The 144179-nt window shown below is 39.9% G+C and overlaps 1 protein-coding gene across 2 annotated transcripts; it reads left to right on the top strand.

Moving 5' to 3' along the window:
• Positions 1-30366: 30366 nt before the first annotated feature.
• On the top strand, positions 30367-136441 carry LOC121880177 (cGMP-dependent protein kinase, isozyme 2 forms cD5/T2-like). 2 transcript variants are annotated; one of them, XM_042387301.1, is made up of 13 exons: positions 30367-30514; positions 30995-31100; positions 58417-58480; positions 83417-83494; positions 84314-84408; positions 85886-86032; positions 88809-88956; positions 89498-89661; positions 97664-97714; positions 108411-108588; positions 116147-116276; positions 132212-132401; positions 133242-136441. In XM_042387301.1, exons 1-13 carry the CDS (start codon positions 30382-30384, stop codon positions 133405-133407), a joined length of 1650 nt encoding a protein of 549 aa, XP_042243235.1. In that variant the 5' UTR covers positions 30367-30381; the 3' UTR covers positions 133408-136441. The 2 variants fall into 2 exon arrangements, with proteins under 2 accessions (XP_042243235.1, XP_042243236.1); XM_042387302.1 differs by lacking the exon at positions 97664-97714 and having other exon boundaries at positions 30379-30514.
• The last annotated feature ends 7738 nt before the right edge of the window (positions 136442-144179 follow it).

The raw sequence follows: 144179 nt of genomic DNA, 5'->3' as shown, positions 1-144179 counted from the left end.
GGATTTAACCCAGTGTGGACAGTTGAACAGCCAAGGTTACTGAGGCCAACGTCACGCCTACGTGCTGTAACAGTATAAGTCCTCGCCATTATTCTCATTTTTGCCCCTGTATGACCATTTAACCTATACACGGAGGATCACCCCAGGTGTACCCGCACTGCTCCAGTATAGGCCGCCACACCCTCACACATACCCCGCCACGCCCGACCCAGTAACATTTGCTCCCACCCCTCACTTGCCCCTGTGTCTGGCTTCACCACCGTCAGGGTGGCCACTCCATCTTCACCCCTGTCAGCTGCGCTCCCCGACCCTGTGTCACACGCTCCCCCATTCATCAGGAGTGTCTGGCTTGTTTATACAAAAAAATAACTACCACCGGTGTCTGTCGGGCAACTGTTACCAACTGCAGCCTAATTCCCACCACTGTCTCACCATAATGCATCTTGTACTTCTCTCCCTTAAACCTTTGGTCTATGCCTCTCCTCCTTTTCGACCACCTTTTTCTCTTGACCTTTAACTCTTTACCCGCGTATATATACTGTATATATAATTGAGTCAGGAGCTTGCACCGAGGGTTGGCTGACGTGGTCTTGACGTGGTGGGTGGCAGCAAGGCCCTGAAACCCTGTTCTCACCTCAGGGTCAATTAGTGTAATATATGTTGGTGGTCAAGAGCCGCTGCTGTCATAATAGGGACGGAGATTACACAGTGGTTAGTTAAAGGTTGACAGGGAGCTTGAAAAGGTCATTTGTCTTGTGGGTTATGTTTTATTGCTGCTATGTATTACAGGTGAGGTGAAGAGAGTGCAATAATAATACCCCGGGTGTTGTGGATGCCACCGGCGACCTGGTGGAAGACTGCTTGTAGGCACAACACAAAGGGTAGTGCTACAGTTAGAGGTTTAACATACTGAGATTAGTGTGTGTGTGTGTGTGTGTGTGTGTGTGTGTGTGTGTGTGTGTGTGTGTGTGTGTGTGTGTGTTTTAGAAGGTTAATGAGAATAATGGTATTGTTTCCTCTAATCAGTTTATTATGTAGTGCAGGAATACAATATACTTTACTTTGGCTACATTGAAGGGCATGATGTAGAGGCGTTGGTACACAGGAACTTGTTTAAAGAGAACTTAAGAACATGGAGGGCGTCAACTTAACACAGACTAAAGTAAGTTCCTCGTGGTCATGGTTTTAGTGTGTAAAGTGAGTTTATTTTTAAGTGTTTTATCTTATTTTTTTTTTACCTGTTTTAATGATGTTTGAGGATGTTTAGTGAGCAGTTTCCTCCGTGGGATGAGTTTAACGCTGATGAATGACCACCATTCACCTTTTTACCAGATCAGTAATAAAAGTTAAGGGCGAAGTAATTCTCTCATTTGTCTTAACGACGTTAGTTTTACTCAGTGTCGTGCACGCCAGCTAGCATATCTTTTAACCCAGCGTTGTCTTGGTGGCTAATGTAGCGATCGCTGCCTCTTTGTCCATCTGTAAATCAGTTATAGGGCTGCAGTGGTTATGTGGGTACAGCGCTTGCCTCCTGTCCTCCCCCAGGGCACTCTTAGTTCACCCACCTGTGAATGAATACCTAACTTTAAAGTCAGGAGAAGTGAATGCGGTCGAGTGCACTGCCTCCTTGGGTGCCGAAGGCTTAGTAAACCGTTCGTTGTATCCACCCCGTCCTTAATGAGAGCCACTGTTACTTTCCATCTTTTATAATCGAATTTTAATCAGTTTTCAGAAGAATATCACATAGTCGACACCTGTAACGCTTATTTAGTGGTCGATACACATTTACACTTGATTAGTTCCTCTCTGTCGACTTCTACCAGAGTTGACGTTTGTTTATCTGATGCCAGGATCCGAGGGTGTTATAGTAGACGACTCTTGTACATGATAATAACTACACTGTGTGGTTACATTGTGTATGATTATGACTACACTGTGTGGTTACATTGTGTATGATTATGACTACACTGTGTAGTTACATCGTGTAATAATAACTAAACTCTAGATGTGCAGTTTGGGAAGTGAATGTGGTCGAGTACAGTGGCAGCCGCGTTAACCCCTTGTGTGTAGTGTACCGAAGCCTGAGTGTACACTACAGTGTGCTGCATCCACACTGTTACAACCCGTTAACGGGCTGTTAAGCTTGTGGGAATTGCTTTCACTTTCCAGGTCCCATTGAGTGCAATAATAACTACCCCATATACTATTGCTATGTACTCGGCTGTGTCATAAACTCATAATGTTTTTTGCATGAGGTGTAATAAAGTGACGACCAAGTGTTCCTGGAACATCATATTGCTATGTAATTATGAAAGAGGATTTTGCCTGGCCTGTGGTCCAGCCAAACCTGTCTGTACTGTGTCCGGGTCTCCTTTCACCACCTCTAGACCCGAAATCTTCACTAAATACTGTATATAATTATACCCTCAACACTTATTGTAACAGGAGACGAAAGTAAAATAAGGACGTTCACCTTACTTGTATGTTTCCTAACTTATCCTGACAAACACACAACATAACATTGTGTACGTTCGTGGTCCTGTGTGAACTCTGACTTCCAAAATGCTTCAAATTCCTGGTAATAATAATCCACCAAACACGTAACGTTTTGTGTACCTTGATGGTGGAGATATCGGACTGCTCAGCCTCATGATCTTGATGTTATCTGCTGAAGTTTGTCACGGGCGCTGACGGATGGTCGCTATAACTATCGTCAATTGGTTCCGCTTAGCTAAGTTTGGCCACATGTTGCCTTTTGTAAGCCAGATGAGAGATAGTTCCGCCCAGGCGAGTTTTGTCACGTTTGGTGATCATTGCAAACCCTGAACCAAGATGGCCATCTCCTGTACGGTGTTGGGATACTTTCGTCTTAATTCTGTTTATTGTTGTTTGTGTCCGTGTTCTCTTGTCTACTTTTCCGTAATTTTATGTTATACAATTTGGTTATCCGTATTATATAAGAGCTTTTGTTAGCCTTTAGTTCACCTCTTCGGAGAGGAAAAGGAGCTTATGTTGTCACACCGGCGTTGTTGTCAACGTTGGCATTGGTGTTGATGTCGGCGTTGGGTGTCAGCGTTGATAGCAGGGGTGGTGGTGACATTGTGGTTAAAGTTCTGCCGCAAGTATTTCGGGTAGAAAATACCGTTCTTATATAACCAACTTTATATCAACACACAAACTCTCTCTCTCTCTCGTCACATTACACTATAGGCCTACATCGGCCACCATAATTCAGTAAAACTTGGGATGACAGTTTATTCCTTAGTACCACATGATGATTATTGTCCTCACACTTCATTTGTAGTCTCCTGGTATCAAGGTGTCTCAGATTTACTAAAGATGGTGCCGATCCAACATCAAATATGGTCACTTTTACCAAAAATGTGAACGATAAAAAGGCCAAAATAGTTTCATAAAAAATATTGTTGGCAAATTTCATTAATTGTGCATTAATGAAGGCAATCACTAGTAATGTAAGTCTCTTAAGTCAAAGGTGAAGGTTACTGCAGGTCAAAGTATTAACCGGAGTTTGACCCTTATATGTACTATATTACCACTAGAGTCTCTAGACGAAGGGCTCAAGACCGCATTCAAATGTGTATGTAGAAGGTCGAAGTTGCAGGCAGGTCAGAGGTCAACACCACGTTTAGAGAATAACTATTATATCTGTAAGTGATATTGGAACATCGTCACTTAGGACATGAATGTAGACTTCGTGACGACAACAACACGGTGACTGGGAGAATTGTGTCCTTCTCAAGTGTCTTATTTTTCTTCATTTGAGTTTAATTATCTGTTTTATTGTTATTACAGCTATATGCAACGTGTAATTTTCTCAGCCTGGGAGTGATCATTACGTCTGTTTTATTGTTTGATTTAATTGCTGTTGCTTTTAAAGTCTCCAAAGATATTGTTGGTTGAGCAAGGACATTACTGTAGAGGAATCTTCTCCTAACAGTTTTCAAGGTTTTTTTTATTGAACGTATCTTGGCGAGGATATCTGCTCCACGTGTTATATATTTTTAACCCCATTTATTTTGTCTATTTTTTCCCCTTGTATTTTAGTGACATTATTTTATATCAACTAATTTGTTTTCTTTTGTTATTCTGCTGGTGTGTTAATAGTTAATTTGTTGTTTATTATTTTTTGTTTTAGATTTTGAGTTTCATTTGGGACTTAAAATTCCAATGTTTTTTTTTTTTTACTGTACTCGATAATTTAGTCGATTTTCTTCCTAAAGTCCTAATTTTTTTTTATCCAATAATTGTCTTAAGTCATACTACAGTTTTATTATTTTAAGAAGATTCTATTGGGCGCCTTATGGTCTAGTTTATGCTCGAACTGAATTTTAAGTCATTTTGAATTATTAGTCGTTCTGATGCGAAATTTAATACAGCCAATCAGAAATCACATGTGATGCCAGTATAAGTGTGTGATGAGTCCTTGTGGTGCCAGAAATGCCAGTATAAATGAGTCCTTGTGGTGCCAGCCATGATGCCAGAAATGCCACATGTGATGCCAGTATAAGTGTGTGATGAGTCCTTGTGGTGCCAGTATAAGTGTGTGATGAGTCCTTGTGGTGCCAGTATAAGTGTGTGATGAGTCCTTGTGGTGCCAGTATAAGTGTGTGATGAGTCCTTGTGGTGCCAGTATAAGTGTGTGTTGAGTCCTTGTGGCGCCAGTATAAGTGTGTGTTGGGTGTTAATGTGAGGTGGTTCACGGCCCTATCTCTTGTGACAGCTGGGTTATGTATTGTGTCGTCTTCCTGTGTTCACCTCATATCATCTCCTTGCTGGGTCTTGCCTCTCTCTCTCTCTCTCTCTCTCTCTCAGACACAGAAGTATCAGAACTCTACAGAACCGAGTCGTGAGATCCGGCAGAAGTCTGTTATTATCGATTCTCATCTGTTATTTACATTAATGTACCTTTAGACCAGAATAAGAAAAATAAATAAACAAAAGACAATCTCGTTGGCTTTTACTATAACGGATTCAACTCCTCAGTGACCAGTGTTCGAGTCCTCCACTTCCTTAAGCACCCACGATATTTCATCATTTAAGTGACACGTTATTACTCGCAGAAAGACATTTTAATTATTACCTTTTGATTTAATTCTATCATTTGCGCGTTCTAATGGCAACAAACCAGTTCCTCAGGTGGGGGATGGGGGAGGGGGAAGGGATTTAAATCCTATTCAATTTATTCGACGTCTTGACAACAACACCTTCTCCCTTGGTACTTATCGTTCGTTACTGTAGGTGGGTAAATCATCTCTCGTTAACTCACCTGTGTTTTGTTTTAGTCTCGTTTAATTAATATAGTTTAAGGACTGAGGTTAAGGTAGTAGATATTGAAGCAAGATTAAAGATAATATGTATTGAAGCATGATTAAAAGTAACAGGTATTGAAGCAAGATTTAAGATAATAGATATTGAAGCAAGATCAAAGGTAATATGTATTGAAGCAAGATTAAAAGTAACAGGTATTGAAGCAATATTAAGATAATAGATATTGAAGCAAGATTAAAAGTAACATGTATTGAAGCAAGATTCAAGATAATAGATATTGAAGCAAGAGTAAGTATAGTCAGTAACACGTTCAATCTGGTTCGAGAGTATGAATATGGTGGTCAGGAGGTCAGTGTGTCAGCCTTGTCAGTGTAACCCTTTGTGTCAACCAGTTCTGTGTCAGTGCCAACGAATATGTCAGCTCGTGTGGTTCAGCCAGCTGTGTGTCAGTGTCAGCTCATGTGTCAGCTTTGTTTCAGTGTCAAGGGAGGAGTATGTGGAGGCGTGGAAGGGCGTGGTGCGGGTGGTGACATGGCGGGGTGTGGTGCGAGAGATGGCCTGGCATGGTTAGTGGTGGTGAGGGGTGGTGACGTGGCGTGATGGGGGTGGTGACATGGCATGGTGAGGGTGGTGACGTGACGTGGTGGGGGTGGTGACGTGACGTGGTGGTGGTGACGTGGCGTGGTGGGGAGTGGTGACATGGCATGGTGGGGGGTGGTGACGTAGCGTGGTAGGGGTGGTGACGTAGCGTGGTAGGGGGGTGGTGACATGGCGTGGTGGGGGTGGTGACGTGGCGTGGTGGGGGTGGTGACGTGACAATCCCACCCAGTTGTGGGGTTTTGAGGGTGAGCTGTAAGCCCCCCAGAATTTTTTTTAAATCTGACTAATATCACGGGCATTTTGAGGCCATGTGCACTTGATATTAAGAAATATTCTGAGGTCAATAGTAATTACTTTTTACTATACAAAAATGCCTGAATACAATACTGCAATAAAGAAAAAGTATTAGAATTTTCTGATGAAATGGGGGGGATCCGGACCCCTAGGACACCCTCCTGTATCCGCCCCTGCTACATGTTATGGATATATGTAATTATGTTAGTCAGTTCATGTTATGTGTATATATGTGTGTGTGTGTGTGTGTGTGTGTGTGTGTGTGTGTGTGTGTGTGTGTGTGTGTTTTACTGCGTGCATTTGTGTATTCATGTACTCGTATGTATGCTAATACGTGCATGTGTGTTGTGTATTATACTAATGCGGCGTGCATGTGTATTGTGTATGTATGTTTATGCTGGCATGTGTGTTGTGTATATACCCTGTATGTTAGTATGTATGTGTTGTGTACGTATTTATCTAAGTGCGCGCGTGTGTGTGTGTGTATGTGTGTGTGTGTGTGTGTGTGTTATCTAGAGCCATCTGATTGTCAACAAACACAGGCACGACCTTCAGTATGTCATCTTCAGAGGAATGTGTGAGAGGGGCGTGGTACCTGAGAGTCCCTGAAGGTATACGTGTGGCCATCGGACACCACCACACCACACCACACTACACTACACCACACCACACTACGCTACACTACACTACGCTACACCACACTACACTACACTACACTACACTACACTGCACCACACCACACTACGCCACACTACACTGCACTACACCACACTACACTACACTACACTACACTACACTACACCACACTACACTACACTACACTGCACCACACCACACTACACTGCACCACACTACACTACATCCGCCATCCGTATATACGAGTATATTTATATATATTACGTACATTTTCCTCGTAAATTGTGTTGTATGAACTGATTTAACCTTAGGCAATAGGATGGAGTTAGCGGATAAGGTAGATTGTATTGTATTTTATTTTATTTCAACTAAACTCCGCCGTAAATGAAATTGTTCCCAAGTGGAGCTGTGAGAACGCTTCCGACTGTCACCGCTGAAGCTGCGGCACTCATTTAGCAGCAGAACAATGGCGTCGAATTTGTACCCGGACGTTTGTTCAATGAGCCACGACCCCTGGACGTTTGGGTCACGAGTTGTATGTAGGGTGGACGTTTGGGCCATGGGCTAAAAAATTCTTGACTGTAAATTATAAATACAACCTTCAAGTCAAGAACCTTCATCTTTGGTTATGTTAGTTTAGGTTATGTTAGGTTAGGTTTGTATTTTCTTATGATAAATCGTTATATATGATTCAAATAAACTGTCATATTTCACATACATGATTATTATGTTATTTATATTACTTTGACCCATGGCCCAAACGTTCTTGGCCTAAACATCCTACATTCGTTAAAATCAGCAGCGTCGCCTATAGAGGGGAACACTGTAACAGGAGTCGGTGACCTCCCTGACCTTTGACCCAGTGTAAGGACCATTAACAAGTATGAGTGGTCCCATTGACACTAACAAGAAGTAGGGCCAGGAGTGGCTCACTCATTATTCCTCTGTACAGACGTCTTCACCTGTGTACGAACTTCTTAGTGACCAGTTTCTGTATGTCTTTAGTCGTGTTATTTAAGTTACCACCGCAAGAAGCTACTGAAAGAAGTCTCGGACCACCTGAAAATTAAATACCTCAACTTAATTCACCTGAAGATTAACCACCCTAAGAATACATCAGTCCTTAGAGATTTCAACGCGGTCGTAAATGATTATCACAACACTGTCTGGTACAATAGAGGTACACAGTTCTCACAATGATAAGAGTGTGCGTCGCTGCTTAAGACCTGACGCTAAAATTATGTCCAGGTTATAAAAAAGTTTCGATATCACGGAATATAACCTCTAATTGGTTGGGTTTATGCTCCTTCCCTCGCCCGCCCACACTCACCAGTGATCACGAATATGCTTTACGAAAGTTGATATATTGGAGGGAAGTGTGAGTGAGTGTGTCCAGGGGAAGCACGAGGGCGATGCTGTACACACTACCTTGTGTAACACGTGTGGAAATGATGCAAGTTGATGGACACAGAGAGAGTGAGAAAAAGAGAGAGGCTAGAATGGAAAAGAACTCTCAGTGGTTTACTTGCTTTAATAAAATTACAAAGCAACACTAATTTTGTGGTTGAACTAGAACAAAATATTCACACAAAAACTAGGACACACATTTATCATCACTCAAGTCTTAATCACCATGTGTGAGTAATGTTCTTCGTGTCGGATTTCGTAGAAAAAATAATCAAGTTAATATAGACTGTCCTATATTACAAGGCTCGCCGCTTCTGCTCCACCCAAATTACTTAAGAAGAAAGATTGATTATTCGATAAAGAAAGACTTTGACAAGTGGAGGGCAGGGGAGGGGTGACGTAGGGGGACTGTCCTGTCCTGGGTGACCCGCTTATCAAACACCGAGCGTAAGAATGCGGTCGAAGATTATCTCAGGAATGTCCTACGTGTTGTACAAGAGCCGGGAATGAGGGCGAAGAGGATTATGGTGTATTGTGTTGATGCCACCGGGAGTGAAGACTATCTTGTGACTGAAGCGGCTAACAAAACAGTACAGTAATTTCCGGTGAAAACTATATGCAATTTATGTTGTAAATAAGTTAATTGCATAGCGTGTATTTAACGAAATTCTAACCAACTGTTCAACGAAATTATAGTGTTAGTAATAGTAAACAATTAGTTACGTCCACTATTATTCGACGAATTGACGACCACGTCTGTGACTGTGGTCATGCGAGGGTAGGAGGGCTGTGGTCGTGCGGACTGAGACAAGGGTGGATGATATGGTCGTGGGGAATAAGACACAGGTGGTTGGTGTGGTTTTGGGGACTGGGACACAGGTGGATGGTGTGGTCGTGGGGACTGGGACACAGGTGGATGGTGTGGTCGTGGGGACTGGGACACAGGTGGATGGTGTGGTCGTGGGGACTGGGACATACTGTAGGTGGATGGTGTGGTCGTGGGGACTGAGACACGGGTGGGTGCTGGAAGAAGTAAACATGTGTGAGGTAGCGAGGTTCTCACGCCTCCAGCAGGGTCGTGGCGCTGACCGAGGGGGATGGGGGGAGCTGGGAGACAACCTACCCTGGCAGAGATGAGGTGAAAGAGGAAAATGAAATGATGAGGAAAAACTGAGAGGCGGAAACTCATGAGATGAAGAAATATAGAAGAAAATCCATGAAGATAAAGGTAAAGGAATAGTGTGGTGAGAGGCAGACGTTAAATAGAGGAAGAAATTGACAGTCAACACACACACACACACATTCACTTAAATACATCAACTTTGTTTATCATTCGGTTTGAATAAATAAAACCTGTTGGCAGATACACTGTACAATAAGGCCTTTGAATAGATAAAACTCTGGATACATCTTTACAGACTTAAGAGTTTGTAGGTCGGGGAAACGAGGTCGCTCCTGCATCACTCTCGGTTTCGTCTCCCCATCTGGTGTTACTGGTTGATACACGATCGAGACAGCGAGAGGGGGAGGGGGGGGGGGCTTGATTGTCGTAATGAGGGTACACACAAAGGCCGGTGCTGGGAGACCTGCTCACCCTCAGGTCACATCAGAACAGGTCCTCGGGTCACAATAGAACAGGTCCTCAAGCTCACTGATGTAACTCCTCAGGTCAGGGTACATGACCTGCTTCTTGTGTTTTTGTTTAACTGTTTTAGTGAGTTGTTTATGTCTGCTGTGTGTTGTCTGTGTACTTGTGTGACCTTGTTTTGTTTTTTTCTGATTTGAGGAAAGTTTCTTAAGTTTAGATTTTGATTATTAATAACCTATAGATTCTTATTAATTAGCAATTATATCGATAAAATATAAAATTTACCTGTATACTAATTTGAAAGACTCAACTTCCAACAATTTTCTCACATCTTTGAGGATCGAGTGGACTGTTCGATACCCAGACCTGACCTAGTGTGGCTAAATCCCCACCCCCGCCCTGGACTCCCTACCCCGCTCCCCCCTAAGGCCTGAGTAATGTCCAGTGAGGTGGAGGTCACGACCCCTGCAGGGAACTGGGTCAGCATTCATCGTCTCCTCTCACACGCCTCACTTGGGATTAGACGAAATATAAAGAATGTAGACGATGAATGGTGACTGTGTCGGGTGAACGGGTCTGGTATGCTGGATGTTGTTGATGGTAATGGTGGTGGTTGTGAGAAGTGTGGTAATGGTGGTGACAGTGTTGGTTATGGTAGTGATGGTGGCAGTGTTGGTTATGGTAGTGATGGTGGCAGTTTTGGTTATGGTAGTGTTGGTTATGGAAGTGATGGTGGTAGTGTTGGTTATGGAAGTGATGGTGGTAGTGTTGGTTATGGAAGTGATGGTGGTAGTGTTGGTTATGGTGATGCAGGGGAGGAACTAACCTGGCAGGTATATCGTAAAAGAAGACAGATATACCGTACAACAAGGCGGATGGGGGAAGGAGGCAAGTACCATGCAACCAGACAGGCGTGTTAGTGTAAAAGGGGTCAGTAGGAGAGAAGGGAGGGAGGTGTATCATGTGTTGGCCCACACACACACTTTCATCACAACCTCGGTGACGCCCCCACACCTGACCTGTTCCCAACTTGTCTCCTCTCGACGGAAAGAGCACTTGTCGGGTCTTATCTCAACTTACTGGTTATCACTGTGATATTCTTAAGGCGTTTATTGTTGCTATACGAAATATATTTATATATTCGATACTTATATACTGTGGTACTGAAAACTGTTTCTCCTGGTTCTGTAATTGTTAAGAGATGGTCATTTCTCGTGTGTGGAGAATTGGTGGTGTGATATTCCCGAGGTGTTGATGTTGCAAGGGATAGGTTTATAGTACTTTATGGCACTTAAGAAACTACTACTTCTTCTACTTGTTTTTGTAGACATTGCGAAGGTCTGGTCCTTGTTACACCACCCACCACCTCTCCACTCCACCTCGTGCTACAAGAACATAAACTGGATCAGAAGTGTGAATGTGCACTGTATTTAAGTTCGTCGAGGGGGTGATTAGCACTTCTCTACCATTAGCGTGAAATTCGACAAATTTCAGTGTGACATAGACAAATTATAAATCTTAAAACACAGGATAAAAACGAAGAGCGATATTACTTAGCGATTCCCCTTTTGGTGAACCAACTGTAATAATCAAGCTGTGGTGACTTTCCCAGTGGTTAGTTACCAAGTGGCGAATTTTCTGAACTGGCACGTGGCGAGTTGATTACACGGTGGTGAATGTCTAGTGGCCACGATTGATTTTGCGGCGACGAATTATGCGTGACGAATTGTCTGTCTGTCTGTGTGTTGATCACTAGATTAACGTGGACTTCGGATTGGTTTTGACCAAGGTCTGTAGTACCATGATTTGTTGGTTCTGTGGTTTTGGTAGATTGACGGTGGTTCCATTCAGTGGTTAGGCTGGCCGTCACTACACCTAGCATAAAAAAGCCAATATGAGCTCTCAACAACAGAGTATTCTCGTCACCCCCCCCCCCGCCCTGCCCCGCACTGGCACAGATTTAGAAATTACATCAGATACACGTTCGCCTCCCCTGTGCTTTATGTTGTAAGACTCAGCACCCTCGCTACTTCAAGACGAGCACCGACTGAGAGGAAGCCACACATGGCCATAAATTTTCCCCTGTGGAGTGTGTGCGACCGTCCAGGGAGCTCTTGTTTACGTCGGGACAAGAACGTGTACACAGTCTTATACTGCCGTGTGGTGTTGTTGATGTTGGGGAGGATTTAAACCGAAAAGGTAATTTATATTTTAAAAGGCAGAAAAACGTTTACACCCCCATAGAAATTTTTTAATGCCACCTGTGTAAGAAAAGTTTACATACAAGTACTTTCAGGGACTTATTTACTGAGGCTGAGATAAAAATGGCGTGCCCCAGGATTGTTTTTCTTCAATTACACTAAAGAAAGATCTACGTGCCGACTCGTCTCCGTGGAGTCGTGTAATCACAAGAGTATAAAAACACAGGTGGTTTACAAGGTCTTTTTCACCTGGGGGAGAGGAGAGAAAGAGGTTCCTATCCACCGAAGATTGCAAGTTTTTGTAAGTAAAAACATCCACAACAAAACGATAAATTTCGTTCTCTTAAAAGGATAGTTTGTGGTTTATATTTATTTTTTTCCAGGATGAGGGTCACTGTCTCAGGGTGAACTGAGTAATAAAAGAAAGAAATGGGAATAATTCGTTTAAAATCGTCACTGCGAATAAGAATTCTAATGTTTATTTGGAAGTTTAATAATATGAGATAAAGGCAAGACTATTCTTAGGACGTCTGTTGGGCATACAAAGTCAGGTGAACTGGTCCACAATATAAAGATACTAAACTGGTCTCTCATTCAAAACTGGCCGAGATATAAGCAGTGACCCCAAGTTAATGGTGTCAACTGACTCCAGAATCAGCTGAGATTGTAAACACCGGCCACAAGTTGATGACATCGGGCGACCTTGTATCTGGAGGTGTTATATTTTCCCTCATGTGCCAACTTGGTTTATTTCCCTTTGTCAAGACTTGAGTCAACATCTTAAGCAACCTACTTTTAAGGTAGTAGAAGGCTGACGAGTGGGCTGGGCTGATGTATTTACGGTGATCAGTCAGTGCCACAGTATCATGGCCATTAAAACAAAATAAAAGGTTTGTCATGGACGTAGAGGCTTGACGTGTGACATTGTGTCGTAGTTGTGGTGTGAGGGGCGTGACACTGTACTGTGATTTTGACATGAGTAACTTGACATGGCTTTTGGCTATGCTATGACTTGTGTGAATGACATTAATGTATGACACTATTACAAGGGTGAGGATGGGAAAGGAACGTTATCTATTTCAGTGTGTGATGGTAAAGATGATAGCACACAAAAGTTTATAACGAGACAGAATTACCTGATATAAAAAATATGCAATAAATGAAAATCGCCATTAGATTTTTCCATATAATTAGGATGTTAAATATCCTATACTGTATATACAAATTATACACAACGTATATTTTTAACATGTGATGGTCATTAAAAAAATCATGTAGATAGCTAAAAAAACATTCACCGTCTCTGTTATATCACCAAATACAATGATGGTAATATTAGGGTATTGTTTGTAAAAGTGTACACGAACAACACACACACACACACACACACACAAGATGTGTTGATTAACCCAATGTAATATGATATTGTCACTTTAAGTGTGTACACGACACACACACACACACACACACACACACACGAGTTGCTGCACCACGTGAACACCACACCACCCGGTGACCCCATGACCAGTCCAGGCCCGGGCCATCAATTGTAAACTATAATAATTTGTATGTTCAATTCATGTTCCTTCTTCTTTCAGTAATGAAAGCTTTTGTTAAACGACCCACCCATCCCATGTCTTTGTATGTAATAAGTCATTTTTGCCCAATGTATATTTTCAGCCTTCGGGCTGCAGAACTTTTTCAATAAACCTTTAATTATTATTATTATTGACACACACACACACACACACACACACTGAATGGGTAATAAATTTCAAGTACATAACCACAAAGAAAGAGAGAAGAAAATAGATAAAGATTTTTCAACTTGCCGATGTTAGTTTGTGTGAGTCATTGCTCATAATTATGTCCTCCCGTACTTGGTGTCTTGTGGAGTGTTCATCTTGCTGCTGTCTGAATACTTGTGTTGGATGATATGGTAATGTACGTGTTTGGGTGTCTTGACTGCTGGTACGTTGTGTTTTTCGATGATTTGTGTGAGTGTGTGTGTGTGTCTGTGTGTCTGTGTGTGTGTGTCTGTGAGTGTGTGTGTCTGTGTGTGTGTGTGTGTCTGTGTGTGTGTGTCTGTGTGTGTGTGTGTGCGTGACGTTCGTGCATCACTGTTTGTTTGTGTGCTTCCCATCCATCACTCCTTCTCCGCCTAACCCGTCTGTACTGTATTTACGAGTGAACGTGAGAGTATCCCATCTGTAGAGTGAGCGGTAGTTAACTGTTGCCTTGCGTGCTGGTGGTCAGTTGTGTGGTTGGGGTCAAGGTCACTCACAACACAGGGACAGAACATAAGAGCAAAGGTGTTATTACATACCATCACGTACTGGTCCATTGGCTTTGTTATCGTCATGAGGGAATTGGTCTTTGTGCTGGGGAGTTAACTGTCTTAGTTTTGGGGATGTGATTAAAGTTATTCACATTTGGCGGAAATATTCTTTGTCTTTAACATTGTCTCTGTTTATGAGGTGTTTTTTGTGTTGTCTGTGTGCTTTGGTTAGTGACTTGGGGTCTGGCAGGGTGCGGCGCGGTGGTCGAGTGTACACAGTAATTGCTTTCTGTCCTGTGGGGAACGTCACCTTTCACATGTAGATTGTCAGATGACGTCATTTTATGTGACGACAGTGAATGACACTATCACCCAGGCTGTGTACAGTGACTGACTTGTACTTTCTCACACACCATACGCAGAGCGATACAATTAATCACTGTGTACATCACTCAGGCTGTATGCAGTGACTTGTACTGCCTACGGCGGTATGTAGACTGTGGGTGCAACGTGTGTACATTAATAGTTCTGGCTGTGCTGCCGTCACGTGCAACTTCAAGGTAAATACTGTAGTTTGAGGTCAATATTTCCTCTGTGTCTCCCCTGTGTGACGACTTGAACTTGTGTTTATTTTTTGTCTCAGGATCTCACGTTGTCCCTGGGCTGTCTGTACTGTGCTTTTGTTTGGTGCTCGTGTTTTGTGTTTACAGTCAGCGGTCGAGTAAACTAAATAGGTTTAAGCTCAGTCGCAGAGTGGAAGAAAGAAAGGAAAATTAAGAGACCAGTATTAATGATGAATGTTGTGTTTATGTTATATTAACCAAGTACTAATGTTTACTTAAGTGCCCCGTATTATGTTCGCCACAGCTAAGTTACCGAGGGATGTAGCCGCCGCGCCGGTTGGTTCCTTCACTGTTTCAAGTTTTTGTTTACCTGTGTTCGTGCCTCAAGAACTCTGTCTGGCACGACCATCACGCGTCGCGTGTGATGTGGATGCGTATAGAAGTTTCTGATGTGCATCAGTGGTGGTGGGGGGGGGAGGGAGGCCAGGAACTTATTATTATTCCCCGCCACGCTCTAGGGGGTAATATACTATTAGTGGGCCTGTCTCTGTTTGTGTGCGTCTGCTTTTACAGACAACTGATAAGTTTTGTTCTGTAGAGTCCGTGTACAGTACATAACCTTGGCGGTGAAATAATGACAGTGGCAATAAATGAACTTGTGGTGTTGGGTGTTGGTTGTATCGAGGACAAGGAAGTGTGTGTGTGGCAGGGCGGGGTGGCGGAGTAACCTACCTTATATTTATTCCGCCATCTTTACGGCTACACCACCTCACCAGTACCAGCTGTTATCTTTTTTTCTTCAGTTAATTTTTATTGAAGGAAGATACTTGTTTGGTTAAGGTGATGGGTGTGTGTCGGGGTGAGAGTTAGGCAGGGGAGATGGATAGGAAGAGTGTGTGTGTGTGTGTAGGCAGGATGTGACGGTGAAGGTGAACATTAAGTTATATAGGGCGGCTGTGACCACACCCATACGAGGGTGGCGTCTGGCTCCCCCTACATCACCGCCTATATATAACACGCTACATGCTGCTCAATAATAATGACTCCCTGCGCCGCACTCCCCGACCACACTGCACAGTCACCTCTCACCTCCATTTAAACAGCGTCAGTCATTACCATCATTCAGCAGCAACCTGTACACAGCGGCCTTACGTATTATATAAAGGTTTATTAGCGATAGTACACGGATTATAACCACCACCAGCTCAGAGCCATGTACTATTGTGGTGATGGGAGGTCTGGTGGCTACCTGGCTGCTTTGGTACAGTAAAATACACCCAGTAGTAGGCTCGGCCAGGACCACCCAGGGACCAGGAACACACACGTGGTCCAGCAGATTAGAGTGCATGAGTTAGTTTAATTAGTTAATGGAGGTGTGTGTGTGTGTTTTAGCATGGAAAGCGTACTATTGAACGTGTTTTGTGGTGCTTGGTAGGGGAGAAATGCAAGTACGCACACAAGCAAACACTGACACGCATTCAGGTAAGGACGCAAGGACACACACAGACACACACACGCGTAAACGTACACAAGCATATATATATATATATATATATATATATATATATATATACAATCAACACCTCAACCCGCCTGGATTCAAACCCACGGCCCACGAGCCCATGACTGTGACCGGGGAACGCTACCTCTGGACCACCAGAATACTAAAAGCAGTCCTAGACTCTATTATATTTCACACAAAGCCTGTTCAACGAGCTTATGGCGCCGTGAACCTCTAATGGGAACTACCCGTATCACGTAGGTGGTCAGAGTAACGTTTTACCAAATCCGGCTTCGAAACACGAGGATCCATATATATTTCATGAGCCCAATAAAGCAAGCAGACTTCTACATACAATCAACACCTCAACCGCGTGTTTTAATGAAATATATATATATATATATATATATATATATATATATATATATATATATATATATATATATATACATATATATATATATTCTATCCCACTGTTTTAAATTCTACTCGCGTACCATGGTGTTAGTTATGCTTTATGCATGTAGTAGTACCCGGACACCCTTCACCGATCTGTGAGAGAGAGAGAGAGAGAGAGAGAGAGAGATGAATGAGCGAGTTCCCTTTTTGTCTGTTTACTCGTCTTTCTGTATAGACTGACCACTAGTTAACAGTGTTGTTATATTCTGTTAATTTGCTACAACATCGGTGGAGGGGGTTGATATTTAGTACAATATCGTATTATAATCTTCACTATTAAGATGAGCTTCGAGTGTGACAGCCTGAAGTTATCCAATATATACTAAAATAAATCAAAATACAGTTAATGAAGTATGCAGGATAGGTGATATAACATTAAATAAGGTTTGCATCCAATCAAATTTCCATAGTCTCCCCCGACAGAAAATCAGAAGTGAAAAACGATGGGAAACTGATATAAAAATTAATCCTCTTCAAAATATCAAAACAAGTGACCTCTAACTTGTGATATTTAGTAAAGGGAGCACCAAAACAGTCTCATGTGCAAGATATTTATACAGTGAACTTGACAATGCGAGCCATGTGTTAGTATGTGTGGGTGGCAACGAGAAAGTGTTCCTCACAAGTAGTTTATAAAATGTTTTGAGAGAAAAGAAAAACACTTGCTTAGCTATTCATCAGGATAATATATTCAAACTAGTGAGTATTATGACTTACCCGCGTGAGTACGATGACTTAACCCTTTGAGTACAGTGATTTAACCCTTTGATTATGGTGACTTAACACATTACCGACGATGACCTAACCCCTTGAGTACATTGATTTAACCCTTGGTTATGGTGACTTAACACATTACCGACGATGACCTAACCCCTTGAGTACATTGATTTAACCCCTGAGTACAGTTTTAACCCCTTGAGTACGGTGACCAAATACCTTGAATACGATGAATTAACCCGTTGAGTTTGGTGACGTAACCTTTTGAGTACGATGACTTCAAGATATCTTATTCAGTGGACTAATTCATTGTACTCGGGGATGTAGCATGGTACTCAAGGGATTAAAAAAAACATAAAAAAAATATTAATCCAAATGCCTCCCATGCTGAACCAAAATGCAAACTAACCATTATTTACCATAAGAGCGAAACTCAACCAAGAAATAAAAACATGAGCTCGGTAGGTAGGTATTGAAGGCAGGTAAAAAAGAGGGCACAGGATTACATAAGACATGAAGCAACCTTGATTACTTTACACTTATCATCGTCAGGTAAATTTAAGTGTAAGTGTTGGTTTACATTTATACGCGTCCAAGGGCATTATAATATAGAGATACGAGCAGCCGATTGGAACTGTGTGGGAGAGAGATGGGGGTTAGAGGGTTAGACTGGGTAGATACGATCAGCTGGTCAGGGTTGGGGTAAGATGGAATATTAGTTGTAACTGAGTGTAAAACTGCAAATAGTGGTGGTAGTCATGTTGATGAGTGGTAGCAATAGTGGTAGCCTTATGGGTAGGGGGTAGTAATGTCACATGAGAGCCAGAGCGATTATAAATAATTAAATAGTGTGCCAACTAAGTTTTAAATAGTGAGAAATAAAGTATAAAAAGTAAATATTGTAATTGTTAAGTATTGTCGTGGTGACGAGTGCTTAGCCTTGTGTTCGGTTGGTTGCTATTGCTTAGGTAACATTAAATATCCAATGCTGTGGTAATATTACTGTTAGTTAATGTCGCTTATCATCGTAGTAGCTGCTAATAATATGACTGTAAATCCTAATTTATTTTATATTAATGTTAGACTTGCGTATATATTGAAAACTTTAGATTATATGCGAGCCTTCGAACGCATGAATTTTAAGGCTGAAACACAAGGTGGGTTACGTTGGGTCGCTGGCGGCCGGCGGGAGGAAGGACCGACTGGACAGTGGGTCACCACAAACACTGGATGACGGGAATCACTTCGTTCTGCTGGATTGGATTTCTACCCAAGTATTCTGAGATATTACTTCGTGGTTGCCATTATATTATCTGACATTATGGTATCTAGAAATCAAGAAATGGCCAAAAAGCTACGTTCAGTGACGAGAAACAATCTTACAACTACCAGCAGCTTAAACTCGCCCCAGCGTTACTCCACCACAGCCTTCCATGCAGACAATCTTCTGAGTTCAGTAGTTGTACAGTTAAATATATTCTGTAGATTATCCGAACGGTGTACAAACAGTATACATCTTGAAGAATTCTGTCGGTCGTGGCCATTACTGTCAAGGATGTTTACGGCTATCTAGACTAATCTCAATGTTCTGTTTTATATCTCAGCCATAAAAACCACCATTTTTAACTAGCCTGGGGATTTCATACGTTCGTGGTTCATAAGTGATTAGATTGTAATACTCTTAAGCTGTTAATATCTTGTACTACTACTACCACGCCAACCATCATGCTAATAGTGAGTGGAAAGGTCTGAGTATTGGCTAAAGGTCTGGTAATTATTGAGTTGAGTACAGTAGTGTAGTTTGTTTATCTGTCATTTGAGGAGTAAGGTACAGTATGACTCCAATTTGAAACCTACAAACCACTACTTGAAATTTATTTATCTATTTTCTAATACTTTCAGTTTATGTATGATAGGCTTTGGTTTTGAGTTATCGTAGAGCGGGGTGAAGGGTAAAAGTCCCACAGGGGGTAGTAATGTCACATGATGCAGGGGGTAGTAATGTCACATGATGCAGGGGGTAGTAATGTCACATGAGGCAGGGGGTAGTAATATCACATGAGGCGGGGGTAGTAATATCACATGAGGAGGCAGGGGGGGTAGAAATGTCACACAGGTAGGGGTAGTAATGTCACATGATGCAGGAGGTAGTAATATCACATGAGAGGCAGGGGGTAGAAATGTCACACGAGGCAGGGGGTAGTAATGTCACATGATGCAGGGGGTAGTAATGTCACATGAGAGGCAGGAGGTAGTAATATCACATGAGAGGCAGGATGTAGTAATATCACATGAGAGGCAGGAGGTAGTAGACTGAAGGTAAAGAACCAGACAGTGACAAGTGTTGTAAACCCGGCCCCAGAGGCGGTTTACAGAGGGTTTACCTGTCAGATGTACAATACTGATGACTTACCTGGGCGTCGCACTAGACTGGTGAGGAGGCAGGGGATGACTCTACCGACCAGTGTATAAAGCTGTTCCCCAGTGCTGATGGTAGACGTGATAATGTTGTCCAGACACGCAACAATGTCTTAATAGCTAGCTGCCTTGATGTTGCTAGGTGACTTGAAGGGTTGTTGGGTACAGTCAACTACTAAATTCCGCTCGCCTCTCCACTGAACCCCGAGAATCAGACTTGTAAACACGAAGCAGTAGACTGATACATTAAGCTGTCCATAATTGCCTCGGATTCATGAGTCTGAATCTCGTAGTTCGTGGCTCAGGGGGAGAGGTGAACGGACTGTAGTAGTTGATTCGGTGGGTCAGAAGGGTTGCTAGGTGCATTGGTTGCTAGGTGCATTGGTTGCTAGGTGTGTTGTACGGGTTGCTAGGTGTGTTGTACGGGTTGCTAGGTGTGCTGTACGGGTTGCTAGGTGTGTTGTACGGGTTGCTAGGTGTGTTGTACGGGTTGTTAGGTGTGTTGTAAAGGTTGCTAGGTGTGTTGTAAAGGTTGCTAGATGTGTTGTAAAGGTTGCTTGGTGTGTTGTACAGGTTGCTGGTGTGTTGTACGGGTTGCTAGGTGTGTTGTACGGGTTGCTAGGTGTGTTGTACGGGTTGCTAGGTGTGTTGTACGGGTTGCTAGGTGTGTTGTACGGGTTGCTAGGTGTGTTGTACGGGTTGCTAGGTGTGTTGTACGGGTTGTTAGGTGTGTTGTAAGGGTTGCTAGTTGTGTTGTAAAGGTTGCTAGGTGTGTTGTAAAGGTTGCTAGGTGCATTTCACAATTTCTCACTGCACCGCCACCATCCTCCTTCTCTTTTACCCCTCCCCCATCCCCTCCCCTTTCCGCTCCATCCCCCTCCTTCCATCCTCCTCCCTTCCTCCTTTCTCCTCCCTTCCTTCTTTCTCCTTACCCCTTTCTTCCTCACCTCCCTCCCCAGCCCTCCTCCCTCCCCTCCTTGCCTCACCTCCTCCCTCCTTGCTTCTCACCTCCCTCCCTCCTTCTTCTCCCCCCTCCCTCCCTCCTCACCCCCCCCTCCCTCCTTGCTCCTCACCCCCCTCCCACCTTGCTTCTCACCCCTCCCTCCCCTTACACCAGAACATGTCGATAGAGGTCGGTGGCCACAGTGACCCCCCGACAGCCTCACCTGTGGTATGGTGACGCGTTCTCTTAGGTGTGGTCAGCAACTACCTGATGAGGAACTGCTGTTGTCGAGGAGGAGCGTCCGGATGTTGTTCCTCCAAGGTTAACATCCACCTTCTTCCTCCCCGCACCACTAGACGCTTGTGATTAGCAATAAGTGAGAGGTTCTGTTGGCAGTGATGGTGTGAGAAGCTGTTGATGGATGTACGGGAGAGAGAGAGAGAGAGAGAGAGAGATAATGAGAAGGGGGGGAGGGTAGAGGAGGGGGTGGGGTAGAGAGGAGGGAGGGTAGAGGAGGGAGGAGGGTAGAGAGGGGTGGGTAGAGAGGGGAGGAGGGTAGAGGAGGAGTGGGGAGGGTAGAGAGGGGTGAGGGTAGAGAGGGAGTGAGGGTAGAGAGGGAGTGAGGGTAGAGAGGGGGTGGGGGTAGAGAGGGAGTGAGGGTAGAGAGGGAGTGAGGGGAGAAAAGGAGGGAGGGGACTGGGAGGAGGTCAGAGGTCACGGTGAGCCATGAGTGTTGACTTTTAAAGGCCGATTGTCGGGAATTCCAGTCATTCAGGACTTGGCTTGTTAGTTTGTTTAATAAAAATAATAATAATAATAATAATAATAATAATAATAATAATAATAATAATAATAATAATAACAATAATAATATCTTTATTACCAAAACTGATACTCAAAATGTTTGATCTCAGTCAGTCTATAATCTCCACGACACTGTAAAAGAGTTGAAAATTGCAGCATTGACAATAACTACTTGACATGTGTACAGTACATCCGTTTACTGTGCCGATTATCTTAGTGTATGTTTGTTGTCGCCCGTGAGACACACTACCCTTAAAACTTACTGTTAGCGAGACGTGTTAATGAGACATTCCCTCGTTACACCTTGCTAGTGAGGCGGTTATTGATCATACACATACTGAGAACGAAATTATTTATAACACCGAACAACTAAAAGATGTTTGCTAGCTTAAATGATAAATATACTCCTCCACCTCCTCTCTCTTCTACCCTACTCCTCCTCTCCCACCTACCCTCCTCCTCTCCCACCTACCCTCCTCCTCCTCTCTCTTCACTCCTCCTCCCTTCCTCCCACCTACCCTCCTCCTCTCCTCCCACCCACCCTCCTCCCTCCCTCTCCCACCTACCCTCCTCCTCCTCTCCCACCCACCTCCACCTCCTCTCCCACCTACCCTCCTCCTCCTCTCCCACCTACCCTCCTCCCTCTCCCACCCACACCTCCTCCCTCCACCTACCCTCCCTCCTCCCTTCCCACCTACCTCCATCTCTCCCTTTCTAATTCTTCTTCCTCCTTCTACCCTTCCCTCCCTTTCTACTCCTTTCTCCTCCCTTCTACCTCTCTGCCTCCCTCCGTTGTCTCTAAATTGTGGTTGGGGTTCATATCTCACAAGGTCTCAGAGGACGCTTGATTATCCTTTCCTCCCTCCCCTTTCATCCCTCCCTCCCTTTCCTCTCTCTCCCTCCCCCTTTCATCCCCCTCCTCCCTCCCTCCCTCTCCCCTTTCATCCCTCCCCTCCCCTCCCTCCCTCCTCTCCCTCCCTTTCATCCCTCCCCCCCTCCTCCCTCCTCCTCCCTCCCTGTCCTTCCATCCCTCCCCTTCCCTCCCCTGGGCGCTTCATTATATTAACGCCATGCCTCTGCTCTTGTCTCCAGAAATATCCTGAGAATGTCTCCAATTGTTGGTCTTTGTTCTTTTTCGGTTTATTATTATTATTATTATTATTATTATTATTATTATTATTATTTGGTTAAAGTCTCTTGAGATAATGAATTTTAGACTCGATTATTTTTGCTAAATTTTTTTAATTATTTAAGTGTTATGTTTTAGATTTTTTATTACTCTATTTTGTTTACCGTCTGTCTGTCTCGGTCACAATTATTTTCTAAGCTTACATCATAATGCAAATGTATATTGTGTTACTGTTCTAGCCGAATAGTTCACATTACTCATATACTACGAAGAGAGTAAACAGGTGTACTGACGTCATTAACTCTAGGCCAACCGGTGCGTGTCCTCAAGAACTCCTACAGAATATAAACTCTTTACATCCCCACCAAGTGACACGTTAACAGACGGTGCGCGGATATAAACAAGTTCTGATTCTCCTTCAAACCATCCAACATCTCTTAAATAGGATTCAACTCCCTTATTTCCCCCACAACTCCGACTTACAACACTTCACAACTAATAGTCATCATCCATGGCTCATTAGTCCCTCGGTTGTTGTTGTAGTTAGCAGCTTAACATCAATATCAACGTCTTCAGAAAATCAAAGTGTTCAGTGGTGCCTTGGCTAGACTCATAATCTATCCTGGGCCGTCTTCCCAGAATCGAGTGTTAGGTGTGGGTGAGCAGTTATTGAATCTTGAACAAAGGTACAGGTATTTGAGTAAAAATGCATTGTTGTTGTTCAGGGGCTGTCTGTCAGGGTACCAGATGCTTAAACTAGATAAAACAGATGTGTAAATCAGGGGAGACAGGTGTGTAGACCAGAGGGGTGTACAGAGAAGGGGAGATAGGTGAGTAAATCAGATAAGACAGGTGTGTAGACCAAAATGGGTCTTTACATGAAAGAATCAGGTATAAAAAACGAACTCGGGTGTGTAAACCTAAGATGAATACACAAAAGGAAGTCATGTATGTAGACACAGGATATATATATATATACATATATATATATATATATATATATATATATATATATATATATATATATATATACATACAGTATACACAAAAAGAGCCAGGTGTGTAAACGACAGCGTAGCGGCCGCAGCCTGAAAGTGGTGCCGCAGCTCCCAGGCCTGCGGCAAGGTCGTGCTGTGTCCGCTGAGCCCTCCCTCCTCTCCCTCCCTGGCCACCACGAAATATCTTGGCCAATTTGTCTTTTTTTCCTGGCTTCTTCTAAGTGGCGGTGTGTGTGGGGGGAGGGGGGGAGGATAAAAACAGTACCATAGCGTAGGGTCCATTCTTATAGTTACAAGTCACTGGCCAAGAGAGTAAAATTGCGTAACGCGTAAAAAAAATATAAAAATTCCCCACTGCAGACAAAAGGCATGTGAACGTATATGTGGTCGTGTCGTTACGGGGTTGGAGGAAAATGCCAGACGCTGATGATTGCTTATGCTGGCAACTATTATTTTGTTGGTGGGGGTTTGGTTGGAGGCGTGACGGTACCCCAAACATACACAGTGAGCGGGAGACCACCTCGCGATGATCGGGCAGCGGGTGAATTCATACCCTCGGGAGGGAGGGAGGTGAGCAGTGGGTGAGAAAGAATAGCGGCGATTTAATGACAGAAATTATGACCGAAGAAATTATGACCGATAATTTTTAGATACACGTTAGTGGTTTGAGGGATTTACACTATTTGGAATGTAAATATGAAAAAAAAAACCTGGATACTGGTAAATAATATTCTTTTTTTAATTACAAACTATTAAAGTTAAGGCGGTACTGTACTAATGAAGTGAACAGTAGGTGAACGTACAGGTTAACACTACAGGGGAACAACAATAGGATGAGAGGGTCGGCTACATCAATAAGAACATAACAATGGCCCTGTGAGGACGTGTGTTGCCGTGGCGGGTTCAACAACAGATCCATAACTCTGACTTGGTTCAGCTGCTCAGATACGCCATTTGTCCCGTGAAAAATCGTTTAAATTTGGTGGATGATTAGATTAAGAAAATAATGGTTAACGGCAGGACGTGATTCCAGAAAGAGACAGACATGATAAAGACAAATACGATTACAGAGACACAGACATGATAAAAAGAGACATGATTACTTCGATAAACATGATTATTGATATAGGCAGACCTTATTATCTGATTATAGAAATAGACACAATTGCATATAGATGGGCAGACATGGTTACAGATATAGAGAAACTTAGAGACAAACAAACTTTATTACAGAATCAGACAGACATGATTATAGAGATTGACAGACTGAGAGACAGATATATACGCACCGAGCTGTATCATTTAGCCCAGTTAGGAAGGGGGGGGGTGATAACTGCAGCAGGTGGAGGTGTTATAACAGCAGCAGGTGGAGGTGTTATAACAGCAGCAGGTGGAGGTGTTATAACAGCAGCAGGTGGAGGTGTTATAACAGCAGCAGGTGGAGGTGTTATAGCAGCAGCAGGTGGAGGTGTTATAACAGCAGCGGTGGAGGTGTTATAACAGCAGCAGGTGGAGGTGTTATAACAGCAGCGGGTGGAGGTGTATAACAGCAGCAGGTGGAGGTGTTATAACAGTAGCAGGTGGAGGTGTTATAACAGCAGCAGGTGGAGGTGTTATAACAGTAGCAGGTGGAGGTGTTATAACAGCAGCAGGTGAGTGTTATAACAGCAGCAGGTGGAGGTGTTATAACAGCAGCAGGTGGAGGTGTTATAACAGCAGCAGGTGGAGGGTTATAACAGCAGCAGGTGGAGTGTTACAGCAGCAGCAGGTGGAGGTGTTATAACAGCAGCAGGTGAGTGTTATAACAGCAGCAGGTGGAGGTGTTATAACAGCAGCAGTGGAGGTGTTATAGCAGCAGGGTGGAGAGTGTTATAACAGCAGCAGGTGGAGTGTTATAGCAGCAGCAGGTGAAGTGTTATAACAGTAGCAGGTGGAGGTGTTATAACAGCAGCAGGTGGAGGTGTTATAACAGCAGCAGGTGGAGGTGTTATAACAGTAGCGAAGTGAGTGTTATAACAGTAGCAGGTGGGGTGTTATAACAGCAGCAGGTGGAGGTGTTATAACAGCAGCAGGTGGAGGTGTTATAACAGCAGCAGGTGGAGGTGTTATAACAGCAGGTGGAGTGTTATAGCAGCAGCAGGTGGAGGTGTTATAGCAGCAGCAGGTGGAGGTGTTATAACAGCAGCAGGTGGAGGTGTTATAGCAGCAGCAGGTGGAGGTGTTATAACAGCAGCAGGTGGAGGTGTTATAACAGCAGCAGGTGGAGTGTTATAACAGCAGCAGGTGGAGGTGTTATAGCAGCAGCAGGTGGAGGTGTTATAACAGCAGCAGGTGAGGTGTTATAACAGCAGCAGGTGGAGGTGTTATAACAGCAGCAGGTGGAGGTGTTATAACAGCAGCAGGTGGAGGTGTTATAACAGTAGCGTGAAGGACGAACACGAGTATTATAACAACACGGGAGTAGGAAGTACCACCTATTAACACGGCCAGTACTGGTACTAGTGTAACAGCGAGACAAGATGTAACAGTAACTAACCCACAGCATCAACAATAGTAACGTAACAGTAGGGGGCGGCGGCAACACGAACTAGGAACGACAGCAAACTTACCAACAATAACAGAGATTTAGGAGGAGGAGGCACTAGCAACACCAAGGAACAGTAGCAGCAACAGCAGCCCACGCCCTTACTTTACAGCTCAAGGCCACTCCACGTCCGCTCACCACCTGTGATGATGCTAAATTACCCTCTGGAATAACGAGTCACAGGTGCATTACATTCTCGACCCAATGAACATGTTCCATAAAGCCGAGACTCCACTTAACACCACACACCTTTATAACACGTTTAGGTGAAACTACCACTCAGTACTCGTGAAATAACACCGAGATCTGTACACTGTATCCACACGTCTCACGGTAGAAATATGTAAAGGCTTGAATTATTAGTTATTTAATGATGGACTTAACCTTTGGAGAGATGATGATGATGACGTTATGATTGATGATTTATAACTGTTCAGGTAATGGATGTTGACGCTCCTTTGTTTTGTTATTAATGAAAGGATAATGTAATTTACTGTAGTGTGTTACGCAGTTCATGGTATCACATGGTTTCAGTAATACGTCGCTAAGAATACTGTGCACCCAGACGTCGCTGTAGAAATCACGTGGTTGTTGGGTTATAGGTAAAAGGGAGCGTAGTTGTTTATTGGCAGAAGGGGCGTGGTTACTGGCAGAAGAGGCGTGGTTATTGGCAACGGCGGGTGTGTATAAATTTAAGAGGTGTATCAAGCAAGTGAAGGAGTGCGTCTACTTATTACACCTTCCCATACAATACCAAAGATATAATAACAAATTACCATTATGGGAATTAATTATATGAGAGGTCACAGGTCAATTCATGATAGCTGTGCTGTTATTCGTGTGGAGTGTGGCAAGTCTTGACGAGGTGGACTTATTTTTTTAACTTGACAGGAGCAATTGACTCTCTCTCTCTCTCTCTCTCTCTCTCTCTCTCTCTCTCTCTCTCTCTCCTCGTTAATGAAACCAAGATATTAAGTGTGTGTGTGTGTGTGTGTGTGTGTGTGTGTAAATAGACAGACAGACCTGTTAATGACGGAGGAATGGGTGGGGTAGAGGCCAGTAAGATCATTAATCAGTATATCGATTTCGAAAGTAGAGTGGCAGGAGGTGGCAGTAACCAGCGCACAATATTGCAGTGTTGCAGAAACGTTTCGCAATGAGAGAGAGATATAGAGATATTTAAAGACCTGATTTAACCAACCATGGGAGTTACGAATAATATCAGAAAATCATTGTTCTTTGAAAACTTTTACGTACTTAGGAAGATAAAAACCCGTGTGTTGAAGTCCTTGTGAAATAGAACTGATTATAAAAAAAGGTATCGAAAATCTTCAAAACAGGTATGATACTTACGACCATCCCAGGTGAGACAATGCTATGACGTATACGGAAATAACACACATCACTTACATAATGTGTCCACTACATATTTACGTAAGGGCAATGCCCCATAAGGAACCGCTCCTGACCACTGCTTGTGTATACAGTGATTTGGTCGTGTTACCGGCAGCCGAATCATCGTCACCACCACCACCACCTCCACTACCACTATCACCTGCAACACCACCACTACCACTATCACCTGCATCACCACCACCTACACCACCACCTGCATCACCACCACCTACACCACCACCTACACCACCACCATCACCTTCATCACTTGCACCACCATTACCACCACAACCATCACCTACACCACCACTATCACTACCACTATCACCACTACCACTATCACCTGCAACACCACCACCACCACCACTTTAACCTGCATAACCACCACATACACCACCACTACCTGCACGATCACCACTTACACCACCACCTACACCACCACCACCACCACCTACACCACCACCACCACCTACACACCACCCACCCACCACTACACCACACACACCACACACCTACACACACACCTACTTCACACACCACCACCTACACACACACACACACACACCACCACCACCACATACACCACCACCACCACATACACCACCACCAGGCAAAAACACTCACCAAACTGGAGCAGCAGTGAGTGTGTTCTTGACCCTAATATATAGGCAACGATAAGAGCGAGAGTGGACCTGTTTGTGGCTAATTCACTTTCATATAACATCTGCAAAATCACTTCATACATACATACATACATGCATACATACATACATACATACATACATACATACATACATACATACATACATACATACATACATACATACACACTAATCTTGTTTGCACTGTAATCATTTGTTCACTCTATCGTATCAACCATAATCAGTGCACGTGTGGCTCCTGTTGTGTGCATTAAGTCAACACATGACCTGCACCATTAGAAGATAGTGCCCCCCCTCGCTCACAGTCTCGCTCAGTCATACACACAATCCTCCCTGTGTCGGGTTGGGTCTAGATAAGTTGAGCTGAAATTTGAAAGCGACATTGAATGATTAATCTGTTGTAGGTGTATTGCAGTAGAGATGTAGAACTGGTCGAGAGGTGTTAATATTATGTATCACAGTGAGTGCCCCGCCGTGTTGTGGGGGTCACTTGAAGGTGTTGAGTTAGGACGAGGGCTTGTGGGCTACTGACGGACGCGAACGTGTTGGTTATGTGCCTGTGTACTAGTTAGAGCTTTGAGGACGCTGCACCACGACACCTTGATGGGTTACATGGGGAAAGGGGGGGAGGGGATTAAGGGGGACATATTATTTAAGCTTCTGGTCCTCCTTAATGGTCCATGATTTCAGTTGGTAGGGTTTGTAGTTAGGCCATATCCAACTTGCGGTACTAATTTTGATGAGAATATGTAAAATTAATTGACTAAAATAAATTGAACAAGGAAGATGAGCTACAGTTCGGTTTCTTTATAAGCTAGATGAAGAACTGCGGTCATTAATAGCCAGGGAAGGTATATCCTGTTACCTGTCTTTGGAGTAGCCTTGGTGTGAAGAGAAGGTGCCCGCTCTCCTGGTGGCTGTACGAGATAGACATTGTCGCTGCTGGATCAGTAGTAAGAATTGAACCCTGTGATGACACCGACGATAATAGAAATTGTGACACGAGACGAGAGCCGTAAATCATGGAATAGGAACTCAGTGTGGCCGGCTGTGAGTGACAAGGGCAGTGCAACTCTGGGCGGGGCTGGAAGGAGTGAGATTTTCTAGCCTTGAAATAGATACAGTATGTCACTACTTCCCGCCTCGTCATCCTGCTACAGTCATCATTCACGTAAACTATTCTTTGGTTCCTCCCCTGTCCTTCATTATCTTCTTTTTATGTGATACTTATCGTTAATTGAACATAATTGTCGGAACATAATAACGCGCTTTACAGTGGAGACGAGCCGTGACTGAGCTGGTTAAAACAATGCATCCCACTAAAGTTTCCGGAACCTTGGAGAACTGAACTGTGGTTACGGGTTTTAGGCTTCACTACCTCACAACACTATTTTTAATTTCCTGGTCCAGCGTAAGAGTACTGTGAGGCGCTGGACACATGGTGAAGTGTGAAGGAGGGAACACACTGGACACAGGTCATGGTGGAGAGAGTGAGGGAGGGAACACACTGGATACGGGTCATGGTGGAGAGAGTGAGGGAGGGAACACACTGAACACGGGTCATGGTGGAGTGTGTGAAGGAGGGAATACACTGGATACGGGTCATGGTGGAGAGAGTGAGGGAGGGAACACACTGAACACGGGTCATGGTGGAGTGTGTGTGTGAAGGAGGGAAGACGCTAGACAAATAACCAACTTTCATATATAATTTGCACATTTATTAGATAACCTTTTGAATTGTCTTCCTGTACAGAGATCAACATTTGATACCTCGTTTAAATATATTAAGTTAAACAACCTTTCGTAACACTGAAACAGGTTTGTGTAGAAACATGATATCTGAACGTATATTTTTTTCCCTGTTGATTTTAACCTTGTGTATTTCTTTCCTGTAAAAGTTTAATTGACCCCATACATGTTTGGTTCTTCCACAGAGGGTAAAGTGGAGGTGAGCAAGGAAGGGAAGCTGCTATGTTACATGTCGCCAGGCAAGGTCTTCGGGGAGCTGGCCATCCTCTACAACTGCAAGAGAACTGCAACTATAAAAGGTAAGGTTACTCTCTCTCTCTCTCTCTCTCTCTCTCTCTCTCTCTCTCTGACATTTTAGGCTATTTTTTGTTTTAATGGCATTATTTACTTCCGTCAGTCTGTTCGTCCATTCAATCAACATTATCGTAAACTACTGTTGTACGGTATAACCTAAAATTTAGCAGACTATGTTAACATATTCACAGACTTGCTTTAATATTTTTCTCTTAATTTACTCAATGATGATAATAATAATTTTAATAATAATAATAATAATAATAATAATAATAATAATAATAATAATAATAATAATAATAATAATAATAATAATAATAATAATAATGACTATTATTGTTATTATTATTATTATTATTATTATTATTATTATTATTATTATTATTATTATTATTATTATTATTATTATTATTATTATTATATACAGTAGTCTCTTCTACGTGTTCCCTAAGTAACACTGTTCATCTGGCCTTGACTCCTAACAGCTGCCACGGGATGCAAACTGTACGCTATCGACCGCAAGTGTTTCCAGACCATCATGATGCGTACTGGGCTCATACGCCAGGCAGAGTACACCAACTTCCTCAAGAGGTGAGTTCTTACCACCTGTTGTACTTCACTTATTTGTTTATATATGAGACACGAGTCAACAGGTATCCCCCCCCCCTCCATCCCCCGCTGACAGTCTTATACCTGGAGAGATTTCTGGGTCAGCCGCCAGTGTCTGTTAAATGGACCCTGGCGTTTGGATTTTTTTTTTTTACCAGTGCGTTTCACGTGCTAAGTTTTACCTTCCCAAGTACGGAAGTTATCGGAGATCAACACAGAAAATTTGTTGTCCCGTAAAATATTAGATTATGAATATGATAGATTAATTACTAGAGAACTGTAGTCACATCGTGTGTCCGTCTGCCAACCAATCAGTTGCCTTGCTGCTAACTATCCCTCGGCCCAACTTGCAAGTTTCAGTGAATCGACTGTAGTTTCTTCGTGGCAATCACCATGACCTATTAAATCCACTTATGTAACTCACATGACTCACTGACAGAAAAATTTTCAATAAGAGAACAAATATCCACGGTGAAGTAACACGTAGCCCACTCGCTCTGTTACCGATATATTTCACTTACCCCACCAATATATTTCTCCTACCCCACCAATATATTTCTCCTACCCCACCAATATAGTTCTCCTACCCCACCAATATATTTCTCCTACCCCACCAATATATTTCTCCTACCCCACCAATATATTTCTCCTACCCCACCAATATATTTCTCCTACCCCACCAATATATTTCTCCTACCCCACCAATATATTTCATACACCGCCATAACTTTGATGATGCAACTTCTAGACACACTAATAATGCATGCAGTTCAATGGCGCAACCAGAGTAAAAGTTGACCTTTTATTTATAGCATGGAGATATAGTTCAGTGGCCAAAGGGAAGGACGAGAATAAAAATTAGAAAATTATACATGAAACGTCTCAACTGAAGCCCCACCATCATGTCAACAAGGGTCTCTCAGGGGGGCTACGGAGCTTAATCACTAATAAGGGTCTCAGGGGGGCTACGGACCTAATCAGGGGGCTACACTACGGACCTAAACCACTAATAGTGACAGGCGAAAAACCAACCAAACCAGCATACTCTTAACCTAACACTATTATGATATTTTCTAGCTAAGTTATATAATGTTTATGTTGGGTAAGGTTAGGTTAGGTATGGTTGGTTCCTGTCGGGTGCCATCATAAATGTTTTCGGCCCGCAGCCACCATGAGGAGCCTTGTTTATCGTACGGTGTCACTGTACTGAATTTACCATCAACATATGTTTGGCATAGGTCTTCTGTTTTTGTCGTGTACTATTTTTATTTACTTGTATGTGGAAGGGTTACATTGAAGAATATGTTGACTGTATGAGTATAGATTAGGTGGAAAGTAGGATTAATAAGAATAATTGATTTTGAAAACTACTACGATGTACATATGACAAGCTACGGGTTTTTTTTTTTTTTTTTGAGGAAAACTACTACGATGATAACTTTAATTTTTACATATGACTAAGATAAAACTGGCTGCAGTACGGCAATCGCTCTTCTAACTGCACTTGACACCACACCTCGGTCCTATACACAGACATGGGAGGTAGCTGTCGGAGAGTTTCACTGGCTCCAGGTGAAACTCTGATTGCCTCAAGGGTGTGTAACATAGCCAGGGTTGCTCAATGCTTACATGGATGGAGAGTTAAGACAGGTGAAAGCAAGAGTGGTAGAGAAGGGGTAAATTTGGTTAAGGAGGGGTGGAAATGAGAGATGATTTAGCTGGTGTTTGTAGGTGTCGCTGCTTTAATGACAGATGAAGTTGTAAAATTAGTGAATGAGTGGAACAGTTGGTAATAGGAGACAGTTAATAGTGAAGGTTAACAGAGGAAAGTGGTGAAAATAAGGAGATGATAATGATAGGGACGACTGGATATTAGTTTAAATGTGATGAAATGGAAGAAGTGGATGTGTCGATGAGTGGAACACTGAGTGACGAATGGATTACGTTTACTTAGAGAAAAAGAGGTGATAAAGATGAAGATAAACAAGGGAATAATCTAACAGACTTTATTGTAAGAGTATGAACCATAGACACTGGATAAAAAAAAAACAAGTTGCAAGTGGCGAAAATATTGCATGAGAGCGATGAAAAGAAGTGTAAGAGAAAGAAATATTTGACAGAGTAGATCAAGGTTGTCTTAGGTGTTATGAACGTATGTGTTGTTTAGAGAAGTGGATGGTAGAAGAGAGAAGGGGAGTGTGTTGTGACTGAGGTACATCGAGTTCATTGATTTTGTTTGCATACATAACTTAGGTATTACTGGTATGTTGTGTGTCCTACTGTTGTGTGATCTACTGTACTGATTACTCGCAGTGTGTGTATAAAGCAGAGCCGTATAGGAGGTTGTGCTGGAGTTTAAGGGACCGTGGAGTTAAAACTTACCGCTACAGTGCATCAGTGTGATCAGTGACAGGTGTTGGGATCAAGGTGAGGAGATAAAGATTCCAAAAAGCAACACCGAGGAGTGACATTGATAAACTAAGAAATATCCAACTTTGAGGACGCCTGTGTATATGGATGAGTCTTGTCTGTAGTCAAGATACAGTAGTTGCAGTTCAGTGAGCCTCATCTTGTTACCCATATTATAACACCTGGGGAAAGTTCACTGCGCGTGTGTGCTTGTGTGTGTGTGTGTGTGCTTGTTTGTGTTCGTTGTGTGCGCGTGTTTGTGTTCGTGTGTATGGGTGTTTTTGTTCGTTTGTGTGCGCGTTTGTGTGTTCGTGTTTGTGTGTGCGCGTGTTTGTGTCTGTGTGTGCGTGTTGGTGTTCGTGTGTGTGCTGGTGTTCGTGTGCGTGTTTGTGTTCGTGTGTGCGCGTGGTGTTCGTGTGTGTGCGTGTTGGTGTTCGTGTTGTTTGTGTTCGTGTGTGCGTGTTTGTGTTCGTGAGTGTACATGTTGGTGTTCGTGTGTGCGCGTGTTTGTGTTTGTGCGTGTTTGTGTTCGTGTGTGCGCGTGTTTGTGTTCGTGTGTGTTTGTGTGCGCTGTTCGTGTTTGCACGTGTGCGTGCGCGATTGCGTGTGTGTAATACTAGATAGAGTTGACTGAATCGTGTACTGTATCTTGCTACACTCTTGAGTTATCAGGGGTTGGACGCTTCACCTCTTGACCGTGTGCAGTATATAACTTGTTTGTGCTTGTATGTATAAATCAGTATGCTTTTATCTTCTACACGCTAGGTAAGAATTTCTGTTTTATTAAATTTTGTGTTTTTTAAAACGATAGTTAAAACTGAGGTGGTTACCCCGTAGAGTTTGTGCCGTAATCCAGTAGTGTTTGTGACGTCATCCCGTAGTGTTTGTGGCGTTATCCCGTAGAATGTTTCGGATGGGTTTGGTGTAGAATGACTTTTGTGAAACGAAAAAAATAAAGGAATATTTTGTACACATTTGCGAACATTGGTTAATTACCTTGACGTCGAAATATTGGGGGATGAGGGAAGGGGGTGGCTAGTTGATAGTGAGGTGTGGTGCTGTAGTGAGGTGTGGTGCTGTAGTGAGGTGTAGTGAGGTATGGTGCTGTAGTGAGGTGCGGTGCTGTAGTGAGGTGTGGTGCTGTAGTGAGGTGTGGTGCTGTAGTGAGGTGTAGTGAGGTATGGTGCTGTAGTGAGGTGCGGTGCTGTAGTGAGGTGTGGTGCTGCACTGAGGTGTAGTGAGGTGTGGTACTGTAGTGAGGTGTGGTGTAGTTGTGGTGGTGTAGTTGTGGGCTCTAGTCAGGTGAGGTAATGTGGTATAATAAGGTGTAGTACTGTAATGCGAAACTTAGGATGGTGTTACAGGGGTCCACAAGTCAAGGCTGAACACCACCTCCAACCAGCTCTTTCTAAAACACAAACAGAGGTCAGGCAATAACAATTAAGCTTGAATAACAAAAGCTAAGATCAATCGTGGTTTTTCTGACACATTGAGATTTTTTTTAGCATGAATCCGGGTTAAATATGTTATATATGATGGATTATTCTACTGGTTTTTGTGTGGACGTCTATGAGTAAACAATATTAGTTTGGTTACGTTGGTTTGTGTCGTTAAGAATTCACCTTTTTTTTTTGGCCGATGTATTGAGACCAAATTATAACCCGTATTTAGTCTTCCATCACGTAAAAATATGATTTTTTCTGACTAGTGTTATGGTGTTAAATACTGTTTATTTAATGGCTTCTGTGTCGTCATCTTGTCAATTATATTCTTTTGTGAATGTATCTGTTGTTTATATTTGCTCTCTACTTGTCGCCTGGAGAGTAGTTTGTACATTCTGGATAACAGCATTATTGATAACTGTAGTACATCCTGGATAATACAGCATTATTGATAACTGTAGTACATCCTGGATAACACAGCATTATTGATAACTGTAGGGTAGATAACGCTTTATAACTGATAACCAGAGGACTTCCTGCGGACTTTACTGTCTTCCTCCCGCCACACTCAGCGACTCCCGCCCGTGCTGCTGCCGACACCACCCGCTGGTCCTGGGGTCACGCTGGACACAACACATCCACTCAAAAATTGGGTTGCCGTTGCCTTGGGAGGATAGTTATTCCTTCTTTTATTATTACACCGCCAATACGAGCAAACAACAGCGCCAGACGAATTATCTTCCTCGTAGGACCTTAAGCTTACCGTAGCCTGGAGGGCATCTTGTCAATGGTACTGTACCAATCGTGGCTGTGTCCTCCAGGTGTTAAAACTTAGATCATGAAAGGTCAGGAGGTTTTTATCCTTCATAGAGGCCGCTGGGGTAGAAATTTAAGACTTGTTGGGGAATTTGCTCCGTGTGGTCGCTGTTCGTCTGAGTTGGGTATTTCTCTGACATCACTGGGCGTCAGCTTCCAACATTTATAATTTTCTCATATCGAATGTAATTTAGATATCGTTTTTGTGAGTGTGTGAGTGTAATGGGCGAGTGTGGACAAAAACTGGCTCCGGAGATGATTGCTTTCGATTTCATTTCCGAGTTGTGAGACTGTGTGGTTTATGTTCGCTCGCTCTCATGAGATAAATTACCTACATGATACAAATAGAAGTATATATGAGCTTCACTTTTTAACCCAAACGACGTAAAGGATTTTTGTAAGGGAGTCCTTCATATCTCTGAACACTGTCTCGGTTTTTATTATATATTACCCATTTATCTTAGCTCTTCCTCGTATCGTCAAACTATTTCTTTTTCATAAATCATGGAACCAATACAGGTGAGTGTCATTTTAATCCGATTAACTACAACCCAGACAGGTGAGATTTTGTCTGTTTAATGTGTCTAATAATTGTAATGATGATAATAATAAGCGGTTTAGTGAAAGAGTATAGCAACCGAAAGGATGAAATTTTACAATAAACATAGATGATAAAAGTTAAATACTGGGAGTGAGTCACTTAACTATAAAGTTTTCAGTACACAAAGGAGAAGAAACACGTTAACTCAGTGTGTTGCTGTGTCTGTGTGTTCTCCTTATGCATTTCCACAGTTTAGAAAATCCCAAGCTCAAATTTGGTAGGGAGGTGAGGTGAGGTTAGCCTTGGGGATGGTTCTGCACTATCACCTGTCTCTCCCCACCCGGGTCAAGCCTAGTAACTCAACTACCCATTACATAAAACACCACACATACTAAGTGCAGCGTGTTACTAGAGGAACTGGTCGTTTACCCCCCTACCCTTCCCCTCCTCGACATACCGTACCTCACCTCGTCAGTAACCGCAGTCAGGAAAAAAAAATGTTAGGGTAAGAGGCCCCGGGGCGGTGTAGTACCAGAGCTGCGACATTCCTTGCCCGCGGGGATGTTGGGCTGAGTGAGGCGACCTTGAACAGTTATGTGATTACTCCCACACCTGGCGAGCCTCCTCCTGGCACCTACACCTGGCTACCTCCCTCCTATCTTAGTACCCCCCACTTTTCAGCACACATACCTGGTTTCCCCCTCACTTATGTACCAACACCTCGGTACCTAAGCATGATTATCCACTCCCCTCAATATCCAGACCTTCTCGCCCCCAGGACCCAGCTTACCAGGTCATATCGCCTTTCATATGTGTAGTGTACCCTATTTTACACCTGATAATAGAGAAATTACACCCTGGACGAGGACCAGATAGATGTTGGCGTGACCAGGTGGGTTGACAAGATCTCCCCGGGTAGGCCTAAACCAGTGAAGTACATCTTAAAAGGCGTCACAATGTGGGTTAACGAGGCCTTGTGGGGGTCAAGGCGCTGCTGCCACCGAGATCACTTGATAAACTAGTCCCTATTCTTTGAAGTTCTTACGTTAATTTATGTTTTTCCGCACCGAGAATGGTTAATGTAGTGACGGTAACGTATTATGTTTAATTATTTCAATGATGTTTGGATCGTTTTCTTAGTGTATCGTATCTCAAGTCAGCCACGGAGATGTTTTCATATATATCCCCAGTTACACACAGTCGTAGTGTGCTTTTGATGCCATGAATATCTTTTTCTCGTTCTTGTATCTTGAGCAGCCGGTTACGGGAGAGAAAAAACGTATCTTTAAGAGTTCTGTTTGACTGAGAAAAAAAAGTAAGTGGTATGACCTTGAGCCGGTCGTGTTGTTGGGAGGCTCCGGCAAAATGGCTCATGAGACGTGAAATGCCAGTTAGGTAACAGTGACGTGTAGCGTCTTTTTCCCCCCTCAAGGTGAAGCAAAAGGGAAAGAGTTTGATTTAAAGTTCATATTTGAACCGTCATGTGAGGAATTATTATAAAGTTTGTGGTTCTTATGATAGCGCGTTGACATGAAGTGTGTTACGTAACAGACGTGCCTGTGGCGCTGTAAGCGTACGGGGAATTTCATTTGAGCTCTTGGGGCAGGATGGAACGGGAGGGACGGGACGGAACGGTACGAGTCAAAAAGATGGGACGGTGAGATGTTACTGGGTACACGGGTAGAGCGATCCCAAGCAACTAATAAAACAAATCTAAGTATATTATTACTTGTAATATAAACATTCATTGTTTGTTTCCTCGTTCACTGTTTACCTCACATTTATTGTTTATCCTCATCCTTCACTATTCGCCTTTCTGGATAAACGCGCCCCCACCTGTATTATATCGTATACACCTGGCAAAACTGACACCTGACACGGCACACCTGACACGGGATATATTGTCGTGAGCTGGTGAACGGTGTTGACACGGCCTAACGTGCATTGAACATGTGACCTGACGGTGTGTTCGATGTACGTCGTGTGTTGTACAGTCGGAACACCTGCAGTAAACATGTGCTTAATGAAGTGGGCATGACTGTCTAATAACCGGAACACTTCAGCGCGCGCGTGTGTGTGTGTGTGTGTGTGTGTGTGTGTGCGCGCGTGTGTGTGTGTGTACGTACATAAATTGTTTCTTCGCTGCATCACAATTACAGGAAAAATAAGCCATACTAATACTAAGAAACTTGGATGAAGTATTGTGAAACGAAACTTTGATGACTCGCAAAATAACTGATGACTCAGAATATGTAAAACTTTGGTAACTGGCACACACACACACACACACACACACACACACACACACACACACACCCAGGACAGGTGAGCGGCGGAGGCTGAGATGTGGGCGGGGACAACCCTTAGGCCAGGTAAGGCGTCAGGTAATCCTCCTTGTCCCTCACTACCTATAGCAGTGTTATGCTGTAGCCACCGTCTGTGTCTTGGTACCACCCCTTGTGTGTGTGTCTTGAGGCCTCGGAGAGCGTAAGAGTATTTGTCTATGTGTCTGTACGCTGTATTTTGTGACGTGGTATATATAGTGTAACAATATTGTGTCTTTCTCCGGCTATCACACTCACCCTCTTTCCCCCGTATATGTTAGTGTGCTTAAAATGCATTTGGACGTGTGAATATACGGTTGAACTTGTGTACATAAAGCTGAGTAAGTGTACGCGTGTATGTGTGTGTGTGTGTGTGTGTGTGTGTGTACGATTGAGTATATGTATGACTGAGCATACGTACATGTGAGTGTGTTTGTATTCGGCTCTGAGTATATGTACAGGAGTGGGCGTGTGAGCGTCCTTGGGTCATGAATGCACTGCAGGATTGTGGGTGTGTAAATTGATGGTCATATAGGTCGTGTGCATTAGACCAAAGTGGTGTTGTTGTTGTTGACATTTTGGTGATGCCATTTACCGGGTATGTCCTTGAGACGGGCACACGACACAATGGTCTGGTCTCGCCCCACCTGGTGTGTCCCACGTCTTAACAATGATAATATTCCTCTCCATAAAAGCTCAGTATTGTCTTATTATCAACAACATAGATCTTTGACGTATAATATCCTGGATTTTCTTATTAAATCTTCAATGAATGTTCAAGTAATACGGTAATATTCACAGGTTGTATTAAATATTTAGTAAGAAGAGTTAGTTTGTTGTCTGATCTCTTGAGGATGTATTTAACATTTTATGCTTGTTTACTGCACAATATTAAGTCATCGTACTCAGGGGGTTAAGTCATCGTACTCAGGGGGTTAAGTCATCGTACTCAGGGGGTTAAGTCATCGTACTCTCACTCATCGGGGGTTTAGTCATCGTACTCAGGGGTCATCGTACTCAGGGGGTCATCGTACTCAGGGGGTTAAGTCATCGTACTCAGGGGGTTAAGTCATCGTACTCAGGGGGTTAAGTCATCGTACTGGGGGGTTAAGTCATCGTACTCAGGGGGTTTAGTCATAGTACTCAAGGGGTTAAGTCATCGTACTCATGGGGTTAAGGCATGGTAACAAGAACACAGTGGCTATATGTTAAGTCTCCGGGACACTCAAGTCTCGTCATATAGACTTAGCATTACTGGGCGTTAGTGTCTGTGTCTTGATGATGTTACATAAACCATCGCGACACAGTAATAAATGTTTACCAAACACAAGCATTTAAATTCTTGTCTGGTGCTAAATATTCAGATACAAGCAAATGCCTTTAGACTACTAAACATCTTGCAGACAAAAATAAATTTTGAGGCTTTAGCAAAGGCCTTTAAGATTAGAAAATGCTCTTTAAACACGACTAAATCCTTCCCTTACTTGGCAAATACCTTAAACACTAATATCAGACATAAACACACATCTTAGACCCCAGAAAATGCAATAGTCACTCGTAAAAACCCACATAAACCATTCTTACTGCTTTATGTACTTCCTGTAGTGCGTGTGTTGGGCCAGGGTGATCTTACTGCAGGCACGAATCTGGTGTTATGACGGTGTATCCACTAGCTGGAGGAATGTGACAAGACTTTAAAATGGCGAAAAGGAATTAGGTTGAATGATTGGGTAAAGTTAGTATTCTTCCACAGGATGATTAACGCTATCCTTACATTAGGTAGAATGATTTTGAACAAAGTTAATGTTGTAAGGCGATTAATTTTGTGTTTATTCTTGTTCATTCATTCATATAAGTTTCTTTTAGCCTCGCACTTCTTTCAATGACACACACACACACACACACACACACACACACACACACACACACACACACACACACACACACACACACACGCGTAAAAATAAGACCTTCAACAACCAGCTTAAGGAATTTCAGCACCGCAACGATTCATTAAAAAATAAAGACCACAGAAAGAAAGAAGACAGGTAAGATATCCTACACTGTAAGATCTCCACACTGTAAGATCTCCTACTGTAAGATCTCCTACACTGTAAGATCTCCTACACTGTAAGATCTCCTACACTGTAAGATCTCCTACACTGTAGACACACTGTAAGATCTCCTTCACTGTAAGATCTCCTATACTGTAAGATCTCCTACACTGTAAGATCTCCTACACTGTAAGATCTCCTACACTGTAAGATCTCCTTCACTGTAAGATCTCCTACACTGTAAGATCTCCTACACTGTAAGATCTCCTACACTGTAAGATCTCCTACACTGTAAGATCTCCTACACTGTAAGATCTCCTTCACTGTAAGATCTTCCACGGCGTTTTACAAGGCTAACAACACTGGAAGGACGGGATAAGGTTTATTTTACACCATTATGAGGCCACGTCAGGGGGAGGGAGGGTTGATAGTGTGTGTTTGTGTAAAAAGATGATGTTTGCACTGTTTTGGTGTCTAAAAATCAGTGTGCTAAGCTTGACTCTCTCTCTCAAAAAGAGCTGTCGTTTGGGCTATAACCAACAAAGGTAAAATATGTTTACTAAGTCTTCTGTTGTCCTATTAAATCAACCAATACCGTAACTATGTACAACCCGGAATTATTTTCTGTTGTGATGGCCAATGAAAATTTCTTGTTATACGTGTGTGTTAAATTTACCATTACTTATAGAGAGTGTTTAAATATTCATGAATGGAATATCTCGTTTGTTTGTAGTGTATATTTAACAACTCAGTATCATGCCTCTGATCTCCCCAGCGCGGTGTGGCTATGTATTTAATGTGGGTGTTGCGTAGGTAGTTTGTGGAGCGGGTGTGTGGTAGTGATCACGTGACGGTCAGGACGTGGACAACCTTGTAGTGCGGCCCGCCCAGGACTACCTCCCCTAGCACCACAGAGAGAGAGAGAGAGAGAGAGAGAGAGAGAGAGAGAGAGAGAGAGAGCAGCTTCTTTAGGACAGCTGATCCTCCTCCTCCCTGACGAAGGCCTGACCCAAGGCAGGTGTTCCCGGTAACACAAGTCATTGGCCCACCAGTCGACGTAACTGATAGTGCTGGCTAACAGCATGGTGATGGGAGGGCCAAGAGACCAGCTGTCAGGAGTGGTGGTGCGGTGGTGGTGTTGTGGTGGTGATAATGATGGCGATAGTAGTGGTGAGAGTGAAGGTGGTGGTATTGTGGTAATAATGGTCTTGATTGTATTGTGATGATTGTAGCGGTGATGATAGTGGTGGTGATAGGGGTTGTGATGGTGGTGATAGTAATGCAAGCGGTGGTGGTGGGGATGATGATGATGATGGTGGTGGTGTAGTGATAATTGTGAAGGTGGTGTAGTGATAATGGTGATGATGGTAGTAGTAGCGATGGAAGCGATAATGGTGGTGAAACTGGTGATGGTGGTGATGATGCAGGAGGAGGGTGTACGCTGGAATAAGTCTGAACATGACGAGAAAAACGAGTGTGAGTAAGAGATACTTTAATTTACTTTAAACACAAAAGGTGATTGTTAATTAGAACAGTGTATCATAAACCACGTCTTGTCTTCATGACTTTCTGCTCAGTTTTATTCTCACTTCTTCTTTAATACAAGATAACAAAGTGACTCGTGTTATTTTGCTAACCATTACGTGTTGAAAGCAATAGAAGCCAAATTTGCGTTCTTGTTTTGATTTTCCTTGACATTCATAGGACCATAAGACGGCCATCAGCTTGTATTAGCCGAAGCCCAGGGAGATGATGGTAGTGACCGTGCAGAGGGCGTCCCCGGGGTCGTGGCCACAGTGGGCGGAGTGGCTCAGGGTCGTGATGAGAGGGCCGCCTGCCTCCAGTACTACTTTATACCACATATAGTATACATTAAACTTGTTGATGTGGTGGACGTGGTTGTCTTACGTACCTCTCCTGACGATATCTTGTACATTTTATTACTGAGCTTTTGGCCATTTGTCATAACTTTCCACTCGCCATTATACTGGTGTTTACAGCTTGTTGATTTGCATATATTTGTAAAGTTTGGGGAGGCAGGGGGTGAGTTCTCCTCCCGACATCTGGTGTGAAGTCTGTGCCCCGTGTATCCATGACCTTAGGGATTCCCACCGGAAGGCAATGGGGGGATGGATAGGAGAAGGTAGAAAGGGGAGAGGAGAGAGGGAAAGTAGGAGCAGGGGAGAGGGAGGTAGGAGGGGAGAGGGAGGGAGGTAAGAGGAGGAGAGAGATGGGAAGGGAGAGGGGTATAGGGGTGAAGTAGAAGAGAGGGTATAGGGGGTAGGGTGAAGGATGGGAAGGCGTAAAGGATGGGGGGGGTAGAGGGTGGTGGGTTGAAGGATGGGAGGAGAGGGTGGTGGGTTGAAGGATGGGGGGAAGGGGTAGGGGGTGGTGGGGAAGGATGGGAGGGGGTAGGGGTGGTGGGGTGAAGGCTGGAGGGTAGAGATGAAGGATGGGAAGGTAGGGGGGTGGTGGGTTGAAGGATGGGAAGGGAGTGGGGTGGTGGGTTGGAAGGATGGAGGGGGAGGGTGGTGGGTTGAAGGATGGGAGGCAGGGTGTGGGGTGAAGGATGGGAAGGGGTGGGGGGTAGGGGTGAAGGATGGGAGGAGGTAGGTGGGGTGAGGATGTAGAGTGGTGGGTTGAAGGATGGGAAGAGGGTAGGGTGGTAGGGTGAAGGATGTGGGTAGGGTGAAGGATGGGAAGGGGTAGAGGGTGGTAGGGTGAAGGATGGGAAGGGGTGGGGTGGTGGGGTGAAGGATGGGAAGGAGGGTAGGGGTGGTGGGGTGAAGTATGGGGAAGGGGAGGGGGTGGTGGGGTGAAGGATGAGAAGGGTAGAGGGTAGTGGGGTGAAGGATGGGAGGGAGGGGTGGTGGGGTGAAGGGATGGGAAGAGGGGTGAGGGTGGTGGGGTGAAGGAGGGAGGTGGGGTGGTGGGGTGAAGGATGGGGAAGGGGTGGGGGGGTGGGGTGGGGTGAAGGATGGGAAGGGGTAGAGGGTGGTGGGGTGAAGGATGGGAAGGGGTAGAGGGTGGTGTGAAGGGAGGTCGTCGGGGTCAGGAAGGTACGGATGAAGGTGCATATTCGTAGCAGGTGAGGCGGCGGGTGACGCACTGTTTGTAAAGATGGTGCGGGGCCCCGCAAGACGTGGAGAAGGGGAAGCTGTCTGACTTTAGGGAATTTTTTCACGGACATTTTAAGATTATTAAATAGCGGACCAGATCTTATGATTTCTCAACTGAGAACATACGAATACGGTGAATGGCATTAGACATGGACGATAGGTTGTATTGGTGGGCGGTTATCCCTGTGTGGACGGGGCGAGAGTGGGTGAGTGGGGTTGTGGGTTACCGGTTCACGGGGCAAGTGTTGCTCCTGCCCCTCCCGCTGTGTGTTAGTTATCGTCTGTCTCATTTTGTCCCTGTGGTGTATTAATAGTGTTGCTAGGTGAACCACTCTTGATGGCGGCCAGTGTGAAGCGAGGGTACTGCTGGTGTACCGGCCGCCACCCTCAACGTAGCCCTGGAGACCTAATTGCCGACCCGTCAGGGACAACACAACCACATATGTATAGAGAAAAGGTTAAGGGCACTACATGGATTATTGGTGAGGCCCCTTGCTAGGTGGATCTTGACGGTTTAGGGGTACACAAGCCAGTGTGTTCTGTGGGAGGGCGGCCATACTGCCCGACAACAAAGCCTCAAGCAAGCAGGGAGGGAGGGAAGCAGGCAGGCAGGTGGGCCTGAGGCTTCCGTGTATGATCCTGGCGGTAACGGATTCTGCAACCGCGTCAATTAATCCACTTTTTTCCCCCTCCACCGCAGTCGCCGCCACCGTCGCCGCCGTCCGCGCCCCCCAAGCCCGGCGGCCTTGGGCAAAGGAACCTGTCCTGGCTCGGTATCTCCAGGTTTTTGCACCAGGGTTCTGGCACGAACGATCCATTTTCTTCATAATTCAACTAAGATACTCCTTGTGTAAGGTTTCCAGATGGAAATCTCTTAGCAAGTAGACAGAGCTAAAACTTGGACAATTTTAATGAAAATTAAGAAACAAAAGTAGTGGTTCAGGTGTTGGTGGCGCCCCTACGCGGCCTTGTGATGAAGCACGACTGTGGAGGTCCTCACAGGTACACAAGTCCTCCAGTATGCAGTAAACTCAGGAAAGGTCCAACTCTTTAAGATTGTTACGACTTTCTTGATTATGTGGACACACCAGGAATGACCCGAGGTGCGTCTCAGTGGGGACCAGCCTCGTGATATACGACCCTGACCTCCCCCAAAAGGGGGTGCGGGGGTTGTGGCAAAGTCAACCGATATTTTTCAACTTGGAGCATTTTTGCGGCATTGTGTTCGTTTTGTCGTGAAGGCCTGGTAAAGAAAAAATGGTCACATTGAAGTAAAAGCATTACGTTACACGGTAAACCACAGGTGTAATACCACTGGTGATCACTGGTGGTTCTCTGGCTTGTTTTCTTATTTCATTACTAGTGTCACGGATTATCAATAACTGGCGTGTCATTGGGGTTTTCGCGGATTATACTATAATTGCCGTGGGATGAGGCTGTGGCCACTAGCAGACGAGGGTCGGATTGGTGATCACGTGCACAGTACCTGATGATGCCAGACCATCACTGACTAACTCTGGTAAAGTGACCCTCAGACTTGAGTCCACACAAGTCGTAGATCAGTTGTGTCCTGAGGTATAGGATGATGTTCTTACAGTACAGTGGGTACCAGGGACTATCTTTACCTCACATAAGTTGTCTTTGTTGCAGCAGTTGGGATGGTAAGTCACCCATCAGCTTCCCACATTCTAAAATCATTCGTGTCGTCTATGAAGTAAAATATCTGAGTTAGCACAAAGTTAATAGACTTTAGCCAAGTATCTTGTACAGTATGATAATATAATACAGACGGGAATCGTGGCTCATCATCGTCCCGCAGCCACAGCAATAACCACGCTGCCCCACCCGATTACCTTTGTTGTGTAAGACAGTAAGGTAGCGAAAGGTCATGACACCTCATTATTAACCTCCTCGAAGCAAGGCGGATCTTAACGTGCAGACGAGGTAAGGTCGCCCAGCGTTAATTGCATAAGTGGGAGTGTCGCCCTTGTGAACTCGTGGGAGGACAATGGAAAAGCTCCTTCTAGTTCAGTCTGGTCAGGGTATACAAATATTGACACATTTATGTCAATGAAGTCTTGTTGATATACCGGAACACTGGCTGAGAAAAACATGTACGGGTATTATGCATATTTCAGAGCGTGTAGTTGAGAGGCAATAAAAAGCTCCATTAGGGATAGTTGGAGTGAGAGTCTCAAGGTTGACTGTCTTGTAATCCAAGACAATCATTCTCGAGTGTGGCAGAATGACTGCCGTGTGCCATCTGGACTGATACACTATATTTATCTGTACGAGTTTTACTTCTCTTTATCGCCTCTTACATTTTTAAGTGAGAACAATCACTTCGACGCACCGATTAAGATGTAGGCTTCGTGTTAAATTAGTCAGCTCCATTGTCAGGTGGCCGCCTCTAGCCAGAGCTGCAGTTAAGAGAGTCATGACGGCCACACACGTCCGTGGAGTTAGACGCTGGAGAGGTGATGAGCACGAAATCTGGTTTCAGTAAATTTACTATACCTCTTGGGGCGTCAGTCTGACGGTACAACTTTTATGAAGGACCAGAATACAGTATGGTGGCCAACACCTTAACGATCCAATTATATGACTTGGTTAAAGTGAGTCCTTTGCTGTACGGCGGCAACCCCTCTGGTGGGAGCGCCATGTACTACACCAGGCTCTTAACTTGACTGGTTGGTGTTTGTATGAAGTCTTGTGAAGCTGCGCTGTGTGTGGCAGTGTCGCCCCGTGAGGTGGATCTTACACCTCCGCCGCGCCAGGTGTCCTGTACCTGCGGATCCCTCTGTGCTAACACTCCTGCTTCAACTTCTTCACATATTCTGGAATTGATTCTGGAGTCTTGAGTCTAGATTAAGTTCACAGATACATTTATGTTAACATTAGAATTTACAAAAATTATTTTAATAATTATAATTTTAATTAGGAACAAAATAGAAATAAATTTGACTTTCTATCAGTGAAAAGCTTATTCGTGAATACTAAATTACTTAAATTCGTTTAATAAATTTATTTGGCCTGATTATATAATGGATTATGGATAATGCTGACGTATGAAGTTTTTGTCTCGACTTTAGGGACATCAACCTAAAATTTGCGAGGTGCACCTTGTAGTGGCTCTAACAGAGAATGATTTTATAGATTACGGCCGGGAGGTCCTCGGTAAAAAAAGAAAACAAAAAGGAAAAAATGTTGCTCATTAAGTCGTGGAAGATGGCTAAAAACTGGGCGAGTGTGAGCGTGTCGAGGCTCGCCCAAGAATGTTGACAGTCTGAGACAGGGCGATGCTGGTTCATGGTGTTTCGGGAGGTTTTTATTGCGGTTTTGACGGTGATTGCGGTGGCGTCTGACGACGGTGGTGGCGGCGTCTGACGACGACGACGGTGGTGGCGGCGGAGAGTGGCACCTTGTTTGTATCAGATTTTGGTCGTGTGAAATTTTGTCAGTAGTCGTCGTCATTGAAGTTAATTTTTAGAAAGTATTAGTTGCCTTTGTTTGTCGCCTGCCGTAAAGTTATAGTTATTGTCGTTGGTGGTGGACTGGTCTCCTCCCAGCCTTGGTGTATGTGTTGGGGGAGTAGGGTGGGGGGCGCCCCTTGAACCTGGCTCCACCACACCCTAACTTAGCAGTGCGGACGTCGACGGGAAGCTCGACAAACTAGTTTTTAGTATTACGAAAATTATAGGGATTAACCTCACTTTGGTTTAGCTTTCAAGTCTGGTGATGATGAATGACGAAATAAAGGCAGCAAAACATCTCTGTATCATATTGGGTGGAATTAGCAGTCTCAGTAACGGCGTGCGGTCTTTCCCTATACAGGCATAGGGACTCAGACCTGTAAGGGCTCAAGCCTGATAGGATCTCATAGGAGGATCGCTCGAATGACGTGTGTAGTATCAGTTCTTAACTCTCATAGCAATCAGAAACAATACATATACATGGATGTTTAAGCCTTATAATCAATTAGAGCATTTTTTTATATTGGCTAAATATAGAGGAACTTTTGTGGCGCAGCTGGAGAAGAAGTGTTGATCTGAGCAGTACATTCCTGAAGGTGTCCACTGTATAACCTTTAGTTAAGGGTCCTGACTTTTAATGATTCGAAATGGCGCCATATATTTGTGCAGTGAACCTTCTGGCCGCCACTGAGCCGTAAAGAACCAGGCTGGGGAGGTGCGCAGTATAGTGAGGTCTTAGGGATGGTTCGGTGTTGAGCAGAGCAGAAAGATATCGTCTGGTAATGGAAAACTATATATTCCAGGACTTAAGATGAGTAACGTAGACAAAGTATTCACAGGAGGCACCGAGGGATCAGGATGTTATGCAATGTCGGCAAGGTTGAGGAAAACACAGCTGTCGCAAGATGATGATGATGATGATGATGATGATGATGATGATGATGATGATGTATTTAACAAAATTTAAGATGATTTTTAGAAATTTCTACTGTATCACTCATATTTTTATTGTTGATGGATTAGTGTATTACTAACCTTGTTACACGCTTAAAGGCCTTTGTTGTTGAAGCGCAGTAATAACATTTTAACAACAACAAGATGATTCATTCCGTCAACAAAAACCGTAAGCTACAGCACCTTCGCTCGCAATACCCGCATTTCAATCCTTAAGGGAAATTTTATAAATACAAAAGTTTCGTTTGATAACTGGTAATATATCTGGTTAAACTTTAAATTTTGGCATCGTCTTAATAGGAAATAAACAGAGGCAGTGGTTTTGACTGATCAGCTGACCGAGACCTCCAAGTGCCGCGACACAACACCTGTAGACGGGAGTAAACAACAGGTCCATAAGCTGGCATTAAACTATCAGTAGCGAAGAGTAAACCTTTAATACAATATGACTTGGACATTAATAAGCTATCACTAGACATTAAGTTCGTTGCCTTGATAATAAAATTGGTGAGGCGAGGCAATAAGTAAGATGACAGAGCATCATAAATAAGATGACACCCAAATGTTAAACAAACTTGATACTCGACCTTCTGTACGGTGGACAATATATATAGTAAAGGTCTGGCCTAGGAAGGTGTGAGGCACTAGATAAAAATCGTTGTGATTAGCGTATGGGAAATGTGGAGTCGAAGGCCGCGACAGTCGTGCAGATACGCGGTTCCTCACGCTTTAGGTTGCATAAAGAGATTTCAATGCGACCGAAGATATAATCTCAAGGACCACTTAACCTTTACACTTGAATTCTTGAATAGATGACCTTTGATTCGCTGATATTGACCTTTGTATCTCAGTCGAAAACAAACAGGAATATTTTCTTCAAGTTTGAAAGCAATAGTTCAAAGCCCGAAGACTCCAGACTGTTACAGACGTTGGACGCAGAGATATGAGATCAGCAGACTTTTGGCTTGGAGACCTTGAGACTGTAGACAAACCTTAGACAATGTAGACCCTGCGATGTGAGACCCATAAACTTCATGTTGTGTTAAAATATATTTCTGATATACAAACACTAGTCATCAATAATAAACAGTTAAATGATAGAGTACACATCTGAGTCTTGCAAGTATAGAATGTAGAAGGCTCAGATTATCTTTAGTTTCCCCCTCACACTTTCTTCAGGTCAGGAGGCTCGAGAAGTCTCCTCCCCTCAGACAAGTCCACAAAGCCTCAGAGACCATCAGTCAGCATCCCTGTAATGATTCAAAAGCCTGTGTTTTGATCACGTCATTTTTGCCCCGCCACACACAAACATCACCTTACTCTTACTAAAAGGTGTTTTGAACATTCTCTCTCTCTCTCTCTCTTTTGCCTCAAACTCATATGATACTTATATAAAATTTTCGTTTAATAATTAATTAAAACAAGTTATTCCTGAGAATTCTAACAGACCACAGGCGATCCTGACGCTTTAATGAAAATAATTCGTATAACTTTATATTTAATTAAGGTCAATCTTATCTTAATTTTCAACCGTTTATATATAGTGTGGAAACTAACCTTGTGCTTAAAACTCTTATCTGTTGAAGCTCGTAATAATAGAATATAAGAGCAAGAACCAACCATATTTTAAGTCGAGGAGAAGTGAAGTCTACAATACACCCCACTACACTACACTACACTACACCCCACTACACTACACTACACTACACTGGCCGACAACACACCACCCCACTACACTACACTACACTACACTACACTACACTACACTGGCCGACAACACACCACCCCACTACACTACACTACACTACACTGGCCGACATCACACCACCTTCACACATGGCGTCAACTCACACCAAATATATCCACAGCTCACGCCAAGCCAAAAATATACTGTGATTTGTTTGTGTTTGTTTTTATCGCATGAGAACTTAAGGTATCCCCACGTTGTCGTCGTCTTCCTGCCGTCGGAGTTGACCATTATTTATATTTAACCTTTGCATTTTTTTTTCTACCTTTGGTATTATTTCGGTAACAACAAAAAGTATAATGACACTGTGTTCCGCGAGGTCCTTCATCCAAACACATATGACTTTTTTTTTTTTTACTTCAATCACAAAAACGTGACATCGGGATACATCAGTTGATATCGGATGTTAAATGAACTGACATCAAACGTGGCATTAAGAGTCAATTGAACTTATTTCTGACATTAAACATTAGGACAACTGATTTAAAACATTGACTTAGCTGACACCTGACTGGATAAACACTTGATAACTGACGGTAAATCAGACTACATAAAAGCTTTGAATCAGCTGACGTCAGGTGTTCATTACGCTGACACTGGGGCAATTGGCAGACTGACGACACGAATATCCAATAAGTAAATTTACACTGGCCAGTATCTGACCTGACACCGGCCAATGATAGCCCCGATGCAAAAGCTAAGATGATTTGACACCTAGTCATTAATAATTCTGACACCTTACCTTATGTAAGTAACAACAGGCAAAAACTGATCTCAGGTCACATGTAAACTGACATCAGATCACATATATGCTGACACTAAACCTAACATACACTGATACCACTTCACAAATCGAGTGACACCTCATCGTGAAGAAGCTGACACCGAGGTGAGGTAATCAATTGATACCAACCGTAAATCTGCTGACAACCTCACCATGAAAAAGACTGGCATTGAAATTAACATTGTTCATCTGACGTCATCCATAAGTCGGCTGATACCCAACCTGAAGCAACACTAACTCTTGAGGTTACGTAATCGCTTGACCTTCCTGTTAGGGGTTGGAGGGAGTGTAGGGAGAGGGGGGGTAAGGAAGGAAGGGAGAGTAAGGGAGGAGGGAGGGAAAGATGTGCTCCTGCGTGACCCCTAGACTAGGAGACACGCCCACGCCCAGGGAGGTGAAGGAAGAGTAGTGTAGGTTCAACCCCCAAATGTCCGCCTTCCTGCCCTCTCGCCCGTCCGTGATCGGTTCGTGATCGTAAAATTCAAGACACGTATTACCCTGGCCGAGATAATGAGAGATATCCCTCGTAAGAATACCCTCAGAGATACCCAGATAGGGACCTCCCAACGCCTTAGCTACCCATTATCACACCTGTAGGGCACTGACGCTACGCTCTGAGGGTTGACCTTGATCGATCATGGTGAAGTACGACGCCATTAAGGTGAGAAAATATATGTATTTATGAGGTGATTTGTGAGAGGTCTGAGAGGGACTGAAAAAAGTGGTGAATCAACTTGGCTTAAAGGGGCTTTTTTTTTTCTAAAAGTATCCACGAGAAAACTTTTACTATTAGATCATGATTTGTTTTTCTTTTTTCTTCTTTACTTAATCACAGAAAGAATGAATAAAATTGCCTATACACTAATTAGACTTGTAATGTAGGAGTTACCAAAAATTTCGTGGTGGGAAGGTTATAGTATGAATCTTAATTTATCGTTACTTAAATAAATTAAACATTTAAATGATGGTGGAATCAGCCATGAACACTGACTGTATCGAGAGTCTTTGTAGTATGATCTTAAAGAATCAGATGGCAAGGTTGAACGTTACGGACAGTGTTCAGATATAAAGTGTACTCTAAGGTAAACGTCTTTTAGTTATACTGTACTAAAAACAGCTAATGTACACCTGAACGTTTTGAGTCCTGTCTAAATATTTACACATTATATTTGAATTTCTGAAATATCAAAATTTATACCTAAACGTTTGGCTCCAACAGAAACAATTAAACGTTTGGCTCATGCATAAACATTTCCATTTTTTTCCGTTCCCTCTCGGTCACCAATTATTATTAACTAAAGATTTTGCTACAACAGAAACATTTGTCCAATGTTTTCCCATTAACTCTCTGATACACCTACGTTATATCTAAAAGTTCAACTCCTACAGAAACACTTATCCGACGTGTATCATTATCACTTCCAACAGTGCGTTAATGTTCGAAATAAGGCAAACAGAGTATTGGGTTTTATATCTAGAAGTGTAAGTAATAAGAGTGCAGAGGTCTTATTGCAACTATATCTTGCGCTAGTCAGGCCGCACCTCGATTATGCGGTTCAGTTCTGGTGCCCTTATTATAGAATGGATATCAATTCACTAGAGTCGGTGCAGCGATGAATGACGAAAATGATTCCGGGACTTAGAAACCTACCATATCAAGATAGGTTAAAGAAACTAAACTTGCATTCTGTAGAAAGACGAAGAGTGCGGGGAGATATGATAGAAGTATTTAAGTGGGTGAAAGGAATCAATAAAGGAGATATAGATAAAGTTCTTATAATATCCGAGCAGGATAGGACTCGTAGCAACGAATTTAAGTTGGATAAGTTTAGGTTTAGGAGGGAGATAGGAAGGAACTGGTTCACAAATAGGGTGGTGGACGAGTGGAACAAGCTTAGCAACTTTGTAGTAAGTGCTGGAACGCTGGAAAGTTTTAAAAGGAGGCTAGATAGATTCATCGATGATAGAGAGTGGTAGTAACTCTCGACAGGAGCTGCCATGCACAGGCCAACCGGCCTATTGCAGACTCCTTATTTTCTTATATTCTTATGTTTAATTAATAAAATTTGTCTACTTGATTGTGTTTTACTTGGCCCTTTACTACTATATAATTGTGTACAGTATAACACGAAAAAATAAGTGATTCCTACAAACAGTGTGACTGCTGGAGAACACCAAAACATTCCTGTAGAACATATTATTTTCTGCGTGATCGACTGAACTAAAATACTGTGACAGGAAAGTCGTGTTATGCAATATATACAACTCTGTGTAAAGCAAGTTGGAGCACAGTACAGTATCATGTTATGCTCTGTGTGGTGCGCGGGTTCACGTATGCCACAGTGATACGTCCTCTCTAAGACCAGTGCAGCCTTATGGATAAGTGATGCGGCCATGGGGAGTTATGTTTTGTGTAGCAGCATTTATGTCTGGGATGTAACACTGTAAACTTCATTAGAGGGCTGTGAAATTCTGGTCTAGACTGTACTTTATCTCCGTAATTACTGGTCACGGTCAATATCGTACACTTGGCTCCAGTATCACGTTCAAATCGTCACACCCGGTGAGCTGGTTACTGTCTCGGCTGGTGGCGGGGCCTGGGCGTGGCGGGTAGTGGGGAGCGTTGTAATCTGGGATTGCTCTAGTACTGAAAGGTCAAGGTCACGGTTTCAAAGGTCATCTTACCGGCTTAAGTTGTTTGCTTCGTACTTTTAGATTTCCCTTCAAGTTGAGATTTTCTTCAAGTATCGTGTAGACGGTTCCATGACAAAACCTAAGCTTAAAAGTGTTTTATTTTATATTTTATATATGAGACTGGGGCTTTGTCCGTTGGGGTTTTATCCGGTTACCCGTGTAGACAGTGACCCAACATGTTGTTTGTCTACCGCATAATGTCCTTCACCTCGACTTGAGTGGGGGTTTTTCCAGACACGCAAAGGGTCGGTAAACGTCAGGTCCATCCCATGAAAACAGAGCCAGCACGAGCATTAAATAGCGTCTGGAGTTTGTTACTGTGTATGGTGCCTCAAACTGGTCTAGCCACTACCACTTGGTTTCTGTAAAGTGAAGGTCAGGTGGCAGGGAACTCTGACATTTCGACTTGGGGAAAACTAAATAATACAAAGATGGCATTACTTTTTTTCTGTACACTTTATTGAGGTTAACTTGTAAAATTACCGAAACTTCGTTGAATCTCTGTTGTTATCTCAGGTTTTCTTCTGAGTACTGGACTTTCCGTCAGGAGTTGTCTAATGTTTTACAGGACGATATTCTGGGAAATTATAATCATGTAAATACAAGACATTCTTGTATCTCTTTCGCCACGATGTTGTAACGGTTTCCTCGGAACTAATGTGGTGGAAACCTTCTTGGCACAAAGCCGTGTCTAGTCTGAGGGTACAGTTAGAGCCGTGTATGGTCTGAGGGTACAGTTAGAGCCGTGTCAGGCTTGATGGTACAGTTAGAGACATGGTCATGAGAGTATCTGATAGGCAACAAGATCCTCTGTCACTCGTGAGTTTTCCGCCGGTAATGTGTACTACTGGTGGTGGAGTAACGAGGGAGGGCCGTCGTTAATTCGTGAGTGTCCCGCTAGTGGTAGAGCAACGGAGGGAGGGAGGGAGGTAGTGCCGTCGTCGTGGTCACCTTGACATTCTCCCTCCCTCCCTCCCTTCATCTTGAGTTACTACGTCCTCGTGTTGCCGCTGCTGCCACGCCTTCCCCGTTTGTTGTCTCCGTCACCGGCATTATCTAGGGGCCTTCATATACGCCGCACTTCCGATCCTGCGCGTATTCGACCACTTTTTTGAGGAGGCGCATTTTTTTATCCCCCCTTCTGGTCCTCCCCCACGTCCGTCGACTGGGATGAAATATTCTTTATGATAATAATAGTTTGTATTGGTTATATAAATAATAATAATAATTGTATTGATAATAATGTGCACAGTAATACAACAAAACCATAAAATTAACGTACACAACACAGAAAGCATGACTCATGTTAGTAGTGAAATAATTACCTTAAGTAAAGTAAATGACAGAGGAAAACATAGTAAATAAGACCAAAATGAAGTGAAAGCAAAAGTGCAAACAAATAACCCGATTATATACTGTCTTATTTCCCTGTTTGCTTGTCTGTCGGTTCATCAGTGTCTCCTTTTCGACTTATCCATTCCTAACTTCTCTTCTTTTTTCTTTGTGTCTGTTTGTCTGTATGTGTGTCTCTGAAAGGACCATGTTAAACCTGTTCCGAGAAAGATTTTTTTTTTTTTTACACGTTGTTCTTGTCGTAAAAAAACCTTGACGTCATACTCGGAACCAATCCTCGCGTTCACTACCTCAGGTGATGATGGTCCCTGCTGCATCACGCCACCACTACCACAAGCAGTAATGGTTTATACCAGAGCTGATAACGATTCATGCCACCACTATACAACCATTACCACACTCCATAAAGATTCAGGTCTCCATTATCATCACAATACAATAACACTTGCCACTATAACCTCTCAATAGTCTGCCACCATTACCACAGATTATAAGGGGATTTATAGCATTAATAATACGAGGCTGTATCTCACAAGAGGTATCTAGGGATAAAGCGTTTGTTTATGGTTGAGTGGCACGCGTCACTACTGGCGTCAGCTGATCTGCTTTGGCCCCCCAAACGTTTTTTAGGTGTAGGGCGAGTGAAGCCTGGGGGTCCCGGGACAGTTACTGCTTCATGTGATACCCACGTGAGAGAGAGAGAGTGAGTTTTTTTCTGTCCTGCGTCCATCTTTGTGTGTGCCCGCGTATGCTCTCTATCTCTGAAAAATATGTATAATTGCACCAGATAAAAAATGCATACGTTGCGAAGGTCGTTTCAGAATACACAGTACTAAATACCACTGATGTACAGTACATGTAGTACTACACTCTGTCAGTCTAAATGTGTGTGTGTGTGTGACGTACAAGGTCACTGGGGTAGTTTTTCCTCACCTACTTAAGTGATATCGTAAAGGTTGGAACTTGTTTCCCTTCGACGACAACGTATCTGTGACACTAACTCTGCACGCTGACATGTACGTCAAGCCTTGATTGGTCATTGTGTACATGACAGCGTCGAAGACTTTGGATATACTTCTGAGAGAGAAGAAAAATGATGCATTGATTCTGAAATAGATCACAGATGACCGTGATAAAGGCATGATGCATCAGACCATCGTGTGTGTGTGTGCTGTAGGACACATCACTCCTTCAATTAGGTTCGCCCCTTGTTGTGTCATAAGAACATAAGAATTGAGGAAATTGTAGCGGGCCTATTGGCCCATACTGGGCAGTCTCATTTACACCCAACCCCTATTGCTTATATATCCATCCAACCTATATTTGAAGCTATCCAGCGTATTCAAGTTAATGATAATATTTGGTAACTTGTTCCACTCGTCCACTACTCTATTTCCAAACCAATGTTTACCTATTTGTCTAATTTAAAACCATTGTTACGAGTTCGCTCCTGGTTGGATAGTTTGAGTACCTTTGTTATGTCCCCTTTGTTTAGCCCTGACTTCCATTTATACACCTTTATCATATCGCCCGTCACTCTACGTCTCTCGAGGGAGTGCAAATTAAAATGCACTTAACCATATGGATATAGTTACACGGAAGAAGGGAAATAAGAATGAACCATGGTTTTGATGGAAACAATGTGCTCTGGGACGATGCTCACAATGACGAATGAGAGAAACCTCTTTATGAAACATCTTACCTACTAAGGATGAAGCTTAATGTTACAGAACACACACACACACACACACACACACACACAGTGCAACTTTGTGTGACGCGTTGTCTGACTTGGGGTGGCTTTGAACGAACCATACACTTGATATTGCAATTTATGTATCCTTCCTGTCCATGATTTACAACAATAACTGTAGGGCAAAAGTTACAATATTATACTAATAACACTGTCATGTATTGATACTATGACTAGTTACCAAGATACAGAGTACAATGAACATAACATGATAATGATAGTGAAGCCTGGAAGGGTTCACTATCATAACTTGTGTGTTCGTGCGTATGTTGCCCCGTGAGAGTTACCGTGGGCCTCCATGTGCCCAGGTGGGATGGTCAAAGTATTACACTATAAGTGTGTCAAATGAGGAGTGACTGATCCACATGTAATTTAAGGTTTTTGAAATATGTAGTTAAATTAAACACGATTTTTCATATAGTTACGCGAATGATGGGGTGTGGTGGAAGCATCGTGGTCTGGCACACACACAAGCGCTGTAAACGTTGTGTGGAGTCACTGGGTGGTTTGGATGTGTTTATTTCCATTCATACTTTCGTAACTACAACCTATGGTAATTTTTCTTCGTGTTCATATATAATGAAGATAATGCAGAGTATACAGTGCCATATACAATATTTATACATAATGTCATCTATACAGCCGTACTTTGACTGTGTGTGTTCGTGCGTGTGTTGCCTCGTGATAGTTAGAGTGGGCCCCCGTCCAGAAAGGACACTGTACTAACCTCCAGCACCTACCCATGAGGGCTAGAAATTATGGTTTCCGAGTGTACAGGCTTGTGGAGAGATGCAGGCTTGTGGAGAGATGCAGGGAGAGATGCAGGCTTGTGGAGAGGTACAGGGGCAGGCAGGAGATAGTGGTGCAGGAGCTCCCCGTGTGACACAGTTTTCAGGTCGCAGCATAATGGCCTGCTGCTTCTCGTTTGTCCACTCCACTGTAGGAATTTTTTTCGCCTTTCTCTTTTGCTAGTTATCTCAATTTTATTTAGTTCAAGGCTCATACACACATGGAGCATAAACACACACACACACACACACACACACACACATACACATATATTCCCGACCGTCAAATATTACAGCACCAACTTTGTTGATTGTTGCGAAAGGTTTATGATCTTGTACATCATAAAGGTAAAGATCTCGGTCAGCGGCAGCCAGCGAGATGCTCACACGTTTCATGGTAACTGACGACCTCAATGCTTGATGAGGTAACCACAGCTAGTGTTTGTAATTATGCACCGATATTATTGTTGTATATTGTTGTATTTGAGGGCCAGCAGGTCATAGGGATGGTGACAGTTAGAAAGTTGTGAGGGGAAATAAAATAGATAACTATCTTTTGAGAGCTGAAACTGTCTCCAATGTTCATGTCTTCGTCAAGTATAATGAGTTCTTGAGAACATGATTTATTGTGCATATACTGTACATGCAAGGCCGTCTGCATTATCACTTGCATAGGTGCGCTCACACACATTACCAGCTTGTACTGTTAACATAATTCTATATATTGCTGTTCCATGGAATTTAATCTGGTATTAGTTATTTTTAATATATTTCAAGAAGTCAGCGCCTTAGGTAAAGTATACTGAACAATTGGGTCCATTATCACCAAAACCCAATAGGTGCAGATGGCTGGGCACCCGACACTTACTACCACAACCATGGGTAAGGTATTAAGAGGTACAGTACTTGTCTCCTCAAGTGTCTAACTACATTCTTTTTTGTTCTTGTATATCCGTCGAAAACCTTGACTTGACAGTTTTCAATCCAAATATTTTCTTGTGCTCGAAAGATTTCCCTCTTATGACTGATATCTGTTTTGTGTTGCAGCGTGCCCACCTTCCAGGCCCTGCAGGAGGAGACACTCATCAAGATCGCCGACGTCTTGGAAGAGGTAAGTTGATCCCTGGTGTACCAATGATGTCTTGTGGATAATTCGCCCTCCAATAACTGAGATGCTGGGAGAGTTTAAGGGCAGCCTGTTGATAAGTCGCCAGCTGGAAGCGATGCTGATTTAGCTTATAGATTTTCGTAAAGGAGAGCCTTGTTTGTATCTTGGTTACTTTGGTACTTATAGCCAGCAAGTATTAATGACCAGCAGTGTGGTTGATAAAAGGCAGAGTGAGGGAACCATGGCACAGGTCAGGAGTAAGTGAGACAGTATACCTACAGCTGGGTTAACCATCTTCAGCCCACCTCAGGACCTGCTTCACCTCCACCGCTGGTCACTCACTCCTCAGTGGCTTAATAGTGACAGTCCACTCAGTAAGAAAAAAACATTATTAAATGTTTAAATAGTAGGTAAAGATACAGGTTTGGTTCCGCTTTATATTTATTGTGGTGAGGAAAGGAGCTTCTTGTACACTGACACAGGCAGTTTGCTCATTAGCGGCGGGTAGGTAGATTATTATCCGATCATCCATGGTACATCTGCCGGCCAAAACTCTTAACTAGGACGTAAACACAAGGTAAAATAATTTAATTACAGCAAAAATATAAAATCCTTCTTGTGTTAGTGCAGGCTGCCAGATGTAAGATAATACGTGGAAGAGGATCAATTATAAGTCAGTTATGAACAAAATAAAAATAAGTTGTTATTCTTTCTCTCGAGCTGCTCCTCGAGTGTGTGTGTGGGGGGGGGGTGAAGCTGGGGGTGCCTCTGGACCCTGTCAGTCTGGCTGGGTATTTTTAATTTCTGAACGTAATAAATTGCGAACCTGATGTTAACTGTTAATATCATGATAATCACTAGAGAGCGCTAGTACAAGGGCTCCTGGTCATAGACCTTTCACCTTATTGTTACACTTTCCGAGGGTTTATCTTCTTTATTTACCTTCTATGATATATACAGTGAGTAGGTGTTTGAAGTGAGGGTCTATGGTATATTTTACTTTTAAATAAAATTTGTAAGATTATGCTTCTATAAGTGTTTCTTCCTGGCCAATTTGTATGAAAGATTAAATAAAACGTTTCTGTCATGATCCAATGAATATATATATATATATATATATATATATATATATATATATATATATATATATATATATATATATATATATATATATATATATATATATATATATATATACTGAATTGAGGAGAGGGCTCATACAAGAATGGTCCTGAACATATTAGGAGGAGTGTTATCTGGGTAATGTGTTACAGTAGAGGGCTGTTGGGCCCATAAGTGGACAGGTAAGAGGTCAGGTGAGAGGTTTGCATGATACGTGTAATGGTTGTCCTTCACTCTCACTCTCTCACATCCAGGTTCACCTTCACTCTCACCGCTCTTGTCTCCAATTTCACCCTCTGATTTCCCATCACCCACACCACTCCCTCCCTTCCCCCACACCACTCCCACCCCTTCCCCACACCACTCCCACCCCTTCACCACTCCCACCCTTCTCCCACACCACTCCCTTCCCCACACCACCCCTCCCTTCCCCCACACCACCCACCACCCCACCCCCCACTTCTTACCCTTCACCCACTCCCACTTCTTCCCCACACCACTCCTTCACCCCTTCCCACCCTCCACTCCCACCCCTTCCCCACCCACCTCCACTTCCCCACCACTCCACCCCCCCACTCCCTTCCCTCCCTCCCTTCCCTCCCCACACCCTCCACCTCCCTCCCTCCCCACCACTCCCTTCCCTCCCACCCACTCCCCCCCACACCACTCCACACTCCCACACCCTCCTTTCCCTCCCCACACCTCCTTCCCTCTCCACACCACTCCCCATTCCCTCCCTTCCCCACACCACTCCCCTCCCATCCATCCCACTCCATCCACACCCTCCATCCCTCCCCCACCACTCCATCCCATTCCACCATCCCATCCCTCCCCATCCCCACTCCATCCCATCCGCCACACTCCATCCATCCCATCCCCACCCTCCATCCCATCCCCACACCCCACCCCATCCCCACCACTCCGTCCCATCTGCCACCCTCCATCCCATCCACCCACTCCATCCATCCCACCCACCCCCATCCACCCTCCCTCCATCCCCACCCTCCATCCCATCGCCTCCCCACATCCCATCCATCCTCCACCATCGCCTCCCCCATCGCCTCCCATCACCTCGCCTCGCCTCCATCACCACTCGCATCCCCCCATCCCATCACCTTCCCATACTCCATCCCATCGCCTCCCCACCCACTCCATCCATCCATCCCACCCTCCATCCCATCGCCTCCCCACCCAACCCATCGCCTCCTCCATCGCCTCCCCACCACCATCGCCTCCCACTCCATCGCCTCCCCACACCAACCATCCCTCCCACTCCATCTCCCCACACCATCCCATCCCCTCCCCCATCCATCCCATCACCACTCCATCCCATCGCGCGCCTCCCTCTCCCACCAACCCATCGCCTCCCACCCATCCCTCACCAACCCATCGCCTCCCCACCATCACACCCCCATCGCCTCCCCACTCCATCGCTCCCCACACCAACCCATCGCCTCCCCTCCATCGCCTCCCCACACCAACCCATCGCTCCATCCTCCCCACCACCAACCCATCGCCTCCCCATCGCCTCCCCACCAACCCACCCATCGCCTCCCCACACCATCGCCTCCCCACACCACTCCATCGCCTCCCCACACCATACCCTCACCGTAGATGCTTGAGGGTCTGTATATTACCATGATAAATAATTTTAATCAACATCATTATACCTTCTCCTTGTACATCAGAGTAATTTTTTCGACAGTACTTGTAAAAGATCTGTCGACTTGATTATCTCCCATGTGATTTATAGAAGTACAGAGACAGGTACAGAGATTGCGCATAATTACAGTAGTCATTGTTCAGCATCACTGTATCTTGTTCCCGAGTTGTGTTAATGTAATGTTGTCATCATTACAGAACATCAACTTGTAAGAGAAGAAAATTCTTAAATGTCACACGTCGAAATTGTACATCTCATCCTTGTATCAGTACAGTATGTATTTGTCAGTTTCTCTGTAACATGACTTGGTAAATTCCTGGGTGGATGGGAACTGTGCTGGCTGGCTGGCTGGCTCACAACCGTTCGACGCCTCCCATTCTTTTTTGTCCTGCTGAAAATTGTTGTGGCATTTCTAAAAACGAGGAGGCCTTCACTGCCACATGGGGGGAAGCTGTGAGGCCAGGGTAAAGGTGGCAACACGAAGTGGACACCCAGGGAAGACCCACGAGAGAAGAGTCTGTGGATGAGTAAGGGAGGACTGTGGTCATTGAAAACAAAAAGGGATCAAGGGGACGACTTGGAGGAGGAAGGGGCGAAGAAAAATAGAAGAAAGAACTGAAGAAGGACTACGAGACTATAAATTTATCTACAAGGGTCGATTATGAAGAATGACTGTGGATGAAAACCTCGTAATGGGCCTTTGAAGGGGGTACTGTAATATAGACCTGTGGTGTAATGGTCAGCATCCTGGCGACAGCTTTTACACCTTAAACAAATTCACGCCTAGGAGGCCCTTGGGCCGGCCATCGTCGATTTCGAGGGGCTTCCATTATATAATATAGACCTATACTGAGAACTATAGGGAGTAGTATAAAAGGACTGTTTAGGGCGTCAACAAGGGGGACTGAATGGGAACCAAGGGAGAACTGTAGGAGGGGGAATATGAAAGGGATCTTCAAGGGAGAATGTGAAGGAGGGAGCTGTCGGTAGGTGTATACAGGGGATGGTCCTCCTGTGGTGGGTGTTGCTAGTGTTGCTGTACCCCCCCTCGCTGCTGTACCCCCTCCTCGTTGCAGTACCCCCTCCACGTTGCTGTACCTCCCTCACTGCTGTACCTCCTCGCTGCTGCCTCCCTCCTGCTGTGCCTCCCTCGCTGCTGTACCTCCCTCGCTGCTGTACCTCCCTCGCTGCTGTACCTCCCTCGCTGCTGCCCCCACGCTGGTGTGCCCCTCTCTTTCTGTACCTCTCTCGCTGCTGTACCTCCCTCGCTGCTGTACCCCCTCCTCGTTGCAGTACCCCCTCCCACGTTGCTGTACCTCCCTCGCTGCTGTACCTACTTCGCTGCTGTTTCCCCCCTCGCTGCTGTACCTCCTCGCTGCTGTACCTCCCTCACTGCTGTACCCCCCTCGCTGCTGTACCCCCCCCACGCTGCTGTAACCCCACGCTGGTGTACCCCTCACGCTGCTGTGCCTCCCCCACTGATGTGCCTCCTTCATTGCTGCACCTCCCTCGCTGCTGTACCTCCCTCGCTGCTGTACCTCTCACACCCACTGTTCTTTATGTCCCCATTATCATGCTTGTACACCATTCCTCGCCTCACTAACAGTATCAACACCTTTTGTCTTCGTTATTGTAGTGTTGTCGTGAAGCTCTTTTGAGGAAATCCGGAAGAAGCTCCGGAGTCTCAAACATTCACACAATGTTGTTTTTATCTCCGTATTGGGATGGAAGAATGCAGGTTAGTTAGGTTATTATCTTGGTACAGTTTCCTCGTTGTTTTTTAATGCTATTTGGTGCTGTAGTTTCGACGAGTCTTTAAGATACGTCATTATATCTCCAAATACAGGGTACATTTAACGTGAAGAGCCTTTGAGAATCGGGGAGTCGCCAGTTTGTTACCTGATAGTTTGGTGGTTTGTCACCTGATAATTTGTTGGTTTGTAACCTGATAGTTTGCTAGTTTGTCACCTGATAATTTGTTGGTTTATGTCACCTGATAGTTTGCTGGTTTATGTCACCTGATAGTATGTTGGTTTATGTCACCTGATAGTTGTCTTGCCGGAGATTAATGGCCATCAGGCAGACTTAACTCAATAATATCGTTTTCAGGTTATGTATACTCTTTAGATACAATGTATACCCACACCCACCATGTATTCGTGTATTCATCCCAATATAAAAATAGATATTCCTCCTCTTAATTTTCCACGGTATTAATTGAGAAGTATAGTATTAAATGTGTGCTGTTTTTTGTTCATATGCATCTGACTCCTGGCTCTCCGTCCCCTGTACACATGTATTTGAGGCTTGACAACTGTTAACTAGCTCTTTTGGTAATATAATTTAGTTTAACAACATAGAAGCCTGTTGTCCTCACCCGTTCCTGTTTTCCTCAACGGTAAACGGTTCAAGGTTTCCACACACGGCGATATAGTGTACCCAGGAGCCTTGAGCGTTGTTTGAATATTTTATGTGAAGTTTATTTCTTGATTGTTAGTGTATCATCCGCCGTCATCTGGCGGAAGAGGAGGTCGGGGGTTGGGTTAGTCCGGAAGTGTGTGTGTCCTGGGAATGCAGTCCGTTTGTCGGTCTCTTACTGTCGCTGTTGTACCAGGGCCATCCTCTTATTACTGCTACTGTACTACGTTGTACCAGGGCCATCCTCTTATTACTGCTACTGTACTACGTTGTACCAGGGCCATCCTCTTATTACTGCTACTGTACTACGTTGTACCAGGCCATCCTCTTATTACTGCTACTGTACTACGTTGTACCAGGGCCATCCTCTTATTACTGCTACTGTACTACGTTGTACCAGGGCCATCCTCTTATTACTGCTACTGTACTACGTTGTACCAGGGCCATCCTCTTATTACTGCTACTGTACTACGTTGTACCAGGGCCATCCTCTTATTACTGCTACTGTACTACGTTGTACCAGGGCCATCCTCTTATTACTGCTACTGTACTACGTTGTACCAGGGCCATCCTCTTATTACTGCTACTGTACTACGTTGTACCAGGGCCATCCTCTTATTACTGCTACTGTACTACGTTGTACCAGGGCCATCCTCTTATTACTGCTACTGTACTACGTTGTACCAGGGCCATCCTCTTATTACTGCTACTGTACTACGTTGTACCAGGGCCATCCTCTTATTACTGCTACTGTACTACGTTGTACCAGGGCCATCCTCTTATTACTGCTACTGTACTACGTTGTACCAGGGCCATCCTCTTATTACTGCTACTGTACTACGTTGTACCAGAGCCATCCTCTTATTACTGCTACTGTACTACTACGTTGTACCAGGGCCATCCTCTTATTACTGCTACTGTACTACGTTGTACCAGGGCCATCCTCTTATTACTGCTACTGTACTACGTTGTACCAGGGCCATCCTCTTATTACTGCTACTGTACTACGTTGTACCAGAGCCATCCTCTTATTACTGCTACTGTACTACGTTGTACCAGGGCCATCCTCTTATTACTACTACTGTACTACGTTGCACCAGAGCCATCCTCTTATTACTGCTGCTACTGTGCTACATTGTGCCAGCCATCCTCTTATTACTACTACTGTGCACGTTGTACCAGGGCCATCACTCAGCCTACCAGGGCCATCCTCTTATTACTGCTACTGTACTACGTTGGCACCAGGAGCCATCCTCTTAATGCTGCTGCTGGCTACTACGTTGTACCAGGGCCATCCTCTTTAGCCTGCTACTGTACTACGTTGTACCAGGGCCATCCTCTTATTACTACTACTGTACTACGTTGCACCAGGGCCATCCTCTCTCTACTACTATTGTGCAAAGGCCACACCGGGCGACGCCAGTACCTGCTGCTGCTTCTTGTGGGGGGGGGGCCAAATACAACAGTACCTGGGAAGCCTAGGTCAGACGTCACTCGATGATGCAGGGACATAGACCTTACAGTTGCCTTTGGTTGACACTGTCTGCTCTTCCTGCGAAAAGAGGACAGTGCCAGTAATTTTGTTCGTATTGTCGCATATTTGATTCACTCTGCATTGAGGTGTGTGTGTGTGTGTGTGTGTGTGTGTGTGTGTGTGTGTGTGTGTGTGTGTGTGTGTGTGTGTGTGTGTGTGTGTGTGTGTGTGTGTGTGTGTGTGTGTGTGTGTGTGTGTGTGTGTATGTGTGTGTGTTTCCAGGGGGTGGGGAGATAAGCCCAGTAAGGGACACTTGGTTCTTCATCTCCTCTCCCCGAATGTGACGGTCATGTAAACTCAGTGTATTCTAAGGAAACTCCAGGTATATTCTGAGTAAACACCAGGTATACTGTAGATAATACCTGTACTCTGGATCAACTTTACCTGTACTCTGGATCGATTTTACCTGTACTCTGGATCGACTTTACCTGTACTCTGGATCGACTTTACCTGTACTCTGGATCAACTTTACCTGTACTCTAGATAAACTTTACCTGTACTCTGGATCGACTTTACCTGTACTCTGGATCAACTTTACCTGTACTCTGGATCAACTTTACCTGTACTCTGGATCAACTTCACCTGTACTCTAGATAAACTTTACCTTACTCTAGATAAACTTTACCTGTACTCTGGATCAACTTTACCTGTACTCTGGATCAACTTTACCTGTACTCTAGATAAACTTACCTGTACTCTAGATAAACTTTACCTGTACACTAGATAAACTTTACCTGTACTCTGGATCAACTTGAGGTCTACTCTATGGTGAACTTCAGCTGAAATACAAGTAAACTCCAAGTAACCTGAGTGAAGTCAAGGTCATGTGGCCATGTTTGGGTAGTTATGGCCTCTTTATGGCTCTGGTCCTCTGTGGTCACTCCTTGCTTGCTGGTCACTCCTTATACTGTCGTCACTCCTTATACTCTCGTCACTCCTTACACTCTCGTCACTCCTTATACTCTCGTCACTCCTTATACTGTCGTCACTCATTATACTCTCGTCACTCCTTACACTCTCGTCACTCCTTATACTGTCGTCACTCCTTATTCTGTCGTCACTCCTTATACTGTCGTCACTCATTATACTCTCGTCACTCCTTACACTCTCGTCACTCCTTATACTCTCGTCACTCCTTATACTCTCGTCACTCCTTATACTCTCGTCACTCTTTACACTCTCGTCACTCCTTATACTCTCGTCACTCCTTATACTCTCGTCACTCCTTATACTCTCGTCACTCTTTACACTCTCGTCTCTCTCTCGTCGCTCTTTACACTCTCGTCACTCTTTACCTCTCGTCCTCTACACTCTCGTCCTCCTTATACTCTCATCCTCCTCATTCTCTCGCCACTCCCCATACTCTCTTCCTCCCCATACTTCCATCCTCCCCATACTTCCATCCTCCCCATACTCATCCTCCTCATACTCTCATCCTCTCCATACTCTCATCCTCCTCACTCTCATCACTCCTCAGTCTCTCATCACTCCTCATTCTCTCGTCACTCCTCATACTCTCGTCACTCCTCAGTCTCTCGTCACTCCTCATTCTCTCGTCACTCCTCATACTCTCGTCACTCCTCACACTCTCGTCACTCCTCACACTCTCGTCACTCATTGCACTCTCGTCCCTCATTGCACTCTCGTCCCCCATTGCACTCTCGTCCCTCAATACACTCTCGTCACTCATTACACTCTCGCCACTCCTTATACTCTCGTCACTCCTTACACTCTCGTCACTCCTTATACTCTCGTCACTCATTACACTCTTCACTGTCAGTTTCTGCACTTTGGTCACTCAAGTACCTCTGCACTGTCGGTTATAGTCTGTACTCTAGATATTGCGTACTCTGGTCACTCTGTACTCAATGCGAACATGTTACAATGTACTAAAGTATTACACTCAGGGGCAAGACTTACACCAGTAGGACTTGAGTTTGGGGCCGTTTTGAGTGCATGTGTTTTAGAGTAACATGACGATTAGACACCATGGCCTATATAATGTGATGATTCAACACCCTGACGCTAACATAACCTAACCTATCCTAACCTATCCTAACCTAACCTATCCTAACCTATCCTAACCTATCCTATCCTATCCTAACCTAACCTATCCTAACCTAACCTATCCTAACCTATCCTAACCTATCCTAACCTATCCTAACCTAACCTATCCTAACCTATCCTAACCTATCCTAACCTAACCCTACAGGTATTTAATCTTCATTGAATTAAGCTGGTCAGTCAGACTCAAGCTTCCATGTACACTGGAGAACTGACGACGAGAGAGACGGAACAGACTCTTGTACCTTATCAGTTGTAACTGGACAAAATCCCACCTGACACTTTTTCTCTAGACAAAATTCCACCAGACAGAATTATAAAGTGTATAAAAGAATCCTCAACTATTCAGTACAACTTTGTGTTACACGGTTTAAGATAAGTGATGTAGGACCGCGGCTCCAAGATGTATTGATAGTTAATGATGTGTGGAAAATGTTTAAATCTTGGTGGTCACATTGTAGTAAAACTCTCTTAGATGATATATGTTTACATTGTGTTTATTCTAATGTTTATTTATTTACATATTTAGCTGAGACACGAGGATTATCTTTTGTTTACTTATTGGGTTAGTTGAAATGAAAAAGGAATGTAAATTTTTAACGTTAATGTACATACTGCGATTAATTTTTTTTTTTAATTCCACGAGAAAAAGAGAAAGAATGACATTGGAAAAAAAAGTTTAGACGAGTAATGCAAAGGTGAAGAAAAGTGTCGTACGAGCCTTAGAAAATAGGGAAAAAAGGTGAAATATGTAGAAATGTAGGAAAAGGGGTACTCATGGCTCCTACCTTATTTAGAAGTGATCTGAACTTTATTTGTATTCAGTAGAGAAAAAATGAAAGCAATAAAAGACAACTAAAAACTCGGTTAACTTAGGAAAATACTTATAATCATTAACATGGCGATAAAAAAACACTGAAGAAATTGGAATGCAGTGTCGGAGTAGATTAACCCACTAAGAGTCTCGTGGGGGAAAGTACGACAAGGTGTAATGAGACTACGAGGCGGACCTGAGAGGACGACCGACCACCTCTCTTGGGATGAAGAGTTCGTGATTGAGGTGTTGGTGTGCCGGGGTTGCTGTGGAGACCGGGTACAGTGGAGACCGGGTACAGTGGAGACCGGGTACAGTGGAGACCGGGTACAGTGGAGACCGGGTACAGTGGAGATCGGGTATAATGGAGACCGGGTACAGTGGAGACCGGGTACAGTGGAGACCGGGTACAGTGGAGACCGGGTATAATGGAGATCGGGTATAATGGAGATCGGGTACAGTTAAGACCAGCAGTATACCACATTGTACAGGTCAAAGAGACTTACGAATCCTAAATATGTAAGACGAAAATTTAAGAAAAAACAATCTTAACATTATGCAAATTCTTATAAATAACATCATCCGGAATGAATACAAATGGAGTGTGTGGGTCTTAGGGTCAGCAACAATATTGAGTTTAGTTTAGTTACCCTTGTCTTTATTCTCATTTTCTTTCATTTTTCCTGTGACGTTTAGTACAGTTTCCCCACGTCAGGTTAACAGGTGTGTATTGTTTTATGATTTACCTGTACATATGTCGTCCAGTCACAGGTTTTCCCCCAGGGCCGGTACACTCCCCCAGGGCTGGTCCAATCCCCCAGAGCTGGTCCATTCCCCCAGGGCTGGTACACTCCCCAGGGCTGGTCCATTCACCCCCTCGATTAAATCCCTAACCCAACACGTATGCTGGGGAATTATTGGGACATATCCTTAGGAATTTTTGTTTTGTTTAATACGGTAATAATAATAATAATAATAATAATAATAATAATAATAATAATAATAATAATAATAATAATAATAATAATAATAATAATAATAATAATAATAATAATAATAATAAGTTTCCTTTTCATCGACCTTCGTGAAAAGCTAAATAAAACGTGTTAGGGGGTGGGGGGGAGAAAGCGGGAGGGAACGATGATTGAGTCGAGATTTTTTTTCCGTAAAGGTGACTATTTAGAAACCCTAAATGATTTCTGGGCCATGAGATTAGATTACAGGGAAATTTCATGGGAATTAATTTAGGCTAATAAGCGATATAAAACTGTGGCAGGGAAGAGTACACCGTGATATAGGGGAAAAATATACCTTGGCAGGGATGAGGGGAAAAAAAATAATGGTGATGAGTCGAAGTTTTCTCCCTATTCCTGACACTTAAAATTCGGTGAGAGTATTAAAAGTTGGGTTGTGCGTGCGTGTGTGTGCGTGCGCGCTTGCGTGTGTGCCCGCCTGCGTGTGTGTGTGTATGTGTGTATGTATGTGTGTGTGTGTGTGTGTGTGTGTGTGTGTATGTGTGTCTGTCTGTCTGTCTGTCTCCCATGTAACCACACGTTTCTGGGGATTTTTTTCTCTAAAGAATCAATTTCACGGTTGAAGAGAGAATATATCTGTATTTGTATCTCCCCGTGGTTTAGTGGTGGCTGATGATAGGTAGACGGGATAATTGGGCGGTGGGCAGGTGACCTCGGTGTGGTAACGGGAGCGGGTCAGGGTGGGTGACATTTTTGACTGAAGGACCCACTTTACTCACCTGTCTGACTGATTGCTGTACCTCACCTGCTCCTAGATAGATAGATAGATAGGTGGGTCCGTTTGAGTGAGTAGATGGATGAATAGGCTTGTGAGTCGGTGTGGGTGGATGAGTGGAAGGATAAGTTGATGGATGGGTTAGCGTGGGTAGTTGGCTGGGTTGGTGGGTCCATATGGGTAGGTGGATAGGCTGATGGGTCCTTGTGGTTGGATGAATGTATAGATGGAATGGAGTGGATGGCTGGATGGATGAATGAATGGTCTTTCAGATTACTGTGGGTTGATTGGTTAAAGTATAGATAGACTTATGGGTCGATGTGGCTATGTGGATAGATGGATGGACGTGTTGGAGGATGGACCTACAGACCTACACTCTTACATTTGGTTTATTCATCATTATTCTGTTGTTGTTTTTGTAATGGTGTATTTGTTTATACATATCGTCGGTGAAGTTGAGTCCTTCAGATAATCCCTTGCAGGTGTACACGTCTATAGATTAATACAAACAATACTTGGTTACGTTAATTACCCGTAGTGTGTGTGGGGGTCACAGTCTCCACCTTGGTCGTGTTAGCAGTCATTAACAGCGCCGCTTGTCAGAGAGTACAACTTAGTGAGTAGTGTTGTCGTGTGATGTTTGGCCGTCAAAGAGTGGCTGTCATAACTAATGTCCGAGACTCAGGCGGTGGTATGAAGGCCAGAAGATTATCACATGGTTCGTTACGTATAATTACCTCCTACTCATAAGGATCCTACCTCAGTTTCTCGCTCCTGGTTGGGTCTTTTTCCTCTCCTCCCATTTGAAGTCACGCTCTGATGCCTCCACTGCGGGTGCGTGTTTAGGGTCTCTGGTGAGGTCACTCCTTCGCCTCCCACACGTTTTTGATGTTCGCTGCAACAACCACGACACACAACGCCTGTATATTACCCCCTTTGCCCTCTCTTTCATCACACCATACAAGGAAAATTGGCTACATGAGACGTCTGAATGGTACATGAAGTCTTGTTTGTTTTTTTTCACTTCCTTCCCAAACACACACCTCGCTGCCTTGTGTTGTGTGTTTCTTGTATAGTTCATTAACATAAACTATCATCATAATAGCCAAGTGTGATGTTGCCTTATGTCGAACACCCGCCTCGCCACTGCTTGCTTGGTTGAAGTATTATCACGACGTACAATACCAAGTTCATAAGTAGACGGTAGTTTATCTCTCTTTGTTTAGCGTCCTCTTGCCTCCATTCTTTCTTTATCCTAGTCTGTTTGTTTGTCTTTGAATACTCACATAAACAGGATAACTGTGTTGGCCCTTTTCCATAGTGGCGAATAAATTATTATGCATTTCTCTTAAAACCAAAACCTAGCGTAGCCAAACATAACCAAACCTAAACTAATCTTATTCAACTTAACCGAACCTTATTCAATTTAACGAATATATGTTAAGATTGTGAGGCTAAGTTTGGTTAGGCTAGTTTATGTTAGGTGAGTTTATGTTAGGTTAGTTTATTAGGTTAGGTTAGGTTTTTACACTTCCTCGATGGAGTATAAAACACGTCAAATAATGGGTTAAGTCGACCATGATATCGTCCTACACAGTGACCATAACCAGTGGGGTGGTGGCTGGTAGTTCTTGACTGCTGCTGTGTTTCTTTGTTCGACCAGCTGCTGTACCTTCACTCGCCTGCACCTTCACTCGCCTGTACCTTCACTCGCCTGCACCTTCACTCGCCTGTACCGTCACTCGCCTGCACCTTCACCCAACTGTACCTTCACTAATCTGTACCTTCACCCAACTGTACCTTCACTCTGTACCTTCACCCAACTGTACCTTCACCCAACTGTACCTTCACCCAACTGTACCTTCACCCAACTGTACCTTCACCCAACTGTCACCTCACCCAACTGTCACCCAACTGTCTTCACCCAACTGTACCTTCACCCAACTGTACCTTCACCCAACTGTACCTTCACCCAACTGTACTTTCACCCAACTGTACCCTCACCCATCTGTACCTTCACTCACCACTGCTATAGTGCTATAAGTTACTGTTGCAGTACTCACGGGTTACCTGTTATTAGTTACTACTGCAGTACTCACGGGTTACCTGTTATAAGTTACTGTTGCAGTACTCACGGGTTACCTGTTATAAGTTACTACTGCAGTACTCACGGGTTACCTGTTATAAGTTACTGTTGCAGTACTCACGGGTTACCTATAATGAGTTACTGTTGCAGTACTCACGGGTTACCTGTTATAAGTTACTGTTGCAGTACTCACGGGTTACCTGTTATAAGTTACTGTTGCAGTACTCACGGGTTACCTGTTATAAGTTACTACTGCAGTACTCACGGGTTACCTGTTATAAGTTACTGTGGCAGTACTCACGGGTTACCTGTTATTAGTTACTACTGCAGTACTCAAGGGTTACCTGTTATTAGTTACTATTGCAGTACTCAAGGGTTACCAAGTACAGTACGAGTGGCAAATCCCAAACACCTTCGAGGAACAGGTAATGTGTCCTGTAAACTCCTAGTTCTGTGTAAAATATACAAAACCATCAACAGCGCTTTATAGATCCCGCCGTACCTCACCACTTCTCCACACACCAATTAAAGCTACACCAGACTAACGTTCGCTCGTCTTTTTCATACACTGGCACTTTTAGATGGCTTGAGCATTAATAAGTGAAGTGTTATAGAACGTCCACTTCTCAGTGAGTGTGTGTGTGGTAGTGGTACTCACGCCTCCGGGTGTAAGTTTAATCCGTTTTCCACCTCCGAGGTCTTACAGTACATTTTTCCACCATCGGGAAGTCATCACTGGATTGTGAAACTAAGGTATTAACTGCGCGTCCTGCCGGCAGAGGTCACCACCACAACCTTTTCTCGTCATTTGACAGGGTTGGTATGGTAATGATTTTATTGTACATGAAGACCTCGCCCGGCCTACTAGAAATCATTTAATGAGTAGCTTATCAAAGAATGGCTGTTGGTGACCTACCCGGAGGCCTTTGTGGAGGCATTCTTCCTAAGACACTTGTATTGGTGATATACCAAAGGAAGGCATCTCTGACATGGAGACTTGTGATGGTGATCTGCCCCAGGACTTGTGGGGGTGACCTTCTTGAAAGTTCTTAGCGTGGCCTGCCTGGAGGCTCTTGTGCTGATGAACTATGGCACAAAGGCACTTGGTGACCTTAGGTAATCTACCAAAGGAAGGCTTTTAGGGTGATCTTTGAATCCTGTGTAGTGACCTACCTTGAGAACTTGCATAGGTGACCTACCATGATACTTGTAGTGGTGACCTACCATGATACTTGTAGTGGTGACCTACCGTGAGACTTGTAGTGGTGACCTACCCTGAGATTTGTAGTGGTGACCTACCATGATACTTGTAGTGGTGACCTACCATGATACTTGTAGTGGTGACCTACCCTGAGATTTGTAGTGGTGACCTACCATGATACTTGTAGTGGTGACCTACCATCTTACTTGTAATGGTGACCTACCTTAAGACTTGTAGTGGTGACCTACCCTGAGACTTGTAGTGGTGACCTACCCTGAGATTTGTAGTGGTGACCTACCATGATACTTTTAGTGGTGACTACCCTGAGACTTGTAGTGGTGACCTACCCTGAGATTTGTAGTGGTGACCTACCTACCCTGAGACTTGTAGTGGTGACCTACCCTGAGACTTGTAGTGGTGACTCACTCTGAAACTTGTCGTGGTGACCTACCCTGAAACTTGTCGTGGTGACCACCCTGAGACTTGTAGTGGTGACCTACCTGAAACGTGTGAGACTTGTAGTGGTGACCTACCGTAAGACTTGTAGTGGTGACCTACCGTGAGACTTGTAGTGGTGACTCCACCTGAGACTTGTAGTGGTGACCTACCATGAGACTTGTAGTGGTGACCTAACCTGAAACTTGTAGTGGTGACCTACCCTGAGACTTTAGTGTGTGACCTGACCTACCCCTTGTAGTGGTGACTACCCTGAGACTTGTAGTGGTGTAGTGGTGACCTACCCTTGTAGTGGTGGACCTACTGAGACTTGTAGTGGTGACCTACCCTGAGACTTGTAGTGGTGTGAGACTTGTAGTGGTGACCTACCCTGAGACTTGTAGTGGTCACCTACCCTGAAACTTGTAGTGGTGACCTACCGTGAGACTTGTAGTGGTGACCTACCCTGAAACGTGTAGTGGTGACCTACCGTGAGACTTGTAGTGGTGACCTACCGTGAGACTTGTAGTGGTGACCTACCGTGAGACTTGTAGTGGTGACCTACCCTGAGACTTGTAGTGGTGACCTACCGTGAGACTTGTAGTGGTGACCTACCCTGAGACTTGTAGTGGTGACCTACCCTGAGACTTGTAGTGGTGACCTACTTTGAGACTTGTAATGGTGACCTACAAAAAATCTTACGGTAGCGACATAACGTGGAGAGTCTTAGGGCTTTATCTTACCAAGAAATTTACGGTACAACAGCCAAGGTAAAGCACATCCGCGACGCCCCACAGAACATTGCCTCTGTTGCTGTAATATTTTTGTCCTGCCTTATTATTCCATTTTTTTTTTTTTGGTTAGTAGTATTGTGTACCTGTAATTATTATTTAAGGTTAATTTCAGACGCCACCATTGACAATACAACAAGTCATGCTCTAGTGCAAAAAAGAGTTGATTGTGCAAAGCTTTATCTTACGTTACTTATATTTAGAGCTGGATTTCTCATGTCACACGAATGATGAGATGGAAAGCGGAGTATAAAAAAAAATCGCAATAACCCCAGCTTTGTCCTGCAGCTTGTGTTGATCTTATTCGAGCACGCAGAGGAGACATTAAATTCTCATTGCATACATATTATAAGATGGTAGAAGGGGTGGGGGAATCTCCGGGATGTGAAGACAGCGATGGAAGGGGAGGCGTGAGACAGAAAATTAGTTACTTTTATGTTGGCTCTGCGTTGTTGAACTTTAAATCAAGGAAGACATCATCAGGGCATAAGTTGCAACACCTCAGCCGTCTTTGGTGGCTATGATTCAGCAGGCGAGGAAGAACACATTGACATGCTGCAGGTGTGAGCGGGAGCATCAGGACACATGCACCAATTACCTTGCTGAGTGTGGCCACTACGATATCCGGGTGAGAGGAAGAGTACAATTAAGAGGCGGGGCGCGGAATTTTACACACCGCTTTGCACACTCGAATACAAATGGTACTATGCCTAATCCTTAAGCCCGAAACTCTTGCGGTCATATCGTTCGGTATCGGTACATCCATTTCATCAAACTATATTAAAATATGATGGGCCAATTTAACAAAGCTTGATATACTCGCTGGGAATCAACCAGAGAGGAATAGCTGAATTTTTATTACTATTTTATTTTATGCTTAAAGTGAGACACACATCACAGTGACCAGGTTGGGATAGGATGGGTATACCTCCACTTGTGGTCTGATTATTTGTGAACCAGTTGGTGCTTTACGACAAACTGATGGAGATCCTGTTATGGGCGGATATCAGTCTCCCGTTACCTTCTCAAATTAAGATTCACACCCGCGACCTGTGGATTGTTAATCTAGTACGATAACCATGTCGCCTCAAGGTCATGGGACAACGAAAACTCCAGTCGGCAAGGCTGAGACCTCTCCTAGCTGTGGTGGCTACTAGAGCCAGGCGAGGAGAGAATGGCTTACACGCTCTACTGTGACCCATTTTAGATTATAACAGATAGTTGATAGCTTTTACTTGTCATCTGCAGTATACGATACTTAAAAGACGGTCTGTGTCACACACGTTCTCTCTTGCTGGTGACGAAATAGGCTCCGTGGGTTTCTTGGTGATGAAATGAGTTGCTTTTGTATTGCTTGTAATATTAAAAAAAGGCAATGGTCAGCTTGTACCGAATGTTCCCCCGTGCAGTGAACAGTAGGAACACATTGAGGGTTGTGACACTTGCATGACACAGCGTCTCCCTCCCGTGTGTACTTCCCCACCACTTTACCGACACCGACACCGGAAGCTTTTACGGTTTATGCAGTGTCTTTTTGATTGGTTCAGTGTTTGGGTTATTATGTCGAAAACTAATGAATCTTGTCACTGAAACACTGCGCTTTTATGTTGTAAGGTGCTAGAATGTCCTGTAGGCGTGACTACCTATTAGGGACAGCACAAATAAAGTTCACTGAAGACTAAGCCTCCGGTAGACAACGAGGCTCTGCACTCGACCAACTTCATTATCCCACCTATAAGGATAGATACTGTACCAGTGTGTACCTATTTACAGCTGAGTGGACTAGAGGAGCCACAGGCGCAAACCAGTGACCTTTAGGAACGGGGGCGAGTGCCTGTATCTACTCAGCCGCCGCAGTGGATGCAAAGTGACTAAATATTGGTCACAATAAGACTAAGGTCAAAGTCACAGTGAAACCTGAAGCCGGCGTCACCTCGACCTCTGCAAGCAGTGGTGTGCTCCTCTCCCTGGGCGACACTCAGTGGAAGAGTCAGGCTACTTACAGTAGTTTTGGTCAGTGTCGTGGGAGCTGTCAGAATTTCCTTCATGAGAATATTTAACAAGCATCTTGGAACTTGTAAAAAAAAAATCATGAAAATCGTAGTACAGTATTTAGTTTTGTAAAAGACATACAGGTACTTGCCACTTTCAGATAAGTCGTGTAATATGACTTATGGCTTCACAGGTGTGAATGAACAGCGATCTTTGAATGCTTGTCCATTGTTGTTGTAGTTCCTCTTGTAAATTAAGAACTTTATCTACCAACTCCGTCAAGCATATTAACAGATCCTCACCAGAGACATGTTACTCTCGACCCTCGTAAAGTTGATCACACAGATTTACTGATTTAACTCATATTTTTACATATACTTATTGTAGGTATACGTACAGTACATGTATTCTTTAGTCTCATTTACGATGCCCCGTAGTTTATAAAGTTTATTAACCAAGACTAGATACATTAAAGTTCATACATTACTATATCTCTTAAATGTAGACTTTACAACGTATCTAACTGGCTCACATAAGATTCAATTTTAAGATATTAGCCAAAATGGTGTCGAAAATACTGACTCAAACTAGACGTCTTAACCCCAGTTTCAGGGAAAATGTTGTAAGAGGACAAATTAATGAGAGCCGAGACACCAGGTTTGTTGGTGTGTTTAAGATGGTATCACACACACACACACACACACACACACACACACACACACTTTACACAGGGCGATATTCAGTGCAGTCACTTAGGGAAACACTTATGTACTATATGTTAGTGCTGGTTACCTTTCAAGGTCCTAACATTGGCCTTAACAACCTGTCAGGGTCATACCAAGGTCAAGTGCTGCCGAGACACGTTTGATAGGCTGACCTTGATACCCTGGTCGGGCGACATTAAAACTGGATATATTTGCGGATAATGGAAAAAAGTTGATGAACGATTTGGTTCATATGAGTACAGTACATGATTTTCTTAGTCGTTCATGTATATAACATTGAAGTGGATAGACCCTCAACAAAAATACGTAGTGAATGTTTTGTGAATAAGAGAGAGTGGGGAGGTTAGGTGACCGTCCTTGGCGTGAAATCAAGTATACTTACCAAAAGTTTGAGAGCGGGAGGGAGATGTGAGAAGGCAACACGGACCAAATCCCATTAAAGGATTCCTCGCCACAAACCATTTCCCGCTGGACAAAGGTATGCACCACCAATAGTATTGGTGGACATAACCCTACCAACTCAAACTTCTTTAATTAAATCTTAGTGTCCATTTAGATTAGGTTTGGTAAATCATATTGGGTTTGATAAGGTCATGGTGTGTTACAGCAGATTCAAGGAAAGGTTCCAGTATAGTAGGTTATAATTCTTTTGGTTCCTTTAGGACAAGGTCAAGTCAGGTTAGGATACTTTAGGTTACTTCACACTGGGTTAAAGAAGGTCGCGTTAGCTTTACGCTGGATCAGGGTATGGTACAGTTGCGGAAATGTGTTCCAACATCCCCTGGGTGTAACCCGATTCTCCAAACGGCCAATGTATATGACCTATAGCAAAGCTATCCTCTAATGATGCCCGTCGTTACACGACCAACACGGCTGGTAAGCTGATACGTGGCGAATATGATACAAAAAAAATACTGCAAAGTTCCATTTGGAGACTCGGGTTACCACAGGTGGTATAGAAACACATTTCCGCAACTGTACAATACTCACCTCCTGTACTAAGGGCCGCTTGTTCGTGCCCAGGGCACTCTCAGTTCGCCCAGAAACAATGGGTACCTATCTTTACAGTTGTATGTATCGCAGGCTTTGTTTACAGTGAATGTTGCATCCACATTATCCCCGACTGATCGTTAAGCCAGTGAAATCAGCTTTTTTGTTGCTTAGGTTAGATTACTTCAACTCACTTTACATTAGGTTAGATTGAGTTAGGTGGTAGTGCGGGAGTGAGAGCATCTGAGGCGGGAGGCAGCGTGAGTGACACGCCAGGTGCATTGTGGCCTTGTAGCGACCCCACCCCTCCTACTCTTGTTCCCCCATACTACTGCCCTAACTCCTGTCCCAGTGCCCCCAGCTCCCCTGTACTGCCCCCCCCCACCACCCCCCGGGTAACATTTCTCTTTTACTCACATTCCTGTCTTTTTGCCCATGCCGCACCTCCCTTTGGAACACGTTCCTGCCCCGAACTAGTGGTTCCACCACTTATTATAATAATGGTGGTGCCCTCAGTATAATAGTGGTGGTGCCATCACGTAGTATAATAGTGGTGGTGCCACCACTTAGTATAATAGTGGTGATGCCATCACTTAGTATAATAGTGGTGCCGCCATCACTAAATATAATAGTAGTGGTGCCATCACTTAGTATTATAGTGATGATTCCATCACTTAGTATAATAGTGGTGATGCCATCACTTAATATAATAGTTGTGGTGCCATCACTTAATATCATAGTGGTGATTCCATCACTTAGTATAATAGTGGTGGTGCCATCACTTAGTATAATAGTGGTGGTGTCATCACTTAATATCATAGTGGTGATTCCATCACTTAGTATCACAGTGGTGATTCCATCACTTAGTATTATAGTGGTGGTGTCATCACTTAGTATAATAGTGGTGCCGCCATCACTAAATATAATAGTGATGATTCCATCACTTAGTATAATAGTGGTGATGCCATCGCTTAATATCATAGTGGTGATGCCATCACTTAATATCATAGTGGCGATTCCATCACTTACTATCACAGTGGTGATGCCATCACTTAATATAATAGTTGTGGTGCCATCACTTAGTATAATAGTGGTGATGCCATCACTTAATATCATATTGGTGATTCCATCACTTAGTATCACAGTGGTGATGCCATCACTTAGTATAATAGTGGTGGTGCCATCACTTAGTATTATAGTGATGATTCCATCACTTAGTATAATAGTGGTGATGCCATCACTTAATATCATAGTGGTGATTCCATCACTTAGTATCACAGTGGTGATGCCATCACTTAATATAATAGTTGTGGTGCCATCACTTAGTATAATAGTGGTGATGCCATCACTTAATATCATATTGGTGATTCCATCACTTAGTATCACAGTGGTGATGCCATCACTTAGTATAATAGTGATGGTGCCATCACTTAGTATTATAGTGATGATTCCATCACTTAGTATAATAGTGGTGATGCCATCACTTAGTATTATAGTGGTGGTGCCATCACTTAATATCATAGTGGTGATTCCATCACTTAGTATCACAGTGATGATGCCATCACTTAGTATAATAGTGGTGGTGTCATCACTTAGTATTATAGTGATGATTCCATCACTTAGTATAATAGTGGTGGTGCCATCACTTAATATCATAGTGGTGATGCCATCACTTAGTATTATAGTGATGATTCCATCACTTAGTATAATAGTGATGATTCCATCACTTAGTATAATAGTGATGATTCAATCACTTAGTATAATAGTGGTGATGCCATCACTTAGTATAATAGTGGTGGTGTCATCACTTAGTGTTATAGTGATGATTCCATCACTTAGTATAATAGTGGTGGTGCCATCACTTAATATCATAGTGGTGATGCCATCACTTAGTATTATAGTGATGATTCCATCACTTAGTATAATAGTGATGATTCCATCACTTAGTATAATAGTGGTGATGCCATCACTTAGTATAATAGTGGTGGTGTCATCACTTAGCATTATAGTGATGATTCCATCACTTAGTATAATAGTGATGATTCCATCACTTAGTATTATAGTGATGATTCCATCACTTAGTATAATAGTGGTGATGCCATCACTTAGTATAATAGTGGTGGTGCCATCACTTAGTATAATAGTGGTGATGCCATCACTTAGTATAATAGTGGTGGTGTCATCACTTAGTATTATAGTGATGATTCCATCACTTAGTATAATAGTGATGATTCCATCACTTAGTATAATAGTGATGATTCCATCACTTAGTATAATAGTGGTGATGCCATCACTTAGTATTATAGTGATGATTCCATCACTTAGTATAATAGTGGTGGTGTCATCACTTAGTATCATAGTGGTGATTCCATCACTTAGTATAATAGTGGTGGTGCCACCACTTCGTGTAATAGTGGTGGTGCCACCACTTAGTATAATAGTGGTGGTGTCATCACTCAGTATAATAATGGTGATGCCATCACTTAGTATAATAGTGGTGGTGCCACCACTTAGTATAATAGTGGTGGTGTCATCACTTAGTATAATAGTGGTGATGCCATCACTTAGTATAATAGTGGTGATGCCATCACTTAGTATTATAGTGGTGGTGTCATCACTTAGTATAATAGTGGTGATGCCATCACTTAGTATAATAGTGGTGATGCTGTAATGAGACAAATCTCACATGAAGAATATTTATATATATATAGAAAGAATATTTAGTAAGAGAGTATAAAAGAGAGCTAGATGTTGGTAGCGTGGCCGTGATAGTTATTTACACTTATCGTATCTTCTATGTCAATACACATCTATTACGTCTTAAGGGCGACTTCTCAAACACCGCTTCGTTACAACTCTTTATTAATTACGAACATGACATGGACACATTAATAACACCTTCTATTGAAGTTACTAGGACATTATATTTACGTTACTAGGACATCATATTACGTTACTAGACACTGATTCTCGGACACGAACATGAAATAAATACACTTCCCACGTAGGTAACTCATCCCATGGAAAGCTCTGACAAACACTCACGTGACCTGGGGAAGGCCTAGCAGGGAGACTGCTTAGCTGGAACACTGGTGTCGGGAGGGCGACTGCTTAGCTGGGACACTGGTGTCGGGAGGGCGACTGCTTAGCTGGGACACTGGTGTCGGGAGGGCGACTGCTTAGCTGGGACACCGGAGGGAAGTCGGGGAGGGAAGTCCTGCATGACTCTCCTCCCGTGAGCGGGACTCGGCTGTGGTGGACCTCATCCTCCGATCCCTGTGTGTCTCTCTGTCTGACTCTCTCTCTGAGGGAGGACTAGGACGTCCTATATATTGGGAGGCGAGCCGTCAGGTTGAGCTGGTCTGGGGGGCGGCGGCGAAGGGTCTCCTTACATTTGCCCTCGCTAATGTAGGGTCAGGTCTGGACCTTTTCAGAGACTATAAGTTGTATCTTCTGGAGAAGTCATCAGGTGGGGCCGTGTGTATATTGGGAGAGAGCCAGCCGGTGCCCCCCTTACATGTGTGACATGGGAGGGGAGCCTGGCTGATTTATAACCTTTGGTCAGCCGTGAGAGTTACCCTACACTTGACCTCCCTAATGTCGGGTCAAGTGTGGACTTCTTTCTGCGGTGTAGGATATTGTGTATATTGGGAGAGAGTCGGCTGGTGCCTTCTTACATGTTTGTTGGCCGTGTGACATGGGAAGGGGAGCCTGGCTGATTTATAATCCATGGTCAGCCGCAAGAGATACCCTACACTTTTGGCCCCCCTAATGTCGGGTCAAGTCTGGCTTTCCTTGCGATGTAAGCTGTGGTCTGACAACCCATCACTACAATGCCATCACTTAGTATAATAGTGGTGATGCCATCACTTAGTATTATAGTGGTGATTCCATCACTTAGTATAATAGTGGTGGTGTCATCACTTAGTATAATAGTGGTGATTCCATCACTTAGTATAATAGTGGTGATGCCATCACTTAGTATATTAGTGGTGATGCCATCACTTAGTATAATAGTGGTGATGCCATCACTTAGTATAATAGTGGTGATTCCGTCACTGAGTATAATAGTGGTGGTGTCATCACTTAGTATTATAGTGGTGATTCCGTCACTGAGTATAATAGTGGTGATTCCGTCACTTAGTTTAATAGTGGTGGTGTCATCACTTAGTATAATAGTGGTGATGCCATCACTTAGTATAATAGTGGTGATGCCATCACTTAGTATAATAGTGGTGATGCCATCACTTAGTATAATAAAGGTGGTGAAATCATTTAGTATAATAGTGGTGATGTTGGCACTGGTAGAGTAGGTCAAGTTAGGTTAGGTTCGAGTGGGTCAGGTTAGGTAAAAAGCCTCAAATTATACTTTACATTCATTATTTAATGCTTATTATGCTTGCTTTATAGGTCTGCTGTATTTTCTTGCGTGACAGTGTGCAGCACGACAGATGTATCAAGGGTAGTACAACGTACTAGCGTCTGTTGCACTTCCTGTATTGTTATATACAGTAGAGTACTTTTTAATCATGTTGCCACTGTAATTGTCGTATCTTGTATATGTAACCCTCGTGACATCGGTTTTTCTTTTGTTTATGCATGTACTTTACTATATTATATATTATAACCCATTTAAAGGAACATGGTGTATTGTTATTCGGCACACCATTGTGTATACAGTCCACTATATAGATTCAAAAAAGATCAATTCTGTATTGTGACGTCAGGACTACATTAAGTACCCGTGTATATAGAACAAACAATGTTCTTTTTTTTTACTGTGTACAGTGATAAAAAGTGATATGAAATATGATTGTTTATGCTGCTCATTTTTCCTCGTGCGCGGCAAATGAAGAGTGTGAACATTTTTCAATTAATTGAAGGTACAGTCTCCTTCATTACTGCATTTACAGAGGCTCGTCATATAAACATTCCACAAATCATTATCTTTGATATATTTGTTTTAATATTGTTTTGATTTGATTCCATAGTATGTTTACTATATTGCAAGTTTCATTCTCTCAAATGTAAACAAACACAGGGCTGCCACACTGACGACCCCCCCCCCCCTGTAAATGCACTAGTGAAGGGGACTGTACATGATAGCAGCACCACACACAGTCCGGCCAACAAAATCCCCGTTATGTGCTTGGCCATGGCCTTTACTATGTTTTATCCTTCACAGGCTTGTACATATTCTGCTCAGAAGTGATCTCTCTCCTAGAACCACAGCCTCTATGGGCATGGGGCGAAAAGACCCCCTAAAGGCTTCCATATAATTTTTGCTTTATTAGAATATGCAATGTATCTTTTGTGATGGGTTAATGATACATATATATTTTCTCCTCCCTACAGACTTTCTACAGCCAGGGTGACTACATTATACGACAGGGAGCCAGAGGCGATACTTTCTTCATCATAAGCAAAGGCAGGGTGAGTAAGGAACCAGTGTAAGAACGATGGGTTAAGCTAAGGAAGAGGGCAGGGTGAGTAAGGGGCAAGGCTAAGGAAGAGGGCCAGGTTGAGGAAGAGGGTAGGGTGAGTAAGGGGCAAGGCTTAGGAAGAGGGCCAGGGTGAGGAGAGGATGAAAACAAAAAAGTTATGAAGTACTGTACAGTAATTATAAATGAATGAAACCTTGATGTCTTAACTCTCATCTAAACAAAGTTGAAGGTTCAAGAAGAAGTCTGTCAGGACAATTCAGGAGTGTCCAAAAGGATAAGATCAACAAAAGGTGGGGCGTTACTTTTGAGTGATAAATTGTTGATTTTCATGAAAAAATGCAAGAGGGAGTCAGTCCCAGGGCAATAAGGATCAGATTTAAAGCAGGATTTGAGAGAAAGGTTATTGTGAGTGTTTATAGGTCTAAAGAGAGAAAGGTAGGGGGAAAGAGAGAAGTTTTGGGAAGACCCAGATTACTACATTGAAAGCTTAAATATGAGAGAGTGATGGGGGATTCACATGTCAATAGTTCACAGACCGTTTTGATCCAGGTTATACTGTAATTTTAGTCAAAATTTTTGGTCAATATATGAACACAGCTCATTTTATAAGGTTATCCTTTATGAATAATATGCAAAATATAGTATGTGTGTCCTATGAAAACAATTTCTAGTGTATAGAAAAGGCCTTAATACAGTATTAGGAAAATCAAAGACTGCATTACATATAGTCACCGTGTCTAGTCATTTTCTCTGAAATACTTTCTTAAAATTTTGGTAAGTTCCATCTGTAACTGATGAATTGTTCCAGGTACGTGTTACCATGAAGAGCCCAGGAAGTCTGGAGGAAAAATACATTCGCAATCTTGAAAAGGGAGAGTTCTTCGGAGAAAAGGCACTTCAAGGGTAAGCATCAGTTACCGTACTGAGCAAGGAATATACAACAAGGAAGTATAACTCTCCCGTATAACCATTTTCTTAAAGAGTTCCTACAGCGAGACTGTGGCGCCACCTGATAGCAAAGCAAACAACTTTTCAACGAAAACATCTTTAAAATGAGGGTAGACTACACAGTATACAGTACTGTTTATTGAGATACATTTTTTTGAGCATCAAAGAAAGAGTACTCATAAATATCATAAAAAGTACAGTATAATAATAGTTTACTTGAACTAAATTGACTGTATAAGCCTTTACTAAATACGATATTGATTGATGTCATATAAAACTTACCAGCACATTATAAATAACGAATGATCATTAAAAGGAAATCCTTAATGTTTCACCTTTTATTCATTGGTGCATATATATATATATATATATATATATATATATATATATATATATATATATATATATATATATATATATATATATATATATATATATATATATATATATATATATATATATCATGGATCCACAATGACAACTGATAATGTATTCAAGACATCTTCAGATGTCTTGAATAAAGACACACATATATATATATATATATATATATATATATATATATATATATATATATATATATATATATATATATATATATATATATATATATATATATATATACACACACACACACACACACAGTAATACCCCGATTTACACGGTCAATTGAACCCGCGGAGTAGCGCGTAAAACGAGAAACGCGTAAATGGAATAACAGAACATAAGGGATTAATTGAAATAGAGACTGGGCCGACCGCCAAACTCCACTTTTTCCGACAATACATACCTTGTAGTAAAAATAACTGTGGAGCTATTCAGATGTTTCGGAACAGCAAGGTACATTTTCCAATACGAATAAAGAATGACTCAATGTGGCATTAGCCCAAAGTGAAGTACTGGTAGCAATACAAATACAGATTCGAAATTCGGTTGCAAAATAATCTTATACCTTTACCATAATGCATTCCTATATGGCAACTTACCCATTTCCTTGGTTACTGTAGTCTACGGTGTGTGGAACATTTAATATAGCATACATTTTAACTTCTCTAGATATACTGACATTCTCCAGTCATATTGTAACAAATTAATTCAATATTGTCAATGAATTAGCTAATTTTGGCCTCCCAAATTAAGTACGAAATGTCTCGCATTCAGGGCTACCAACCCTTGCGAGACAATGGGAATGTATAGTTAGAAAATCATCAGACCCCACCTGTGCGGTCGTTTTTTTATTGAGTGTACATCAGAGGATTCTAAATTGTAATACATAAATGTAACTGAAGCAGTATTCTACAGTAGAGTACAGTTAAGAGTTTGTCATCCCATACTGATGAATTACAGATATTGCACAGTATAAATAAATTTGTGTTCGTGTCAATAAATTCATTTTATCTTGTTGCACTAAATCACAATGTTATATTTGCAGAGAGGATATCCGCACAGCTAACATCATTGCAGATGATCCTGATGGTGTAACATGCTTGGTGATTGATCGTGACTCCTTCAAGCAATTGATTGGTGACCTAGAGGAGATTAAGCAATGCTATGGACCAGTTGACTACTCCAGGAGGAGGTAAGTAACATGCACACACCTACAATTAATTAAGTAATACCTGTACATTTTGTTTGTTAAATTTATATACTGTACGGTACTTTAGTGTTCATGTATAATTGAAGAGCAATTTCAACCATTTTCCTGTGTTTGTTCTTCTTTGAACTTAAAACTTTCAAAAGATATACAGATATTAATGTAAGGAGGTTCATAGGAATCACACCCGGTATTCAACATAAAATATGCTATCAGACGAAATTTAAATTGGAATTTCTTTCTATTTTAGCAAATATTTTCCTGTAATAACTTCGACACAGAAATTCATTATATTTATTTCGGAAATACAGTACTTTACTACATAAATTTTTAAGAAAATATCTTTTTCAATACAGGGTATTAATTGTAATCCTTAGTTATTTTATATCCAACCAACAGAATTTATTTTGTTTAGTGTGGTAGCACATACAGAAACAGTATTGGGCTTGTATAACAGAGCTGACTTGCCTTATGAGGATAAAATAGTGAAAGCTCAATGGAGTCATAAATTAATCACAGGCACTCAAAATGGAAGATTTAATTAATGAGATATGAGACAGAGTTCATCTTAACAAGGCAAAAGAGATGATTTTCTTCATTTTACCCTTGATTCATTTCTCAATGAACACAGGGCAGAACCCATTAGCGGGAATAAATTTCTCCATGTGGTCCTGACAATGCAGTAAACCCTCAATAACTCGGCACATATGAGGCTCTGGCCTTGCCAAGTTATCCCAAATTCCAACTTATTGAGGCACTTCCCCACCTATAAAAATACAACAATAAAAAATTATTGACCCATATCATGTGTACTGTACATGTAATTTCTAAATGTAAAAAAGTAACACTTATCAGCACTGCAGGCAAAGAATGAAGCATCACAGTAGGTGATACAGATGCATGGTAGGTGACACAGAGACATGGTAGGTGACACAGGTGGCCAGATATACCAAGATTTTCCCAGATAATTCTATATATCTCGACATTTCCCGAGTTATACTATAATACATTTCGAGTCCATATCCATGTCGAGTTATATGAAATTCCGAGCTATCAAATGCCGATTTATCAAGGGTTTACTGTACTGTATGTGTTAAATTCTTTTGAAAAAAAATTATATGTTACTGTGATTCTCATTTTATGAAGGTACAGTATATAATATTTTGAAAATATAGAAACAAGGAATTTGAGGAACATTATGATTTAATTTAAGAGAAGAACATCATATGGGGAGAAGTTTTTCAGGAAGAAACTGATGTGGAACTGTCACAGCAAAAGATTAAGATCATTGATTTAGTAGTGAAAAATTTGTGCCCTGGAGGACAAGAAAAAATAAGTACTGTTGCATGATTCAACCATTTAAGATAACTAATAAGAAAATATTATACTGTACCATCTTTGGAAAAAATACCAGAACTTTGTGGATGGATTTGTAAGAGGTGAAAATAAGAGTAAGGGAAAGGGAAGCAGGTTTGGTATACTGTACTGTACAGTATGGGATGCAGTTGGGTGTTAAGTCGGCTGCTGTTTACAGATGACACTGCCCTCGTGGACAATTTAAAAAAGAAAATAACAAAACTTAATAACTGCATTTGGAGTGTGTAGTAGGAGTAATAGGAAATGAGAATAAAAATTACTGTACAGTATTGTACTGTAAATGACCTCATCAAGGCTTTTGACAGTGTTTTTGGAAGATTAGCTCTGAAAATCCACACATGTGGCATTACCAGCAAAATATTAGAATGGATTAAAAGTGGCTGAAGAACAGGGAAAACTCTGCTCTTTATTTCCTTTTTACAACTCCACCTGGACAACTGTATACAAGCAGGGAGTTCATATACAGAAAGTCATTACTGTGCATTGCTGGAAAAGTCCAGTTCAAGGTGACTAATATTATTCCAGAGCAAGACATTTTGAATATTCAAATACCCTGAAGGCTATAGGACTAAGAGCTATTCAACCAAAACACAACAAAGTCATCCTCATAGAGATATTAAAATTCTTGAACAAGTTTGAAAACAAACTATTCTTCAGGCTGTCAAATATTACCCAAAGAAGAAATCACAACTTCAAACTTATTAAAGCATCATACAGGACAGTATTTATTTTTTCAAAGATTAATAGGCCTGTGGAACAGACTCCTTTCTTGAGGCCATGTGAACATAAAACAGTGTCATTCAGAACAGTGATGTATTCTAGCAAAAACCAGACATCCTTTCCTTGGTTAAACCATCACTAGGTGTAGTCGCCTTTTGTTTTTTTAATTTAATTTTAAAGTAAATATGATATGCAGTACAGAAGTTGATGTTTTCCTAAATTACTTGTAATTTTTTAATGGTAACTTTATGCTTATTTCTATGAAATTTAAAATGGGTGGTGCAAATCCATGGTTATGAACAAAACTTATGGAAAATTCAGTAAATTAAATGTTTTGTGGAAAATATTTTCAGAGATATTGCACACTATCTGATTTGTCATTTACTAAAAAAAGACTTTTTGAAACTGATTGTGTTAATTACATCCCTGGTGACGCAAAGACTTCGAAAACTTAAAAAATATAAGTTAGATATTTACTTCTTCATAACAGTACAGTACAGTATTAACATTTAACAGAAGGGTTAAATACAGTATTATTCTCAATACATTCTTGAAGGAAGAAAACTATTTTTATATTGAAGTGTTGCTGTATCATTGTAGAATTATGAATAGTTCTAGTGTTTGTCTCACTCTTATATCCTCATTGGACATCTCACCCATCTAGGATGAACGAGGAGTTCAGCGGTGTGAAGCTGTCAGATCTACGCAAAATTGCTACATTGGGTGTTGGTGGGTTTGGCCGTGTGGAACTAGTACAGATTGCTGGTGACTCCAGTCGATCATTTGCCCTGAAACAAATGAAGAAGAGCCAGGCAGGTTTTTTGGGTGTTTTATTAGGACTTTATATGTTCCCATAAATAACTTCTTGTTTTCACTTCACCTTTTAGGCAAACAAAGAATTTTCTTATTATTGTTTTACTCAACATATTAATAAGTTAATTCTAAATACTGTATGAAGTAACTAACCATTCAGTTATTGCAGATCTTCTGTCCTTTTCATAAGAACTGCATATCAGGATTATGTACCAGTTTATTAAATTGTGTACAGTATACTGTAATAATATCTCAAAACCCAAGTCAGGGTTATTTCACTTTAGGGTTTATACCGTATAGTGAGACCTTCAAAGGGCAGGAATATTTCTTTTGATTTTAACTCCAATCAAAGGGAGTTAGGTGATAAAGGATTTTATTCACAGGCCTTTATTGATTTGTCAATTAATAGTACAGGAGTAAATTTCTTTAATAAGTGAATTTTTCAAGTGAAAAACATTCTTATATGAAATATTTATACTGTACAGGTACAGATCCAAGGCTCTTATAGCAGCATATCATTTATTAACTTGTCCCCAACAGATTGTAGAAACACGACAACAACAACATATTATGTCTGAAAAAGATATTATGATGGAAGCCAACTGTGATTTCATCGTGAAGCTGTTCAAGACCTTCAAGGACCGCAAGTACCTGTACATGCTGATGGAGTCATGTCTCGGAGGAGAACTATGGACAATTCTAAGGTAAGAAATAGGGAAATTTGTAAAATGATTAATACAAAAAAGATGTAATGCAAAATCTTGCAGTAAAGTTAAAAAGGAAGATAGTTAATACCTATGGAGGGAGAGCGAGACCCTGAGTTTATTCAGAGGTGTACCTGAGGGAATCTAACAGGTAGCCAGGATAACATTCTACAGGGGCTATTCTAGGAATTTTCTCAGGACAGAGTTGGGTACACACACATAATGGCTTTTATTGTAGGAGAAGAGGCAGGTACACACTTTACAGGGCAACTAATGAAGGATAGAGGTGGGTACTGTACAACATAACAAGGCATCTAATGTAGGACAGAAGTATCATTTAAGTACAGTATATACACTCCTCGCCATTGCATTATGCGCGAGGTGGCCGACAGGAAGTGATCTTTCCTGAAGTGTCTCAAACCCCTCCACGCAAGCCAGCTGGGGCTGAGGCAGGCATTGCAAGTCTGGCAGTAAAGGGAGACTTGAGGAAAAGTCAGCCAGCAATCAAAACATTCACCAGTTGCCTGCGTAAATTTTGTGAACGAAGATTTATGAGTTTTATCCCCCGACATTGCCCTTATTTATTGCCACAACGCCCGTTGTTTCTTTGTTTTTTTTTACCACAATGGCCAAGAGGAAAGATTTAACAAAAGAGCAGATAGTGTCAATTATTAGTCTGCATAAGGGCAAGAGACTTTTAAAGGAAATATCAAGAATTGTTGGTGTGAGTGAACGATCAGTTCAGATTTGGATTAAAGGATTTCGAGATGACGGCGGGTTGGCAATACCAGTGCACAGCGGATGGCCAGGGAAGGCTCGAAAAACTTCACAACGCACATTAACTGTTCTTAAGAGGCAACTTGATGCTTATCCACGTCTGTCAGCACAGGAATTGAAAGAAAAAACCCTGTACTTCTAGATGATGTTTCTGTAAGGACCATTCACCGCCGCATCCATGACAACCTGCAGTTTCGCAGCCACCGCCCATGCAAGAAGCCACTCCTCACCCTTGTCCAGAGGCAACATAAGGTCACTTTTGCCAAGGCTAATGCTCATTTGGATGTGACTCAAGTGGCAGCACGTGCTGTGGAGTGACGAGGTAACGTTTTATTTTACTGGAAATCGTACTTTTAATGTGTACAGGCGCCCAGGGAGTGATTCCCCAAGTTCACTTTTAGTCATTAATGGTGTGGGGTTGCTTCTCGTACTTTGGAACTGGTGATCTTGTCATAAATTCCTTGGTTAACCGAGGGACAAATTCAGACATTTCTAATGTTAGGGGAGGAGGAGTCCACGATTAGTGGATGCCTATACAGGGTGCCCCCAAATTCACGAGGGTAAAGTTCTCAAAATGGCCGCGAATTGCCAAATCTACGAATAACTAAAGAATCAAGGTGTTGCAGTTCTAATATACTTGTTTTTGTCTTAAATTTTTGCCAGTATTTATAACTTAGTATAATAATTCCGTAATATAATGTTTTGATAAGTTTATCTTTAAAGTTATATGATAATATGACCAATAACCCTGCTTGGAGAGGAATTGGGACAGTTAAAAGCTGTCCTAGAAAGTGTAGCAGAAATATTTGGGTACAAGGGAATAGTAAGGAAAGACAAGAAGAAAAAATAATGGTATTAGAGGCTGGCAGTGTGAATTACGGACAAGAGAATTACTTTGATACAAGAATAGAGGATTACAGTGATTGGAAGAAAAAGACGTTTTTTCTAAAAACCAGTTTTTGTGATATAGTCCAGAATGCGACGTCTAGCTTATACAGTAGAAGTCCAAAAATCCAGACTGCTTGGGTATTGGGTCGGTCCGGATTTTTGGATTTTCCGGATTCTCAGGCAGTACTTTTAAAATTCAAATTTAAGGAGGAACAAAGAAGAAATGAACAGGTACATTTTGATAGTTTATTCATTAGCAAATATAGCATGCTTCATTTATCAAAACGAGCAGTTTTAAAGAAAAAGCTGTGAATTCTAGAATTTTATTCGTTGCCTTTTTTATATCATAAATTGTAGACTTTCCAATGTCGTATGTTTCCATTAGAACAGTATTGCTCACACCACGTTCTAGTTTCTTAATTATTTCAAGTTTGTCACTCAATTTCACCGTGTTCTTCTTTCTCTTCACACAACGAAGTTTATCTACTTTAGGAGCCATTATTATGGGCTTGTACAGTAGTACTCTGTAAATGGAAAGAGTAGGACTCAAAATTACATATGTTGTCACAGTTTGTGCTCGTTTTAAAGTGGCGACCGCGTGGTCGCTTGTTGTCGCTGTACAACTGTGGTGCTCATACATGCGCACATACACACAAAAGCCCGCTAAAAAAAAAAAAAAAAGTTTGTGTTTTCGAAAAGTCCGGATTCTCGGGTGGTCCGGATTTCTGGCATCCGGATTTTTAGACTTTTACTGAACCTAGGTATTGTATGTTAATGCCTAGCAATAACTCGCCAGGCCAACATACAGTCAATTAAAACATCTAATAATTACTTACCACATAATACAGTGGGGTATGCTATAACGAATCTAATTGGTTCTAGAACCTTGTTCGTTATAGCATTCGTTCGTTATAGGATTAATCCATTCCAGGCCCCCAAATACAACCACTTAACACTGTAAAATATAATATAAAATTGTAAAAATTGTAAAAAAGTGCATAAATATGCATCTAAACCCCTGAAATGAAGAATATCATTAATACTTGTAATAAAAAAAAACAATAAATAAGTAAAAAAAAAATAAAATAAAAAAATAAATAAATAAAATTCGTTGTAGGAGTTAAGTTCGTTATAGCATTCTCAATTTTATAGGTAAAACCGTTCGTTATAGGAATAGTAGAATTCATTCGTTATAGCATACCCCACTGTATTAGGAGGACACATCGCTACCTAGCATTTAATTGCAATTCTCAAAACCCCCTCCCGCACCCTCCATCACACGCATTGCTACCGTCGTCTCTTGCCCTAGAGCGAGCTGTAAACAAATGTCAACTCTCAAGGGGTGGAGATGGGTGGGTCGGTTGACGTCGCATTCTGGACTACAGTACTGTACTGTATATCACAAAAACTGGTTTTTAGAAAAAAAAATGACTTTTTGTACAATCCAGAATGTGACGTCTAGCTTTGATTACCCGAGCCAGAGGTGGAGAGGGAGGTGACATTGCGTATAAGGCTCCGCTAGCTCAGGTCCAGAATATAATTATAATTTAGTTTTTTTTTTTCTTTTTTTTAAATATTTTCAATATTAGGAACATTTACCGGAAGGTAAAATGCTAATTTACATATCCAATTAGGATACTCACTTTACTCTGATGAGGAAGAAGAAGGTCCTGGTTGTGGAGAGTAACTAGGTGGGGGAGGGAACCCCAGCACCACCACATGTAAAGCATCTTCCAGAGATAGATGAAGATAGTTGTTTTGAAAGGTTTTTGAAGATTTCCAAAAGCCCACTTCTTTGATCTGACTGAGGCTCATATGCCACATAAAGGCCACAGACCCTGCATATTTCCTGGTGTCATGTGCAAAAGTTTCTTGCCAGGGTCTGCTTTACTCACTAACTGAGATCAATATTTTATCATTTGACTAGGAGACAATTTCTTACCATCCTGTGATGAAAATACATAGGGGCTGTGATAAGGAAATCTGGTTAACCTTTCTTGAAGATTCCTAACTGGGCACAATATATGAGGAACCCTTGTCTCATCCATCAGCCATTTTATTCTGATAGGTTGAGCTCTAAAATCCTCCCTTTTATTTTTTCTTAGAATCTCCGTAGGAAAAAGGGTGACATCTTCCTCGGAAAATACCAATAATGATGGATTATTTTAAATTGAAATCAGCTCACTGATTCTCATACCTGTTGCTATTGCTAGAAGGAAGGCTGCCTTCTGGAACAATCTGTCCCGGTTCACATTTATATTGTAATTAGGCCCCATAAGAAATTTAGTAACTTTACCTAGAAACCAAAGTGGGATTCTCTTAGGCCGAGGAGGTCTCTGAATAAAAAAGGAAGATCTGAGCATTCGATAAATTCTTGGGTTCAAAGTAATATTAAAACCCCATGCCAGAGGATCAGCCAATGCTGATTTATGAGATGCAATTTTCGAATCTTGAAGGCCTTTAACTCTGAACAGAAAATCTAAAAATTCTACCACCACTATTTCCGACAATATGATTGGAGTCATTAACCTGATAAATTGTTGAAAAAGTTTCCAAGGTTTCTCATATTGCATAAAAGTTTGGGGCCTATGACCTGCTATCACTTGGGTAACGATATTGGATTTACCCTACAATCTATTTAAACATCTTTCGAGAAACTCCAAGCGTGAAGTGCCAAGGATATCTCGAACTGAGGGTGCAGTACCTGTTCTAGATATCCATGGATGCGGGCACCAGTCCAATAGATTGAGACACCACAGTTGTAGGATCCAATATGGTGCAATTAAGAGGACCTTGCCTTTGAAGGATTGGAGTTTGTGAACCACTTTGGGCAATATTTTCACAGGTGGGAACAGATAGATTGAATTCCAATGGTTCCAATCTATGAGTAGAGCATTTCCTAAAAGATTCAACCATTCTTGTGATTGTTTTGTGAGGCAAAGAGATCTATTTGTGGAGTCCCAAACCTCCTCACTAGACTCTTGAACTTCGATATCTTTAGGGACTATTCTGTTTCCTTCGATACTAGCCTGAGACGGGACAACGCATCTCCCCAATTGTTTTTTACTCCTGGTATGTGAGTTGCTTTGAGGTAAAGTGTTTGTGTTACACAAACTTTGAATTTTTTTCCGATAGGTTTAGAAGAGGCCAAGATCTGGTTGAGCCTTGATGATTGAGACAAAACACTGCCGTTCTGTTGTCCATGGCAAACAGAATCGTCATGTTTTTGAAATTTGGGTTTGCCAACAAAAAGAATAGGACTACTGCTAATTCTTTTATGTTTATGTGTTTGTCCCAAAGGGAGTTGCTCCACTTCCCTTGACAGAACTCTCCTTTTGAGGAATGGTATCCCCATCCTATTTCGGACGCGTCCGTACAAACGACCAAGTCTGTTTGAGGAGGATCCCAGGGAGATGAACCGATTAGATTGTCCCAATTTTTCCACCAAGACTGAAGATTCTTGTGAATAGGGAGAGAAGAAGCAAAATTTCTGTTTCTGTGAAGCAAATTCAACCCCAGATGAGTTAGTTGCTTCTTCCTTAACTTGCCCAAAGGAACTACTATTGTGGCAGAATTAAACAGACCCAGTAGTTTTTCCCAATCATGCCAAGAAACCTCTTTCTTTGCACAAAAGGCTTCTACTTGGTTTATCACATCTGTTACCTTTGCTCCTGGTAGACTGACTGACTGCTGATTTGTGTCCCAATGGAGACCTATCCAATCCAATTTCTGACATGGTATGAGATTTGATTTGACCTGGTTTATCCTTTATCCTTTATCCTAGGTTTTGAAATAGTACTAGTGTACGTTGGGTCGCCCTTTGACAATCTTCGAAAGAGTTTCCCATTATCAGCCAATCGTCTAGATAAGCAAAAGTTCTTATGCCCTCCTTCACAAGGATCTCTCTGGGGATGTATGCCAGTTTTGTAAACACTTTTGGCTCAATTGTCAGGCCGAATGGCATCACTGTGAATTGATAACTTACATCCCCCACTGCGAACACTAGAAACTTTCTGTACCTGGGGGCAACAGGCACATAATAATAGGCATCTTCGAGATCCAATTTTGAGATCCAAGCATTGGGCGGAAGTAGATGCCTCAGATGATCGTAAGTGAGCATCTTGAAACTTGTTTAGGACGGAAAGATCTAAAATCCACCTCAGGTTGTCGCTGCCTGTCTTGGGGACTGAGAATAGGTGAGACATGAAACATTTCTCTGACTGCAACAGTTCTATCACACCTCTGTTTAACAGTTGAATTACAAATTCTGTGAGTAAGGGGGTTAGTTTTTTACCCCCTTTTTGGTAACACTAGGGGAGGGTGCCTCAACCAAGTCCATGTGAGGCCCCCTTTGATTGTCTTGTAAGCCCATATGGAAGAAGTCCACCTGTTTTCCCAACCCCCTAGACGACCCAGCTGTCTGGCTTCATTGGGAGGGAATGACCGCTGATGTGGTGGAAAAAGGTCTCCTTCCACTTCTGAATAAACGGCCACCCTTACTATGTCTTGAATTGTTTACTCCTCTAAAGTTTCCTCTAGGTTGATAACTGAACCTAGCAGCTGGTCCTGTTCCCCTGTTAGACCTTCCTCTTTTAAATTTCCAAAAAGTCTGAGGAATCCTGGGAACAGGAGAAGAGAAGTGTTTTTTGGGGGGTGGTGGGAGTAACTCCACAAGGGTGTAAATCAACAACCTTGCAGAATGACCTGGGGCATTATCCAGGATGAGCAGTGTTTTAAATACCATGATCTTCATCATTCAAATTTTTTTGACTGGTGACACAGAATGGTGTTTAATCCATTCCTCATAAAGGGCTCCGTTAAACCAGGCTTTACTGTTTAATTTTCACACCATTAGCAGTGTACAGTACTCTTGACAACATTCTTAATAGCTTGAGGATTCTCACTATGATAAACTAAGAGTGGCTTCAGCTTAAAATCCCCTATTGCAGTACCACCTTGCAGCAAGTAAGCAGTCTTTAGCAGCCTTTAATCCTGTACATCCATGAATGCATCCTCTTCCAAAATAAGCCTGTTTCATCAGCAATGAATACTTGATGACCAATTAACCCTGTCTTCAATAATTTTGGCAAGTAATTTGGGAAATTCACTGGCTACCTCCTCATCAGCATTTGCAGCTTCTCCTGTCGCTTAAATATTATGCAAGCCAGTATGGATTTTATACCAATGAAACCACTCCTAATTTGCATTGAAAGGGTCAAACATACTAGCACTGCCATCTTCCCTCCTGAAAAGTTTTCAGATCTTTGCTTTTTCATGAATTATGGAAAGGCTAAGAGGAGCATGATGCTGAAATTTTTAACTGTCCACAATTCCAGAAGCCTTTCCATTTCCTCCATTATACTTTACCACTATGTGCATGTGTTGCAGAAAAACTTGCCAACTATCGACACCACTCTTCACATGTTTCATAGTTTGACCTTTATCTTTTACATTGGTACAGAATTTATTGCTGAATGGGCTAAACCATACTCACAACCGATACATACCATGCTCTCACCCCTCTTAAATCTCTAATGTTCTAATTTTATAATCAAAATAATACTGCAGTGTGCCTTTTCTTCTCAACACCACCAGATGCAGTAGCATCTTCTTTACTTTGCTCCTTCTTTTCATTCATAGTACTGCAGGGTATAATGAAATATTTGGTGTTCCATGCGAAAATACCCAAATAAAAACAAAAGGAAGTGCAGCCAGCTAAAAGCATTTTTTGAGTGTGTTGCATTGGACAGGTTCAGCACAGGTGCAGTGTACGTATTACAGATGTATATACAGTATGTAAGATTAGACGTATGGTACAATACCATTACTGTATTAATTGTATGTATTTGCTGATGAAAATTAAGCAGAAGCTGATTGTACTAGAAAAGAGGTGATGGACTAAATATGAGTTCATATTTATGTAAAGAGTTTTAATATGTAGCCTTTAAGAATGCACTGACTTATGTACAGGTAAATGGATACCTTTGAATTGAAAGTTTTTTTTTTAATTCTTAAAAATTAGAATAGCTAGTTAAAGGATTTTAATTTCAAAATAAAAAAAAATTAAAAAAATTATCACTATAAATCAACCTTCTGTATTTGTATTTTGAATCATCTTTGTATTTGAAATGTGAAACTCACTTGACTAATTAACCTACACATATCTGACACTGCAGCCTTTATATTATTCCTTTTTTTAACAAGTATTGATAATGCATAATACTGTACTGCAATGGCTCCCTATGCTACTGGTCACCTTATCATAAAATACTTATGATAATCAGCCAGACTCTCCCATTTTTTGCTGACTTTCATTTCCAATTTCTTAACCCATAAGGAAACAGGAGCATCGTGTGGTGTATGGACTCGGCTTTCAAGTCCACCTAAGGTAAACTGAGGTTGAACCCATGTGTGAAGTGCAGTGCAATCCTTATAGCAACCTTATAATACTGTGCCAGTTTTGCTGTCCATACAGTACATGTTGTTGTGTCTTTTGCTTTTATATAGGGATTATTAACAGTGAGGTAAACACCCAGTTATTACCAGGGATCATTGCTTACAGGAAAATCTCTGTTATGTGTCTTAACTAAAAGGAAATTTAAATGGGTTGTGCAAGGTGTGGTGTATTGCATATTTTATAGAGCATTTTCTGTATTAATTTATTAGTGTGAAGAGTTATTGTATGAAATAACATAGATTAACAGATTTAATATTGGTGCCTTATAAAAGTTTGATCTGGAAGTGTCGTGTAGTTTGTGTGTCATCTGTGCACTGTGATGATATTGTTCAGAGATATTCTCTTTTTGTATGGGATGACACATTATCCTCACTAAATGATTCAGGAATTGTGGTGACAAGATCCTTTGTTAGATTAATCAGCTATTACAGTGTCACATTTTTTGACTTTTTCAGCCAAAGTGCCTGTTCTCATATGTAACATTTGCAAAACATGTCACTGAGATAAATTAATCTTGTGATTGTTTAATTATTCATACACAGTACTGTATAGTTAATATCCAGTAGATTCATACTACCTTATGTATCTCATGTGCAGTGAGGGGGTAATGTTACTCCAGGAAGTAATTTTGTTTGGGATCTTTGGATGCTATTGTTGAACTGTGTGAACATGAGTAAGATGCGACCATCCAGCTTTTCATCTTCTTTAGTTGTAAGAAGCTTGCTGGCTATTACATTGTTTTCAGAAGTTTATTCAGAATTGCTCAGTGCAGGTGCTATTACCTCTCTTGGGACAAACATTCAGATTAATCTAGTTTCATCATGAATGTTTTACAACTACATCACAACATTACAGATAGGTGCTGTCAGTAGGAAGAGATGACGAAACTAAAGTGGTGAACTCCTGGAATAACCGTTAGATAGGGAATGAAACTTTCTTAATGTCATTGATAATTTTTTATCTGATATTATTTTGTTCTAATATGAATACAGTATTGTTTTATAAGGTATGTTTGTATGTTGAAGATATCGTTTCTAATTATAAACGAGATAAATTTGGTTGGTAAGATCAAATAAAATTGAAAAGGTTTTGAGTAGATTTTAGTAATAAAAGTTGCAGGTTTTGGTTGATTGTTCTGGCCTTCCTACTATTTTTTATACCTATACTGGTATTTATCAATAAATTCAATTAGATTACAGAATTTATTTGTTCATCTACTTTAGATTTGAAGGACATATTGTTATATGTTCAGTTACAAGTGGTTGAGAAGTACAGTATGTGTCTTTTCAGTTAGGAAATAATTTTTTTTGAGGTCCTTCCTTTTGTTCTGAGGATGGTTCATGAATCTCTCAATGATTATATTTGTGTTTCTGCATAAGAAGTTATCTTTGCATCCTCTGTCTTCATGATTGACTGATACAGTATTTGATACCTCCCTGAAGAGAGTTATTAAGGATGCTGGTAATTGTATTCCTTCATAAGTGTGTTGCAGATAGAGCTGCTTAGAAGCTCTCCCTTGTCTAAGAGATAGGTATCGTATACATAGAGCAAGAGTTTGTAATTTCTGTGATAGAATTAGTTATCTCAAATTGACCTTAAAGATGGGAAAGCCAGAAGACATCTCTTGTCAAATGTTTCCTAGAAGCTCCACAAGCTGGATACAGTATGTGTTTTGATGGATACATTATGCCAAGAACAGGAGATCCATTTTTTGGAAAGGACAGTGAGCAAGGGGATCTGTTCCTCAACTTTATAAAATTTTATTTTGTAATTCAAAGGAATTTTAGTTTCCCTGTTTTTCCTTAGAAATTTTGGGGATAAGTATTGTAAGCACTATACAGGTATTAGGAAACCAGTCTTAAATAATTTCCTTTGTGGGAATCTCCATGGAAATTTTTTATTTGCAGTACAATTTTTATGCTCTGTCATCATCATAATTTTACAGCCATTTTCCACAGTTACATGAGCTAGATATAAATATTGCAGGAATATAAAATATTATGCTTTCAGAGTGAATACAAGTTCAAGAATCTTTCTCGTGCTGTCTGTTTTTCGGAGTTGCAATTATTAATTGATAATTTTACAATGATGAACAATCGCCGATTTTCACCTTGGAAAGTTCAGTAGAAATAGATACTTGTTCTTGAACCAGAAAAAGTGGTAGCAGATTTATTTATTCTTGCCTCTTTCATGAATGCTGTAACTCATTAAGAAACTGAAACAATTCCAGGGAATTCCTTCTTTGGTAGCTCTTTGATTTGAGTAGAATCTACTTTTTTTTTCCTTCAGTTTTGTCCAGCACCTGTCTAGATTCTTTCTTTGATTCAAAATGCAAGAAGTGAGGAAGGAGATGGTTTCCTGTCCCAATCTTAATTTTTTTAAATCCATATATATATATACAGTGAGTTCTGCTATAACGCGTGTTTTGACAACGCGAATTGGCTCTAACGCGATTTATAAATAGAGGAACGATATTTGTATAACGCGAACGCTTGTTTGCTGTAATGCAATTTTTGCTTACTATTTCTCCATTTTTGTGATATTAACTGTGAATATGGTAAAGAAGAATATCTCCAAGAAGCGTTCTGGTGATCGCATTCCCAGTGATGATCGTAAAAGAAAGGCTATAACCCTTGAAGAGAAGCTCGATGTTATCTACCTCAAAATCACCCTTCTCCCCCATTAAGTTATATTTATATTTTCTCAAGGTAAAGTGTTACATTTACTGTATGATTTCATTATTAGATATGAATGTAACATTTATTTAGACTGTGCTATCCTTTGTGTTAGGCTAACTACTAATTTTTTTTCGATTTCGAGTAGTAATCTGCACCTAACCCTATTTTCTCCATAAGCCCTGTTATTTCTATTACGTGAATTTCTATAACACGATGTTTTACAAGAACACAACTATCGCGTTATAGCAGAACTGACTGTACAGGTTTTGTCAATTCTAGTTTTTTGAGACAGAATTTTTTGCATTCTGTTACAGTACAGTATTGGTAATTAGGATTAGCTCTGTCATCAGGCATTTTATTTGGGGGAACTTCCATGTGATTTGGAATGGATAATACTATTTTTTTTGTTAAGCATTGAATAAGGATCACAGTCAATAATTCTCACAGCATTGTAGTGCTGTGTGGAGTGCAGGGAGGTAATGAGGTTGGTTGTCATTGTCTTTTTATTTTGTAGGTAGAGCAGTTTTAATACTACCATTTTCTAACAGACCCAGTTACACAGATTGCTTAGCCCTTTCACTGTTGCTGCCTTATGGCCAGCACGCGCCCCCTTTACGGTTTTTTAATATTCAAAAACAAAATGCATTATACAGCATGTATCGGTGAAAAAATTATTCCTTTCTGATTATAGAAACGTTCAACTAGTCTCAAACAATCTTCCCTACTGCTAATATGCAGCATAAGAGTCGGTGTTTTATTACAGGGCAGCTCTGCCAGGTGCTCGAGTTGTCTTGTTTCCATTACACCTATACAATGGTATACAAAACTGTTTGTATTAGCACATAGCAAATTGTATAATTTTATATTTTGGGTGAACCTTTATTACCGGTATTTAAAGTATGCCATGTGCTCAGGATAAAAATTCAGTAATTACCAAAAAACATTTTTTAATAATTATTTTCTCGCACTATACTGTAAATACCTCACTTTACACTTTATTTCTTTACATTTTCAGTAATGTTTCTGTGTATGATATGTCGATATGCTTTAAAACATGGTTAGATACACAAAGGGACATCACATCAGCAACATTTATAGGACATTCTTCTTTGTTTGAGGGATGCGTGATGTATGAACACACACGTGTCCTCTTCTCCGTGAATCAACACAAAATATCTCAAACTAATCGTAGTGGGTGTGTACCTACCAGGACTTGGAGTTGAGGTGGAATGAGCCGGTATGCTGTAGTACCAATTGTTAGGTTTTCTTTAATAAATTGTTCCTGTTGTTAAAATATTCAGGGGAATGCTTTCCAGTTGATATTACTTCTCCAATTTTCAAGTCTACAAAATAGTTAATTTTGTGCATAATCTATATAAATATTTCTATGATAATAAATAAAAATAAATAGAAATACTGAACTAAAATTTTTTAACTGTTTCAGCACATGAACCAGGTATTGGCTAGTGTTATTCTATGATATCAGCTTAAACCTCAAACAATCCTTGAAAATATTGTCACTGTACCTGTATATTAATGTTGTTTAAAAAATTCAAACAAAACCTGTAACAAAGCATCAGAAAAATTGTGGAACAGATAAAGTATTAGGAAAAAAATAATTATGGCAGCAATACATGGAAAGTGTTGTGTTGTATAATACCTTGGCTGAGGCAGTGACAAACATATGTTGCACAGAGCTTGACTTGGGTGTACAGGTTAGATTATATAATGCATATCACTTCTCACAACAACAAAAATACTGTAATACTGTAAATGCTGTATATTAAAAGAGATGAGTGGCCTTGTGGGAAGTATCAATACTCCCACATTTGAACACAGGCTCTTTGTCATAGGACTGCTGTTCACAATTTTGAGATCAAATTATTAAATTCTGAGCATTCTACTTGTTACTTTTTACAAATCCAGCCCTGATACATACTAGTCTGATATGATGATGTTAGACCAATTAATACCTGTCACTGAGCTGGTGGACCACAGCCTTGGTAAAGTCTAGCAGTGGCAGCTTATGACCTGCCTTCCCCTTGTGCAAGTACTTACTACTGTATTTAAAAGTGATCTTCATCGTATGGAAGAAAAACTTTTTATAACTTGTTATAATTTTCGTCATACACACAATTCACTTCCATTTATTAGCATGTCTCTTTTGTCCACAAGTCTCATTTTCTTGGTATATAGACAGTACTGTAGTGAATCACAGTACAGGTGTATTGGGTTTTCTCACTTCTATGATCTCTTTTTATCTTTGTCACTCACACCATCTGTGTGAGCACTAGAAAGCATATGAACCACACACTTATCATACCACTTGATGCACAAGATGGTGTTACTGTGCTGTGACACTTGCTCAATGTGTGTGATGCTTGCTAACTATGACATTACTTTTCTGTTTGCTTTGGTAATTCCATTAGGCACCAGTATTACAGTCCAGGTATTACTGAGGCATTAATTAGCCTTCCAAAATCTTTTTGTTAATACACTTTATCATTCATCCAGTATTCTATTAATTTATAGTAGTTTGTTTTATTATTGTGAGCCATGAGTATCTTTGAAAAAAAAGAGAAATTTCATCCCTCATTGGTTCACTCCACTTACCCAGTCTACTATGTGCAGAAAATTATGCCACTGTATCCTTAAGAAAATCATAATTATGATTTGCTTCAGACACTTACAAGGCCACAAGACTGATAAAAAAAATTCCATCATATAATCAAGTTCTTCTGATTCTTCTGTAACGAAACAAGCATCACTCGAGCCAGATTATGTGTTGTCAAACACAAACTGTGCAAGTGTGAATGGAGGTGCAGTCCACTCACTCCCTCATATGTGTCCATGGCTGGTCAGATTCATCTCCATTACTCTCAACTTCATATTCAGATTTACTCTTCTCTAACTACTATCTCTTCCTCTTCATTAAGTCAGCCAATAACACTGATAATGCATTGTTGTCATACAGGTTGCTCTACCATCTTGAGGGGTATTTTCCTATGTCAAAGAAATATAGTTGACCACTACTGTATATGGCAACAAATACTGTACTGTAGTATGTACCAGAAATATTTTGACGAATCATCTTATGCAGGAATTTTGAATGCAAGAAATCTTATATGTAGCAGTCTCAATGGATCCTAAAAATGAGGAGAGACCATATATGTACCAGCCACAGTGAAAGGGTTAGTGGAAGACATTAAGCTATAACTTGAGGATTGACCCTGAAATCTCATTTTATAGCTGTGCTCGAGACTAAGTGATTCGACTGTCCTCCTTCCCAGGGTGACTCATGTTCTTATTAGATAGGGTTATTGGTAATGACTAGACCTCTAGTGGAGCAGTAAGGAAGAGTTAGTTGGTTTTCCAACTGAGAGGATCAGTCTCATTCCCAGGAAGGATTGTGCCTTCTTATCTCAGAGGTGCATGTCACACAGGCAGTGTAAAAGAATCTTGTATAGATACATTTAATTTCAGGACCCAGGTCAAGATCCTCAGTAGTCTAATTAATAAGCCAGTGGTCATGTGGATGAACCAAATCTCGACTCATTTAAGGGTTATGCATATTCTAATCATTTGGAAGCGTAAGTTGGCTCTCCTCAGTAGATTGACAGGAGACTTAAGTCTTTATCTGTCCCTTGAAATGTTCCAACTAGCAATTTGTTGGTTGGTCTGGAGAGATGCTTTCAATCATCGATTGGCTTCTATTCCCTGGTTAATTCCAATAAGGAATAGTGTTTACAGTGGCATGTACCGGTACAGTATTGAGAAATAGGGATCCTCTCTGTCCATTCCTGTAGGATAATTAACTATTGAAATGTTTCTTCTTGTATTAAAACTATTGTGTTCCACTGTGGCTGCTTACTATTATATGGATTATAATTATGAGAGGTGTTCTGTCAAGAGTAGGATGCAAGTATCAGAGAGGACGCTACATCAAGAATCTTTCCATAGATTCTTTATCTGGGTGTTTCTGCACATTTGAACTTAGTTGTAATGTTGATAAAACACCACCACCCTGTAATTTTACCACCTATTCTTCAGGAGGATTGGAGCAAAATTTAGTTATGTTTTTCCTTGACTGGAATAACTTTGGTGAGATCTGTTCCCTCTTCTCGATAGGAGGTTTCATACGATTTATTAACTAAGCCAGTTGAAATTAAATTTTATGCTGTTAGCACTGTTTTGACATGGCAAGTTTTAGTTTCCCTCTTCTTTCAGCTCTCTCAACTTCACTTATGCTTTTTTATACTTCCTCGAGTCAGAGAGTAGATGGGGATGTAATCTTGAGTCCATACTTTCAGGTTTCCAATTGCATGTGTGATTATTATAGGTTCCTGTAGCTCTTCTTTGCTGGAGATTGTTTGGTTTGAGTTACACACTAGGTATGTACACTTTGTTTGAATATTTCTTGGCCCATATTGTTGTTGTTATATTGTTATTACTGCGCTTCAACAATTAAGATCTTTAGCGAGCAATAAGGTTAGTAATTACACTATTACACCAATTAAAAATTGAGGTAAAACTCTCTGATTAGGGTCCTGTATGGATTTCCTTACATTGAAACTTGATGTTCCTTCTTCCAGAGGCCACTGGGTTTTCAAGCTGTTGTAGCCTCTATAGATGATCCAGGCACCACCAGATGACTATGAAATATGAGAGTTTGGACAAAGATAGATTGATTACCAAAATGAGACTCCTTTATGAAGTGTATATACAGTAGCTGCACAGCACTTAGAGCTTTGCTTTTTTCCTCTTTTGTAGCTGACATATTTATATAAATGAAGAATTTCAACCTGAAATCCCATTTTTATTAGCAGAAAATCAGATAGAATGACTTGGGGCCTTTTGTAGAAGTGAGGTTTATCCTGCTTCATGCTTTGTTACGGAGCTTGAATATGTAAAAAAATTGGTAGCACCTGCTATGAGAACCACAACTTGTAAGTTCACAGCCATATGGAAAGTGTAGCTTATCAGACACCCATTTAAAGGCAAAAGTTGCTATAGGAGAGATGGTTAATCTTCAGATTAGCCCCAGCTTTCATACATTAGGGTTTTCCTGGATTCATAAGCCCACAGCCTTCGACAGGCATCTTCACATGTTGTATCCTGGGCAGGTTGTAAAATTGGTTATCAGGATTGGTCCATCAGTTTTTTCCATAATTCAGGAACATAATTGTATGTAAAAAGTATTATTTATCTGGTTTGCCACCTATCAGCTTACTAGCTGGTCAAATTAGTCCCGTGTAGGTGCTGAAGAATGCTGGACTACCCATTAAAAATCTTTGATGCCCTGATTGAAGTGCTGAGAGGCATGCATGCTACTTTTAGTCCCCCTCTGTAATATGAATTTGTAAAATAAAAAGTGGTTTAGTCAGGTATTTTTAAACGTACATAAAATGAAAGTGTATGATATAGTGTTAAATGAAAGTGTATTACTAAATCAAGAATATTATGAAAGTGTGTTATAAAGTGCAGTATGAAAGTACCATATACAGTTTATGATAGTGTAAAATGAACACAATTGGAGTGCCATTAACTGTTAAAGAAATGTTGAAAGACGTAGAAAATACTGGCGATGACCCCAAGAGATAAATTAAACTTGCCCTGTAATTAGGTGTCATATAGTGGCAAATTTATTCCACAAATTGAACATTAAAAACCACAAATACTGAGTAGTATGGTAGAGTAATGAAGAGATGCCAAAATGTATAAAAAAATAAAATTAATATAACAAATAGAGACATTCGGTACAGTAATGGGGGTTCATAGTGTGTACAGGTTGTACCTCTCTAGTCCGGCATTTTGTGGTCCAGAAACTCCCGTGGTCCGGAACGAATTTAGTTTGTCCAATAGGTAGATACGCAGCTTTTTTTTATTTTTTTTTTTATTTTTTTTTTTTTTTACTTATCTGAATTATTATTACAGGAGTATTACATTTTTGCCCCTCAGGCCCCAATGTGGGTCAGTGACCTATGCCCGGGTGGGCTAATCCCCTTAAAAAAACAAAAAAACAAACAAAGCCGCGGGAAATTAAGGTTTGTTTACATCCAGCAGCTCGGCTGCTCTCTCTCTCTCTCTCTCTCTCTCTCTCTCTGCTTGTCTATACAGAGTACAACATTTAACCCTTCAATATATATGAGCAGTAAATAAGTGTTGCTTTCATATTCTTATGTAGAGTAATGACGATATGTTTTCACATGTGCGCACTTACATACTCGCAGTCTCACTTTTTTTTTTGCCATTAATGGTTAGCTACTTATATTGTTCCATTTATTAACATTAAATAACATTACAGGTACTTCAAACAACCATATTAATTTTTTTTACATTAATTTTACTACAGCTAAACTCAGGGTCTTATTTTCTTCAGTTTTATATGTAGAACCAATCAGTCACTGGTTTCGTAAGCTTTAACATAAACAATGCCGGCAGCCGTCTCGTCTCCTCTAATATTCCACGTATTATTAATAAATTGTATTGGTAATTTTGTACACACACACATTAATTCAATAAAAACAAATTCAGAAACATTAATTAAAATATATATGAACAGTAAATAAATGTTGCTTTCATATTCTTATGTAAAGTAATGACTATATGTTCTCACGTGTGCGCATGCGCACTTACATACGCGATCTCTCTTTTTTCTTTACCATTATCGTTAGCTACTTCTATTGTTCCATTTATTAACATTAAATAACATTACTTAAAACAACCATATTAATTTTACTACAGCTACAACCAAGGTCTTATTTTCTTCAGTTTTATATGTAGAACCAGTCAGTCACTGGTTTTGTAATCAACGAAAACAATGCTGTGTCATTTCCTCTTGTGTTTTAATATTCTACGTATTATTAATGAATTGTATTGCTCATTTTGCACACAAACATTAATTCAATAAAAAAGACATCCAGTAATAAACAATAATGAATCTTTTGTACATAAGAGAAATGACGCTGTTTACACAATTATGCACGTCGTCTGCACGTTGGCGGGCCGTTCAAACCCGTCGAAATTCAAGTTTCCGCCGTCAAAATTCAAGTTTCCGCCATCAAAATTCAAGTTTCCGCCATCAAAATTGTTTTTTATTTATTTTTTTGTGTTCCAATAAAATACGTTAAGAATTAAAAACTCGCGAAATTTGAGAAGCTACTATACGACATTTAACCCTTCAATATGTCTTCAAGGAGACCATGATGCAGAGAAAGTGGTGCTAGTGCTTCCAAGCATAAGCACAAGTCACTATCTATCCAGGAAAAGGGTGAATTTCCATGGTCCAGCAATTTCCATGGTCCGGCACCGGTCAGGTCCCGAAGTTGCCGGACTAGAGAGGTACAACCTGTACTGTATAGTGTTTCAGGTAGGCTTAGGAAAAAATTTAGACAAGAAGTATAACACATGGGTTTTAGTGGCAATATTGAATGTGCATTCTACTTTTCAAGATATTACAATATAAAATAATTTTAATTACACAGTAGTTGGTATTATGCTTGAATGATTGTGTCTGTCTGCAGTGTATATGTGGTTAGTATGAGCAAATGGAGATATTTATTAACATTAAAGTAATCCTTCACACCACTGACATTGTTTTACTTTTAGTACAGTAATACCTCAGTATGTTATTAGTGTGAGCTATAAGTAAGTTATCCTATATATTTGGGTAATTTACAAGCACGAAACTTGACACCATATAGAACAGACTCAAAGTAAAACTGGCAATGCTTTATCATTAACAACAATTGGGATACATGTAATGGCATTTACACTAAACCCATGCTAGCAGACTAACAAATGCTATAGTGAAGCTCCATTTATCCCATTAAGGTTACAGTATCTTAAATTATTTCATCGCTTGTTTTATATTACAGTTTTACAATTTTCATTACTGTATTTATCAAGCCACCTTGCCTTTTACAAAAATTTCCTTTTTGACATTTCAGAGATAGAGGCAACTTTGATGACCCAACAACCAGGTTTTACACTGCCTGTGTTGTGGAGGCATTTGACTACTTACACTCGCAAGGAATCATCTACCGTGACCTCAAACCAGAGAATCTACTCCTTGATCTCAATGGATATGTTAAGCTTGTAGATTTTGGATTTGCAAAGAGATTGCAGGTTAGTGTCTACACAAGTACCTGAAGCGTTCAAGGCCTTTGCTTCAGTTGTGTTAGTGTACCTACTGTATATCTTAACTTACTACACCTTTATAGTTTCAGTTTATATAATGTATTTATTGTAACAGCAGTACAAGCCTTCTGAAGTATCCTTGACCTCATCATGTGAGATAATATTTTATTCAACATACCCAGTACCATTTGCCACATGTTACGATAGGTGGCAGAGCCTGTCCTATCCAAAGAGCTATACTATATACAGAGTGTAGTATCTTGCGTTATTTAATGGGAGAATGACAAGCACATGGTCGGTCTGGCTGGGCGTTTATTCTCTTTTCGTGGTTACAACGTGCCTAACACATTTCGTGTTTACACAAGCCTAAACACTTTCTGACTTTGGTAAGAAGTAACATAATATATAATATATATATTCAATAAAGGCAGCATATAAACACACATATATATTACACAGAGTATGTCTGTAGAGGAAGGGACATTCCTCATTAGCAACGATGTTACCTCAAGTACAAGTTGTTCTATTACTTTTACTTTTATCCTCTTCGCCACTGATCAGCTCGTTAGCCACTTATGTGGTCAGTCACGTCTCTGTGGCTCCTGAATTTATCTGAACCTACTCTAGTGTTGGTCAAGTCTGGTCTTGAAAAAGCTCACACTCGGTGCCGTCACAACACACACTGGCAGATTGTTCCAAGAGTTCACAATTCTCACTCTAAAAGTTTGTCCTCACAGTTTTCTGAACTTGTAGCTTTTTCAACCTTGAGCTGTGACCCCTTTAATGAGTTGTTCTATCAAATCTTATTAAATTTTATTAAGCTTTAGATAAGCTTTGATAAATAATATGAATATCTCTGTTCATTTACTTATACACCCTGATTGGATCCTGTATAAAATGTTCATGCTTAGGCACATGTATTTGCAATCCCCCAGTTAAAGAATTACATTCTTTTTTTTATTTCTTAACAAAAACTTTTGTTTCCAGGGTAAGAAAATTTAAAAAGAAATTACTTGTTGATCATTAGGCTATTATAGTTGTCTTGAAATGTTCTACGAGTGTTTAACATAACCATATCTAGTACACGTTGTGCTGATTTCTGAGCTAGGTACAGTACAATACTGTAGTATGTTCTTAACCTATATCTGATGTGACAGGTAAGAATTTGTGTGGGTTCAGTATATACTATACAGTGGGGTCTAATTTTGCATGGGTATATTGTACTGGTACGCATCCGTGCATCTGAAATCCGTGCAAGCGATGCCCTTTATCACTTGTTAAAATCACTACATTGTATTGGACTTGCCAGACCTTTACTCTAGAATTACCTTTAGTTCTGTGGGGGACGATGGAAGTCTGAGGCAGGGGGTGAAGGCTATATATATATATATTTTTTTTTTTTTTTTATGGGGAATAGCCCACCCAGACACAGGTCATCGACCCACAATGGGGCCTGGGAGGCAAAAGAATATGAGGAAAAAGAAATTAAAAACAGAAAGAAATTTTTTTTAATTAATCTACACCACGAAGATGCCAGAAAACCAGCTTTTTAAAGTGAGACAGATGGTATGAGTATGGAAACACAGAAGAAGGCAGAGCATTCCACAGTTTGGCTGTATGATGAAAGAAGGATGTACTATAACAGTGGGCACCGCATGCAAGACGAGTGTTACAAACCCATGGCCTTGCCAGCGGTACACAGGTTGCCAAATCCACCGAAAATTGCCAGTTAAAGTACCTGTAAAAGAGAGGGAGTGAAGCAACATTGCCTTCAAAATCGACTACAGACACATGTAGAGTGACCAGCTTAATCACCAATCTCCAGAACAACAGGTTGCCTGGATTCTCCTTTATCTTCTTCACATGTTGAGGCATAAAATAGGTGGTAATTAGAGCTTTGTGGTGGCATTTAATAAACTCCTGGTGACATTGCCTGTAGGGTTCCACCAAACTGTCGAACTGTGCACCGAGTTCGTCACTGTGTTGCTGGCTGGGCTCAACACTCATTAAGGCATTTTTTAGTTCTTCAACCTTGCTGAGAAATTGCATCACCTGCTGCTGAGTCATGCTTCCCCTTGTCTGCTCTGGTACTGCCACACCACTAACACTTCCTTCTGCTGCCTCAAACTCACTCTACTCCTCTTCCATCTCCTGTAGCATGTTGTCTGGTAAAGTGGTTTCCCTGTTCACTCCAATAAATTCTCTGTCAACACTTGAGTGTTGGTCACCTCACCTGCCATAGGCAGCAGCTTCCGTCACATATGTTTCAACGTGGCTACTGTTGTCTCTCGCTGTGCTCCAAGTTATTAACCGCAATTCTCACACTGAACTCCTTCTAAAACTGGAACACAACGTCCCCTGGCTCTTCTTGTGATGTGATACAGTAATACCTGCACCATAAGAAGCCAATCATACGAGAATATAATACAGTTAGTGAATACAGTAGATAAAAACAAACTGGCAAATGTTGCGCAGCCAGTCCCACCCTCACTTGTGGAGCCATACACGCATGAGAGGGCATCTGCCGGGACATTTTCTTTGCCAGGACAGTATATTATGTCATTGTTGTAGCAAGAGAGTTCTATGCGCAATCTTGTCATTCTTGATTTTACTGGCAGCTTTGGTATTGAGCATGAAGGCAATGCTGCGCTGGTCAGTTATGATCTTAAAATGGCGGACGACTAAATAATGGATCCATTTGCTGAGAGCTTCGACTATAGCGTATGCTTCCTTTTCAACTGATGAGTGCTTCTGCTCACAGTTAGAGAGTCTGTGAGAAAAAGGCAACAGGAGTTCATTCTGAGTCAAAGTAGCAGCTATTGCCTGCTCGGAAGCCTCAGTTTTCACAATGAATGGACTAGCAGAATCTTTGGCTTGGATCACTGAATCAGCAATATACATCTTTAGGGTTTCAAAGGCTTGGACAGCAGTGGGATACGAGGAAAATCCATTGGTGTGGGCAAGTGGGAGAATTTTCTCTGAGAACTGTGGTATCCAGTGGGAATAATGAGCTAGCATCCCCATAGTCCTACAGAGGGAGGCGGGATCTTTTGGCAAAGGCAGTTTCATCAGAGGCTCGAGACGTTCAGGATCGAAACGTATCTCACCATCGCATATAACATACCCGAGTAACCTGATGGAACTTATAATAATCTGTGGTAACACGGTAAATCAGGAAAATATTCATTAACTAACCTTCTGTTTAGATTCTAAGGGCCAGCCATGAGTCAGAATAACCGCCGGGCCAAGGACCACTGTAGGGGGGGGGGGGTAGTATGAACAACAACTAGCTGCCACCATGCGAGGGCTTGGCACTCTTACAACTTATGTTGATACTCTGACCTGGTAGCGTGAAGTGAGAGGAAGGCCCATGGGTACATGTAAATATAATATCGAGTATTAGGGAGAGAACAATGGTGAATACTATAGGTGAATCATAGACCCACATACAACTACAATGTTTATTAAGCACAAAAATGGTTACAGAAAAGACGTTGTATTCTTCCAAAACAGGAACTCCTGGTACCATGCCCTCAGGCTCAATTTACTTACACCACTACTGGGTGTACACACACCAAAATGCACAAACTCTTACAGCACCTTAGTACCAACAAAACCAGTGACACCTGCCAGTACAACACTCAATACCCCAGGGGCAACACTCCAGTGGCCGCCAAGGGAGTCTCATCACCAAGTGACACCTTCCAACACCCCGATAATTCCGGTGGACTAACACCACCACACCAACAGCCCCACCGAGTTATGTACTGTACTCATCCACCAATGATGGGGCTGGCAGTAGTTTGGGGGCTTGAAGATCCGGGTTCACCACAGGGGCAGGGCATTAGGGGAATACCACCCCCTATGGGGCCCATGGGTGGTAGTGGAGCTTCTGACGGTCGGGGTTCAAGGGGACACCCGACTCCACTGGACCTCAGACATCTCCCAAGACTAGTGGATGCGGCATCCACGCTACAGACACTGCCTAGGCTGCGTTAGGGACCTGTGGGAGGGAAGCTTGGCGGCTCACTCAAGGTGTATAACGAACCTCAACGTTTCAAAGGGGCATTAAGTAAGGACATAAAATACTTCACTCAAAGCACATTAACTACGTTACTTTAACACTTGTAATCAAGCTATTAATTAGGTCAAATCACTTAAAAATGGCGAATTACAACACGGAGAAGGTGGAGTGACCTACCTGTGGGAGGGAAGCGTGGCAGTTCACTGATTTGAAAACCAACCGCTGCTTTCCACCCCCACTAAAGTCACAGATTCCACCTACTCAACCATTTCACTGAATTACGTTACTGTAACACTCTGACGTTTGAAACCGAGACTACGAACTCAGTTTCATTCCCTACTATTATCTTTACAAACAATGCTCTGGCTGAGCAATCAAAAGCAAGAATTAAATTGATTACAAAAGGTTGGATGGCAACAGGTACCAACACGCAACGCCTTGCTACAAACACGAGGGGCAGATTTCAAAAGGTTCCCTTCAGAATATTAACTCATTCCTCAGTTAACCTCCCTACCACAATTTCACTATGATTATCAGTCTCTGATATTCATAGGTGAAAAAAAAGGTTTACAGGGTCTCGGTAGCAGAAACAGTTTACAACTTCGGTCAACAAACATAAGACATCTCGATGACGTCATCAAAGAAACAGGGAGAATGGAGGACATTCCCACTGGGAGACTCAGAAGGTTTTGTGGACGTGTAAGCGTAATATGGATCATTAGTTTAACAGGGTAGCCGTCATTCCGATCATGACACCACTGGTATAAAAAAGACGAGGGATCCTTTAGTATAATCCTATAAATTTTCCATAGAATACATAATTATTTGTAGCTAAATAATAAATAAATATTACCACAATGCTATATCGCTACCAGCACTACCCATGGCTTTCCATGTAAGCTATAACTATGGTCACATTTCAACCAATCAAGTAAGCAATAACTGTGTACACAAGACTTGCATAAAATGAAACCCCACTGTATAAAGATCCATTTATGTATGAGGACCCCATATCTACCAGCTGGTTTATGTGTGGAAAATTTGCTCCAATGTGAGTCAGTATGCTGTGACCTCTAGGTAAGGAAATCATTAAATATATCTTTAAGTCAACCATTTTCATATCTAATCTAGCACATTTCCTTTGTCTCATCTTTACATAACATTACTATTGTTTATATTTTTTACTATTTTTAGTTTCTTTAATTTTATTTCACCTTTGTGTCACTATTAGAGGCAATTCAGAGTAAAAAAAAAAAAAAAAAAATTGGGGGGAATGTTTTGAGACGTATCACAGGAATGTGTCAAGTATATTAAGAAGGTGATGACTGTACTTTACATGTATAAGTTTGGCTCATCTATGGTGTCTATAGCAACCCCTTCTTTTTCAGTACAATATTAGATTGTACTACACATTCAGTGCACATTCGCTCCAAAATGTATCTTTACGATTTTGTGTGTGAGACAATATGACACAATGGATGAAGAATTTTGACAACCTTACCAAGACAATAAGAGTTGCAGTGTTCATTTTGAAATTGCTTGGACTCCTCCGTAAAGATACTTTTTGGAACAAGTGTACATCATCAGGGAGCAAATTAAATGAAACCGTATCACATCACTTGTGAGACTGAAGACTTCCATAACACAATGCAAATGTAAAATTACATAAGTGTTTGTATTTTTCCCCCATTGCTTTAAATGTTTTGTATTTCATTTATCTTTTAATGTGTCACCCATTGATCATCGTCACATTATGATAACTGTTGATACATCCTCATAAGTGGCTGGAGTGAGTGTAGACAAAACTGAGTAATCCATGCTCTTTTAAATTTTGAGGATAATCTGCCTCACTTACCCAGAAATTTAACATGAGTTTTAGTCAATTTTTAATTGTTGAAATTAAAAAAATAAAATTAGGGTTTATTGTACAGTAAAAGTCCAAAAATCCGGACTGCTTGGGGATTGGGTCGGTCCGGATTTTCGGATTTTCCGGATTCTCAGGCAGTACTTTTAAAATTAAAATTTAAGGAGGAATAAAGAAGAGATGAACAGGTACATTTTGATAGTTTATTCATTAGCAAATATAGCATGCTTTATTTATCAAAACGAGCAGTTTTAATGAAAAAGCTGTGAATTCTATAATTTTATTCTTTGCCTTTTTGATATCATAAATTGTAGACTTTCCAATGTTGTATTTTCCATTAGAACAGCATTGCTCACACCACGTACTAGTTTCTTAATTATTTCAAGTTTGTCACTCAATTTCAACGTGTTCTTCTTTCTCTTCACACAACGAAGTTTATCTACTTTAGGAGCCATTATTATGGGCTTGTACAGTAATCTGTAAATTGAAAGAGTAGGAGTCAAAATATTGTTCTATTCATACTGTGCTTGATATAATGCATTCACGGAAATGTGATATTTTTGCTAAAATGACGTACGTATTACAGTGGAAAGTGGGATCAAATCGTGACGAAAACAATGACTTTCGTTTTCTTTCGTTCAAAAGAAGTTACCGTAATCACTTTTCGAATGGTTTAGTTAAAAAACTGTTGTACTGTATTACAATAATATTCTATCCTAATTGACTTGAATAAATACTACGATACCATATTTCTGAATATTTTCATTAAAATCCATCAAAATCATTTTCTTTGTCATCGTCTGCAGCACCAAACAGCTTCTCCCAGTCCTCTCCTTGAACAGGGCTAGAGGGTACGTGTTTTTCGAATCGTTTTCAGTTAAAAAACTATTACATCACACGTATATTTTACCTAAACTGCGCCTGAATGAATATATTCTCGGAAATAAATAGTAGTTTTGCTGAAACATGATGTATTTCAATGTAAAATAGGATAAAATACATGTCGAAAACAAAAGACTTTACCTAAGCTTCCGATGTTCTTGAGATGTTACTCGTTTTTTTAATAGTTTTCGGTTAAAATTCTGTTATATTACAATGATATTCTATTCATACTGTGCTTGATATAATACATTCACGGAAATGTAATATTTTTGCTGAAATTACGTACGTATTACAGTGGAAAGTGGGATAAAATTGTGACGAAAACAATGACTTTCGCTTTCTTTCGTTCAAAAGATGTTACCGTAATCGCTTTTCGAATGGTTTAGTTAAAAAACTGTTGTATTACAATAATATTCCCTCCTAATTGACTTGAATAAATACTTGAATGGAGTATATACGGTATGTTGTCACAGTTTGATTGCTCGTTTTAAAGTGGAGACCACTTGGTCGCTTGTTGTCGCTGTGCAGCTGTGGCGCTCACGCATGCGCACATACACACAAAAGCCCGCTAAAAAAAAAAAAAAAAAATTAGTTTTCCAAAAGTCCGGATTCTCGGGTGGTCCGGATTTTTGGCATCCGGATTTTTGGACTTTTACTGTAGTTGTTTTTAAATTTTCAAAACCATAAACATTTAATAGTGTTTGTACTTACTTATGGGAAAAGAAAAATTATACAGTACTGTGTAAAAGACTTATGCATTCTCATCTGTATTGCAGGTTGGAAGGAAAACTTGGACATTCTGCGGCACCCCAGAATATGTAGCACCTGAAGTTATTCTAAACAAAGGCCATGATATCTCAGCTGACTACTGGTCCTTAGGAGTGCTAATGTTTGAGCTTTTAACAGGTAAGAAATATGAATTGTATAAATTTTGCTTTAAAATGTTAAACTAAATGTTAGGGTACTCCAATTTGGAATTTGTTTATTCCTCAATTTAAAAAAAAAAGGATGCTTTCCTAAAAACTTTTCATATAGTGAAATTTTTTAACTTATAAAGGCTTTTCCAGTTACCTTAATTTTAAAGGAAAAATTGGGGAAGCATTCTGGACAGTCTTCCCAAATTTGTAAATTCCATTTAAAAAACTCATTGATATTAAAGGTAAAAATATATGAAATATGCAGTAAAAAAAATCGTAAATTTAGTTCAAAGAAAATAAGTGCTGAAGGGTAAAATATTAATGTGCATGCCTTCCATAATCTCTGGTGAGGCTTTACTCAAAGAGGAACAAAAGAGTCCAGTCACCAATTGTATGTAGATTTATATTTGGATAACTTAATAGCTGGTCAGGTTGTATTGAAAAGAACCATTTATAAAATAAAATACAAAATATTACTGTATATACGTAAGGTCAGTTTGAGCTTTTTTCTTCAAATTTTTATGCAATAAGTAAGAATCAGAACTACATAAGCATAGTATTTTTGAGGGGTTAAAATTTATGCACCATAGTAGGCTAACTTTACCAGTAAGCTTCTTTATCCTGGGCTTGCCTGCCATACCCCTTGATTCTTTCTTTTATGTTGCTGCATGAAGAGGAGAACTTCATTCACTATACAGCACTGTATATGCCACTTTACATCTACAAATACCTGATACAAATGAAGATTTACAGAAAATTTATGTTTCATTTGTATTATTAACATCATTGTCAGAATTTTTCCCAAGTTAGACTCGTCACTTTAGCTTTATCCCCCTAGTCCTCTCCCTACCAGGCAGAGCTGTGAGGTGTTATGGTTATTTTTCAACTCATAATTTTGGGTAGATATAATGTACATAACTTTTTTTTTTTTTTTTACTTAGGAACATGCACCCACAATCGTACATACATACAGGCATAAAGTAATGGCCTACACAGCAAGTCAAAAGATTGAAGCAAGCTCATAACTCCCTGTACTTTGTTTCCCAACATTCATAAATTGTACCAGCTCCCGTTCTTGTGTTATTTAACAATTGTGTGATACAGTTGTACCCCACTTAACGCGGTCAATTGAACCCAGAGGGTCCCGCGTTAAGTGAAAACCGCGTTAAGTGAATAACAGAACATATGGGATTAATTCCAATAGAACCCAGCCCGACCCCCAAACTCCACTTTTTGACGACAAATAACTATGTTGTAGTAAAAATAACATCTTAATTTTATGATGGTACATGCACACAATTAATACTTAAGAGAAATAGAGAAATACAGTCGCCAAGTTAATGTCCATTCAAATAATGGACTCAACTCCCTCCCCCTCTTCTCACACTACACTCACTGGCTCTTCCCTCTGAGAAATTTTTGGGGGAAAACCAGGTATAGTAATAAATAATTCCTCAAACTAAAGTTAGGATAATATAATTGACATTGCTGGATTCCTTGTAAGACCAGGAATATTTTGAATATAAATGTCATATATTTTTCACAAAAGATAACATATTTACTCAGAATAAACTTTACATCTAAAATTTGTATGTCTAATGCAAAATCTATGATGTTTATATTCAAAATGATCAGCAAATTGTAAGAATTCCAGCAATGTAAATTATATTCTGGCCGGATAATTTGTATGAATTTTATGAGCTAAAACAAATATCTTCAGTTAATAAAAAAAAAAAATATTCTTCGACACTATCTGTCAATCAAAGTACCCCACCTTGCCTTCCCCACCTCTTCCAACCGCGTGGTCAGTCCCAACCCTCCCCCCACCCCCCACCAATCCTCCATTCAAGAGTTTTTAACATTTAGTATTAAGTAATACCTCAGATTAAAGTTAGGATAATATAATTGACATTGCTGGATTCCTTGTAAGACCAGGAATATTTTGAATATAAATGTCATATATTTTGGACAAAAGATAACATAATTACCTAGAGAACAATTTTTATCTAAAAATTGTATGTTTAATGCAAAATATATGTTGTTTATATTCAAAATGATCACCAAATTATAAGAATTCCAGCAATGTAAATTATATTCTGACCGGGTAATTTGTATGAATTTTATGAGCTAAAACAAATATCTTCAGTTAATAAAAAAAAAAATAATTCTTCACGGGGTAACAGATGGTCGGTCGGTCGGTCCCTCCCTCCCCCCCACCCCCCACCAACCGTCCCAAGGAGATGTGTGGGATAACCACTAAATTTTAATAAATAATACCTCAAACTAAAGTTAGGATAATATAATTGACATTGCTGGATTCCTTGTAAGACCAGGAATATTTTGAATATAAATGTCATATATTTTGGACAAAAGATAACATAATTACCTAGAGAACAATTTTTATCTAAAAATTGTATGTTTAATGCAAAATATATGTTGTTTATATTCAAAATGATCACCAAATTATAAGAATTCCAGCAATGTAAATTATATTCTGGCTGGGTAATTTGTATGAATTTTATGAGCTAAAACAGGCAGTCAGGCAGGGTGGCGGGTGGGGGGTGGTGCGAATCTAAAAATAGCTCTCGAGCCGGACACTCACCGCGTATATGATGAAAAATGCCGCGTTAAGTGAAAGTTCAGCTTTGGCAAGGCACCGCGTATATGCGAAAACGCGTTAAGTGAAAGCGCGTTAAGCGGGGTAATACTGTATATGCAATTATGTTCAAAATCACAGTATAGGTACACATGATCATGCTGATTCCGAATCTATCATCCACAGTTCGATTGCAGAATAATTAGAGGTCATAATGATGCTTAGAATATTTTAATTAATTTTTTTTCAATGCTTATTTCAGTACTCGCCAACTATTTGTTTCCGAGGTGATTGGTTGGCATTTTTATTTTTTTCTGGATGTACATTACTACTAAAATTAATCACACTAAATTTCAAGTCTGAGAGAAAATCATATTTGGGTAAAGAAACACATAAGGGTCCCCCCTAACAGTTTTTTCAGGGCCGATACAAAGTGCGATATACAGTCGGCCCTTAACATACGCGGGGATTAGGTGACATAGATACCCGTGAATGTTAAAAATCCGTGTACTATTGCTGCCCCACCCCCCCTAAAAAACCCCTGGCCCCCCATGTCCTTATTTACCGTATATACCTGTGTGTAGTTCGAATTTTTAAGACCAAATTATTTGGCAAAAAATTGGCGGTCGACCTCTAAAAGGGTAATAGTTTCTTTAGGTTGAAAAATATTTACCAGTAACTACCAGTAAACAATGGAAACGACGCAACAACGCACCACCAGTTGTGAGTGTTGGTACTGTTGCCAGGGCAGATCTCTTGCGTCATCATAGCAAGCCTGAAGCATTTTTTTCAATGCTTATTTCAGTACTCGCCAACTATTTGTTTCCGGGGTGATTGGTTGGCATATTTATGTTTTTTCCTGGATATATTTTATTGCTAAATCTAATCCCACTAAATTTTAAGTCCGAGACAAATTCATATTTGGGTGAAAAAACATGTAAGGGTCCCCCCTTACAGTTTTTGTTCAGGGCCAAAACAAAGTGTGATATATGTGATTTTGTTCAAAATCCCAGTTTAGGTACTCCTGAGCATGCTGATTCCGAATCTCATATCGACAGTTGGATTGTGGAATAATTAGAGGCCATAATGACGTTTAGGTTATTTTAAATTTTTTTCAATGCTTATTTCAGAACTTGCCAACTATTTGTTTCCGAGGTGATTGGTTGGCATTTTTATGTTTTTCTGGATGTACATTTTTACTAAAATTAATCCCACTAAGTTTCAAGTCTGAGAGAAAATCATGTTTGGGTGCAAAAAACATGTAAGGGTCCCCCCTTACAGTTTTTGTTCAGGGCCAAAACAAAGCGCGATATACAGTAGTACCCCGATTTACGATTTACTGGTCAATTGAACCCATGGGGTACCTTTGAAAGTGAAAACTGCGTAAAGTGAACAACAGAACATATGGGATTAATTCCAATAGAGACTGGCCTGACCCCCAAACTCCACTTTTTCCAACACAATACCTATGTTGTAGTAAAAATAACATCTTAATTTTATGATGGTATGCTCACACAATTAATATTTAAGAGAAATACAGTCGCCAGGTTTATGTCCATTCAAATAATGGACTCAAATCCCCCCCCCTCTTCCCAGCTCACTAGCTCCTACCTCTCTGAGAAATGTTTGGGCGAAAACACTAGATTTTAACGTTTAGCAATAAATAATACCTCAGACTAAAGTTAGGTTAATATAATTGACATTTCTGGATTCCTTGCTGTTCAGGGAATATTTTGAATATAAATTTCATATATTTTGCACAAAAGATAAAATATTTGCTTTGTGTAAACCAAATTATTACATTAGATCTAAAATTTGTATGTTTAATGCAAAATCCATGATGTTTATATTCAAAATGATCGTCATATTGTAAGAATTCCAGCAATGTAAATTATATTCTGGCCAGGTAATTTGTATGAATTTTATGAGCTAATTAAAAAAAAAATTATACTTCACCGCTTATATGAGTAGATGCACCGCGGAAAGTGAAAGTCCAGTGAAAATCCGGTTCTGGCAAGGTACGGCGTAAATGAGAAATCGCGGAAAGTGGAACCGTGTAAAGCGGGGTAATACTGTATGCGATTTTGTTCAAAATCAGCATGCTGATTCCAAATCTCATATCCACAGTTCTATTGCGGAATAATTAGAGGTCATAATCACATTCAGAATATTTTTATTAATTTTTTTTTCAATGCTTATTTCAGTACTCGCCAACTATTTGTTTTCGAGGTGATTGGTTGGTATTTTTATGTTTTTCTGGATGTACTTTATTACTAAAATTAATCCCACTAAATTTCAAGTCTGAGAGAAAATCATATTTGGGTGAAAAAACATGTAAGGGCCCCCTCCCTAACAGTTTTTTTCGGGGCCGAAACAAAGTGTGATATATGTGATTTTGTTCAAAATCATAGTATAGGTACTCCTGAGCATGCAGATTCCGAATCACATATCCACAGTTTGATTGCGGAATAATTAAAGGTCTTAATGACACTTAGAATATTTTTATTACATTTTTTCCAATGCTTATTTCAGTTCTCACCAAATATTTGTTTTCGAGGTGATTGGTTGGTATTTTTATGTTTTTCTGGATGCACTTTATTTCTAAAATTAATCCCACTAAATTACAAGTCTTAGAGAAAATCATATTTGGGTGAAAAAAACGCGTAAGGGTCCCCCCTTACAGTTTTTTTCAGGGCCGAAACAAAACGCGATATATGCGCTATTGTTCAAAATCACAGTACCCTGTATAGGTACTCCCGAGCATGCTGATTCTGAATCTCATATCCACAGTTCGATTGCGGAATAATTAGAGGTCGTAATGACACTTAGAATATTTTTATTCCATTTTTTTTCAATACTCATTTCAGTACTCGCCAACTATTTGTTTCCGAGGTGAATGGTTGGCTTTTTAATGGTTTTCTGCATAGACTTTATTACTAAAATTAATACCACTAAATTTCAAGTCAGAGAAAATCATATTTGGGTGAAAAAACACGTAAGGGTCCCCCCTACAGTTTTTTCAGGGCCGAAACAAAGTGTGATATACTGTATGTGATTTTGTTCAAATTCCCAGTTTAGGTACTCCTGAGCATGCTGATTCCGAATCACATATCCACAGTTCGATTGCAGAATAATTAGAGGCCATAATGACACTTAGAATATTTTGATTACATTTTTTTCAATGCTTATTTCAGTACTCGCCAACTATTTGTTTCCGAGGTGATTGGTTTGTATTTTTATATTTTTCTGGATGTACAATATTACTAAAACTAATCCCACTTAATTTCAAGTCTGAGAGAAAATCATATTTGGGTGAGAAAGCACGTAAGGGCCCCCCCTTACAGTTTTTTTCTGGCCGAAACAACGTGCGATAAATCTGATTTTGTTCAAAATCACAGTACAGTATAGGTACTTCTGTGCTTGCTGATTCCGAATCACATATCCACAGTTTGATTGCGGAATAATCAAAGATCGTAATGACACTTAGAATATTTTGATTACAGTAATACCCCGCTTAACAGGGTTTCGCTTAGCGCGATTTCACGTATACTTGGTGCCTCGCCAGAGCTGAACTTTCACTTAACGCGGGTTTTTTCCACGTATACGTGCAGAGTGTCCGGCTCGAGAGCTATTTTTAGATTCGCCCCACCCCCCCACCTGCCACCCTGCCTGACTGCCTGCCTGCCTGCCTGCCTGTTTTAGCTCATAAAATTCATACAAATTACCCGGCCAGAATATAATTTACGTTGCTGGAATTCTTACAATATGATGATCATTTTGAATATAAACATCATAGATTTTGCATTAGACATACAAATTTTAGATATAATGTTTACTCTGAGTAAATATGTTATTTTTTGTGCAAAATATATGATATTTGTATTCAAAATATTCCTGGTCTTACAAGGAATCCAGCAATGTCAATTATATTATCCTAACTTTAGTTTGAGGTATTATTTATTACTAAAAAGGTAAATATTCTGGTTTTCCCACACATCTGGTAGGGACGGTTGGTGGGGGGTGGGGGGGAGGGAGGGACCGACCGACCATCTGTTACCGTGTGAAGAATATTTTTTTTTTTATTAACTGAAGATATTTGTTTTAGCTCATAAAATTCATACAAATTACCCGGTCAGAATATAATTTACATTGCTGGAATTCTTATAATTTGATGATCATTTTGAATATAAACATCATAGATTTTGCATTAGACATACAAATTTTAGATGTAATGTTTACTCTGAGTAAATATGTTATCTTTTGTGCAAAATATATGACATTTATATTCAAAATATTCCTGGTCTTACAAGGAATCCAGAAATGTCAATTATATTATCCTAACTTTAATCTGAGGTATTATTTAATACTAAATGTTAAAATTTAGTTTTTTCACCCAACATCTCTTGAAGGGAGGATTGGTGGGGGGTGGGGGGGGGAGGGTTGGGACTGACCGACCACCTGGGGCGGTTGGAAGAGGGGGGGAGGCAAGGTGGGGTACTTTGATTGACAGATAGTGTCGTGAAGAATATTTTTTTTTTTATTAACTGAAGATACCATATATCTCGGCCTATAAGGCGTCGGGGTGCATAAGACAGCCCCCCCAAATTTCCATTTAAAAAGTAGCTTTTGAGCTCTATTCGCTGTATAAGACCAGTACCCCAAATGTGACACTTACCCACTGACTCAGTAGTCCTCTACCAACCATCCTTGGTTTTCTAAAATAAGGCCAATTCACTTCAAGTAATGTCATCAAATGTTACCCGCTGGTGTAGTGTAAACACTAGTGACGTCACTGAAGCGTCTGCTATTTACCGGTAACTGGAACTAATGTCGGTGTCGAGTAAAATTTTTCCATTTACTTGAAATGGATTTACCGATTTATTTGTTTATTTATTTATTTATAATATACTGTAACATATTAAACACACTGCAAGTATTTTCTTTCATTTATACGCTTGCTTCGCACGAGACGATCGGTGGTGGGAGTGTTCCCTCGTCTCGGTGGTGTGGCTGTGTTCCGACTATTTATACAACAGGTGGTTCAACAGCAACCACCGTATTCTAATTGTGGTGTTTCATTAGGATTTGAGTGAAAAAGGTTACCAGTATGTACTTACTACATACATTTATTACACATATATATATATATATATATATATATATATATATATATATATATATATATATATATATATATATATATATATATATATATATATATATATATATATATATATATATATATATATATATATATATATATATATATATATATATATATACTGAATATACTATGTACAAAAAATGAATGTTCAATGAATTATTTATGGTGCATTAGGGTACTGGTCACTTCTGATGGGCTATAAATAGCCTTCTTTATCTCCCCTACATCTCACCCTGAGCCAGAGGAAGGGTCTTGGTAAATAACATGTTTGCTTATTTTCCATTTACTTTAAATAGATTTACCGAATTATTTGTTTTATTTATTTATTTATAATATACTGTAATATATTAAACACACTGTAATTATTTTCTTTAATTTATAAACTGTTTTGCGACAAAGGAATGTTCTCCAGTAGTGTTTCATTAGGATTTGAGTGAAAAAATATTACGTACTTACTACATACATTTATTACACAAACATATTTATATATACTGTATGTATACATACATACACATGCACACATTTAATTTACTAAGTCACAATATTTTAAAAGCAAATTACCCGACAAGTTAAAAATGTTATTAGCACATGATTATTACTGACGTCATCATGTATTAAAAACCTTCAAAATCCACATCATCAACATCTGACATCATAAGTTCTTCAAGTACATCCTGAGATACATTTATGGCTGCTTCATCATAAGGATCAAATTCCAAATCAGATGACGTGGCTTCGGCTTCTGTTTCATCCTCGTCCTCCCACAACATGTCATCCTCCATGCCATCCATTGAATTAGATATTCCGCACTTTTTAAAAGACTTGATAACTGTCTCCACATTAATATCATTCCATGCCTTGATAACAAAATCACATAGTACATCCAGTTCGGGAGCACGCATATTCCCACCTTTCGTGTAAGACTTTTTGCCGCTGTTCATCCATTTGTTCCATTGTTCACGAACGCGGTCCTTGAATGGTTTGTTTAGACAAACATCAAGTGGTTGTAAAACTGAAGTTAATCCACCAGGAATAACTGCAATGTCACTGTTGTTCCTCGCCATGTTGGTTTTTGTTCCCTCTGTTAAATGACTCGCGAACATATCCCATACTAACAGGCTACGCTGTTTTCGAAAGCCACCAGGTCGCCTACACCATATATGATCAATCCATAACTTTATTCCTTGTTCGTCCATCCACCCTTTCTCGTTGACGTGAACAAAAACTCCAGCCGGGAACTTGATTTTGGGCATTGTTTTCCTCTTGAGAATTAGCATTGGGTTCAACTTGGTTCCGTCTGCCATGCATGAAAGTACTACTGTAAACCGTGTCTTTTCGTGTCCTGTTGTTTTCACTAACACTGTTTTTGCACCCTTTGTATCGACAGTATGATTACCGACCATGTCGAAGTTCATAGGTGTTTCATCCATGTTTCCGATGTTGCTTAATGGATAACAATGTTTCTTACGTTGTTGTATTATGTAGCGATGGAAATTAACAATTTTACAGTTAAGATCTGCTGGTAATTTTTGTGCTATTTTTGTCTTCTGCCTCAGTACCAGATTGCTTCTTTCCATAAAACGGCTACACCATGAAGTCGTGGCTTTGAAGTCTTTGCTGTGCTCTTGATTTTGTTTAGCCCACTTAAGTGCCCACATACGTATCATGTTTCTTGATACAATATACCCATTTTGACGCTGCTCATGGACCATGTCTACTGCGTGCTTCTCTAGAATCGGCCAGTGTGCAGTGCCTCTTCTCATTGCACATTTATTCCTGGGCATACTTCGTAGTAAGTGTTCCTTTGATCTCCAATCCCGCACCATCTTCTCAGTTACACCGTATTCTCTTGAAGCAGCACAATTGTTGTGTGACTGGGCATATGCTATCACTTTCAGCTTAAAACAAGCTTCATATCTCCTGCGTTTAACAATTGGAGCCATGGTGAGGTTTTGTGGTAGCTGGATACAGTATTAATATACCGTAGTGTTCACACGGAGAGAGTGCTATTGCTTATGGAGTGATAACTCAACAACTGGACAAGGCAAATGAGAGAAGGGGTCACCTTACACATGACCTGACGTGGTCACCTTACACATATATGGTAATCATTAAGAATCAAACTCCGAATCAGATGACCTGCCTTCTTCTTCATCATTGTCATGCTAAATTTACCACTGTCGGTAGTTAAAAGAATTAAAAGTCATTTATTGAATATTCTATGTAAAAAAATAAATGTTAAATTAATTATTTATAGGAGAAACGTATTATGATCAATAAATATATGGTATTACTGGCCACTTCAGACACAAAGACGGGATAAAAATAGCCCATCTCCCCCTCTTACAGCTGCCAATGGGAAGCGTGTTGGTAATTAAATTTGATGTTTATTTTCAGTTTGTCTAATTTATCATGTATCAAATTAATATTACTAGAAATTGTGTAGGTAGTAGGCAGCTACCAAACAGGGAGGTACTACTGCCTGGGAAGATATTGGAAGCATAATGTGTTGTCTAATAGTAGACCCTGCTGCCATATGGCATCACGAAAATTGTGACCAAGTCCCAGGTTGCTGACCTGACTTTCTGCCTCATTTACACAATTGCAGGGTCTCAATTGTTTCTCTTACTTTGACAACACAACATACATACAGTATATTATTTCTCAGTTTTGATCTTTTTTTTTAATTTTTGTAACTATAAAGTTAGTTACTTAAAATAAGGCCAATTCACTTCAAGTAATGGCATCAAATATTACCAGCTGGTGTAGTGTAAACACTAGTGACGTCACTTGAGCGTCTGTAATTAACCGTCGATAGTTTCAAGAATTAATGCACTCAGAGGGTCATTTACTGAATATTCTTTGTAAAAAAATAAAATCTAAATCAATTATTTATAGGAGATAAATATTATTATGAGTAAATATACCGATACCGGTATGCATTACTGACCACCTCCACGGCTAAAAATAGCCCAATCTCGCGGTCACTTTCCTTTCTTGTCTCCTCACTGGCAAATGGGGGGGGCGTGGGGAGGGGTGTGTGATGATAGCTGTGTTTATTACAGGGGTATAAATCTCTTTTACGGTATGTTAGACAGGTTTATAATACATTTTTATTATTTTAATATACCGGTAATCTTAATTTGAATCCAGCTTGCCAACGTAAGTTTCAGTATAAAATAATTAGTGGTAAGACCTTGTGAGTGGCTTACGATGTTTCCATCACCACTCTTGACACACTAAACCACAATATTTAAGAGGTAAGAATTTTAAACTTGGTGGTTTAGACGACCCCCTAACTTTGGGCAGATTTTTTTAATGTTCAAATTTCGTCTTATAGGCCGTGATATACGGTACTCATATGGTGAGGTATAAATATTTTTTTTTTATTTAGCTCATAAAATTCATACAAATTACCCGGCCAGAATATAATTTACATTGCTGGAATTCTTACAATTTGGTGATCATTTTGAATATAAACATCATATATTTTGCATTAGACATACAAATTTTAGATAAAATGTTTTCTCTGAGTAAATATGTTATCTTTTGTGCAAAATATATGACATTTATATTCAAAATATTCCTGGTCTTACAAGGAATCGAGCAATGTCAATTGTATTATCCTAACTTTAGTTTGAGGTATTATTTATTAAAATTTAGTGGTTTTCCCCCCAAAATTTCTCAGAGAGGGAAGAGCCAGCAGTGTAGTGTAAGAAGAGGGGGAGGGAGTTGAGTCCATTATTTGAATGGACATTAACTTGGCGACTGTATTTCTCTATTTCTCTTAAGTATTAATTGTGTGCATGGACCATCATAAAATTAAGATGTTATATTTACTAGAACATAGGTATTGTGTGGAAAAAGTGGAGTTTGGGGGTCGGGCCAGTTTCTATTGGAATTAATCCCATATGTTCTGTTGTTCACTTAGCGCGGTTTTCACTTAACACGGTACCCTGTGGGTTTTATTGACCGCGTTAAGCGGGGTACTACTGTACATTTTTTTCAATGCTTATTTCAGTACTTGCCAAATATTAGTTTCCAAGGTGATTGGTTGGTATTTTTATGTTTTTCTTGATGTACTTTATTTCTAAAATTAATCCCACTAAATTACAAGTTTGAGGGAAAATAATATTTGGGTGAAAAAACACGCATGGGTCCCCCCCTTACAGTTTTTTTCAGGCCCGAAAAAAGCGCGATATATGCGATGTTGTTCAAAATCACAGTATAGGTACTCCTGAGCATGCAGTTAGTTTCTGAATCTCATATCCACAGTTCGATTGCGGAATAATTAGAGGTCGTAATGACACTTAGAATATTTTAATTAAATTTTTTTTCAATACTTATTTCAGTACTCGCCAACTATTTGTTTCCGAGGTGATTGGTTGGTATTTTTATGTTTTTCTGGATGTACATTATTACTAAAATTAATACCACTAAATTTTAAGTCTGAGAAAAAATCATATCTGTGTGAAAAAAACAAATAAGGGTGCCCCCTTAAAGTTTTTTTCAGGGCCGATACAAAGTGCGATATATGCGATTTTGTTCAAAATCACAGTATAGGTGCTCTTGAGCATGCTGATTCCGAATCTCATATCCACAGTTCGATTGCGGAATAATTAGAGGTCGTAATGACACATAGAATATTTGTATTACATTTTTTCCAATGCTTATTTCAGTACTCGCCAAATATTTGTTTCCGAGGTGATTGGTTGGTATTTTTGTGTTTTTATGGATGTGCTTTATTTCTAAATTTAATCCCACTAAATTACAAGTCTGAGAGAAAATCGTATTTGGGTGATAAAACACATAAGGGTCTCTCCTTACAATTTTTTTCAGGGCCAAAACAAAGCGCGATATATGCGATTTTGTTCAAAGTCACAGTACAGTGGTCCCTCGGTTAACGAACACAATCTGTTCCAGCAACGTTGTTCGTTAACCGAAAAATTCGTTAACCAAAACCATTGTTTCAATGGGTTTTTGGGTAATTGGTTCCACCTCACCGAAAATTGGCGAAATTCAACAAAAATGGTAGAAAAGTTCACTTACTTTGAGGTGTGTATGTAGAAGGCTCTTGGATGATGATGATGATGGGAATTAGAATGGGGGTGGAGGAGAAGGAAGAAGAGAAGGCATTGGGGTGGAAGAGAAGTCACCCCATGGCACCATTTCACCCATAAAATTTTAGTTCTCTTGGTGTATTTCAAGATTATTTTCTTTAAATCAACACTGCACTGCATTATATATTGTCAATATGTAAAATATATTTCAAAATGACCAATAATTTGCTTGGAAACAGAAAAAAAGCATTTAGTTGAAGAGAGAGTCAAGCAAGATGTTACCTCCAGTGAAAACAGAGAGACTAACGCCTGTTTGCTGTGTTAAGAGGCTGGATGCCGCGCATTAAACTAGTCACTTTACCTTCAATTATGTTCAATAATTGTTAAAATGACTAAAAAATTTAATACAGTATTAAACTTTTAAAATTATTGAATAGTATAAACTTCTTGATATTTACTAAAATAGTAAGGAATTTAAGCCCTAGAACCGATTAATGTATTGGCGGACTAATACTAAAGCTGGTTGACCGGCCAGTGCAAGCGAAAACATGTTGAGGTCGGTTCGTAAGAAATTCGTTAAGCGAATTTTTGTTCGTTAACCGAATTTAAGAATCTTATGGGAGGCAGTTCGTTAACCGAAATTTCGTTAACCGAGGCGTTCGTTAACCGAGGGACCACTGTATAGGTACTCCCGGAGCATGCTGATTCCGAATCTCATATCCACAGTTCGATTGCGGAATAATTAGAGGTCGTAATGATGCTTAGAATATTTTGATTAATTTTTTTTCAATGCTTATTTCAGTACTCGCCACCTATTTGTTTCCGAGGTGATTGGTTGGCATTTTCATGTTTTTCTGGATGTAATTTATTACTAAAATTAATCCCACTAAATTTCAAGTCTGAGAGAAAATCATATTTGGGTGAAAAAACACGTAAAGGTCCCCTCTTACATTTTTTTTCAGGTCCGAAACAAATTGTGATATATGTGATTTTTTTCCAAAATCACAGTATAGGTACTCCTGAGCATGCAGTTAGTTTCTGAATCTCATATCCACAGTTCGATTGCGGAATAATTAGAGGTCGTAATGACACATAGAATATTTTTATTACATTTTTTCCAATGCTTATTTCAGTACTCGCCAAATATTTGTTTCCGCGGTGATTGGTTGGTATTTTTGTGTTTTTCTGGATGTACTTTATTTCTAAATTTAATCCCACTAAATTACAAGTCTGAGAGAAAATCGTATTTGGGTGAAAAAACACGTAAGGGTCTCTCCTTACAATTTTTTTCAGGGCCAAAACAAAGCGCGATATATGCGATTTTGTTCAAAATCACAGTCCAGGTAGTTCTGCTATAACGCGATAATTGTGTTCTTGTAAAATATCGTGTTATAGAAAATCGCGTAATAGAAATAACAGGGCATATGGAGAAAATAGGGTTAGGTGCAGATTACTCGAAATCGAAAAAATTTAGTATTTAGCCTAACACAAAGGATAGCACAGTCTAAATAATGTTACATTCATATCTAATAATGAAATCATACAGTAAATGTAACACTTTACTTGATGGGGGAGAAGGGTGATTTTGAGGTTGATAAAATCAAGCTTCTCTTAAGTGTTATATCCTTTCTTTTACGATCATCAACGGGAATTCTATCACCAGAACGCTTCTTGATAGTAAGCAAAAATCGCGTTATAGCAAACAAGCGTTCGCGTTATACAAATATCGTTCCTAATTCATAAATCGCGTTAGAGCAAATTCACGTTATCAAAACACGCGTTATAGCAGAACTCACTGTACAGTGGTCCCTCGGTTAACGAACACAATCCGTTCCAGCAACGTTGTTCGTTAACCGAAAAATTCGTTAACCAAAACCATTCTTTCAATGGGTTTTTGGGTAATTGGTTCCACCTCACCGAAAATTGGCGAAATTCAACAAAAATGGTAGAAAAGTTCACTTACTTTGAGGTGTGTATGTAGAAGGCTCTTGGATGATGATGATGATGATGAGAATTAGAATGGGGATGGAGGAGAAGGAAGAAGAGAAGGCATTAGGGTGGAAGAGAAGTCACCCCATGGCACCATTTCACCCATAAAATTTTAGTTCTCTTGGTGTATTTCAAGATTATTTTCTTTAAATCAACACTGCACTGCATTATATATTGTCAATATGTAAAATATATTTCAAAATGACCAATAATTTGCTTGGAAACAGAAAAAAAGCATTTAGTTGAAGAGAGTCTCAAGCAAGATGTTACCTCCAGTGAAAACAGAGAGACTAACGCCTGTTTGCTGTGTTAAGAGGCTGGATGCCACACATTAAACTAGTCACTTTACCTTCAATTGTGTTCAATAATTGTTAAAATGACTAAAAAATTTAAATTAAACTTTTAAAATTATTGCATAGTATAAACTTCTTGATATTTACTAAAATAGTAAGGAATTTAAGACCTAGAACCGATTAATGTATTGGCGGACTAATACTAAAGCTGGTTGACCGGCCAGTGCAAGCAAAAACATGTTGAGGTCGGTTCGTAAGAAATTCGTTAAGCGAATTTTTGTTCGTAACCGAATTTAAGAATCTTATGGGAGGCAGTTCGTTAACCGAAATTTCGTTAACCGAGGCGTTCGTTAACCGAGGGACCACTGTATAGGTACTCCCGAGCATGCTGATTCCGAATCTCATATCCACAGTTCGATTGCGGAATAATTAGAGGTCGTAATGATGCTTAGAATATTTTGATTAATTTTTTTTCAATGCTTATTTCAGTACTCGCCAACTATTTGTTTCCAAGGTTATTGGTTGGCATTTTTATGTTTTATGTGTTTCTGGTTTATTGTATACATCAACAAATTTCTTTAAATACAGTACATGTTTTGTGGTGTTTTGTTGCCTTTTTCACAGGAATGTTTCACTGCTTTCATAATGTGAGTCTAGGAAATGTGATATGGTTTATGAAATGTTTTTCAGAAATGGAACCCTTTTGTAAATTGGGGAATTCCTTTACTTGGAAATTTTACTGATGTAACCTGTAATTACTTGAGTACTGCAGTACTTTGTGCTTGACATAATATCTATTTATATGTTCTTTTCTTTTATCAGGAACACCACCTTTTACGGGGCCAGACCCAATGAAGACATACAACTCTATCTTGAAGGGCATTGATGCTGTGGAATTTCCAAGAAACATCACTCGAACTGCAAATGCTCTCATTAAGCGGCTGTGTCGAGATAATCCCGCAGAACGCTTGGGTTACCAGCGTGGAGGCATCAAGGACATACAAAAGCACAAGTAGGTCTAGTAAAGACTGTCAGTGGTTATCATATACTACAAACTGTTTTGTTTAAGCATGTCATCAGATCTTATTCTGTTACAATGCATGGTTTATGCAAAATATTCTTCTGTATAGTATATACATTCAGTAAATCCCACACCTTTAACAAATACAATACTGAACTGTACAGTAGAGGGTATATGTTTCATAAGTAGTAAAAATGAGGCATTGGTTCTGAAATCACATTTTATTGCGGAGTCTGGCTCAAGTGATATATGTAAAGTCAGACAAATTTGTAGGTTAAAAATTCATGGTTTCCCAGACCCCAGTTAATGACTAGAACTAGTCCAAAAAATAAACTTCAAACTTTCCTGCCATCTATCTAAAAAGATGGCTGATGTAAATAAGAACTTATCACTGAAGGCTGTAACTTTTTAATGTCACTTTAATAGGGGAGTTGGTGGTACAGCAATAATGCTGTCCTGGGTTTGAGTCCCGCCCCAGATAAATGTGGGAAGGGTGTTATCCAGTGTGACCAAACATTGCAGGTTTCCTCTGGGTACTGTGCTTTGCTTTCCTTCTGTACTAAGATTGGGCAATAAAGTTATCAGCAAAGTAACAAAGAATGGGACAACTGCCTGAATGGCTACTGTAGTCAAGTATCTACAGTATATATAAAATGAAGGTGTAACTGATTTTTTTATGAGTCCCCAGCCATTATGTTCTAACTTTTTCCAGTCTCCATTATAAAGTGGGTTTCAGAATCAGTCCTTCATTTTTAAAGTATTATTTATTTTTGCATTAAAGCTGCACAGACATTTATAAATGTTATATTGTTGTTTTGTGTATATTTACAGATGGTTTGAAGGCTTCTATTGGGATGGACTGCAGAATCGCACCTTGGCTCCACCTATTGTCCCAAATGTTCGTTCTGTGATTGACTGCAGCAACTTTGACGAGTATCCACCAGACACTGAAGGGCCACCACCAGATGACAATTCAGGCTGGGACATAGATTTCTAGATTTTCAGTTTAGGGATAGAAGTGCCAGAAGACATTTATAAGACTATATTTGAAGGTAGTATTAAATTTTTTTATGACTATATCATAAAAGAATTCCTGGCTTACATAAAATGAAACGTCTTCAAAAATGTCTTGCACAGTCCCAGTTGTGTGTCCTTGCGTGATGTGACAGATTTGCCACAAGAAAGATGCTGAGAATAACTTCAGCTGGTGCTTGAAAGGCATGTCTGCTTCCAAGATGGAAAACAATCAAGTAGATGTATTTGTTTCTCAAACGGCTCCATCATGTGGTGACCAAGTTACTACAAAGTCACAAGATATTACATTATGACTTTTGGTGCTGCTGGCATCCAAGCAAGTGTCCATAACTATATCTGCCAAGGTGCACAAATTGAATAGGTATCTAACATCTGGATCACTGTTATGTAATGCAGGACTGAAGTGTAAATGTGCCACAGATTTTAATACTCTTAAAGCTGATTTTCATGTGTTTTAGATAAAAAGAGTTACTTATTGATGAATATCTCATTTTCCTGACATGCAAATGGGCACATTTGCACACAATTAAATGTTCAGTTGTTAAAAAAGGAAAAGGAGTAGGGCTTTAAATTAACAAGTGTCACAGTGTTCTCAGGAAGACTCAACATGGTGCCTTTATGCAGTGAGTATAAAAACTATTGTTTGTCAGTGTGCTCCTGCCTCTTTACACCTACAAATACTTCAACATATGATGTTCATATCGCATTCTCAGTATCTTCCAAATGACCTTTCTCCACCATTGTGATAATGCAGTTTGTATCCTGTCCAACCTTTTAGCATGGGTTGTAGGTTTTTGTTCTGGGAAGAGCAAGAACCATTATGGAAAGTGGTTGTATATCTTCTTTAACTTTGTTGCAGCAATACTTAAGTTTGTCTTCAGTTGATTGCTGAAAAGTACAGAAAAGATCATATAGTGAAAACTTTTTATGTTTGAAAATGTATATAAATCTATTTAAACTGAATGGTGCTTGGAAATGTCTGAAGTATAAGAATTAGCTATACTTCTTTTAGGTTGTTCTGTGGTCCATGGGCTCTGTATATTCTTTGTTTTAGTGTAATTTGTGATTAATTTCACTTAATTTAGCATTTCACAGCTTCCTCAGATTCCTCCAACTGTAGTGTTATGTCTCTGTGTTTATTATTTTTTTTATATAATTATAATTGATTATTGCAAAACTAAATGGCTATTTGATCAGTCTGCTCATAAGCAATGGCATATTTCATAAGATTTTATAATTTATTAAAAATTCAGTCTTTACTTCCATTGCTGGCTGTTTGGTAAAATACTGTACTGACCAAAATATCAAGTTGATATGCTATTTTCCAATAATTTGCAACAAAATTATCACAAGTTAATGTGTGACCTTTTTGCCTTATTTGCTATAAAGATTGTTTGATAATCTTGTGTTAGCGAGTAACACTTGTTAGCAGTAGACAGCATTCATAATCTTGAAGTTATAAATTCTCTCTGGAATTATAATTAGTTTTCACTCACTTGAAATTAAAGAAATACAATGTGAATGCCTACATTAAGCTAATCTGCCCATAACTGATAACATTATTTTGGTTGACAGGAAATCATAAGCTCTGTCAGAAGTGTATTTGAGAAAGCATATTTCCTGACTTACCGTACTTCTATTAGTTTTATTATGAATGTAAATATTTTATATTATGACAGTTGTAAAAGATTACATAGAAAGACTGATATATACAGTGATTTGCATTTCATCACAAATATTTTAGTATGAGAAGTTTTATTTGGTGTTTGTGCATTTCTTGTATAAGCAACCAAATTAGTTTTTGATGTGAAATGAAGAGAATATCTTGAAATAAAGCTACCAGTAGGTCATATTAGTCATTCATTTAAATGGTTGCAGAGCTTTCGTAAAATTCATGCAAGAGCAAATGATATATTTTACTGGTAAAAGATCAAGGCACTTTACACAATAATTCAGACTGCAGAACTGTGATTTGGGTGTCCTGTTTGTTTTATTAGTGCAATGTTTATTTATACAACTTAATGTTACGTACACCCATTTTATCCTATCACTAAACCACATTAAATAAAACTATATTGTGTATAAATATCAGGCTTAGTAATCTAGTTCTTTGATTTTCTGGAAAGTGAACATTTGGTTCTCCGTAACACGTAAGCTAAATCATGCACATCCAAAGATTGTGTATATTGCTAGTTTTCTTATGTGCTTGCCAACCAAGTTTTTTTTAATGAGTGATTGTTAAAGAATTCAACCAATTCCTTAGGACATTTTCCTAATTAGAGGTCAACATCTGCACATGAATACTTTAAATATTGATTTACTTAATACTGTAAATACTTCAAGGGGAGAATTTTCCTCATTGTGCTATATCAGTTAAAATCAAAATTTGAGTCTGTACTGTAGTGCATTAATACAGTAACTTTCAAATATTGTCATGAGGTTTAATTAAAATAACTGATCATTGCTTTCTATGATTTTACACTTAAAGGCAACATTTTAATATAACAGAGCTATCCAAGCAGTTGACACTAAACAAACTAGGAAATTTGGATTGTTTGGTAAGATGTAGGTGCTTTTATGTTTTTTACAAACTCAACATTATTTTATTAAGTGATCTCAGACCCTAGAAAAGCCTGCAATTCATAAATCTAGTTTTAAGTGGTACCGTTTCTCTGCAAAAAATGAGTGATTTGTTTGTTCATACTGCTACAAAGATCATGATCAAAGTTCTTAAGAAGTGTTTGAAGGATAATGCAAAAATACAATGACAAATACTATTCTTGTCAGTCCCCTTATAGAAAACATTGTCAAGTACTTACCAAGTTCAAACACTATTTAAGAATTTGGATGCATCTATAATGAGCAGAATATCATCACTAAGTGCCTCAATATCATATTTAAGTTACATTAAATTACATTGACCTGTGAAATATCAATGGAATTATTTGTTAACATTCTATACAGAGGCTAAGAGCTTAAATAAAATGTGGAATGGATTGTATCTATTTTATTTCCTATTGGATTGGTCTACTGCACATCTGTAGATGCAGGTACTGTATACAGTCAACCCTCACTTTACGCGGTTAATATAACCCACAGGGTACCGCGGAAAGTGAGAAACGCGTAAAGTGAACAACATAACATATGGGATTAATTGAAATAGAGACCGGGCCGACCCCCAAACTCCACTTTCTGACGACACATAACTATGTTGTAGTAAATATATTATCTTAACTTAATGATGGTATGCACACACAATTAATAATTAAGAGAAATATCAATAATAGTAGGATTTTTAACACTTACATTACTAGAAAAGATGGCTGGGCACACGGGGATGGGCGGTTGGTTCCGAGGCAGAGGACAGATTATTGGCCCTTGCCTGTATCACTTGTATCAATTGTATCACTATCCACCACAGAGGCTTGCAGGGCCTCTTTGTCAAACTCCTCAAAGTCCATATAAGTCCATATCCTCACTATAATTATCACCATCACTGACTTGGGCAGTCTGTGGTGGGTGGCGGGTGAAGAACTCGGTAATGTTTTGATGACTGGGCGACCATATGCGCACCATGCTCGCGCCGCTTACACACCATGGCGGGAGGTTTGGATCCAAAAATGGCGGGGCTCGCCAGCCGCTCTCCGCGTAAAGGGGTACACGCACTGCGGAATGTGAGCATTCCTGTTTCGGCAGGGTACCGCGTAAATGTGGAAACGCAGAATGTGGGACCACGTAAAGCGTGGGTTGACTGTACATGGTATATTAATTGTCTGCATTTAACACATACAATATTTTTTTAAACGCCTTCCCTAACATGTACAGTAAGTCTTCGATATATGCGAGTTCAGCATACCTGTATGTGAATTCACTCGTATGCAAGGACCATAATGTGAGCAAAATTTACTTTTTTGCATCCATTATCCATATTTCTCAAGTAATATGGCTTTCAAGCATTCTGGTATTACCTTCTAGTCCCTTCTAGGAAGAGAATGGGTAATGTTAGAAATTTTGAATCATGAGGTGAGTGAGGGAGCTTCAGCGCTTGGCCATTACTATAACCTGGGTTAGTCCACAATTCAAAATATTAAGAAGAATGCAGACAAGATGTTACAATCCCTGATATGAATTCTGACCCGCTGTAAATCCTCCACCACTACCTACATCATCTTTTCTACCTAAGCTGATGTATCTGCTGTTATTGGTAAGTACAGTATTGTACATATTATTTTATAAATAATAATGTACAGTATTGATTTGTTTTATGTTTTATGGTTTATTTGTCATAGGAACTGCATTTTTCTTAGAAAAGGGGAATTTTTGTCATTTTCTAATGTGGATTTTCATCATAGAAAGCGGGAATTTATCATAGAAAACGGGAAATTTCATCCTAATTTTTTTAATTTCATCACAGAAAATTTGATTTTTCTTCATATAAATCAGGGATGTTTTCATGAAAAACAGAAATTTTCATCATATAAAACACAAATTTTTATCATAGAAACCTAAAATTTTCATCATAGAAAACGGGAATTTTATCATAAAAACGCGAAATTTCATCCTAAAAAAGAACATTTCATCACAGAAAATTGGATTTTTCTTCATATAAATGAGAGATTTTTTCATAGAAAATGAGAATTTTCATCATATAAAACACGAATTTTTTTCATAGCACGCCTCATACATGCAAGCTCACTTTAGTGTTTGAAGGTATGCTACGCGTTCCTTCAGATTCAAAGCCTTTAGCACACCCCATAATTTTACCATTTTGCAACTTTTTTCAACATTTTTCATTTTTGCAACTTTTTCTTCTTCTCATACTGTCTCATCTTAATCTTCTCATTCAATTCTTCTTTTTTTCTTTCGAAAATTTTTAGACTTATAACTTCGCCAGCTTTGAATACGAAGGCTTCGAACTCTAAAGTGAGCTTAAAATTATGGCAACCATCAGTACCCTCAACTAACCTTCTCTAAAAAGAACAGAGGAGAAGACAAAAAATAAAAAAGAAATCCTAACCTAACCATCAGTACTCTCAACTAACCTAACCTAACCTAACCTTCTCTAAAAAAAACAGAAGAGAAGACAAAAAATAAAAAAAAAATCCCAACCCAACCCAACCCAACCGAAATTTTTCCAAAATTTTCCAAAAATTTTCCCAAATTTTCCGAAATTTTTCCCAAATTTTCCGAAATTTTTCCAAAATTTCCCAAAAAATTTACGAAATTTTTCCAAAATTTCCCAAAAGATTTCCGAAATTTTCCCGGAAATTTTCAGAAAATTTCCCAAAATTTTCCCAAAAATTTCCCAAATTTTTCCCAAAAATTTCCCCCAGAAAATTTTCCAAAAATTTTCCGAAAATTTTCCAAAATTTTCCGAAAATTTTCCAAAATTTTCCAAAAATTTTCAAAAATTTTCCAAAATTTTCCAAAAATTTTCCAAAAATTTGGGAAAATCTGGGGAAATTTTTGGAAAATCTGGGGAAATTTTTGAAAAATCTGGGGAAATTTCTGAAAAATCTAGGGAATTTTTGGGAAAATCTAGGGAATTTTTTGGAAAATCTGGGGAAATATCCAAAAATTTTCCAAAAATTTAAAAAATTTCCCCAGATTTTCCAAAAATTTCCCTAGATTTTCCAAAAATTTCCCTAGATTTTTCAGAAATTTCCCCAGATTTTCCAAAAATTCCCCAAGATTTTTCAGAAATTTCCCTAGATTTTCGCAAATTTTTCCCAAATTTTCCGAAATTTTTCCAAAATTTTTCCAAAATTTTCCGAAATTTTTCCAAAATTTTCCAAAAATTTTCCGAAATTTTCTCGGAAATTTTCAGAAAATTTCCAAAAATTTGCCAAAATTTTCCAAACATTTTCAGAAAATTTCAGAAAATTTTCCAAAAATTTCCGAAAATTTTCCAAAAATTTCCGAAAATTTTCCCAAATTTTCAGAAAATTCCCAAAAATTTTCGAAAATTTTCCAAAAATTTTCAGAAATTTTCCAAAATTTTCAGAAAATTCCCAAAAATTTGCCAAAAATTTCCAAATATTTTCAGAAATTTTCAGAAATTTTTCCAAAAATTTTCCAAAAATTTCCGAAATTTTTCCAAAATTTTCCGAAATTTTTCCAAAATTTTCCAAAAATTTTCCCAAATTTTCAGAAAATTTCCCAAAATTTGCCAAAATTTTCCCAAATTTTCCAAAAAATTTCACAAATTTTCCGAAAACTTTCCAAAATTTTCTGAAAATTTACAGAAAATTCCCAACAATTTTCGAAATTTTTCCAAAAATTTTCAAAATTTTCAGAAAATTTTCCAAAAATTTCCGAAAATTTTCCAAATATTTTCGAAAATTTTCCAAAATTTTCCGAAAATTTTCCGAAATTTTTCCAAAATTTTCCGAAATTTTTCCCAAATTTTCCAAAAATTCCCAAAAATTTTCGAAAATTTTCCAAAAATTTTCAAATTTTTCAGAAAATTTTCCAAAAATTTCCGAAAATTTTCCAAAAATTTCCGAAAATTTTCCAAAAATTTCCGAAAATTTTCCAAAATTTTTCAGAAAATTTTCCAAAAATTTCCGAAAATATTCCAAAATTTTCCAAAAAATTTCCCAAATTTTCCGAAAATTTTCCAAAAATTTCCAAAAATTTTCCCAAATTTTCCCAAATTTTTCCAAAAATTTCCAAAAATTTAAAAAATATTCCCAGATTTTCCAAAAATTTCCGAAATTTTTCCAAAATTTTTCCAAAATTTTCCGAAATTTTTCCAAAATTCTCCAAAAATTTTCCGAAATTTTCTCGGAAATTTTCAGAAAATTTTCCAAAAATTTCCGAAAATTTTCCAAAATTTTCCGAAAATTTTCCAAAATTTTCAGAAAATTCCCAAAAATTTGCCAAAAATTTCCAAATATTTTCAGAAATTTTCAGAAATTTTTCCAAAAATTTCCGAAATTTTTCCAAAAATTTCCGAAATTTTTCCAAAAATTTCCGAAATTTTTCCAAAATTTTCCAAAAATTTTCCCAAATTTTCCCAAATTTTTCCAAAAATTTCCGAAATTTTTCCCAAAATTTTCCAAAAATTTTCCAAAATTTTCCAAAATTTTTCGAAAATTTTCCAAAATGTTTCAGAAATTTTCCAAAAATTTTGGAAAATCTGGGGAAATTTTTGGAAAATCTGAGGAATTTTTTGAAAAATCTGGGGAAATTTTTGAAAAATCTGGGGAAATTTCTGAAAAATCTAGGGAATTTTTTGGAAAATCTAGGGAATTTTTGGGAAAATCTGGGGAAATATCCAAAAATTTTCCAAAAATTTAAAAAATTTCCCCAGATTTTCCAAAAATTTCCCTAGATTTTCCAAAAATTTCCCTAGATTTTTCAGAAATTTCCCCAGATTTTCCAAAAATTTCCCCAGATTTTCCAAAATTTTTGGAAAATTTTTGGAAAATTTCTGAAAATTTTCGAAATTTTTCCAAAATTTTCCCCAAATTTTCCGAAAATTTTCCAAAAATTTCCGAAATTTTTCCCAAAATTTTCCAAAAATTTTCCAAAATTTTCCAAAATTTTTCGAAAATTTTCCAAAAATTTTCCAAAAATTTTGGAAAATCTGGGGAAATTTTTGGAAAATCTGGGGAAATTTCTGAAAAATCTGGGGAAATTTCTGAAAAATCTGGGGAAATTTCTGAAAAATCTAGGGAATTTTTTGGAAAATCTAGGGAATTTTTGGGAAAATCTGGGGAAATATCCAAAAATTTTCCAAAAATTTCAAAAATTTTCCAAAAATTTAAAAAATTTCCCCAGATTTTCCAAAAATTTCCCTAGATTTTCCAAAAATTTCCCTAGATTTTTCAGAAATTTCCCCAGATTTTCCAAAAATTTCCCCAGATTTTTCAGAAATTTCCCTAGATTTTCGCAAATTTTTCCGAAAATTTTCCAAAAATTTCCAAACATTTTCCTAAATTTTCCGAAAATTTTCCAAAATTTTTCCAAAATTTTCCCAAATTTTTCCAAAATTTTCCGAAATTTTTCCAAAATTTTCCAAAAATTTTCCAAAATTTTCTCGGAAATTTTCAGAAAATTTCCAAAAATTTGCCAAAAATTTCCGAAAGTTTTCACAAATTTTCCGAAATTTTTTAGAAATTTCCCAAATTTTCAGAAAAAATTCCAAAATTTTCCAAAAATTTTCAGTAAATTTTCCAAAATTTTCAAAATTTTCCCAAATTTTCCAAAAATTTCCGAAATTTTTCCCAAATTTTTCCAAAATTTTCCGAAAATTTTCCAAAATTTTCAGAAAATTTACAGAAAATTCCCAAAAATTTTCAAAATTTTCCAAAAATTTCCGAAAATTTTCCAAAATTTTCCAAAAATTTTCCCAAATTTTCCAAAAATTTTCCCAAATTTTCCGAAATTTTTCCAAAATTTTTCCAAAATTTTCCGAAATTTTTCCGAACCTCCTGTAAATTTTCCGAAATTTTCTAAATTTTTCCAAAAATTTTCCAAAATTTCCGAAAGTTTTCCCAAATTTTCCGAAATTTTAGAAATTTCCCCAAATTTTCTTGAAAATTTCCAAAATTTTCCAAAAATTTTCAGTAAATTTTCCATTTTCAATTCCAAAATTTTCAAATTTTTCCCAAATTTTTCCAAAATTTTCAGAAATCTTCTAAATTTTCCGAAAATTTTCCAAATTTTCAGAAAATTTATAGTAAATTCTGAAAATGTTCAAATTTTCAAAAAATTTTCCAAAATTTCCGAAATTTTTTCCCAAAATTTTGAAAATTTTCAAAAATTTCCGAAAGTTTTCCCCAAATTTTCCGAAATTTTTGAAATTTCCTAAATTTTCAGAAAAATTCCAAAAATTTTCCAAAAATTTTCAGTAAATTTTCCAAAATTTTCAAAATTTTCCAAATTTTCCAAAAATTTCCGAAATTTTTCCAAAATTTCTTTTCCAAGTAAAATTTTCCGAAAATTTTCCAAAATTTTCAGAAAATTTACAGAAAATTCCTAAACATTCTTTCAAAATTTTCTCAGAAAATTTTCCAAAATTTCCCCGAAAATTTTCCAAATTTTCCAAAAATTTTCCCAAATTTTCCAAAATTTTCCCAAATTTTCTCCGAAATTTTTCCAAAATTTTTCCAAAATTTTCTGAAATTTTTCCAAAATTTTCCAAAAATTTTCCGAAATTTTCTCGGAATTTTCTGAGTATTTCCAAAAATTTGCCAAAAATTTCCGAAAGTTTTCCCAAATTTTCCTGTAATTTTGAAATTTCCCACCAGTTCAGAATTTTCCAAAATTTTCAGTAATTTTTCCATTTTCGTACTTTAAAATTTTCGAAATTTTTCCTAAATTTTTCCAAAATTTTCGAAAATTTTCCTAAATTTTCCGAAAAATTTTCCAAGTCCTACAGAAAATTTCAAAATGCCCAAAATTTTCATAAAATTTTCCAAAAATTTCCGAAATTTTTCCTAAAAATTTTGAAATTTTCCAAAAATTTTCGAAAATTTTCTCCAAAATTTTCGAAATTTTCCGAAATTTTTCCAAAATTTTCCAAAAATTTCCGAAATTTTCTCGGAAATTTTCGTGAAAATTTCCAAAAATTTTCCTAAATTTCCCGAAATTTTCCAAATTTTCCGAAAATTTTCAGAAAATTCTAAATTTGAAAACAAAATTTTCCCAAAAATTTTTCCAAAAATTTTCAAAATTTTCCAAAATTTTCAAAATTTTCAAAATTTTCCAAAAATTTCCGAAATTTTTCCCAATTTTTTCCAAAATTTTCCGAAAATTTTCCAAAATTTTCAGAAATTCTCCTAAATTTTCGAAAATTTTCCAAAAATTTTCAAAGAAATTTTCAGAAAAATTCCTTAAAAAATTTTCAAAATTTTCAGAAATTTTCCCCAATTTTTCAAAAATTTTCCAAAATTTTTCCAAAATTTTCCGAAATTTTTCCAAAATTTTCCAAAAATTTAAAATTTTCTCGGAAATTTTCAGAAAATTTCCAAAAATTTGCAGAATTTCCGAAAGTTTTTCTCAGAATTTTCCGAATTTTGTACCTCAAATTTTCAGAAAATTTGAAAATTTTCCAAAATTTCAGTATCTTTTCCGAAATTTTCCAAAATTTCCAAATTTTTCCCAAATTTTTCCAAATTTTTCGAAAATTTTCCGAAATTTTAGAATTTTCAAGGATTCCCAAAATTTTGAAGATTTCCAAAAATTTTCAAAATTCCAAAAATTTTCAAAATTTTCTATTAAATTTTCCAAAATTTTCAAAATTATAGATAAATTTTCAAATTTTTAAATGCTCGAGATTTTCATTTTCCCAAGATTTTCAAATTTCAGAGTTTTAAATTTTCTAAGTTTCTAGTTTCTTTTCTAAGAATTTTCCCAAATTTTTCCAAAATTTTCGGAGTTTCTGAAATTTTTCAAGAATTTTCCGAAAATTTTTCCAAAGATTTTCAGGATTGTCGAATATTAAAATTTTCGAGTTTTCGAAATTTTAGAATTTTCTAAAGATTTTCGAAATTTGCAGAATTTTCGAAATTTTCCTCAGAATTTTCAGAAAATTCCAAAATTGCCAAAAATTTTAAATTTTTTGAATATTTCGATTTTTCGAAATTTCCGAAATTTTTCCATAAATTTCGGAAATTTTTAGAAATTTTCAAAATTTTCTAGATTTCCAAAATTTTTTCCAAAATTTCGAAATTTTTCCCAAATTTTCAAAAAATTTTCTAGGTTGTAAAATTTTTTTAGGAATTT

The sequence above is a fragment of the Homarus americanus genome, unplaced genomic scaffold, assembly GCF_018991925.1.
Source record: "Homarus americanus isolate GMGI-L3 unplaced genomic scaffold, GMGI_Hamer_2.0 scaffold30108, whole genome shotgun sequence".
Classification (NCBI taxonomy): Eukaryota; Metazoa; Arthropoda; class Malacostraca; order Decapoda; family Nephropidae; genus Homarus; species Homarus americanus.
Note: the sequence above shows the minus strand (reverse complement) of the source record. Positions and strands in the feature narration are given on the sequence as shown.

Coding starts and splice junctions, on each gene's coding strand:
- LOC121880177 (XM_042387301.1), top strand. CDS start 30,382: ATGTTTGGTTCTTCCACAGAGGGTAAAGTGGAGGTGAGCAAGGAAGGG. Junction 30,515..30,994: donor GAGAACTGCAACTATAAAAG/GTAAGGTTACTC, acceptor GACTCCTAACAG/CTGCCACGGGATGCAAACTG. Junction 86,033..88,808: donor GTTGACTACTCCAGGAGGAG/GTAAGTAACATG, acceptor TCACCCATCTAG/GATGAACGAGGAGTTCAGCG.